This window comes from Uloborus diversus, chromosome 10, assembly GCF_026930045.1.
Source record: "Uloborus diversus isolate 005 chromosome 10, Udiv.v.3.1, whole genome shotgun sequence".
In the NCBI taxonomy this organism is placed as follows: Eukaryota; Metazoa; Arthropoda; class Arachnida; order Araneae; family Uloboridae; genus Uloborus; species Uloborus diversus.
Window position 1 is genome coordinate 83,278,675 of NC_072740.1, and position 144,179 is coordinate 83,422,853.

Below are 144,179 nucleotides of genomic sequence, written 5' to 3' on the forward strand. Positions count from 1 at the left end.
CAGTCAGACTTCTCTGACCACTAGACAAGGCGGGCAACATTAATAAATCATGAATGACTATATTAGAATCGTAGGATGAGGATAAATATTGATATGATCCTATTCATCTATTATTTTTTCAGTTAGTTGTACACATATTAGTAGAGTAATTTATTAATATCTCTGTGTCCAAAAGGACTTCGTGCTAAAATCTTATTTCTACATCCAACCTAAAAAATAAAGATCGTTTTTTCTTTCACGAAAATACTATTTTCTTTGGTAAAAGATAAACATTCTAACTATTAAAACATTTTATGAGGGGCTTTCAAAGCATTCTTGTACTGTAGTAAGAGCGTTTAACTATCTACCTTACGATAAGCAGAATAAAAGGACGCATACATGTAGACCACACTTGTTTTATGATGTTAAATGACACATTTTATGGATAAAAAACTGCGATGCTTTGGGTGGGGATTAGTGACAATGAAATTCTGTTGGACAAAAATCATAAATTTTATTCAGTTAGACGACAGAGGTCCAATTCCTGTTACATGAATCGAAGAGTCATTTGGATTAGATTTTAGCTATAGTAAACAAGTGATTTTGAAGTGGCAGCAAAATTAGTAACTAAGTATGACTAAGTAAAGGGTCTTTTTAAAAGTAATTTACTTCTTTCAGTTTTCATTTTCTTTTGACTGAGAAAATATTATAATTCATGCATAATTTTAAATCATAGAATTACGATCAATGATTTATAATTAGCTGCAATATGATTAGTTGCATAATGACAAACAAATGCTATCATTTATAAATATTTACTCGATTTCAAAGTTTTGAGAGTGCAGATTTTTATTTAAAGAAGTATAGGGATTATATACATTTAACTCTTTCTTGTTCTCAGGTTCACTGCACTTGCTTTTTTAAATCTTGTTTGATTTATAAAATACTGATATTAATTTGCCTTTTCCATGTACACTAACTAAAGAGACATAGAATTGGGTACATACCCTGTTAACAGACAAGAAATCAAGTGATATATAGCAAACCACTGTGCAGCATGCCATTCAACTCTGCTTTTGGGGAAAATATAACTTATTACTCTCACTAAAAATGTATAGTCCAACTCACGACTGTTGGCCTTCCTTTCTTCAAAATCAATTGAAAACAAGGGAAACCAGGGTTACTATTATCAAGCATTGTCGAAACAAGTTTTCTTCATGAAGCATCGTTGTTTGCTTACAATTTTGCAAATGGCTAGTGTTTGACAAAATTGTTTCTTGTAGTTCATAGACTGCCAACAATAGTGAAGTAAACTGTACTTAATTTTTCAACCAATCGTGTTTTGTTCAAAGGTTTGAATTTTATGTTCACACATACTCTTTTTTTTCTTTTTTTCCCCTGAAAGGTATTAATTTTTCAATGGTAAAACCTTTGATACATGAAAGTTCAAGTTATCTAAATGTTGCAAATTGCAGTATGTAAAAAATGCTATTATCACATAAAATACCAATATCATGAAAAGCTAATACTTAATTTTCCTATTCAAGCATGTATTTCTGTTTCAATATAATAGATTCAAGCATTACGAAGTAAATAAGTATTGTTTTATTTTCTTTGCGAAGCTACTTATCATAGTATTTGCTACTTTCATGCAGCAACAAGTAGCTATTGCTCCTTTATATGTTGAGAGTATTTTTGCACCATTGTCATTAACAAGGTTCCCGTGAAGGAGGTTGGGGGTTGTAGCACAGACTGCGTAATTGAAATTTTCAGGGTAATTCAGGGGTTTTCCTCTTTTTTTGGGAGGGGAGGGTCTCTTTCTAGGGGTGCTCAGTGGTTTTTAAGGGGATGCACCATCACTCTTGGAGGGGAGACTCTCTTGCTATTGTTAAACTTGCAAAAGATATGACCACCTTCCCGCACCCTTTCGACCACCCAGTACGGCACTGGGTTGCTAATATTTAAGTTCGATACAGCTTACATGGCTGATTTACTAGCTAAATTCGATTGAATTAACCAGCATTTTTAAAATGACGAATTCAATTTAATCACAACTGAATTACTTGTTTCTACCTTCTTAAACTCTTTTTGAAGCAGAATTTTAGTCAAAGAATTCAGCCAGTCTGCATTCATATCTAGTTTACATAAGAAAGGTAAGTTTGGTTAGGTTCTATTGAGTTTAAAGGTGTACTAGCATTCATAGGCTAAAACCCTTGAGACAATACACAAGTTTACTGTTAACACATTTTCATAAGGAATTCTCTAAGCGTTTTGAGGATATTTTATCAAAGAAAGTTTTTCAGTGGTTCGTAAGTATTCAGAGTATAGGTTCAGAATCAGATGGAATTGGTTCAACTTCCAACCAATGAAATTTTGACAACAGTTTCCAGAATAGTGATCACTTCTCGGTTTAGTTACAATGAAACACTAGTCACCTCTACCCTAAGCTGTGGACTATCTCTAAAAATGGTTTCAACTGCCTTTTCTTCTTTCTACTTCGTATAAAAAATGATTCAGTTGTTTGACAAATATATAGTTACAAAAAAGAGAGACCAAATTAATCAAAGAGTAGGTTTGCATTCTCATTTTACTATAAATGTCACACTTAACTTTAAGAAATTGACTCCGAAACATCAAGCACAGCTTTTGCATACTTGATTGTTTCTCTCACACAACTTTAAAAGTGAGAAATAATTTGCTTCCCTTTTTTTAAAGTTACCTTATTCAGAATAAAAAACCTTTTAAGCATAAAAATTTTTTTAGTAGTCATTTTGCAACTACCTTTCAGTGGAAAAAAATGTTAAAAAGTCAGAGTTAATTGCTCCCCCCCCCCCCTCCATCCTCTTGCTTGTTCACATTGTTGAAGAGATTTTCACTCCTAAAGGGGGCAGCAGCTGTAAAAAGTATGAGAATCATTGCTATAGTGGCTTGAGATGCAAGAATATATTAAATATGCTTTCAGGTTGATTTTTTAATTATTTAAATATAAAGTTTTATACAGTATTGTACATACAACAACTTATAACAGTAAATAAAAAAGAAACAAGAACATCACAGGCTATCCACATCATAGTCCAGAATTTTCTTGTGATAAAATAGCATGTACCTAAAAAAAAAAAATCAAAATTCATTATCCATTTTTTATTCATTATCCAATTAGTAAATAGCTAGTTTTCATGTACACATTAGTGCATTTAATTTTGCCCACCAGAGTACTAGTTGGCGCAAGTTCAAGTTTCTGCTTCCACTGAAAGAACTTTTTATGTATTCTTTAAAATTTTCAGTACAATTAATTGTCCTTTTCTGTAAAAAAAATTGTAAGTTCAGAGTATACTGTAAGTTCACAAGGTAAATTAGTATAATTAAATTCAAAAGGTTGCTTAAATACAGAAAGCTTTCCAAAAATTGAGCTCTGTGGGTACTTAAACCATACATTTAACTAATGCAGGTAAAATTAAGCAGAAATGTTCATCTTAGGGTTTCTATTTTTGAAAGCCTTAATATATTTGAACAATCTGCCAAAGTCTGGCAAGCATTTTCACAATTTATATGTTTTACTTCATCTTTTAGTATTTAATGTTAAACTTTTTGAACCATTTTCATAGATTTTTTGATATTTGACATAGTTTTCAATCATACATAATTTTCAATTTGACTAATTAGAGAGGGGACCGGATAAACCGAAAACTAAATAAGTAAACTAAAAAACAAAAGCAATGAAGAATTGCTTTCTATAAAAAGTGGTGAATTCAGCTCTATTTTTTCCTCACATCCCATCTATTTTACTGCACTAAAGGTACTAATGGTACTAATTAATGCTGGCCCGATTCCAGCATAGAGTCAGTGCTCAGGAAAATTCTCACTATTTAAGTATTTGATTCAACAAATGGTGTACAGACATTTCATTCTTTATTAATCATAAGTATAATAAATTATTTTCAAATAAACGAGTCATTACATGACTCGTCATCTCAACAAGTCATTACATGACTTCATTTTACACCAATTTAATGTTATTTCCCCATTATTGGCAATTTTAATGTGATTCAATAGTTAACTGTCTGAATATCACCAACAGTGGCCAAATTGAAACCTGATTTTAAAAAAAAATCATCAAGCTGGTCGCCAAGTTGGCTACAAAACTAGGCAACCAAAAGTCTGGTGATATATCGCCAAGTGTCCGAAAATTATTACACCACTTGAGTTTGCATCAAAATTAACAATGACTTCCCCCAAAAAGGTGCAAAAGACCCCTTTAGAAACACCTGAATGCAACCAAAAGGGGAGGTGCACAACTAGACCCTACTAGGAGTCGACGTACCAAATTTCAACTTTCTAGGACATACCCTTCTTGAGTTATACAACATATATACGCACATATGTACATACGCACATACATAGGTACATACAGACGTCACGAGAAAACTCATTGTAATTAACTCGGGAATCGTCAAAATGGATATTTCGGGCATCTATCTATATGTTCTTAGGAATGTATACACGAGTGATTGGGTTGAAAAAAAAAAAACTCAATATTCATACGAGAGTGAGCAAATTGGAAATGAAGGTCGATTTTTGAGTGAAACTTTTTTCACAAATACAATACTTCCTTTTTGTAAAAGGAAGTAAAAAGAACCAACTTCAAAAAACAAAGAGGACCTAAAAAGTAAAAAATAATTGGTCATACTTACATATGATTTCTTACCCAAACATGTAAATCAAATTTATTCTACAAATCCAGTAAAAAAATCGACTAAACTAAACACCCAATTATAAAATAAACATTGATTTTAATTACTATATGATGAATTATTTTAATACCTAACTAATTATATACGATCTCTTAATTTTTAATAACCATTTGAATTCGGGGCATCCTATAAACTACTACCTAACCTAACTGAGTAGGTTTAGTTTTAAAGACTCACATTTTGTTAAATTAGAGTAGGATTTCGTGGGTTGTCAGTTACGTTAGGAAGTAGTTTATAGGAGGCCCTGACTTCAAATGGTTATTAAAAATTAAGAGATCAAATATAATTAGTTAGGTATTAAAATAATTCATTGTATAGTAATTAAAATCAGTATTTATTTTATAATTGGGTGTTTAGCTGATTTTTGTACTGGATTTGTAAATTGAATTTGATTTACACTTTTGGGTAGGAAATCTTACGTAAGTATAACCAATTACTTTTTACTTCCTCTTTGTTTTTTGAAGTCCGTTCTTTTTTTATTTGAAAATAATTTATTTTTTGCCTTTTAGTGGTGTAAATATAAAATAAGTAAGTAGGGTAGAGTACATGGTACACTCCTTACGTACATCTTGAGTAAGAAAGCGTCGAGCACAGGAGTATGAAAACAGCCAAGATAAGCAAAATAGAGAAAGAAATAGAGCACAGCATCTGGAAGACTTTCTAACTGTGAAGGAAGGCTTTTTCAAATCCGTAATTATTAACAAATAAAACTATCTTCATCATCAGTTTGACTTTATCAAAGAATGCTTTCCGAAAAAAATTCTAGAGTCACTAAAAAACAACAGAAATCGCTTTAACTTTGCCCTCAGAATTTGAAGAGTTTTCGTGATTTTTCAAGGATTCCATCTTCAGATACTGACCTGATGACCATGGGATCACCTAGGAAGTATAAACATTTTCAAACGAGAAAAAAAGAAAAGAATTTTCCAAATTGGTGTATGCATGTTTGAGTTTACGGGGGACATACATTAAACATTTTCGACAAATTGAGAACGTCTTTTTAGATGTCTGTTAAAAAAAGAAAAAATCTTAATGCGCATAACTTTTTATATGATTGGCACTAAAAACTGATATTTGTTCCTCTCCAGGATTTATTTGTGCGTTAATTTAATTAGAACCATTTAAATGTCAATGGTTTTCCTAACTATTTTATATTTCACAATAATACGTATCACGTAACTCGTGAAAAAATTCACATTTTTCTTTACTTGGCCCCTGTTATAGATCAACACCACACTAGAAACAGTATCTACTGTGATGTTGTGTATATGAAGATCAAAATACTACTAGAGCAATGATACTAAATGAATTTCCTGTCTGCTTCAGAGCAGTCTTTGTTCAAAATTTGCGATATGACTACTAATGATTAATACAAGGGAAATATTTAGGGGGAGGGGTACTCCCCCAAAGCAAGGAAAACCTAAAAAGGAAAAATACCCCTCAGCCCCCCCCCCCTACCCTTAAGGGTGCACCCCTGATTAATATTAATGTTTCATGGTACTTTCTTTACACTGAATAAAGAAAGTACCTTTGTTTTATGGCACTTTTCTTAACAATCGATTTTATATTTAATCGTCAAATATTGAAATTAAATGAAGTTTAATGTTTTTGTGCCCATAACATTTTTCTATAGAACAAATATGGTGAAGCAAAGGTTTGGGACGTAAGTTAGACCACTCCTATCCATTAAACAAAAAAACCCATAGAAATTGTTTTACTAAGTGAGACACTATGAATTTACAAACAACAAAGCACAAGTATGAAATTTCAAGTGTTCCCTCGATTTCTCCAGGATCTCTCATACCCAGACTTTAAGACCATTAGACTACCGCGAGAAGTATACCGTTTCAAATAGAAAAATAATTTTCCTAATCGGTCCAGGCCTCTTCTAGTAAACGGGAAGCATAGTACATAAAAAGAATTTCAACCAAGTCTTTAATTAGTATTGCCATAACTGTAAATTAAACTGACACCGTCATGAAACTTTAAATCCAGAATACTTGTCAAACTTCCAAAATCGGACACCAGTTACAATAAAAGAATATAAATTTAATTGTCGGAGGCGAGAGTTTTGTCTTTAATTCCCCTTGATTTGAACAATAAATATGTTTCAAAACTGAAATATTCAAAAAAAAAAAAAAAACTTTAATGACTAAATGAAGTTATTTATTAGCAAAAATTTTTTTATATCAAAATAATTAATTCAACTATTTTAGTAGCAAAATACATTTAACTTACTGATTTGCTATATGAGTAATAAATACATTAATAAGACTATAGTTAAAATTAAGCGGCCATGAAAATCAAACATCCCGATGCTTGAGAATTAAATATTGTTCAAGGCAAGATTCCTCCATAGAAAAAAATACACCATTCACGCCAAAAACTCGTGACGATCTGTGACGTATCGCGCAACTGACGAAAGCTGATCCACGTAGCCACAATGTATGAAATTTAAAGTTTCTTACATTTCCCTGGGACCCCTTATCAGATCCAGACAAAATTAACAAGGGACCATCTGGAAAGTATACCCTTCCAAACAAAAAAAGAATTCTTCAAATCGGTCCAGTATTCTTGGAGTAATACGAAAACATACATAAAAAGTCGCAAGACTGAATCATAACCTCCTTTTTTGAAGTCGGTTAAAAACAATTGAAACATCACTTACCCTTCAGCACTGAAAACTTCACTGGGTTGAACTTTTCTTATTTTACTATCATCACATATATACCATTCGTTATCAGTCAACTTCACATAGCATATATAATGACCAGAATCAACATTGCCTTTATGACATACAACTGCATACAGAGAGTACCTGCAATTTTAAATCATTTTAAGTCAATAAGGATACAATGAAGAAAACCTAAAAAAGTTTGTGCACAAAAATGCAAAAACATACAAAAATTGTAGTTTAACTTTTTGAATGAAGCCATGGGTGGAGTTAAGGGGGCTACAAGCCCCCCTTCGACAGCTTATTAAAAAAACCTAAAGGGAGCCTCTTCCCTTTTTCCTGCATTGTTACTACACACAGACTAAAATTACAATAAAAGATGTGAGGAAAATTTCGGTAAGGAGACCCCGACCCCACATAGGTTAAATTAAAATTGACTACAATGTCGAAAAAAAAAAAATTGGAAGTTAAATCCATATCCTTTTTTATTAACAATACCGAAAACTGTTTAAAGTTGCTGTTTTTTATGTCAATTTGGCAATTTCTCCAATGGAAAAACATGACCCTTCCCCCTCCCTCATTTTCGATTCTTCACATCACCGAAGATGGACTAAAAACTGCAGTTTTAAGACTTCAATTTCTAAACATGTCTGAGGGACATCCCCCCTCCCTTCACCCCCCCTCCACTAAAGAAAGTCTTAAGATCATTTTTCTGGACTTGCAGGTATCTATTTTCCCCTTCATCTTCTGTTTTATAAATTCACCCTGTTTATGTCTTTTTTTTTCCTTTTTTGTAAAAAAATTTGATTTAAAAACTTGATGGATGACATGCAGTTTCAGTCTTTGACAAATTTTAGAATTGAAGATATAACACTGGCTGTTACCTACATCAAACAGTTTGAATTTTACATATCTCTCTACCAAACTTGTCACACACACAATTAAGATCATTTTTAGAACTTGAAGGTATCTATTTTCCCTTTCATCTTCTGTTTTATAAAGTCACCCTGTTTAGGTCTTTTTTCTTGTAAAAAAATTTTATTTAAAAATTTTAAGGACAATGTGCAGTTTCAGTCTTTGACAAATTTCAGAATTGAAGATATAACAAAATCAACATCAAACAGTTTTAATTTTACATATCTCTCTACCAAACTTGCCACACACACACACAATATGTCTGTGTATTCTTTTCATATTTCAAATTTGGCGCTCTTTCTCACCTGGAGAATACCCCCTCCCCCAGAAATGAAAGTCTCTGTCCCACAAATGAAATTTTTTTTAGAAATTTAGAAAATTTGCCCCCCCCCCCCCCCCCCGCTTCAATAATCTTTCTTTCTAATGGGACTAAGTTAGAAGCTTTTGCAGACTTAGTGTGTTATCCTTATATAGCACATTATTTCATGTGGCACCACTATGGACAGATTCTATAACCGTGAGAATTTTGGCACCAAGTTTTAACACGGACATCAGACTTGGGTCGTCTTCAACGCAAAACTGAATGAGGAATTTAATTTCGCCAAGAGTACTCAAACAATAACCGAAAAGAGTCCAGGAGACGCAAAATAATGATTTTATTTTCAATTAAGGAGCATTTAATTTTGCAACCTCAAATTAAAATTACAATGACTCACCTGAAGACAGCTTTAAATTATAAATTACTAATTCAACAGAATGGAAATATCTGAATCACAAAAAGGGAAAACTAAAGTATGCAATTTTTAAACATAGTAATAAGTGAAATAAAATATGACTGTTTGCTTGCGCATTATTTTCCCCGACATTCGTAAACCACAGTTTCAAACCATTTTCAGCTTGACCATCTTTTCCAGTATAGTTTCGCTAGTTGCTTGAATTTTCATTTAGCTCACTTTGTTTTCTTGTCACAATTTTTAGCTTTGCTGCAGCATTTCTTTGAATCAGCATGAGTAAATTGTCGAAGGGTTTCAAAATGTTATTTTTTTTCCCTTGAGAGATCATTGCGCTTTTCTACTGTGGATTAAGTGTTTGAAGGTTTAGAGTTTTTAAGGTAACTGGACAGGGAGAAAAATTCTTCTGCTTTACTAATAAGAAAGGAACTTGTTTTTAGGAAGCTACATTAATTCTCTCAAAGTGGGAGAAGACCACCACCTGTAACCCCGAGGTCCTACCTTCATGCCTGCAACATGTCGAGCGACTGAATTTTTTTACGCCAAAACGAAAGGCATCTTAGAAGGAATGTGGTCACTAAAAACAAACTTCCTGTTGTTCCATTCCTACAAAAAGTTTGCATTACGATTGAAAGCCACAAAATGCTACACAGAAAGTTCTTCTCAGGATTTGTAACTGTATTTTTTTTTTTTTTTGATTGACGAACAAAAGCAGGGAAAGTTAATGAAAAGTGATAACAATAAACGAAGACACTGATTACAATACACGGCTTTTTTTAACACATGTTAATATACAGCTGTTCCGGGACTTCGTTTGTGATTCTGATACATAACATTAAGCGAATGATAACGTTAACCGTGATCCATGGGTGCAAGTTTGGGGATGTGTTCAAGGCAGAAAATATTTTGATTCCCCACCCGCCACATGTGTGCTTAAGGAAAAATTTATGAGTATAAATGTTGTAGATTTTAACATTGGCAGTTTTGGAATCTGTGTTTAATCTGAATTTTAAGCTTTTGTCTTTTCTAACAACATGGACCCAGTTAAATTGTAATATTTAAGCATTTCAATATCGTAGTTCCAAAATATGTAAAAACCGCCAACAACAGGGGGGGGGGGTCTGGGGGCTCTTCCCCAGAAATTTTTTTAAAATTGAATTCCAAAAAAGGCAATGGTAGGCCATTTTAGTAAAGTTCAGGGAACTGAGGGGTTCAGGGACTCTTACATGAAATTTTTCAAACTGAGAGTCTCAAAATCACACTGGGCGATATTCAAAAATATTGAAGAAAGAGGGGGGGGGGGGGGCGATTGCTCTCCCGAAATTGAAGCTTTGAAGATTTTGAAATTGAAGCTTTAAAAACGAAATTGTACTCCATCTTTCATAACATTCACACGTTTTTTGAATGCATTTGAAGGGATGGAGTTCAAGCACTCTTCATCGGCAATGTTTCGAAATTGAAGCTCCAAAAACGCAATTTTAGACGATGTTGGACGATGTTAGAAGTAAAAGTGCTTGGGGCTCCCCGCCATTACTTTTTTGCCGATCATAAATATTTTTATTACAGAAAGCTTAGGACATAAGATTTTCACTTTTGCAACAAAAATCAGTTATGATGCCCAAGATAGCACAAACAAACCAGAAAAAAAGGAAAAGTGGGGGAAGGATGGGCGATTATGGTAACTGAGTCATTCCATGTCAAGTGACCTAGGAGTCCCCATTCGACCATCTCTGATTTGGATGAAATTTTATAGAGGCGTAGAGATGCCTTTGAAACTAAGCTATGCAATATTTCAGCTTCCTAGATCCAAATCCTGAGGATCTAGGGTGTCTGAAAAATGTGATCCAAGACGGCAGATTAGCTTTTTGTGTCAAATTGCCAAGCTTACAGGAAATTTTATTATACTGGAAGCCTGAAATTTTAGGCGCTTAAAGTATGTTTGACCGTTAGTATATTCAAGTATTTTTGTGAATTTGAGCTCGTTAGATTTTGTGTAGGATGCACGTGAACTTGTGAAAAAATGCGATGGGAAACTTTTTTCTTGGATTTTAGGTTTTCATAAAATCTGAACAAAGATGATTCAAAAGCTCGTACTGGGTTATTCCATTGTGAAAATTTTTGTTTTTAATGGGTTACAGTTGCAGAGCTTAAATATCTATTTTCTAAAACATATTGTGATTCAAAGTAGCCCAGTGGTTGGGGAGTAGAATACGGAAGTAATTGGTGGAAAGCTGGAAATTGCTTTAATCTATGCCGTATGGGTCCGGAAGGACCATACTAAGTTTTCCCCCTTCTACTAAGTGAGCTTTAGCCATTATGGGCAAATTAGTGACAAAAAACACCTGTTTTTTCATTAATATAACAATAACTCAAAAATAACGCTTCCAATGGCCATACATATCAGCAGAATAATGTAGAGATTAAAATTCTGAACAAAATGAGTATCTACAATGTATATCTTCGTGAAATACTAAGTGCAAAACTTAATTTCAAAGTTTGGCTAAAATCACTAATCAAGTACTTCAAGTCAGAACGTACCTTTCCTACTCCCACCAGCCCTCCCCGAGACCAAGGAAGTTATATTGCTGCCGAGACCCCCTTTGAATAGAACGCCGTAACACCAAAACAGACGGTGGTGTTTTTCTACCTTCATAAGCAGCTACACAGGTACGTATTCATCAAGTTGACTAACTCGATGTTACCGAAAACAATTTATTTCATTACAATGTAACAAAGAAATGAAAAAGGATCCTATCTTCACACGGAACTCATTTCAGTTCTTGAAAGGGAACACAAAAATACTGATAGGTTGATTTCAAGTAGAGCTGTCAAGAGAAAATGACTGGTTTGAGTGATATAATTTGAATAAGAAAATCAATACTATGTCCAGGTCGCATATAAGCTACCTTTACTCCTGTTTGGTCATAGGAAAATTTCAGGCCCTCCCATTGGCTTATTTGAGTGCCAATCAAAGCTTCAAAGCTGTGACACCATTGTAATGTTGCTAGTCATCTTTCGCACTGTGTCTCTTGTTTGTAATCTGCTAAATACGAATAAGCATTTGCAAAGGATAGCTTTAATTGAATGTTGCTGGCAAAAACAGCATTATTATTTCCACTCAATTTCATCCTTTGCAAAACAAATGAAAGCTGCATTTGAGCAACTATGCTTTGAAATAAAAATAGGTGGCGCCATCTTTGGGCAAAAAATGCATGTTTTGCGACATTGTTTTGATTTAAATTGAAGTTATTTAAAAATAATTTTCATGGTAAATTATTTTGTAGATGGAAAAGAGCAAATTCTGCAATTTTTCATATTCTTAATGATATTTAATGCAATTTAAACAGCTCTTCTCAAAGAAATGATTACCATTTAACTTAATAATAAATACTTCTAGTGAATAATTTAATACATAATAATTTCTAATATAATTTTCTCTTGTGCCAATTTATTTCTAGCTAATTTCTATTGAATATGAGTTAGCATTCAAGAATAAGACTTCCAATTGAATTTTGAGTGAGTCTGGCAAACATATCCTTCTTGTCTCCTTCTAAATTCATAACTCATAAAATAAAATAATGCTCTGCTTTAAAAAAAAAAAAAAAAAAAAAAACCCTGTAAAATATATAATTAAACGAATAAATAGCATTATCTTTAAGCAAAAAATGGCACTTTTGAAGAAGGAACTATTGGAATTTATTTTAACTCATTTGTCAACTCATTCTCAATGTAAGCTTTTTTAATTAAACAGCAAATTCTTTATCTTTTAATATTCTTCATAATAGTTAAAGTTATGTAAAAAGGAATATGTAATTTAAACTCCTGAATGAAATAATTGAAAATAACATTAAAAAGCAATGTTTCATAATGTAAAATTATATATATATGTCATTTCAAGTCAAACTTTCAGAAATCGCACCGTTTGTTACCTTAAATTCATTTATTATTAATTTTAAAAAAATTATCACACACAGTTGATGAGGCAATTCAAGAGAATTTCATGCAGTTTCATTTACTATTTAACTTAACACTAGAAAGACGGCGTTTTGAGTATACCTAGAAAGACTAGCAGCGGTCACTTTGACCGCCATACTGAAAAGATTAGAAATTTCCTCCTTTCGGGATTTTTAACCATAGAAAAGATTTGTTTTAATATGTCAGAATTTGATTTAACAATTTAATCATAATATAGTGTGCAAATAAGTCTCAGATAGCTTTTTTTTTAAATTTTATGTTCGATCAAGACAAATACATGCTTTACACAATTGGCATTGAGAAAGAGCAAATTTGTACAAAAAAGAGGAAATTTTCTTAGCATGTAATAGCTAACAAGTACTATAATCAACCATGCATGTGTTTGGTGTAAAAAATATCTAAATAACGCAAGATACCGTACATTACTATCTTTTACAGTATTTCGAAATACTTATGTTATCAGAGCAGCTGTATATTAGCCATTAACAGTTTTTTTTTTTTTTGCAATCAGAACAAATGCTCGTAGATTTATTTCCGCATAGTTTAATTTCACACAATTTTAATATTTTTCTTGAGGTAGATACTTATTTACATGTAGCAAAATTGATCAGTGGAGGTGACTTGGAGGAAATTAGAGAAATATTTGATTTTTATGTTTTTGAAATTTTCCCCTTTTTTTCGGCGTCGGGCCCTTTTCCCCTTTTCTTTCACTGCTTTTTATATATTGATCATCAGTTTTTATTAGTGAGGTTTCTTTGGATTCTAACTCAGAAGAACAATTCTTTTCTGCAAATCTAGGCCCCGGAAAATATTTGTAATAATCTCATGAAAGCAAACTATTATCATCGCTAGGAATATATTTCTCTTCAGATAAGTCAGACTGTTCATTCGAACCATAATCTGTTTTAGATAAATCTGCAACAGTTTCAGAAATTAATGCTCCTAAAAGTTTTGCTTGTCAATGGTTCTTCTCGACATCATGAAGATAATTATGTGACTGAGCACTTCATTATCATCGAAGAAAATAAACGTCAATGCTTCAAGCAAAGCACATGCTTTGGTGCGCAAAAGAATTCCAGCAAACATTTTTGGAATTTACCTGTTTATATTTACTTCTTTTTATACTCAAAGTAATTTCACGTGTCCAGTCACATGCTTTTCAAATTTACCTTTCTCAACTTTGCCCCCTGTACAGATAGCAGAAAACTGAAACCATGCAACCAGCAGGTGTTTCGCATTTTCCTAACATTTCAAAGAATTAAACCTGACCAGCAGGTACTACTCAAGCTCAAAAGAACATTACTCACCTTGACAACTAACAATAGTCCATAGTACACACAACTGATAAGAGAAAAAAGAAGAAAACAGATGCATAAAGAAAGGTTCACTTAGCGGTCAAAATGACCGTAGTCAGTCTTTCTAGGTATAAACATTTATAGCAACTATAATAATAATCCTAAAGAAAAAAAATTTACTGTTGTAAGATCTTAATAAATAGTTAGGAAAAGACAATGAAAGAAAAAGAGTTTGAAAATTAAACGAAGCAAATATGAGCATTTGAAAATCGTTTGCGGTCAAAATGACCGCTTCCGTCTTTCTAGTGTTAAATACATTTGGGGGAAAAAAAATTCACAAAATTCTAAAACTTGAAAACTCAACCATTTTTGAGACAATTTTGAAATCAATATATGACTTTTAATGTAGTGTAATAAAAAATACAACAAAATTTTTTAGACTGGCCCATGAAAAGAACAGCAGCCGTTTAATATTTTCAGCCAAATTAGCAAAAAAGTTTTCCTTATTTTTTTGCTGTACTGCTGATAAGACTTTCGTGGTTTCATAAATAGTTCTGAAACATTTTGAATGTAATCATTCAAATACATTAAATATAATACATTCATTGAAAAAATTTTAAAGTATTTAAAAAAATTGAATTTAAAATCTTCTGAAAATATTTTTTTTTTAAGTGTGAAACTTAAGTTATCTTTAAAACAAGCTTATTATGTATTAAATTATTCACTAGAAGTATTTATTATTAAGTTAAATGGTAGTCATTTCTTTAAGAAGAGGTGTTTAAATTGCATTAAATATCATTAAGAATATGAAAAATTGCAGAATTCGTTCTTTTCCATCTACAAAATAATTTACTATGAGAATTATTTTTAAAATAACTTCAATTTTAATCAAATCAATGTCGTAAAACATGCATTTTTTGGCCAAAGATGGCGCCATCTATTTTTATTTCAAAGCATAGTTGCTCAAATGCAGCTTTCATTTGTTTTGCAAAGGATGAATTTGATTGGAAATAATAATGCTGTTTTTGCCAGCAACATTCAAATAAAGATATCATTTGCAAATGCTTATTCGTATTTAGCAGATTACAAACAAGAAACTCAGTGTGAAAGACGACTAGCAACATTACAATGGCGTCACAGCTTTGAAGCTTTGATTGACACTCGAATAAGCCAATGAGAGGGCCTGAAATTTTCCTATGACCGAACAGGAGTAAAGGTAGCTTATATGCGTCCAGGTCAAAAAAAGTTTTCCAGTTCACTTTTCTTGAAGTAAATCATTTTTTTAATTTACCACAACTTGAAGAAAACTTAATTAATAATATTAAATGTTTTGCTGTGAAAAATGGCACTATATAGCTCAATCAGTGATTACGTGAGCGAACTGTTTGGGAAAAATATGAATGATGTGTGTATGATTTGGGATAAATTATATAAGGAAGGTGACGTGATTGAAGTCAAAGAATGTGGAATTCAAAAAATTGCTGAATGCAGCCATAAAATACTAACATGTCAAATTAAGCGAGAAATTTTATGTAAGAGTGAAGGCTTTCACGGCCGGTGTCAATATTATGAAAGGATTCCGGGCTGTTGTGCCATGGTCTGAGTGTATATTCTCCAAACGTTTCGGCTGCATCTGCGGCAGCCATCCTCAGTGGTTCCGAGTTCGTAACTTCCAGGGAAGAGGCTTCTTGGCAACTGATGCAAGTGTCGAAGTGCTGTCAACATTTATAGGGCATGGGTCCTCTTGGTTCTGGACTGGGATTGGCTGGTGAACGTCTGTCTTCATCGCTTCCTGATTGGAGCTTAGGCTCTCCTTTTCCTGCTCGGGGATTGGCTGCCGGGGATTCAGCTGAAGGTCCGTCCTTGTTTCTGATTGGCTGGAGGTCAGGATCAAAACAACAAGAAACAAGCTCTGGCATCCCATACTGAAAAGGATCAAAACAACAAGAACCTCCAGCCAATCAGAAACAAGGACGGACCTTCAGCTGAATCCCCGGCAGCCAATCCCCGAGCAGGAAAAGGAGAGCCTAAGCTCCAATCAGGAAGCGATGAAGACAGACGTTCACCAGCCAATCCCAGTCCAGAACCAAGAGGACCCATGCCCTATAAATGTTGACAGCACTTCGACACTTGCATCAGTTGCCAAGAAGTCTCTTCCCTGGAAGTTACGAACTCGGAACCACTGAGGATGGCTGCCGCAGATGCAGCCGAAACGTTTGGAGAATATACACTCAGACCACGGCACAACAGCCCGAGAAATTTTATGTTGTTACCTATCACCATCCCACGAACTGTTAAACTTACACATGTTTTCAAATGTTTTAGCCATGCTTAGCCTATTACACTGCTTGACATTGAAAATGCAACACCAAGAAAGAGTTGTCAGGAAGTGATGAAATTTGGAAAAAAGACAGAGACAGCAAGGAATAATAAGTGATCTTAATTTCAAAATGATAGGCAGAATACAGAGCGAGAAGGGCGTCGGCTCAGTAGGATGTAGGGGGGGGGCACCGCGAACAGCGATACACGAAGAAACACGTCTAGGCATAGAGTCAATAAGGGTGCAAATGGTGTCCAGAGGGATGGCTCTCCATTCCCTTTCAACCATTTGCCACAGTTCGTCTTCTGAACGAGGCAGGGACAGAGTCTGCAAACGGCGTCCAATCACATCCCACACATGTTCGATTAGTGACAGGTCAGGAAAGTATGGTGGCCAGGGAAGCATCTGTGTGCCTTGGAGAGCATGTTGGCAGATGCGAGCACTGTGTGGTCGGGCGTTATCCTGCTGAAAAATTGCATTAGGTAGCCATTGAATGTAAGGGATTGCCACTGGCAGCAGCACATTATCCAAGTATCATTGAGACTTCATAGCACCCTGAATATGAACTAGAGGTGATTTGGAATTGTATGCAATTGCACCCAAAACCATTATGCCACGTTGTCATGCGGTGGGACGTTCCAGTTACTGCCAGATTAGATCTGTCTCCACGACGACGCCACACACGTATGCGGTGACTATCACTGGATAAACAGAAGCTTGATTCATCTGAGAACACGACATTTTGCAATTCTGTCATCCACGTCGCTCTAGTCCGACACAATACTCAGCGTTGCTGTCTATGTTGTGGGGTTAATGGCAGTCTTCTTAGCAGACGCTGTGATTGCAGACCACGTGCGACCAAACGACGGGAAATGGTTCTGGTTGACCCAGGAACATTCAGGGTATCTTGCACCTGCTGCAGAATCAAGGAACAAGTGACATATGGGCAGTGTTGCCTGATTGGGGGAAATTCCCCCATTTTGGGGAAATCTGGTGCTCTCTGGGGAAATGGGTTTTGAGGGGAATTCTTTGGGGAAAAATGTTTTTCTTGGGGAAAACTTGGGGGGGGGGGAACCTCGGGATTTTTTTTTTTTCGCATTTAAATTTGCGTCTTGACATCTAGTAGTTACATTGTTTGTATCAAACAGCGTTGGTTTAGCTTTGCTCAAATTTATGGAATTTGCATTTCGCATTATGTGGAATATTATGCTACGGAATTCTCATTGATAGTTCCGCGTGATAAACTAATTGATACGTGAAACAGGCAAAAATAAGTGTGATAAAGAATGTTCTTGGATAAATACATACAAAAATCATAGTTAAAATGTACATACAGAAAGAGTAGTAAATGCAAGTAGAAAAAAAATATTTGGTTATTTCTTCTTCTTCTCTTCTTTTGGTTCTCTGCAACTATAACCCATTAAAAACATGCATATCGACAATAGAATTACAAAGTTTGAGCATTTGAATCATTTTTGTTCAGAATTTATGATATTCTAAAATCCAGAAAAAAGTTTCTTTGCTGCGTTTTGTTAAGACTTTGCATACGTGCTACACAAAAAATAATGAGCTCAAATTCACAAAAATACTAGAACATATTGAAAACCAAAAGTACTTTAAGCTCCTAAAAGTTTAGGCTTCCATTGTTATAAAATGTCCCCTAATCTGAGATTGAACATGGCAATTAGTTACGACAGATATAATTTCAAGCTCATTTTTTTATCCTTATTCAAAAGAACACCATCAAAGAAAAAAATTTATTTAAAAAGGAAAAAACATGTTCTTTTTAATGGTGTAAACGAAAAGAGGATGTGAGGTGACAAACTTGAGCTATAGCGCTTTGAAAATAGGCTATTTTTCACTTGAACGGTTTTTATAGCCACTTTGAATCCCAATATTTTTTAGAAAATAGATATTTAAGCTCTGCAACTGTAACCCATTAGAAACAAGTATTTTTACAATGGAACCACGCAGCATGAGCTTTTGAATTATTTTTGTTCATATTTTATGAAAACCTAAAATCCAGGAAAAAATTTCCCCATCCCGCTTTTTCACAAGTTCACGCGCATGCTACACAAAATCTAACGAGCTCAAATTCACAAAAATACTTGAATATACTAACGGTCAAACGTACTTTAAGCACCTAAAATTTCAGGCTACCAGTGTAATAAAATTTCCTGTAAACTTAGTGTAAACTTGGCAATTTAGCACAAAAAGCTAATTTGCCATCTTGGATCACATTTTTCGAAGGTCCTAGATCCTCAGGATTTGGATCTAGAAAGCTGAAAATTTGCATAAGTTAGTTTCAAAGGCATTTCTACACCTCTGTAAAATTTCATCCAAATCAGAGATGGTCGAGTGGGGACGATTTGAAAAATTAGGTCAGTTGACGTGGAATGACTCAACTAGCACCATTATTTCAGTCTTCATTTGTAAAAGAATTCTTTTATAAGATGGCAGGCGGTAAAATTAGCAATAAAAAACAGCTTCAGTGAAGTAGATATATTTTTGAAAAGAGGAACATATCCAATATTCATTAATTAAAAAAAAAGAGTAGGGGAACTGATTCCTCACCCCAGGGAGAGTCCCCGAATCATATGCCTCAAAAGGCACTCAAATACAGCCTTAAGAAAAGTTTTAAATATTTCAGCATCAAAAAATTTTCGGAAGAGAACTCCCAAACCCCTTCCTCTAAGATCACCACAAACACCCTTAATTTGAGTTTTTAATGCTTCAGATCTAAATTTTTTTTTCAAGGAACACAGTCATTGGAATTTAGTAATTCCTTAAGTTTTAGAATATTTTACCAGAAACATGTCAAAATTGCAGGAATAGTTGCCCATCGGTGTTTCAAACCAGCTTGGAATTTGCCTCTGATAATTTCCAGAATTCCCATTCTCATTGAAATCTTCAAAATCCCCGACAGTTCCTGTTTCACCTGGTATGTGGACGCTCTTTGATGTGGAGTAAACATTTTATCCCGTCAGCAATCACTCTCAATCGGTGATTCAGATTCAACTCTAAGATAATTTAAGAACGTACATAATTTTCATTTATGAGTGTAAAGTTTGCAAAAAAAAGGGCAAATGAGAAAAAAAAACGAAAGGATGATCGAAACTAGCAAGTGAAAAATAGAGACAAAAGGCGATCAATTCGAAAAATTAGCGAGCAACTCCGCAGTATACAATGCAGTGAGTTGGAAATAACAGAGTACCTAAAAAAAGTCACGCGGCGCGTGTCTAAAAGCCACTCCTCCAAAAGCTCATTGCAAACAAAACAAGCCCATGGCGGAAAATCCAGAGAATGTTGATGTAAATTCGTGGTTATGGAAAGTTCCAGTCATTAATGCATATTTTTCAAACACCCTTTTTTTTATAGTAAAAACTGAGGGACAATTATCGAATTTCTTTCCGTCCCGACCTAATTTTGTCCAAGACGGAAATCCGTCCTGAGACGGAAGGTCTTGCACCTATGCCGTGATCACATTAAGTGGCGCCTATTGCATGTGATGATAAATATAGCATATAACTTTTTCGGTTATTAAAAGATATATTTTTGCGACAAAATATTCTTTTTAGTTTGTATTTGTTGCTTTTTTGGTGACAAAAAAATTCTCTAAAAATCTATAATATAAAGGAAAAAATACTAAGATTACTGACCTTTTACTATAGTCATTCAAAACACTGTATCCTGGCGGTGGATTTTTTTTGTTGGTCTCACAAAAACATGAAACGAAGGATGACAAATCTAAGCAATCATTAAATTCAACAAACTCAGTATTTTTAATAAAAGTTACTTTTTTGGTTCCATAGCCTTCTGTAAAGTGTGACTTGCGCTAGAAAAAGAAAGAACATAATATTGGAAACATTATCAAGAATATTTAGCAATTATCATATCAAAAAGGTGTTTTTTTTTTGTGGGAACACCATAACTTCATTGATACTTTATCAAATTTCATACGAAAGACATTGTTTTAAAGGTATTTTTTTACCGCTTTTGGCAAAAAAATAAAGAGACAAAATACAGTTTGGTTGTTTTGTTGAAAAAACTTTCGTTTTTTACTATACATATTGCTTCAGTGCATAGCATCCCGAAATGTAAACCAAGTGGCTCAGTTGGTAAGAGCATCATACTAATAAGGAGAAAGTTATAAGTTCAAATCCCCATGGGCCAAATTATATCATATAAGGAATTATTTTTTTCAGCAGAATTCTGATCCCAATTTACATGATTATATAGTCCAAACCAGGGCTCCAACCCCAAACTTTTTTTGCTGAAGGGTCACATTGTAAATTTGCGGAGGCAAGGCGAGCCAACTATCCAACAATCTTTAGTTCAGATAGTTTAGTTAACGCTATCCCTCCCCTCCATCACCTATGAGTTTTTTTTTAAATAAAAGCTCAGAAGTATGAGATTGGCCAGGATTCATGTTAGGGACGGACAAGCCAAGGTACAACAAGATGGCAGTTTTTAGCTTCCCCTCCGGCCAGTATTTGTTTTTTCGAGGCCAGGCAAAAAGACTTGACGCTGCCGCGCTTGCCCATCTTGCTTCAAATTCCTATACTAAAATTAAACTTATTAAAAAGAAACTAGTGAACACAGAGAAATTCTTTATGCGCAATCTATTGCGTTGAGGGAAAAAAACCCAAAAGTTACAACTCCTTAAACGTTTTACGATGTCTTTAAATCAGAAAAAGGATGGAAGTGAGGGGATCAAGTCGTATCCACCGAAATTTTTTCCAAATTGAAGTCTTAAAAATGAAGTTTTAGTCAATTTGTCAGTGTCAGAGATGGTTGGGGGACAAGTTTCAACATCCACCTCCACATTTTCAGGCAATTTTAGTAAAATTAAGGGAAAGAGTTGTTGCAATTCTTTCTCCCAAAATAATTTTTCAAAATGAAGTCAATTTTAGGTTATCTTTGGTGAAATCAAAGGTTTTTCCTCCTTACAAATTACTTTTGAAAATGCTTTTTAAGATTATCTTTGGTGATTTATGATGTAAGTGAAAAAGGTTCAGATGCTCTCTTCAGAAACTATTTGGGAATGAAGTCCTAGAAACACATTTCAGGATATCTTTGATGGTGTTGGAAAATGGTCAGAAATTTGTTTTGATATTGAAGTTTCAAAAATGTAATTTGAATCTATATATGTTGAGACGTTTAGAAAGGATCCCTCAGAATTTCTCTTCGGAAATGGCTTGAAATTAAAACAACCAAAACACAAACTAAGCATAATTTGGTCAATTGAGGGGGAAAGAACAGGTAAGCAACTATCCTCTAGAAATTTTTTGAAATTTAAGTCCCGAAAATGCAATTTTAAACCATTTTTGGTGACTGTAGAGGAAAGTGAAAGTTAAGACTCATTTCCAGGAAGAGGCATCTGCCCCAATGCTTATATATTGACAAATTTTTTTTAAAAAAATGTTTTCAGTTTGTAAGCTTCCCGCGGGCCAGGTTTGACCCACGAGCCATAGGTTGGAGAGCCCTGGTCTAAACAAATGATAGGTATCTGAGCTACCATTCTGTTGATGTTAAAATCAAGAAACAAAACATAAATTTTAACATGGTTAATCGCAGTATAACTTAAAAAAAATATTTTAACAAAATAGAGGCATTGATTTTCATTTATTTTGTTGTTTATTGCTCATTGCTTCAGCGTCCAGCATCCCGAGATAGAGGTCCATTAGCTCAGGAGGTAAGATAGATGAGCTGCCATGTTGTCATTTAATGTCCACTTAAACTGAAAAAATTGTAGCCAAATACTGTATAGTTGATTATCTGAGGTAGCTTCATTATAGATTATGAAGTTCTAGCCATACTTCTCTAGCATGATCAAATCTCATAATTTTCAGCATAGTTTTTTCTGTCATAGAATTTGTAAGTACCATCATAGCACATGCATTTGCCTCGTTAAAAGATGATAGATCTTCTTTGTATTTCTTAAGAACTGTTGCATCAGCTCCATCAGATGGCTCTTCTGGCATCTTGATTTTGCCTTCTACAATTTCTAAGGTATCAGCATGATAGTCTACAACAAACTTGATTAAATACTTCCACATCGGCCAAGCATTTTCCCTACTTAAAGGCTTGATCTGAAACATTCCTGCCTCCATACTTAGTGCTTCTATGAAAAATGAAAGTATTCTCTGACGAATTCTTCAACAATATGTAAGCATTTATCTTTTTAATAGTATATTTACCTTATTTTAATATTATCTCGTTGCTTACTACTTAAAGATTAGCATAAATGCTTAAGTATTAGATGATAGTAGATATTGAGTATTTACTTACGGCTTTCAGCTGCATATTATATCAATAGCTATCAGGTAAACATCCTCCATAAAAGTTAAAGCTTGAATACATCCTTCCATGTTTTCGCCACTTGATGGCACCCTTGTCACGATCTCTCATTGGCCGGAAAGTTGAAGAATGTTCTAGAAATCGTCGCATTGTTCATGCTAGTATATGTGGACCAATGAGCACTGAGCAGGTGTTATAAGCTTGTATTCTTAAGGTGAATCGCTGTTACGTTCGTAGCTATCGATCTTTCTATCCATCTGTCTAAGTATGTGAGTGTGGAGCCATTGGAACAGTGTAAAAGCTGGTTTACTATTAGTACGGTAGTTGTATCAGCGCGAGTGCAGTATGGAAGAGTAATAGAATGATGTTACATTAAAGTGCAGTATTTTCAGCATACTTCTGAGTTGTAGGGTATTAAGTGGAATTTCTCCATGATGGATTTCTAGATGGTATATGATGTGGAACTTAGTCTAGTCATTTTGCTTACTACTTGGAAAGTTGTACTCGCCATTGTAAACAGGATTCGTATTAGGTAGCTAATGGAGGGTATAGTATAGTGCAATATTTAAACATCTTTCTTACTGTTTTTATTAGTGCAATACTTAGAATACCCAATAGCCAGCTCATTCTTTATATTAACCTATTGTTTTTAATGTATTTTATATAACACTTTTTGCCTCAATAAAGGCTTTTGTTATTTTATACAATCGAATCTTTCTTACAACTTTTGTCACATTTACACTCACAATTTTATGTGAGTTTTCTTTCCATAATGCAACCAGCACTTTGTAGCTCAGTCAACTTCAATCACTTTACATTTAGTCTATCGCTTAATAAAAAATGACTCCAGGACTTTGGTAAGGAGTGAAAACCTTCACTTTTTGAGTTAGGCCTAATTCTATCACTCCAACATACGAAATCTTACTTCAGCATTTTTACCTAAATGTTGCTCGTGCAAAAAGCTTGCAGAACCCCATGACCTTTAGTATTTTTCAACCGTTATGTAGGAGTTTAGTAAGATCTCATTTGGAGTATGCTGTTCAGTTTTGGTTGCCTTATCTGAGGAAAGATATTCAAGATATTTCTGTATTAAAAAGGGTTCAAAGAAGGATTACTACACTAGTAAGGGAACTTTCAGATTTGGATTATGATACCAGACTTAATAGGCTTAATATGTATAGCCTGGAGCAAAGGAGGGTCAGAAGGAACATGATTTAGTTGTTCAAATTTTTAAAAATGAAAGATGTTAATAGATTAAATTTTTGTATGGAAAGCAGGATAAAGGGTCATTGTTTTTAGCTATTCAAATAAATCTCAGGCGAAACATCATTTAATTAATGCACAATAACATAGCACAAATACATGACAAAACATAAACAAACATCGAACTCACTTTGCTTGAAGAAGTTGTAGTACTTACAGAGAGGAGAAAGTAGAAGAAGTACATACCTTCTTGATTTAACATACTAATATAATAAACTACAACAAAAAGACATCCTAATAGTTTTTTAGAATTTATGTTCGAAGAATTTTTGGGGAGTCCCTGAATTCCTTCCAAATTAAGTACCCCAAAAATAGCTTAAAACAGCATTTCGAGCACTTGAGCTTTAAAAAAATTTTAGGAGAGAAAACTCCAACCCCCTTCCCTTAAGTTCATCAAAATTGACCGAAAATAAACTTTTTGAAACCTCAGATTTCGAATTCTTTCTGGTAAGAGATCAACCCTTTTATGTAGACATCACCAAAGATACCCTAAAAGGTTTAAAACTTTTATTTCGAAATGTTTGTAAAAAAACACGATTTTTATTGTACTTTTTAATGATTACAGGGAATTTCGGAGTGCGACCTTGAAAGGATCACCAGCTACAGCAAATAATGTAGGATACATTACTGCAATTTTCGCTAAAACATTTTAGTAACTGCTGAACCCTTCATGTTCCCACTAAATTTTTTTTGAAAAGTATTTTTTTTTAATTAATAAAAACAATTTTTGAATTTTTCTGTTTTAAAATTTTGTGGGAAATATTTTTTCTTGAAAGTAATTCACGCTGCAAACTAAAAAATGACTTTAATTCTCTTTAAAATGAGCAATTATAAAACTCTGTTGCTTTCATAAAACATGAAGGATAACATTTGAAAGTGAAATTTTGCAAAAACTTTCCCTCATTATTTGCCTTAACTGCTGAGTTACTCCTAGTCCCATTCTGAAACATGTTGGATGTTTTCATTAAAATACATTAAAGATCATATTTTTTTCAAATATTTTAAAGGACATTAATTTTAATTTGATGAAAAAGTTTTTCTTGAAAATATTAAACTATACACTTAACTCCGGATTATCCGCGAGGCAGATTACCCACCGGCTTTCACACATTCAAAAACATGTTTTTTTGGCAATAATTAACTGAATGTAGATAAATTCACACATTTTAACTTAGTACAAAATCTGTTTCTAGATATCAATATTTTTTCTTTTCCCTCTCTCCCTTCCAATGGCATCAAACGTTTCACGTTCCCTGAAACTGGACTACTTGAAACCTAATTTTAAGATCTACAGTACTTACGGTTTTAAATCTACAATATATTTATTTATTTTTAGATCCATACGACTTACGCGTGTAGTCAAGTGTCCGCACCAATCTTGTTCAAAAAACTTCCCTCCTTTCCCCTATACATTTTTAGTATGACCTCGTTTGATACATTTGAATTAATCTGTTTGCCCCATTTGCTCACATATGTGTGAAATTCAATTGCTATAATGAGTGATCCTTTTAAAACTTTTACATGCATTTTTTATACAATGTTATTTTAATTAGGATCAGTTTTTTTCCCATCAATTTTTCTGAGGGTAGCTCCCGGTAATCCATTACGTACAATATGTGCATGTGATCATATACATAATATCTCATAACATGAAAATTTTTGAAGCTTGAGAGTAAACGCTATGGGGGGACAGTGGCCCAAAGTGGGTAGATTGCCCAATGTGGGTAGGCCTTCATATGCCCCCCCCCCCCCCCATGGTGTGTTAGCAGCAATGAATATATATGTCGTTTTTACCCGAACACCTCCGAGTTATTATCAGTCCTAGCGAAGCAGCAGTAAAGCAGCCTGGCACAACCAGGCTTAAAATAAAAAAAATGATACATTTCTTTATAAAAATTAAATTTTGTAACTTGTGATTAGTCGAAGATCAGCCAATTTTTTTTTTATTGTCAATAATATTAACTTATTCTGACACTATCCGCCTATAAACTACGATGGTCATTGTGTTTTTTAAAATTATTAATTTAAAGTTATAAATATTGAAATAAAAAACCTGCCTTTGGGCAAAGTATGTATAGGATTTAATCATATATTTATTTAAAATTTCTTGGCTCGTGTGCTGACTTAGATTTTCTCTTTCAATAGGATAAGTGTAACTTTAAAAAGTTATTTTTCAGGATGGTAATTAATTATTCTATTAATTAACTCTGATATTTCTTTATGTTTATAAATAAATGTACTGACTTTAAATTGGATAAGTACAGCTGTTTTATATTTGTTTATATAATGGCAGGTAGCTAGTCAACTATTTTATTCATTTATAACTTCATATTTGATTGGAAAATGTACCAAACCACAACTAGTTAAGCTTACCCGCTTTGGGCTACCTGCAGTGGCGTAGCTAGGGGAGGAGGGGGTGGTCCACCCCGGGCTCACTTTTCTAGGGGCGGCAAATTGGCCCTTTTCATGTGGAAAAAATAAATGTATTTTCCAAATAAGGAAATTATGTTTTTAATCCATTACTGCAGGCCAGAAAATATCTTCTTAAAGCACTCAAAAGGACAAAATAAATTTTCTGGGGAATAATAAATAATATAAGTATTCCTGTAGTTTTCAATTATTTCAAGAAAGTGACACCACAAATGAAGAAAAGTACAGCTCAAGTCATTTCAAACCAAACTTTCCCAGAAAAATATGTGTGTTTCAACACTCAAATTTATGATTGAAAGCTCGATAATAATAAGAAGTTCTCTACCTGACTTGAGCCGACTTTTCTTTGTTTGTGTTATCATTTTATTGCAATAATTGAAAACTAAATTAATACTTAAATATTCCATTCTGACCCAGAAAAGTTATTTTGTCTTTTTGAGTGCGTTATGAAAAGTGCATGGTATTCTTTAAAAAATCTGTTATTTAGACTGTAGAGGTTACCTTCAGGAAAAAGAAAACAATGAACTTTCCCAATTTTTGTTATAAGAAAAAGCTAATACAGGATTTTAAGAGAGTTTCTTGAAAGCCTGCTCGTGAAACAAAAAATTCCCCTTTTTTTATTTCAGGAAAATGGTGACGAGTAAGAAAAAGAGGGGGAAGTGTAAAATGTTACACGAAACGATTTATTGCTCATCACATATGTTGCAGAGTTTGCTTTGATTTCCCACTCTTTACAAGAGTTCTCTTCTTCAAACGAAGTCTAAGGGAATTCTATTTTCTTGCTTTTAAGAGTAGATAATCTATCCAACAATTTTGGATCACGCATGTTAGTCTATTCCTTATGGAAGGTAAGCGAATTTCATTTTTCAACTTTTGGTTTAGACCCTCAACTTATCCAAACATAGTCTAAAATACGTTTTAAAGTATTTTCAGTTTCAAATACTTCCAGTTGGGAACCTCTCCCACCACCAGTCTGTAGTCTAATAGCGCAAAAATGTTTTTAGGCCAGGAGAGCGCTTTAATATCTTATCCCTTTTCCTGCTATCACCCAAGATAGTTTAGAAATACGTTTTTAGACCTCAATGTTAGAAAATTTCTGGGCAGAGCACCTAATTCTATCATTTCCTCTAACATAGCAAACAGAGCCAAAAAGTACATATTTAGGCCTTTAATTCTGAAAACTTTCCGGGAGAGAACTCCCACCCTGCCTCTGTTCTAAAATCCCAACATCTAGCTTAAAATTATGTTTTTAAAGCTTTGATACTTCAATATCAATTTGTAAACACAGCATTTGAACCCTGACTGTCCTTGATTTCCTAACGAGATCAAATATAACCTAAAATACGTTTAAAGGACTTCAATTTTGAAATTTTTCCGAGAGAGATAACTTGATCACCCTCCCTCTCTCACCCAACGTCTCCAAAAATTTAAACTGCGTTTTGAAAACTTCAATTTTGAAAAATTTCTGAGGCAAGAACTCTTCACCCCTATTCCTAACCTCCCCAAAGATAGCCCAAAATTTGCATGAGAAGGATAGCTCGCTAACCCTTCCTTCTGACGAATAGTCTAAAATGAACTTCTGACTTAAGAATGATTTCTAGAGAGAAGCCTCCCTATGTACCCTTCCCCCCCTTCCTCCTAACATCATAAAACAAAGGCCTTAGTCGGACGTCAATTACGGAAATTTTTCAGGAGAGAACCTCCTGGCTTAACAACATTTTTTAAGCCATTAGAGAACCCGTCAACGTCACCAAAGACAGCCTAGAACTGCGTTTTTGAGTCTTCGGTGCCGAAAAGTTTCCATGGAAAGAACCCGAACCTTCCCCTTTCACCCAAACCACCAAAAATACCCTTAAAATGAATTTCAATTTTAAAAACATTTCAGTAAGAAACCTCAGTGCCCCTCTCTCCCTAATGCCTACAACGGTGTTAGAATATGCATGGAATTGAGTTGCCAAAGATAGCCTAAAGTTGCATGTTTCAGAGCTTAAAATTTTCGCATTAAATATCCAATCATTCTCGATTTCCTTCACTTTTTCTAAGTAGCCTAGCTGAATTTTAAAATTTCGTAAAATTTCCTTTCATTGCTTACCGATCCTCTACTGTCAACAAAGAAACGCTAAAAGAAACTAATTTTTAAAAAATCAGGAGCAAACCAACACGCCCTTTCTAATAACTTTACTAAAATTGCATTTTTTACTTAAATTTAGCAATTTTCTATAAGAGTGGACCCGTATCCCCCCCCCCTTTTTCTTTTGAAAGTATATTGTTGAGATTAAAATCCAAAAACTACAATTTTTGAGCATTCTTTGAAAACCTACCCACTTTGGGCCACCCTCCCCTATGTCAAAAAAATGTTTCAGAGTATATGCCATATATGGAGTATACCCTATGGGAACACCACCTGGTTAAGATGCAACAATTATTGATCAATCTAAAGCTATTGCATAGACTAATATCGTCTTCTACTTGCTTTGTGGATTATCAACAAATTCAATTCTGTATATAAAATTAAAGTGCATGTAAGTACCTTTAAAATAAGTTATTATGCAACTGTATTGCTCCTATAGAATTTGAATCAAATATTTTAAAACACTGCTGGCAAGTAAAAAAAATGCTGTTTAACGAATTCCAAAAATTAATGAGACATCACTTATGAATGATATATCTTTTGAACAATAGATAAATTTAAGATATCAAAGAGTAAGGTTTCTGAAAGTTTCATGAAAATCTGATAAGTCAAGTTGAGAATTTTCTTTTCATTGATTTGATACAGAATGACACAAATCCTAAAAAAATAGGGCCTTTGATTAATTTTTAGGGTTTTTGACAACAAAATATGGCCTTCAGAGGGGCCCCTACAAACAATAGTAGAAAATAGGGCCTTTTGAGGGCCCGTGGGAACCTGCTTTTATGTGAAAAAAGTTACAGAACAATTGGTCTCTTATTTCTAGAGAAATCTGGAAAAAGTGTTCCAATACTTTTAGTTCGTGTATGCTTCCCCCGATTCTTTTTTAAAATAAATAGTTACCTGGTAAGTAATGTAGCTATGTAACAAGTGACTACAGGAAAATTTTCCATTTACAGGGGCATTGCTATGGGGAGAAGGGGGGGGGGCAGTCACCCTTTTGGGGGTGACACCCAAAGTAGAATTGCAAGTTTTTAAAAAATAAATATTTCAATTTAGTAAAATTTCCATAATATTTAAAATTATATTTACGTTATCAAACGCAATTGCATCACCATGCTTGCGCTGGGAGACAACCTCTGGAAGGGGGGGGGGGGGGTCTGATAACAAATTGGATTTATGAGAACCGTATTTTCCTACGTATTATCCGCGGGCAGCCTATAATCCGCAGGTCCTAAAATCTGCCTGAAGAAAAAAAAGCTTCCTATAATCTGCGGTGGCGTATAATCCGTGGATAATACGATGTAAAAAGATAAAATTTGAATTTAACATACCATTTGAGCAACTAAACTAAAACGTGAAAAAGTAATTACTTTGAAGGCATAATCAAAATTAATCAAAATATAATGATTTCTTCTTGAAATCTTGATTATAGTACGCTAATTACTTGAAGAACAAAGAGTCAAGACAAAGGAGCAAACGGTCTAATCTTGTGCAAATAGCTACCTATTTCGCTGTAATCTTTCTAAATTTCACATGACCTGAATCGGCAAGAGGAACATTCCAGCAACGTAAAATAACCAACAACCAACATACAGGCAGGCAGCGAAGAAGAACATGCATGCTTCGTAAAATAAACAACATTCAGTCGTCGTACAGTCTCGATCGGTGAATCCTACTGTAAAAATATCGAGGTTCAATGCGTTGGTCTTAAGGGGGGAAAAATCACAGATAATAGGCACCTCAAAAACTTTGCCTTTTTCAGCAGATAATCCACGGATAATACGCAGGAAAATACGGTAGATGAAAAATTGAGAAAATGTTCCCTAAAATTTTAAATCATATTTAATCAATTAAACAGAGTAGCATCACTACCGGGGAGGGGAGGGGGGCATGCGCACTGGCTGACATTCTTCTGGGGGTGACAAACAAAATGCATTTTAGAGTTTCTGAAAATATAAACTCTGAAATTTCGATATATTTCAAATTAAATTTAATCTAGCAATAGTTAAAAAGAAGCTCATCACACCTCAGTGAAAATAAATAAATAAATAAAATTAAATTAAATTAAAATTTTTGACATCTAGAATTCAAATTATGCTTTTTGCAATCACGAGTGAGTATGTGTATGTAGGAGTGCATGTCTGTGTGCAGGCGTGAGTGTTTTTGTGTATGTCTGAAACTGAATATCTTTTTTTTTTTGTTACATTAACAGTTATCTCTAAACACTTCGCAATTATGTGAACAAAATATTTTTTCAATGGATATGTTACCTGTAAATGTAAACTGACAACAACAGGAAGCTTTTTGATAGTTCGTTGAGTACATGTGTCAGTCTCTTCATTGCATTCGACACAGAATTTCTTGACTCCCCTCATCTGCTTTGAAGTATACCTAGTAATTAAATTAAGTCTTAAACAAACACACAGACATTTTTGATAAATTAGAAGACAATTTCAGGGTATGTACTAAGATTTTAGAAAAAGAGGAACAAAAGTAGGAGTTACTTAAAGAAAAAGCAGGAATTTAAAATCAATGTAAAACATATAATTGCAATAAAACATGACTGCATCAGTTTTAGGGCAGTATTTAACAGTACTTTTCCATTATATTTACATGAAAATCCATTTTTAGTAATGATAATTATTTTTCATTGAATTTGTCACTATATTTGAGCAAAGTTATAGAACCTACATATTTAGTAATACCATACATTGTTTTGTCTTTTTAATGGACTTAGTCTTGAAACAATGATCCAATTTCCATTAAAATGAAAAATAATTGGATAAATATTTACACTAAGAAATGAAAAACAAAATAAAGCGTCAAATGATTTTTAAAAAAAAACAAGCTATTAAAAACATGAAAAATCCTATCAAAATAATTCACCAAATCAGCTTAAAATGGTTTACATTAACATGTTAAATAATCAGCCAAATAAATATATCAAGTCATAACTAAATATGAAAAGTTCCATTAAAACATAAAGTTATAGAAATATCAAACATGGGGACAATGTTAAAGCAGGTTTTTTAAAGACTAGATCTTGATTTCCTTTCTAAGCTCTGAGATCTGCTGATTTCACTTTCTAATTATTGCGGAAGACAACAAAAACTGATAGTAATAATAAAATTAATTCAGTTATCTGCTGCAAGTATTTGTGATTGTTTGAATGCATTTGTAACAAAATTATTTTATAGCATTTAATGAATTTTTTAACCACACATATTCAACATTATCTTGGTTTTTTACACTTTATCCTACCAGTGTTTCTGATAAACTTGCATGCTACTGTGCTTTGTTGAAATATTTTGAACACAATAGTAGTATCATTTTTGCATCTCAATAAAAGCCATGTGTTTTTCAAAACTGATTTCAAATAAATATTATGTTTTTGAAAGGAAAGATAGAAAACAATTTAGGATTTCACAAATCAGTTCCTAAATGGAAAAATAATGTATGAAGTATGTTTTATAAAGAAAAAAAAAATTCTTAATTTAAATATAATCTTATCATAATAACGGATAAATACCTTTGCTATTGAAAATTAAATGAATGAATTACACAAAATTTATTGAAATTTTTGTGCATTAAAACGTTAGTAATTCATTCATTTCACTTATCATAATGTTCTTAATATACACAGGCAAATGGGTTAAGGGGTTAATTACAAGCTACAGTAAAATCTCTCACGTACATCTTCTATTAAATGACCACCTCTTCAAGGAACCAAAATTTTATAAAACAATTTTTTCCCATTAACTTAAAGCAAACTTTCCCTGTATTCAGCAACCACATCAGGTGCCCTCCCTCATGCATTTTGAATGAAAAGACTGCATTTTCTTCCTGAAGAAAAATTGAAAAACACTTTTGCGACTCAACAATCGAAATCACAATCATAAAAGCAGTGTGTGGTGCTTTATTACTTTGCATTATAATGAAGACTAAGTCCCCTTGGGAACCCATAAAGTATCATATTGGCACTTTGCTTAAAATTTCCGCAAGAAGGTTTATGAGAATATGTCATCAAATAATTTATACACTAGTTAATATTCATAATGAAAACATACTTCTCTAAACAATTTTTTATAGTTTTCTTCTTTCCATCACTGGTACCTGCAATTGAGAGAAAACAAACAGTTTTATAAAAGATTTTTTCAGTACTTCAAGCAGAAAAGAAACGTGTAATGTTTCTCAAAGCGTTTTTGAAAATAATAATAATAATAATCATATATCTAAACGTTTAAAAAAAAAAGTTCTTTAAAAGGAAAAAAAAGTGATAACTTGGTGCAATTTCAAAAAAGAAATTAATAATTTCAATTTATAATTCAGCACAACCTTGTTTATCTGGACTAACTGGGATAAAAGGCCATCCAGATTTTCGATACCCGAGGAGTATAAAAATAGGCAAATTATTCATTACTTCAAAAAACCATGTTTTGTAACAAAATTACATAGAATCGTTTACAAATCGTATTTTTAAAAATCACATTATTTTTTAATGAAAAGTTGGTTCATTGTCTTCTGGTTCAAACACTTACCTTGTTTGAATAATGCAGAATCATCTAAGAGCTTTATCATTAGTTAAGCTGTAGTTGTGCTTGTTAGATTACCATACTTTCTTGTACAATCTATGAGGAAGCTGTACATTTAATCAAACTAAAAAGCAAATGTTCAGCATACTTATAGTAATGTTTCTACTCAGCTTGAACAAAGCTCTATATGAACAGAACTATTTTTTAAAGCTACGAATTTGATCCGAATAACCTGGGGTAATACTCAGATAAACAAGGGCCAGATATAAACAGGGTTATACTTTATTAAATAAAATTATACAGCCTCCAACATCAAATAGTGCAGATGTGGATGATTTGATTTTAAATGTACTCATTGAATAAACTAAAATATGAATAAGTTGCTGGATAAGAAAATACATATCTTTACTTAAAATATTTTTAGTGAAATATTTAGCCCGTAACATTGAGGAAGAATGAAATAGCTTTCTAGTTAGGAAACAACATTTCATTTTCGAAAAGAAACTGAATTATGAATTAAATAATTGAATACATTAAATGTTAAAATTTTTTTCAAAAAAAAGTTTTACACGGGGACACTCTTTAGGATTTAGTGCCTCTAATTACTACAAAAATCTTTAACAAAAGTATTTAATTTATAAAATGGGGAAATTTGTTATTTTCCTCAAGCATTAATCCTGTCTTAATCTGCTTATGAATGGTATACAATAGATTTTCCTAAAAAAAAACCTTTTCACTTTTATGGAACCCTTTCCACAATGTCCAAGTTTTAAGGAATCTTCACCCCTTGACTTCCAAGGACGGATACAAGGGAGGGGCGATCGCACCTCCCTTGAGGGGCGCTGCCACGGCCATTTTTTCTGAATTGAGGTCCTAAAAACTAATTGTAGACATGACGTTTAGTCCTAAAAACGCCATTGTCAACACCTCAGGCTGTGTTGGAAGAAAAAATCAGTTCAATGACTTTCCTCTGGTAATTTTTGGAAATTCTTTTCCAAAATGCGCAATTTTCGAAAACTTTTGATGAGGTTAGGGGCAGAGGGGTTCTAAACATTCCCCCGCAAATATTATGAAATTGAATTTCTGTAACGCAGTTTTAGAATACTGCTATCAACGGAAAAAGCAAGAAATAAGTTTGGGGACCTCTTAGGATAAATATCTATATTTTAGTTCTTTTAAATACAGATGATGTGCCCCCCCCCCCCCCTCTGCAGCAGTTGTAAATCAAATACGTAGTGAGAGATCAGGAAAAGAACAATCGCCCCCTCCTTGAAGAATTTCTGAACCCATCCTTATTGACTACGGCTATGTATGATGCGTATGTGGTTCCTACTACCTGCCTAACAATGGCTATGTATGTTATGTAAATAGTGTCCTTTTCTTTTTACTTTAAACATATCATAGTGTTGGAAGGACAATAAAATTTTCCTATGTCTCGTAGGAGAGATACAATGCTTTTTTGTACATGGGATCACTTGAGCATTTTGAACCAATAGCATATAGGAAATGTTCACTTAAAGAAGGATGGGTGATAGAGCTGATTTCCCTGGGCACTTTGAACCAATAACATACCAGAAACGTTCACTCTGAGCGCCATAAAAGAAGGGCAGTAGAACTGGTTATCAACGAGGATTTTTTTTTCTTTTCTTAGTATTTAGAGTAAGTGCAATTTTTCGATTTTAATATATTACGTTTTCGCAAGATGAAAAACTACTAAATAATCCAATAAAGGTAAGATAACTGTACAAATTAATATAAATTGCATAAATCAAGATTAAAGTCAAGAGTGTATATGGGTGAATATCAGAAAAAATACTAATTTAAGTCCCAGATAAATTTTTCAAACACTTTCAATTAAAAGACAAAAACACTTTTCTTTCATACAGTAAACTTCTTTTCACATTCAATGCATGACAAAATCTCTATGTTTTACACTAGATCTATAACACTAGAACTATTTTTATTGCTTCAAAATGAGATCGGCAATGTACCCCATGTTTGAATCATGATCTTCAAAAAAAAATTTTGCGCATCATAAAAAGTTGCAGCAAAAACAATTACCAAAGGAAATAATGTGTTTTTGTTCATCTATGAGAATTTCCTCTTGTGTTTTAGAAAAAATTGAACGTATATCGATTTTTAAGAAAAAAGAGCCAATTTAAGCGTGTCCCAAGTTTCTATATCACGGCGGTAACACAGACTTCTGGAACGGTTATTTCTAGTCAAAACATTTATTTGGCGTCAAAGAATTGTGCCGGATGAAACACTTTTATGCGATGTTTAAGTTCCAATTGAAAGTTTCCACTTAGTTGCATACAGGTTGCTACAGGTAAGATTATTTCAATCTTTACTCTTCTGTCACTATCAAATGAAAGATCATGTCAGTAATGCAAGTTGAAATGCAAAACAAATTAATTTTTCAATCTACTTTTTCAAAATAGAAAAGAAATTTATAGTCATTATCATAATGATATTTAATTTTCTCGTGGAAAATTTATCATTCATGTCTGTAACAATCGAATCTGTAACATCAAAATAGAAAGTTTATTACTGATCTAATATGTGAAATCGATGTGTTTTTAAAATTTTTGCCTCGTGTAATGAGTTTGTTGAGTTGATTTTTATTGTTCCAAGATCAGTTTGAATTTCTTAAAATATGTTTCAAAACTTATTTTCTCACTAACGGTCCAAAAACAGCCTCCCAAAATGGGGATAAATGTTCACATTGATCTTGCACCTAATTCTTAAAAAATCTATAACTAATATGTGGTTAAAATATCCTATAAATTTTATTTTCTAAATACTATCTTTAAAAATTGAAAATTTCCATGGTCAAATTGGTACTTTCTTGATATTCACCTGTTTAAAGGCAGGGCGTACGAGGCCCTGGCTCCTCCCAAAATCAATAAAATAAAATAATAAATTAAAAAATTAAAACGTACGTCTTAGCATTTGTAACCCCCCCCCCCCCCCCCCCGAGAAATTTCTGGTTACAGCTTCGCTCCAAACAATTCCTTCCCAAACAGTAAGGTGAATAGGTGTTGTTTATCAGGGACTCGGGTGAAAGACGTTAATAAGATTGCTGAAAAGAAGGGGGTATTAAATAAGGAGGATATGGTTACCTTGTGTGTGGGAACAAATGATGTAGGCCACAGTAAAAATGAGGAATTTTCAAAGGAATGGGAGTCCCTGTTGACCAAAGCAAACAACTGTTTGACCAATGTCCAAGTGGTTGGTTTGCTACCCAGGTTTGGAGTGCATAGGAGCTGGCTAAATCAACGTGCTAGGTGCATGAACCTGCTACTTAAATCAATTTGCAAAAAGCGTAGTATCAGGTTCATTGATGTATGGAGTCATTGTAAACCGGATTGGATTGCTAGGAATGGCCTGCATCTGAGCTCTACAGGGGTGAAAATGGATAGTGGCTTGATTTTAGAGACTTCCAAGTCAAAAAACTAAGTTTGAATGGGGGGCATGGTTCAAGCATCAGGTATAGAGAGGAAGAAAGTTTTTTGGGTGTTGCTAGAAATGGAAATAAAGTGTTGAACAAGAGTAGTAATTTTAACAATTGTGATTTAGGAAATTCCAGGGTGTTAAATAAAAGCAATTTGGGCATGCTTAAAGTTTACTGTACCAATGCTCGCAGTATTAGGAACAAGATGGAAGAATTGAAAAGCATAATTACAGATGAGAAGTCGGATGTTATTGGAATTACAGCGACATGGGCTACTTAATTTGATGTAGATTTATTACATATTGCTGGGTATAATTTGTTTATACAAGATAGAGTAGGCAAAAGAGGTGGTGGGGTTTTATTTTACGTTAGAGACAACTTCATTTGCAATGAATTGGTCATAAATGATAAACCTACTGATATTGATATGGTTTGGCTGGAGTTGATGAGCAATAAGGGCAAAAAACTATGCTTTGGAAACATTTATAGTATACCTAATTCAAACCAGGGACAAGATGAACAGATGTATCGTATTATTAGTGACATGTCCAGTAAGGGGTCCGTTATCATAACGGGGGATTTCAATTTTCCGGGTATTGAATGGAATAATTTTTATCCTGTTAATTGCAAGAAGAGGAATTTTTAAAAATAATTGGTGACTGTTTCTTAGATCAAGTTGTAACTCAGGGAACTCGAGACGAGGTGATTTTGGATCTATTTTTTTGTGATATAAGTTTTGTTCAGGGATTGTATGTAGGGGATCATATTGGAGATAGTGATCATAACAGCATTAGGTTCTGGACTGAATTTGAAGTGTACAAAGTTGAAAGCCCAATTTCAGAAACACTGATTTTGTTGCACTTAGGCAGAGCTTAAAAGAGGTTTTTTTGTCAGGATTCAAAAATAGCGACGTAGATCAGCAGTGGACGGAATTTAAGGAAAAACTGGCAAAAATGGTTGGAGATTATGTTCCATTTAGGAGAAAAGGTGTAAGTACTAAAATTTGGCCCATGTGGTTCTCCAGGGAGATTAAAGAAGCTCTAAATTATAAGCAAGTGGCTTTTCATCAGTTTAAGGAAACTGCTCAAAGTGCAGATAGGCACCAGTATTGTAAGACAAGACGAAATTTTAAGTATTTGGTACAGATTCGGAAAAGGGAATTGGAGCAAAGGCTAGCAGATAACATTGATGGGAATCCTAAAAGATTTTTTGCTCATGCTAATTCTGGGAAAGCTCTAAATAGCCAAATTGGGTCTTTGGTTGATAGCTTGTAAATTTAATCCAAAATGATAGGGATATTGCAAATGTTCTTAATAACTTTTTTTCCAGTGTGCTTAATGATAACTGTATCTCAGCAGTTGACACTAGCAAGACACAAGCTATTATGCAGCTTGAGGATTTTGTGTTTTCCAGAGAGGAGGTTCTGTTTCATTTGAAAAAGATTAAAGCAACTGAAACTTCTGGAATAGATAATATTTACCCAAAAATTTTAGCTGAATGTGCAGAGGAATTAGTGGATGTTATTTTACATATTTTCAATGCTTCTTATAACTCAGGGACAGTGACAGAGGATTGAAAACTGCCTAACATACCGCCGCTGTTCAAGAAAGAGTCTAAAGGTAATGTTGGGAATTATAGACCTGTAAGTCTGACTTCAGTGGTTTGTAAGATTTTCGAAACTTTGATCAAAATTAATATTATGAATTTCTTAGAGACTAGTTTGCAGTATGAGTTCAGAAAAGGTAAATCATGTGTTACTAATTTATTGCATTTCTAGGACAAGGTTACCTTGGCTTTAGATAACAGAAAGTGTGTGGAAGTAGTTTACATTGATTTTCAAAAAGCTTTTGATAAGGTACCGCATTTTGCTCTTCTCAGCAAATAAGCTGATATAGGAATAGGAGGAAAAACTTTACTTTGGGTTAGAAATTGGCTGACTGGTAGGAAACAAAGAGTAGTTGTGAGGGGAAATCATTATAAATGGAGTGATGTTTTAAGTGGGGTTAATCAGGGTTCAGTTTTAGGGCCTCTTTTGCTCATTATTTTTATGAATGACATCAATGAGAATATTTCTGGAAGCATGAATTGTTTTGCTGAAGATGTAAAAGTTATGGGGATCGTAGAAAATGAAGAACAGGTAAAACAGCTTCAAGAGGATTTAGATTATATTACTAAGTGGGCAGATAAGTGGGGTATGGCAGTTAATGTAGGGAAATGTCAAGTGCTACACTTAGGTCATGGAAATAAGTGTACAAGTTATCGTTTACGGGGTTCGATCATTAGTCAGGAAGAAAATGTTATTGATCTGGGTATCTTAATAAATCAGGACTTCAAGTTTAGTCAACAGTGCAGCATTGCAAGTAACAAAGCCAACAGAATGCTTAGGTTTATCAATCGATCTATTTGAAACAAATCTAAGAAGGTTCTTCTGCCCTTATATACGAGTTTAGTAAGACCCTATTTGGAGTATGCTGTTTAGTTTTGGTCATCCTATCTGAAGAAAGATAGTTCTGTATTAGAAAGGGTTCAAAGAAGGGTAACTAGACTAGTAAGGAGACTTTAAGATTTAGATTACGATACCAGACTTAATAGGCTTAATATGTATAGCCTGGAACACAGGAGGGTCAGAGGGGACATGATTCAGTTGTTTAAATTTATCAAAATGAATGATGTTAATGGTTTAAATTTTTGCATGGAAAGTAGGACGAGGGGTCATTGTTTTAAGCTATTCAAATCTCAGGCTAACCTGGAAATAAGGAAAAACTACTACTTTAGTAGGGTTGGTTGAAATATTATTTTTAAATACTCTCACTATCACTAGATGGCAGCACTGCTGCACTGTATTTATGTCTTACATTGAATAAAACTTTAGTTCTCCTCTGGCTCTCATGATGGTTGCATGTGTATGGTGTTGCAAAGTGGTAAGCCTTTCATACAAATCTCAGGTATGAGTTTTTGATTATTTTAACAGGTTATGGGCCCAGAGTAGTCTGTGAAATGCATAAGGGGAACCAATCAATTTTAATTTTGAGAAAATTTCATAATTAAAAAAAAAAAAAAATAATAAATAAACACCACATGGCAATTGCTAGGCCTAATGACAAAATGCTCATAACTTGTGTTAAGTACTAATCTTATTTAATCTGTTTATTGAGTAAATTTTTATAGCATGTAACTGGATAAATATATAATTTCAGATAAAAATTTTTTGAAATAAATATTTAGTTTATGTAATTTTGTAGATAAAATTAACAAAATCATAAAACAGAAATGCCTGCAGGTGATAATTTTACTCACAAACAATTAATAGGAAGAGCAAATTATTTAGACTGGAAATTTGCCATGAAAATGCATTTAATTAAAAAGGATTTATGGGCATATGTTGAGGGAACTGATCGTGATGCAGCAAAAGATGCCAAAGCCTTGTCATATATAGTAGAAGGAGTCAATGAAACTATTTTTAATGACATAAGGGAATGTACTAGTGGTAAGGAGGCATGGGATATATTGGCCGACACTTATGACGATAAAGGGATTACCAGAAAAGTTTCGGTAATTAAGGAATTAGTCAACACACGATTTACCGACTGTAGAGATATGTCTGAATACTTGCATAAAATGATTTCAGCATATCAACAGCTAAAATCAACCGGTAGCAAACCTGATGAAGAGTTGGTTGCTGGAATAATTTTGGCCAATTTGCCTGACCGGTTTGATCCCCTGATAATGGCATTAAAGAATTGTGGGGAAGCAATCACTGTAGATAATGTTCGAACCCGCCTAATGGCTGAAGATACTAAAACTTTTGATGAGAGCAGGGAGAAAGCATTTGTACACGAAAAGTTTAAGGGAAAAGGTCAGTTTAAGGGTAAATGCTTCAAGTGTAATTTATTTGGGCATAAAAGTGCTGATTGTAATAGGCCACCACGTAATAAGGGTGGGTCAGGAGACAAATTTGGGAAAAGATCGGGGACAAATTCAAAATTTACACGTAAAGAGGAAGCTTATGTAGCCGAAATGTATGTTGCAGGTACAAACCCTGATGTAAATGTTTGGTACATGGACTCTTGTGCATCTTATCACATGACTCCACATAAAGACCTAATTAACGATTATTGCAAACCTAGTATTCGTCACATAAAAACAGGTAGCTCCATTATTGAAGTCGCAGGGGAAGGGAGAGTAACTTTACTTTTATCCAGAAATGGAGAAAATGTAAGTGTGGCCTTCAGTAATGTTTTGCATGTGCCAAAGTTAACTGCAAACTTGCTTTCAATTAAGTATCTAAATAGCACTTTTGGAATGGTTACTACTTTTACTGGAGAAAGGTGTTATGTTTATAAAGATGATCATTTAGTTGCTAGTGGAACAGGTATAAAAAATAATCTGTATTCGCTTGACCTAAGCAGTGAAATGGCTTTAATTAGTAGTGAAGGTGTATCAAATGAATTGTTACATAAAAGGTTAAGTCATTTAAGTATAGGAGGGATGGTAAGACTAAATGATATGGTTGAAGGTTTTACATTTAATGGTAAATTATTAGATTGTGTCTCATGCATAAAAGGGAAAATGCATAGGCAACCATTTCCAAAAGGAAAGGCTAAACGGGCAAAGGAATTGTTAGGTATAGTGCACAGCGACCTTTGTGGGCCGATGAGTGTTTCATCAATAGGAGGAGCTCGGTACTTTATAAGTTTCATCGATGATTTTTCTCGAATGACGTTTATTTATTTCTTAAAGAATAAGTGTGAAGTCTTTGCAAAGTTCAAAGAATTTCAAGCTTTTGCTGAAAGGCAAACTGGGAAGTCAATTAAAGTGTTACGTTCTGATAACGGAACAGAGTATGTTAATAGTGAAATGGATAGTTACCTACTATCTGAAGGGGTTCACCATCAGAAATCCATTCCGTATACTCCGGAGCAAATGGGGGTCGCAGAGAGAAACAATAGGACTCTAGTGGAACGGGCAAGGTCTTTGTTAGCAGATGCTAACCTCAAGAAAAAGTATTGGGCAGAAGCTGTTCAAACAGCAAATCACTGCAAAAATGTATCTCCCACAATAGCTGTTTCTGGGATGACGCCTTATGAAAAATGGTATGGGGAAAAGCCAAATTTAGAGTATTTAAGGGTATTTGGCTGTCGCGCATTTGTGCACATTCCGAAGCAAAAGCGATCAAAGTGGGATGATAAAGCAAAAGAGTTGATGTTTGTGGGTTATTGCCAGGATAGAAAAGGATATCGTCTCATCGATCCAATCAGTTATGACATTGTAAATGCTCGCGGTGTTCATTTTTTAGAAAACGATATGTTTTTTAGGCAAAATTGTTCTTCAGATTTTATGATGATTCCTCATTTAGTGGGAGTGCAGTTAAAGGTAACTCGTCTGATGATGAGGATGAAACTATTAAACATGAGAATGACCATAATGAGCTCGACAGTGATAATTTAAGAAATGATAGTTTAGGAGATAGTGCAATTTCAGGAGATAGTAATGATGACAATAATAACGATGTCGATAATAGTAATGATGCAGCTAATGATATGCCTATTCTAGCTCGACCTCAAAGAGAAGGTCGACTTCCAGATCGTTATGGGGAGTTTGTCACAAATACTACCCCACACTTGCAAATGCCTACTTTAACTCCCGCGTGTTATGTTCAAGCACTAGCCGCAATGCCAGTCGATTTATTTTCTGAACCTAAAACAATTGATGAGGCAGTGAATGGTCCTAACGCAACTCATTGGAAAGATTCTATTTTAGATACGATTGTAGGTCATGTAAAAAATAAAACTTGGGATATAGTTGACAAACCTAAAAATAAAAACATCATAGACTGCAAATGGGTTTTTAAAATTAAGCATAATTCTAACGGTGAGGTAGACAGATTCAAAACACGCCTAGTAGCGAAAGGTTTTTCACAAATTGAAGGGATAGATTACAGTGAAACATTTTCCCCAGTTGTTCGATATGTTACATTAAGAGTTCTATTAGCATATGCAGCAATTTATGATTGGGAAATTGATCAAATGGATGCTGTTATGGCCTTTGTGCAGGGAAACCTCGATGAGGAAATTTACATGAAAATACCGGATGGTTTTGAAGAACATTACCAGAAAAATCTGGAAGGGAAGGTTTTGAAATTAAATAAAGCTTTGGATGGGTTAAAACAAAGTGGCAGGCTTTGGTATCAAGTGTTAGAAAAGGCATTGATAGAAATGGGATTAAAACAAAGCTCTTTTGACAGCTGTACATACATTAAAATTGATAAAAATAAAGATTTAGTGATAGTAACTATTTATGTTGATGATTTACTTATATTTAGCAACTCTATAAAACTTAAAAATTCAGTTAAAAAGCAGCTTATGCAAAGATTTGAGATGAAAGATTTGGGAAGAGCTGATTATTGCTTAGGCATTAAAATTAATCGTGATAGGGCAAATGGGTCCATAAGCCTTGATCAAACTCAGTACCTTGAAAATGTGCTTCAAAAATACTGTATGCACGAGTCCCATTCTGTTGCCACACCACTTGATTTAAATCAAAAACTTGCTAAGAGCCAATCACCGGAATCAGTGAAGGAACCTAAAATAAATGTTCCGTATCAAGCAGCCGTAGGGAGCTTGCTTTATGCCGCTCAAGCAACAAGGCCAGATATTGCCCATGCTGTGAGCACTGTATGCCAGTTTTGTAGTGACCCTAGTAAAATCCATTGGACAGCCGTGAAGCGCATCATGCGTTACATCCGAGGGTCAACTCCAATGACTCTACAATATTCCCGAGAACAGCACTCTGAGATAATTGGTTTTTGTGACGCCAACTATGGAGGCGATATTGGGGATCGACGCTCCACAACAGGATACGTATTCTGCATTGGTGGTGGTGCTGCGTCCTGGAGCAGCAAACGACAACCTACAGTTGCCACCAGTACTACAGAAGCAGAGTACATGGCTCTGTCCGCAGCAGCTAAGGAAGGAATTTGGCTGAGAAAAATAGCGAGCGAATTAGGGATGTCTGATGCACCCATTGCAATATTTTCTGACAACAAGGGTGCAATTCAGCTAACCAAGGACAATATGTATCATGCACGATCGAAACATATTGATATACAACATCACTTTGTTCGCGAGGCTGTCACACTTCGAAAAATATCAGTCGAGAAAATTCACACAGATAAGATGTGCGCGGACTTTCTCACCAAAACTGTTAACAAACAAAAGCACGAATTCTGTGCTAATTCAATTGGACTTAAGCTATGATTTTTGACTTTATTGTGTTAAATATGTTTCCAATTTAAAAATCAAGTGGGAGTGTTGAAATATTATTTTTAAATACTCTCACTATCACTAGATGGCAGCACTGCTGCACTGTATTTATGTCTTACATTGAATAAAACTTTAGTTCTCCTCTGGCTCTCATGATGGTTGCATGTGTATGGTGTTGCAAAGTGGTAAGCCTTTCATACAAATCTCAGGTATGAGTTTTTGATTATTTTAACAGTTGTCGGCACTTGGAACAGCTTACCAGAAGAGGTGGTAATGAGCAAGAGGATGGATAGCTTTAAGAGGACCATCGATCTTTGTTGAGGACTAATAAATTGACCAGGACCAGCCTAGCTGGGTCAAGAGCCTGTTGCTGGTCGTCACATTTGTATTTGTAAAGTAGCCTGAAATTGACCTCAATTTTAAACAAATTTCCGAAGGGAAACCCTCTTTTCACCCTTTGTCTATCATTGTCAAACAAACTTAAAATTGCGCTTTAGTGTCAAAAAATTTCCAGGGAGATTCTTTGAATCTTCCCCACTCCCTAAACTTTGCCAAATATAGCTTAAAATTGCATATTTAAAACTTCAGTTTCAGAAAGTTTCCCAGAGTATTTTTGATCCTTTAATGATATCAAAGATAGTCTAAAATTAACTTTAATTTTGTAAAAAGTTCTGGGGGAGCTCACACTTTCTGCATCAAAAATTGTAATTTTTTACTTCAACTTTAAAATCATCTTCAAATCAGGGCCATGGCCAGCTCACTCCCTTCCCCTCGCATCTCCTAATATCACAGAAGATCAACTAAAAGAGTTAATAAAATTTCAACTTCAAACATTTTAACAATTACTTCTACTGATATCCTCACCTCCATACTTCCTCTGACACTGAAAGAAATCTTTATATTACTTTTCTTAAATCTTGTAACAATTACTGTATCTCTCTTTTAAAGTAATAAGTAGCACACAAAGAATGACTCAGTTCTAAACTCATATTATGCATCTCCCCCTCCCTTTTAAATAAAACTTGATACAGATAGTTGTTAGGAAGATCTATAGTGAAGCAGTTTCAATTCTTCGTTGGGAAAAATAGAACTTTGGAACTAGAGCTTCCCCCTCCAAAATCTTCAGATTGAAAAAAAAAAAAAAATAATAAGGGGGGAGGGGGTACCTAAGCGTGGTCATATTGGCTCTTGCCATAAATCAAACACATATACATTACTGAATAAAGATGAGTAACACAGAGTGTGAATGTCAATTTATCAATTTGAGCATTGTTTCTGCACATCTCCCTGAATTGTCCTCTTTTTTGATGCATGTACATTACTGTGTCTGAAAAAAAAAGTCGGAATTTTCAAGTCCCTCACCCTTTTATATTTTTCCTTTAAGGCCGAAACTATTGTAAGAAAGTTTCATACAATTGGAACAATGGTAACCCATGATAACTTGAGCCTGAAAGTGTAAAGCATTGTGTACTAGGCCTAAATTAAAACAAAAAAACTTTTTTCGAAAGTTCAAAATTTCATGTTGATAAAACGTTGCCCTTACAGCCCCACATGTACCACAAAAATATTTTTCCAAATCAAAAATAATTAGGTGTCTAGCAGTAGGCCTAAAATTTTTAATTTTCTTTAAAAAAATGATTTTTTATCTTTATTAAAAAATTACATATACATTTAAATAAAATATCAAGCTGAAAATTATTAGCGAATACATTTTCAAATCAACATTTGCAACTAAATAATAAAAAGATACTGTATTTAAAATGAAAAATTTAGCTTAAAATGGGAAAAAAAAATATATTTTGAGTACCACATGTGAAACTTAAATATTGCAAGAGAGAAAAAAATTTCTATTTAATGCTAATTATTGACTTTACTGTTTGTATTTTTCAGTTTTATAGTTTCTTAAAATTTATCTTACATTTAAAAAAAATATATAAAAAATTATCAAATTTTTGAAGAAAGGTATAAATTTTAGGCTTCCTGCTAGACACCTAAATATTTTTGATTTGGATAAATATATTTTGTAGTACATCTGAGGCTATAGTGACAACGTTTTATCAACATGAAATTTCGAATTTCCAAAAAAAAATATTTTTCGATTTGGCCTAGGACAAGTGTTGGTTCACACATACAAGCGCAAATCGGCACAGGTTGTTGTTGTTCTAATAATCTGATTTTTTTTTCAACTCTTTTGACCTGAGAGGAAAAATTTAAGAGGATGTGCGAGTTGAAAATCCGACTTTTATTTTTCTCTGGGACACCCTAATGTGCTACATACTGTTGTTTAAAACAAAAAAAGAAAGAAATAAGAGCCCACTTAAAAATAGAGTTGGTGTGGGGGGGGGGGGCTCAAACTGCCACCTTGCAGCTAATGTTGCTAAAAGTAGAACAAGGGTGCCCATCCCCCCAAGTTCAATGGTGAAAATTCCCCCCCCCCAAAAAAAAAATTCTCACTTTCAAATAAGGTTTAAAGGTAACACTCTTTCGTGTTTCTAATTCCCAGGCAAACTAATGGGGGGAGGGGGCGGGGGAACACTAACTATGCCATCTGAACTGAAATATTGTTGGATTGTTGATACGTCTCACCTCCCAAAACTTACAATATGAACCTTGAGTAGAAAAGTTTAGAGTTTTTTTTTTCAAACGTATGAGTGTGAAAAAATCCAGAGAGTGGATTCACCTTTTCTGGTTTTGGGATAAAGTCAGTTCTGGATGTAAGCAAGCTGAACCTTGTCAGAAGTATAATATTCAGTCAGATAGGGGGGTCCAGGGGATCTATCCCCCCAGAAAAATTTTGAAATTGTAGTTCTAAAAACAAAGTTTTAGACATTTATTGGGAAGGTTTGGTGGCTTTGATTGGAATGATTCAGTGATCCCTCCCTGGTATTTTTTTGTGAAATTAAAATATCAAAAAAGTAACTGTAGATACTCTTCTGTTCTGTAAGGGAGAGTTAGTGAGTTCGGGGACTCTCCCCCGAAAAGTTTTCAAAATAGTAGTTTTAAAAAAGCAGTTTTAAACTATCTGTGGTAATGTTAGGTATAGATGAGATTCGGGTGGTGTCCGTGGGAAAATATTTGAGATTAAAGTCTTAAAATTGCGATTTTAGGCTATACTGCGGTTAGGGGACAGGCAGTTTTCAGAAGTTGAAGCTCTAAAATCGCACTTATAGCTGACCTTCGTGACATTAGGGAAAGGAGTTTTCGGAAGCACTCCCCAGAAATTTTTTTTGAGATTGCAGCCCTGAAAACCAAATTTAAGATCTTTAATAATTTTGATGAGAGTGGGGGAAGGGAGAGGGATGCTCCACTTAAATGTTTGAACCTGTTGATTAAGAAACGCAATTTTGATAGATCTTTAGTAAAGTTAGTGGAAGGAGAAGTTTGGTGGCATTCCCCCAGCAATTTTTCGAAATTGAAACTCCAAAAAGGAAATTGCATATTGTCTTTGATTGTGTTAAGAAGAGGGAAGGTTCAAGGGATCTGCCCATAAATTTTGCAAAATTTCAGTTCTGGAAACTCAGTTTTAGATGACTCTTAATGGCAAAGAGGGCGTTTCAGTGGAGGAGCTCTCCTGGGAGTTTACCGAAATTGAAGTTGCATACCCAAAAAAGATGGGTCACAAGCAAATTCACTATGACAGATATTTTTCGGAAATCCTCTATTTTTCGGAAGGACAGAAATTTTTCGGAAGCTATTCAGCACACATGGAAGTTCAGAACTCGAAAATTTTCACGAATCTAATACTTCCTTCTATAAACTTAACCAGGTCCAACTTAAACAGGTGGTCAACTTATAACGGTTGAATTATATGATATAGATCTGATTCTGTGCCTGAAAATAGCGGTCAACTTAGACTGGTGGTCAATTTAACAGGTTTTACTGTATTCCAAAACTTCAGAATTAGCTTTAAACGAATGTTTTGGTGCAAATGAATCTATGATAGGCTAGAGTATAGTGGTAAAATTCTTACAAAAAATAAATAAATAACAAGGGGGAAAAACAATTAAAAAACTCTTTATTTTAGCCAATTTTGACCTCCCTCTCATCACTGTTACACGTATTTCTCATACAGAACTATGTTACGTCCAGAAAATCTATATAAATAAAACAAAGAATATTTGTGTATATATCTATGCATGTTCCCCACACAAATCAAGTTTATGTTGGATCTCGACCAAATATGACAGGGAGATACTTGGGCACCCAAGAAGGAACCTTGAGGGGTTTTCAAGCAGCAAAGAAGTACCAAACTGTTCGAATTTTATTTTAGGTCATTAAATGGCATTAAAAGACTCTTTCTACCAGAATTTAGTCTCATTCGAAGCCCGCAAAAATATCCCTGAAGTAGACTTACTTCCCTTGGATTTCAAAACCATTAACAAGGCTGTAAAATCAACAGGAGAAAAGTTGTATACATCTTTAAGTAAAGGAATACCAAAATCAAATCGGAAATTTATCGTCTCTTGCAAGCTCAGTTTTAATTATCGTCAGTAAAATCATTGAGAAGAAAGATCTGTTGCTGTTTTTTTTCTCGACTGTGAACAAATAAAATTCTTGTTTTTGTTTGGAGGCTTTTGCTGTAATGGGGGGGGGGGGGGTAAAATATTTCCTTTCTGGTTATTTTTCCGCGATCTGTCAAGAAATTTTACAGATTTTTTTTTTTTCAAGCCTGATTGTTAAACACACATCATTTGACACAACTTTTATTTTCGAGGTAAATCTTACAAAGCTTGGCGATGCAGGTAGTTTATAATAAATGAAAAAGAAATCAAATCGTCTGATCCTGATTTTAGACACGGACTCCATCCAGTCTTTGATTATCCCTTCATTGAAAAAGAGACACGGCTAATAAATTTTGGAATGAGTTTGTCAAAAATGTATTATTTATGTTGTTGAATAAGTTTAAATATTTTTTTCCTTCCAAAAATCAAAAATTTTATTTTCTAAAAAAAAACTTCTGGAAAAAAAATCCCCCCCCCTCCCAAAAAAATTTTGATGGCACAACTTGGGCCATAATACCCCCCTTTTGGGCACCCCTGAAGTAGAAAATAAGACTGCAATTGTTTTCAAAAAATATTGAAACTCATTCAGAATTAACTAGAGTCGAGTCTCGATAATCTGAGTTGATTAGCACCAACACAAACTTAGATTACGGAAGACTCCATAGCAAAATTGAAGAGAAACACCAATTTTTAAATGCCAGAGGTGTCCAATTTTTTTTTAAAAAAATTTCTACTACCTATAACATTCCATACTCAGATAAAATCTCACGTGTCAGAACAGATTTATAAAATTTAAATCTATTTAAATATTTTTAGATGGAAAGGAAAAAATTACAAACCATGAACTGTTGTACTCATAATTACATGGTTGATTTTCTTCTAATACGCCAAATAAGAGATTAGAAAAAAAATTCTATTAACTTTGTCAAAAACATGATTTATTTTTTTCTGAGTTAATCTGGGTAAGGGTATATAAAAAAGTGGGGACAACATTCAAGAATTATACTAAAGTTCACGTTTTTAGTAATAAATTAAAAGAATGCCACATAAAAGTCCAGATTCAAACATAAAATCAAATTATTAGAAAATAAATAATACATTCATACTTTAATATTGCAAAAATTAATTTTAAAAGTTGAAATCTTGAATGGGGACAATATGAGGGAATGACAAATGAATTATTTCAATTAAAGTATTAATTAATTTATAAATATTTGAATTATAAAAACTATCAAAACAACTTCTAAACATCATATTATACATGCCTGTTAAATTTATTTTGAAAACAATGATAAACTAATGAGATAAAGGCTTGGGACATTAATTTCGCCTATTTTGGAGAGGATCACCAACATGCTTATATAATTGATACACAGTTTTCATCTGTTGAATATTACGCTACAAATTGGCAACAATAATTTGTAATACTGAATTAAGATGATTGGCTACTTTAGAAGGATCCAGAATATATTTTTTGACTCGTAACATTGAATGTAACAAACGGGCCATTAGAATCAGCTTCGTAAGCCCCATATGGTCCCCAGCCCTTGTTTGGGCACCAGTTATATACAACTAAAAGCTAGAGAGATAAGATATTGAAAAAAAAATAGGCACACAGGTTTGCAATTACAAAAATTTAGTACTTTAAAATTTTTAGAAAATCACACAAAGAGAGCTTTACTAGTTTTTTTTTTTTTTTAATGATAATCAAGCTCCATGCACTGAAATTCGATTTTTTAACCCAAGAGAGCTTGCACACCTAAGAGAGACAAAAGAGATTGCATGGGGTGAATGAGTCCCTCCAATCAGTTTCATCTAAAATTATCATAATTTTCTATCTTTTCATAATCCCTAAGTTTACATTTGCACGCCATTATTCAAAGCACAAAGCAATATAAATGCAAAGAGAGAGCTAGAGATCGCAAAACTACGCTACTTAGAATGCGAAATTTTGAAGCAGTAATAGTCTTGTGGGGAGAGTGAATTACCCCATTCCCACTTGAACTCTAAGAAATGATTGCTTCACAAACAGAAAGAAAAGAAAAGTAAAAATAACTCTTCACCTACCAAGAGGACTGTCAGATAGGAGGATACTTTAACCCTTCAAGCGGCCGTGACGTAAAATTCCTTCACCCAGCGATGTATCGAAGAGCGGCTGTGTCGAAAAATTTGGCCTTGAATATTCTGCTTCGAGAACGGCTGCGGTGTAAAATTCTATGGAAGAATATTCATGGCGAAATTTTTCGACACGGCCGCTCTTCGATACATCGCTGGGTGAAGGAATTTTACGTCACGGCCGCTTGAAGGGTTTTAAGGGAGATTGATTACAGATAAATATTTACCATGCCACTAGTGTTTTGGATAAGAATGGGGTGACAATCATTGGGTGCAAGATTCCCAGCACTTCAATTTTTAATTTTTTCATGCTTTTTTTTTCACCAGTCATCTACTGTCAGTCCAGGGCTGCAAAGTTGGACGGACTCTGGCTTTGGGAACTTAAGAGCCTTCAACTCCATCTCTGACTTCTTAACTCTAAAATCAGTTCTTCTCAGACCCCTCAGCTATGGCACATTGCAAATTTGAAAAGAAAATGACCAACTTAGATTCCAACTCTTGGAATTTTAAAGTGATTGACTTCAAACACTGACTCTTTTATTCGAACACCAGTCCGACTCCAACTCCTTAGCCCAACTTAATTCCTTTGCAAATTTTTATACTTTCACTCATAGGGGGAAAAGGTACAATAACTGTGCTACTCTGGATAAAGAGGAGCTCAGATTAATAGAACTTGGATTAGGTGGGATCTACTGTATCTTTGTCATTCTATGTTTTATGTAATAACTGTTTGTACATGAATATTATGTTAACAGAACTTTTCTTGAATCAGTAAAAACAACTGTAATGTAACACCAAAGCACAAATAGTACATACATCCTTCAGTTCCTAAATCCAATGACAGGCATAGCAGATATTCTTCTGAACGTGTATTCAAAACAGTAGAGCTGCGGGAGGAAAGAAAAAGATAAGGTAAGGGGGGGAAATGGGCTGAATTAAGGCTGAAAAACAAAGTAACAAAACAGCAAAACATTATGGGCTGTAAGCACTTAACACCAGAAGATGAATTAGATGAAAATAAATAATTTTAGTTACACCACATTCTTTTGATTTACAGTACAACCTCGATATCTTGAAACTCTGGGGAAGAGAAAAAAAATTCAGTTTTTGAGTTATCAAGGTTTTGAAAAAATTACATTAGTAATTTTCACAATTACACACACATGCATTAGCATAATGATTAACAAGTTACTTTTCAACATTTTCTAGATTTGAAACATATTTATATGCCTATTTTGATTTAACTGGATTTTTTGGCTGGTTACTAAAAATTGTTAAACTGGATTGATAGCTGCTTTTAAATAAGCAGACATTATTTTTCACTTTTCAACAATTTCTTTAACCATAGTTTTTCCCCATAACTTGATAGTTTTTCATTATGCTGAAAACTGCACTGGAAAGGTATCTATACATATAATAAAATAGTATGTTTGTGTGTGTGTGTGTCGCGCATCCCGGGAAAACGGTAAGGCATAGAAAGAAGAAATTTGGTATACAGGTGTAGTTTTTGCTGAAGTTGTGCACCTCGGGCTTCGATTTTTGATATTTTAATTAGAAAAAAAGTTATTTAATGCACTTTTAATGTTATTTAATAGCACTTTTTAGTACTTTTAACCTCACAGACCCCGAACCAATCGCGCCAGACAAATATTTTTTGTACTATAGGGTCGGAAATTTAATTTTAAATATGAACAAAAAAATTTTGAAAATAAAGCAATTTTTGTATTTTTTATACATTTTTGAAAAAACCTTTATTTTGCATTTTTTTCTGGGTTTTATATTTTTCTAATATCATTCTGCGAGAAGTATTAAAGCCTCATTTCTAAAATTTAAGTTGGTAATAGTAAAAACATTTTGCCCTCTTCAGAAGAAAAAAGTTCTTAAAAATACGCAATAGTTTTTTTTTTACATTTTTTTTAATGCTGAACACATCATGTCTTTCCACGCATCAGTCGAAAAAAGCGTTCTTCAATCTTCTATGGCTCTGACGTCACTACTTGGATTTCGATTCGATATTTACGACGGAATCTTAATCGCAAACAATGTTAATCTTTTTTTTACTATATAGCTTACTTCTAATTTTACGACGTGGTGACCACGTGTTTTTCCGGCAGCGCTTGCTTTTTTTCTTACCTTTTTTTGTTTCATTTAGGGATTGCATTTATTTATTTTTTCATTCCCCCCCCCCCAAGCTGGACATTTTGTTGCATCTATATTATGTTACACTTCATAGTTGTGCGCATTTAAGTCACTAAAAACAGCGAAAATTTTTTTTTTCTTTGTCACTTACTTTACTTTGTTACTTTTGGCACACTACGGGGAATTTTGGAGATAACTTTTTTTTTTTGCTCTACTTAAATAAAAAAGCGGTTTTTTGAGTGATCTTTGTTTTTATTAGGAAATGAGCTGGGAGGTTAAAATGAATAGAGATGGATAAGAAATTTTAGAGATAGATCGTAAAGGTAGATAGCCCTCGAAGGCGTCAATCTTGGCGTAAAAATGTGAATGGCACAAAAAAAGATAGAGATGGATTGATTAATACTGCTGTCAAATTTATTTAAACAGCCGCCAAAGGCGGCAAACTTGAATTAAAATGGTAAATGACAAGTTAGCCAAACAGCCGCCGTAGGTGGCTGCTTGCATAGAAAGGTGAATGGCGTAAGAAGGCGAACCAGCTGGTCGCCGCAGGCGGCTAGTTTGAAATAAACAGCAGTGTCCACTTTCTTTTTTTCATCTCCAAACTTAAAAATTTCAACTTATCTTCAATTCAAAAGCGTTTTGCTTGAAAATTGACGAAAATTCGACCCCCTGTTCTCAAATTGAACAACCTGTTCCCAAGAAAAGCAAAAAGTATCTAAACTCTGGGGAAAACACCGAGAGAAAAAAGACTACAGCACCCCCTCATACCAATGCTCCACTTTTATCTTGACTGAATCCCCTATTCTTAAAATTTCCAAGAAAAGGGTGAAAAACTACAAGCAAATGTCTCCGTAACTGGTTATACTATAAAAATTGCCAAGGAAAAACCTCAAAGTACAAATGAATAGAGATTGTATTTTCCTTTGAAACTGGGAGGAATGTTCCACATTAACAGATCATGTGACCAACAAGAAAATATCTAACTCCTTGGCACGGTAAATTAATTGGCAAGTGTTTTCAATGGGCAGGTTAGCAATTTGATTATTTTCGCTGCTCGAAATGTTTGGCTGTGAATCTTTTCAGAATCACTTGCAATGTACAAAAACAGCTTGCTATGAGCATAATCCATGAAGAGCAAATCCACTTGTTCCAAATTAGATTCTAAAAGTTTCAGAAGAAAAAGATAGCAATGCATGCATGTGAATTCACCAGAAAGCATGCACAATGACTTATGCAAATAATACAATAGAATATTGAGATATATTTCCAAGAGCGCATCCAGTTCAAGATGGCAGATGCACAGAGGAGCACTGATGGGAGGGCACTGTGATTAAAATCTTTCCTTAAAAATTTTCAATTTTTCCTTATTCGGCAAATTTTGTCTGATGATTCAGCAAAAGTTGAAGTTCTATTTGGCAAAATAATTATCATTCGGCGAAATTTGGAGTTCTATTTGGCAAATTGTGAGTTTCTACCCTCCCAAAAATTTAAGTGTCGCGCCCATGGGCAGGCTTATCATTTGGGCAGTTAAGAGACTGGTCTATTGCCCCCCCCCCAAAATTTCAGAAGCAATGTAATTCTAAATTCATAGCAGTATTAACCCAACTAAATACTAATAGCTTTCCCTTTTCAATGAGCTCCCAAAGGTGTAGGAGAAAAGGGGGCGCATGTGAGCAATTTTTTAAATTTCTTTATTTTTCAAAAAATATTATCAATATATCCGTACGAAAGTATCCTCATGATTGAATAGTCTTTTCTTTGTGTCATGCAATTTTTTGGGATCTTTAAAAAAAATATTTCGTACTTTATGGTATTTTTGAAATACGCCTTCAGTTGTTCACATGTGCCCCTATGGGGGGGGGGGGGGCACATGTGAACAAGCTTGGGCACATATGAACAAGGGTAATAAATGCAGGAGAAGCATCATATTTTGAATTAAAATTCTTCAATATGAAACATACAGGGTGTGGAGAAAGTTCCTACAATTTTGTTTAAAACGTTTTTTTGGCGTTAAACTCGTATGTTGGCGATTTATTTGGCACATATTGTTTATTGGCATTAAAAGTATTTGAGGTTTAATCATTTGTTCTTTGTCAGTTCATTGAGTTAGTGAGCTATGAATCGTGAAAATGTGCGTGTTACTGTCATTGAATTACACATGAAGGGAATGAAAAAAGGGAATGAAAACAGCCAATATTATTCGAACGACTGGATTCAAGAGTAAAATAGTCTATGACGCTGTGAAACGCTACAAGGAGACTGGGGGGGGGGGACTGCTGACCATCCACAGAGTGGTCGTACGCACTGCAAAATGCCTGGAATGAGATAACGGTGGATGCATGCTCGAGCATCGTCGGCAATTTCAGACTGCGGCTCCGTAAATGTATTGAAGCCCAAGGAGCCAATTTTGAACAATTGTTATAATTTTTTTGTTTAATGTTATTATTATTGTTTCAATATTACAGCCTATTGAAATATCTAATAAAATTGTGGGAACTTTCTCCGTACCCTATATACCTGAATAACAAATACGTTGAACGGTTTGTAACCTATACGGTGTCAGTTTCAATTGTACAGTAGTTGTTTCACTAAGAAAATAAATTTTCCCAAATATATAACTGCACACTGTCAAATTCTAAAGTCTCTTAGCCTGTTCTGATCACTGAATAGACTAGAAAAACAACTTAAAAGACTTAATAAAGAAGAATATTTTTTTTATGCAAGGGTTATTCTAATTATATATTGGTTTCAAGCTGAATACATTGTTTGATAATGCACTAAAAAATGGTTTTGAACTTCAGTTTTTAATTAAATGAAAATATTTTGTGTCTTTTTATTGCCTGTAAGTATTATATAACACTAAAGTATTGATCAACTATTTAGTAACAAAAAAAAAAAAAAAAAAATTAAAAAAATAAAAATAATAAACATAAATAAATATTTAATAATATTAATAACAATTAATCATAAATTTACAAACTGGTTATAGGAAAATAAAAATTATAAAAATTTACACATTTTTTTAATACTTACAATACCCAACACTAATAATATTATTATGGGGAGCGGCTATAGGAACTGTTCACTTGTGCCCCTAGATATTGTGTTCACAAGTGCCCCATCATCTACTTTAGAGCTAACTTGCAAAAATAAAGAGTTTTAATTTTAATAAAAAAATTAAACATAGTCAAAAATTTACTTGAATGTTTATATAATGGTTTGTAATACTTAAGTTTAGCTTAACAGTTATTTTTAAAAATGTTATCACTTGAAGAAGACACTGATAACATTTTTTCAACACCAGCTAAATCAAAGAAGTTGCCACTACAGAAACATAAAATGACTCATTTCTCTAAATGTTTGTCCAAGAGGTAGGACAGGTAAGACCCTTATTTGAGAATTTTTTCAGATTTTTTGTTTCAAGTTATCTTAGTAAAACATATCATGTTCACATGTGCCCCGTGTTCATATGAGCCCCTTTTCTCCTATATACAGTCAAACCTCGATATAAGGTCACCCCTCGGGACTTCGAGAATGTGACCTTATAAGCAGAGTGACCTTATAACCGGTTTATAAACTTATATCAAAAAAACAAATTCTAAAATATAATGTTTTAAAAACTATATCACTTGAAGAATTTATGATGTTCGGGACTTCGAAAATGTGACCTTATAAGCAGAGTGACCTTATAACCGGTTTATAAACTTATATCGAAAAAACAAATTCTAAAATAGAATGTTTTAAAAACTATATCACTTGATGAATTTATGATGTTTTCATCAAGTTGAGCCAATCAAAATTAATGTAATTAGTTAGAAATTAGAAAATTATTTGTTAAAATTTTAATTCAGAAATTAATACAAGTGAAAAAACAACTGGAATAAGATAATTTCCTGTGATTTGCTGGCTAAAAATGGACATGTGCTTTCGACAAACATGTGACACTATGGGAGACCTGCCTTCCAAATTTGTATGAATAGCTAAAAGCCATCTTTATTGACCTTGACCCTTATCTAAAAGCTGTCGCCCTCAATCCACAAAGTATTCCAGTGTCTCTACACACCTTTTTCCTAAAATTTGAGGGGATAAAGGGTTTTGTGGAAAAGTTTTCCCTACATTCGTAAGGCAGATGGCATTTTGTTGATAAAAGAGCATATACTAGGGAAAATTCGTGGAACGGAATCAGTGAAGCACTGAAGTCACTCAAAGAAAGGCAGACAAAAATGACCTTATAAGCCATGGCGGTATTTGAGACCTGATTATATATCCGATAATCCAAAACACAGAATTCCTATTCAATGAGTTGGGACTTTAGGAAAGTGACCTTATATGCGGGGTGACCTTATATCGAGGTCTGACTGTACTATCAAAATCAGGAGAAAAGCTGCTACAGCTGAACTTGTTGATAAACTTAAAAATTGAAGCAACTGACAATTTAAAGTTTTTTTTTTGCTTTGTTTTAAATATTTTTATTTTGGAGGGGGGCCTCCTTTGCCAACTCTGGATACGCCCATACACAGTAGGGTAGTCAAAAAATTGTTTTTTCAGCTCGAGTTCAGTACACCCCCTATTTTTTAGACTAACTAGTAGTATTATGCTGTAAAAGTTTTAGCTTCTTATTCAACTTTTAAGAGGGTGCTCAATGACCTCATAATTTAACATTAGCCGTAGCATAGAAAATGCACAAATTTGGAAACATTTAATTTCCTCAGCTGTTTTTTTGTAAATAAGTATTTTATTGCAATGTATATGCATATTACTAGTGCATATTATAATATGTAGCATTGTTTTTTCAGCTCAATATATTTTTTTGAGCCCCCTCCCCATACATATGAAGTTTGGGGGAGGGGGTTGAGCACCCTCTTTCAGTTGAAATAAGAAACTAAAATTATCCCAGTATATTACTATTCACAAGTCTAAAAATATTAAGGGGTGTCCTGTTATCTACGAGAAACTTTTTTTTTACACGTATTTTTGAACCACCCTAATGCACAGTCAACTCTTGATAACTCGAATATTCCTTTATCTCAAAGTTTTCATTGAGTCCCGAAATTATCAGTGTTTCCCTATGCTAAGTTGTCTCTGTATCTCGAAGGATACAACTTTTAAGTTGAAGCACTTATGAAAGTTTTGTTTTCATTTCATGCACGAAAATCCAGAAAAAAACATACTTTTTTTAAAATTTTTCCTTTTAGTGTTTTGTTTTATTAGTTTGCATAAGAGGAGAATTTATTCACGAAATACAATAGTGCAACTTAACAGTATTCCCCCCCCCTCATATTCTGCCAGACGCGTATCGGCACCATGTCCTTTTCCTCCAGACGTTGATGAGGAATCGGTACAGTATTACCAGATTAAGTAAAAAGTAGTCGATTAGGCTACAGTTTGCAACATGTAGTTATCTAAAACTTTATTGAGCAGCAGCCGGCTATTTTTATGGGAGATTTTAAATTTTGTCAAAATTTGAAAAATAAGCCTTTTTTCTGTATGACATAAATAATTGTGCTTTTATATGACAAAATAATATTTGAAAGTAATGTGATCAAGAAAAAGTGGGCGACCTCGCACTGTCTTGGGCTACTTTCCTAACATTTTGGGTATTTTGCTATCCGAAAAATATGGCGGCACTGCTTGGCCATTTCCAATCCAGACTGATTTGGAAATTGAGATTGAGTTGTGTGGTGTTTACTCAGAAGGATGTCGATACAAAAACTAAACATATTAGCTTGAAACAGAAAGTAGATTTCTTAACAAACTGAATGACTTAAGTCTGATAATGAAAAAAATGTAGAACTTCCTCTTTTTAAGTAAGTATGTTAAGAAAATTTATTCTTGGTGAAAATATTTTTGTACTGTACTAAAAACTATTTTTATTCTAAACTGTGATCATGATAGTCAATTTAACATATACAATTTCTGAAGGAAAAAAAAAAGGAAAAAAAGATATTATTCTTCAAAAGGCTAGGAGGAGAACTTCTGATAATTTAAAGCTTTTAGCAAGTCCCTTGCGACTTCGAGTTATCGAGAGTTGACATTATAAAAAACGAACACACACACACACAAAACATTTCATTAATGAGTTGCAATATTTAGTATCCAAATTTTATTTAGAAAAAAAAAGAAACAAGGACTTCATGATTTCAAAAATAAATAATACAAATAATTATTTTTTGATTATTTCAGTACAAAAACCAGAATCATAAATCCATATTCTTGGCGATGCCCGTCCCTCCAAGAACAATTCCTCAAATGCCACGTAGCCTCCCCCCACCGCCCATGAATTAGAACCCACCAAAAAAAGAAGACATTTAAAAAATACCCTCCCCTTAAAAATTTCTATGGCGTAGTATGCATAATGCCTCCCCCCTGTGGTCACCTCGAATCACTAATGATTATTCATACAAAAAAAGTTACTGATGGATAAATTTTTAGCTTGAAGTTTTACTGACCCTTAAATAGTATTTATTTTGCATTTTTATTTCAATTCTTCTATCCTGCAGTTTTTCAGTTATTTGCTTCTCATAATTATGTAACCTAATTTCGAAATAATCAAATAAGATAGATTTTAGATCGATAGATAGAATAAATAAACCAAATAATTCAATTAAACCAATACACTAATTGAAGTGCCCACTCCCCAATATCGTCGTGGATTGACTACGATGACAGCATTTGCTAGTTGGATGGCCTTCTCCCATCTCGAAGGTCATGGATAGGTTTGAACCTGCACCTTTGGGTGTAAGAAGCCGACACCTGACCACTATACTGCCGTGGGAAGGTAAAGGGCAGTATCTGTAGAAATGAGTTTTTGAGGAAATGCATTTTGGATTTAATACTAACAATAGTGAAATGTTGGAGTTTGACATTTTTTTCATGTCTATTTTCAGCGGAAACCAAACAAGCAAGGTAGTAAAATAAAGCTACAGTACAACATATGACGAAAATGCAAAAAAAAAACTTGCAGATACTGCCCTTTTCATTCCCACCGCAGTATACTACTCTGTCAGCAACCCTACTGGTGAATTAAGAGAGTTCTTAGCATGGTGTAAGAGAATCAATTCATGGTATGAGGCATATCTGATCTAAATATGCAGATTCAATTGTTTTTGCCAATGAAATGTGGTTCACATCTCTTGAAACATTTTCATATAATATGCAATTAAAATCATTCATAAGTTACAACCAATTACTTTCTCTTTGAAAAGTTTACATTCATTACTAATAATGGCACAGTTAAAAATCCCTCAAGAGGAGTCCACGAGGCTAAAAAAAAAAACAAAATCTAATGCTCGGAATTGTAAATGGAAGCAATCTGAATATAATTTTAATTTTACTAAGATGCTAGACAGTCACAGCTGCATAAAATTGATTAAATTAATGTATTTAAACAGATAAAAGTAGTTTCAATTTTCATTATATAAGTTTAGTTTAGAGTCGGGGACTACCCCCTTTCTTATGCCACTGATTATCAGTTTAAAAAAAACTTAATAAACAGCTATACAGCCAAGAAAAAAAAAATTTTGCAATTGAAAATTGAAAGTATATAAAAACAGATCTACTTTTGAATTAATATGGGTCTATCCAGAAAGTGTAACTAATTTTTGAATTACTTTTATGGAAAAAGTTGCAGATGAAAAAACACAAAATAGATAAATTTACCGAAATGTTATTCAGGGTGGCGACAGGAACTGTGAAAAAAAGTTCCCTGACTTTTCCCTGATTTCCCTGATTAAGTTCACCAAATTTAACTGATTTACGTTACCAATGATAATGGTTTTCTTTCTTTGCTTTACTTGAAATCCATTGTATGTTTGTATAAAATGCAGTATTTTAAACGTTTTAAGTTATGTAAAGTTGTTGAACTAAAGATATATTTTAAAAAGATGCTACTTTTTTTAATAAAATGGTTCAAAAAAAAAGAAAAAAAAAGAACCATGACAATTTGGGGGGGGGGGGAATGACCTACAAAACAGTATATTAATTTTTTATACAATGGAAAGATTATAGAAAATTAAAATAAAAAAAAACTTTACTTCCAGAAACCACTTAGCAAAAGAATTTAATAAACTATTAAAATTACTTTTAAAAACATGTGTATTTATGCATTAATACATGTGTAAACATATTAAAAACATGTGTAAAATTATGTGTGTTCAAAATAATATCAATTACTTTTTAGTTCTAAGTTTTCAAACAGTATAATAATTGTTGCAAGAATAACAAGTAATAGTAAAAGAATAGAAGTAATGTAGTTATTCTTATATAACTAATTGACATATTTATGCAAAACAGATGAAACCCTTTGACAACCATTCATAGGGAGCTTTTCTCCAATCAAGAACATAGGTTTTAATGAATGAATACAGCATTTTAACAATAAAAAAATAAAGATATTTTCTTAAGTACACAAGTTAACTCTATTTCAAATGATTTCAGTATGTAACGAGAAAAAATCTTAGATTGCTTTTGTAACAAACAACTTTAAAATGCAAGGAAAAAAAAAAGCAATCAGTTAATTTCAAAATATATAAAAGAATACAGCTTGGTTATAAAATCAAAGAATCACTAAAGTCTGTAGAAAAGAAAACCTTTATAATCTGCGGTGACAACAAATAGCATAACGGCAAAAAACAAAGTTTTTTTTAATTGAAAGTTCAATTTTAGCAATTCAATTAAAAACGCGAAGAAGTAATAACTTTTGAGCTTTTATTGAATTAATTCAAAAACCAAAGATTTCTTCTTGAAATCGTGATTATAGTACGCTAATTACTTTGAGACAATGGAATAAAGGCAAAGGAGCTAAGGCATAATTGAAGGCTTCCTCTTTGCCTGTATGGTTGTTTATTTTACGTAGGATTGAAAGCGTAAAAGGAAATTTCAAGCTAGGTAAAATAAACAACCTAACAGACACAAAAGCAATCTTTCAAAGTTCATCCTGTGGTTAATAAGTAAGATTCAATACTTTGACGTTGAGGAAAAAAATATGCACAAATATGCGGCAGTGTATAATCGCACCTCATTAATTTTACTTTTCTTTTTTTTTTTGAACAGATAATTGGCGGAAAATGCGTAGGGAATTAAGAGTACTTAATTTTGTAAAGCAAAAAAAAATTTCTTTCTTCAAAAAATCAATTTTCCCTGATTTTCTGTTATTTTTTGACAATTCCCTGATATTTCCCTGATTAATAAAGTTCCCTGACTTTTCCCTGATCTCCCTGATCTGTCGCCACCCTGTTATTGCAGTTAGGCAGCACTGTAGTAGGAAGATGGGGAGGGGGGATTCTGTTCCATAAATTATTTTGGTTTTTATTGTAAAAATAATGCAAATATAATATGGGTTGGATTGAAACTATTTTTACTACTGGTGAAACCCCCTAACCCCCAACTTCAAAGGTTAATTGAGCCTTAAATAGCATTTACATTTGGATTTACTGTTCCAGTGATGCGCTGAATGTCTAAAGTTCAAAACTTGAAGTTACTATCAACTGTAAGAATGAAGGCTTTCACGACCGGTGTCAATAATATTGTAAAATTCCGGGCTGTTGTGCCGTGGTCTGAGTGCTGTTACTCTAACCGTTTTGGCGGTATCTGCAGCGGCCATCTTCAAGATCTTCTGAAGATGGCCACGGCAGATGCGGTCAAAACGTTTGGAGTAACAACACTTAGACCACAGCACAACAGCCCGGAATCTTACAACATTATTACTTTCTACTATTTAATTACATTTGAAAACGTAGAAATTAAAGTAGTGGCTTTCCTATACATAAAGCATACATCCATTTTTGCCACTTTGGCAATAAGTGAGAAAAATTCATTTTTGGCAGCATGGATTTTTAGTTTTTTTCCCATGGCAAAACGTGCTAACCTTACTGCATATGAAATTCATAACATAGTAAAGAAATTAGGGCATTCAAGAACAATACTTTGCATTTTGAAAATTATCAATAATTCTTAGTCAACACTAGAAAGACGGAGGGGCCTGTGTGCTCCCTCGTGTATTTTGTTGTTCAATAGCTTGAATAATATCTAACGAAGCTTAATGGAACTTTCTGACTTTTCATTATATGACACTATTTGAATGTTTGTTCAATCATTTAATCATTTTCCTCCGAGTACTGTAAATAGAAATCCTCATATCTAGAAAGACGGGAGGGTCACAGTGGCCCCTAAGTTAATTTACAATTAAAAAAAAATATTTTTATCCTTTCTTCTAATTATTGTAGCATAAAAAATGCTATTTACTCCAATTTAACCTGTAACTTCACCCTTATGTAGAAGGTTGGTTACCCAAATGCTACATACAGTACCAATTGCTTACCAGCCAAACGGTAGGCATTGCTCTTGGAAAGAGAAACTAATTCTACCTTTTGGCAAGTGAAGATGTTAAAATTAAAAACAATTGCTTACTTAGTTTTTATTTAGTCATGAAAGAAGATGCATTGGTCATGTGAACTCACTTGGGAAGAATTTTTAAAGGAATTCACCCCAAAAATGGGTAGGGGTCACACTGGCGTCTTCAGTCTTTCTAGACATACAGAAAATGTCAGTCTTTCTAGTATTAAGTTCATTTTTTGCAACAACTATTTCTTTAAAAGGTCTGTTTTTATAATTACATTTCTTGTGAACCATCTTTTCGAAATCATTCGTATAAGGGTCAGTTGTGAAGATCAGGAATCTAGTAAACTTTTTTTAAGATCTCATTAATGAGAAGCATCTTTTTTTAAAGTGGCAAATTTTGTAGTAGGAGTTTTCAAAAAGTTTTAGCATCCAAAACAAACTTCTGATTTCATCAAAGAGAAAACTACACACAACATGCAGTTAAAATGGTTTATATATAAATAAGAACATTTTTAAACGGTTATTTACTTACCAGTTTGAACATAAAGTCTCTTCCCAGACAAGAGACGAAAATGTTTTATGAAAGATACACTCGCAATGTGATATTCCTGGTTCAGACACTCCTGAAAAATTTAGAAACATAAGTATAATACACATAAATATATTTTAAAAAAAATAATTCACTCAAAAAATATTCTATTTAGTTTTCTCTACTCACCTCCATTATGCATACACAGAACATCAATGAATTTCAAAAAAAATTCTTCTGCATCTTGCTGATCTGTACTTGAAAACTGGTTTGCGGTTTTAAAGACTAGATATAAGAGTTTTTCAAGCACTAATTCACACTTCTGAGGTGAATAAAACTGAAAAAGAAACCTTTTTCAACAGGTGGCAAAGCACAATACTAAAGCACAAAATATGGTTTGGAGCCTAACCAGGAAACCATACAATAGTGTAATAATGAAAAAATCTGAATACATAGCAATCAAAAGGTCATATTATTTTTCAATGCATAAATTACACTAGTCAACAAAAAATAACTTTTGTCTACATCCTGGTTTTAAATGGTCGATTTCTACTAATTTTGGGTCATGAAAAACGAATATGGTAGTGGATTTTTTTTCATTAGCTTTTGTGTTTTCAAGATACAAAAAAACCCACTGGAGAAAGATGCACAGCAACCACACATTGATTTAAAGGTAATGTTAAAAAGGAAAAAAAAAAAAAAATCCTGCGCAATAAATGTTATTAAATAGGGCCTGTTTTATTAAACTACAGTAGACTCCCACTACAACGCGATCCGACTTACGCGAAATGGCTATAATTCGAGTTTTTCAGGAGCTACGAATCTTAGAGCTTAAGTGAATTTCTCGCTCTCAACACGAAAATATTAGGAAAGGAATCGTGATGTTAAATTGCAGCTTTGTTATTGACTACTAAACAATAATTCGTGAATGTACTTTCATCATTTCAGCATCACTGACTGTGTAAACTCCCACGTACTGCACTATAAACATAGCATTGTTAGTGTGTATGTATCACTACTCCTCATTTTTCATTTATTTATTCTAAATATGAAAGGTGATGACATATTGTGGCACCTAGACACCCTGTTTCATCCAAAATTTTTAGATGAAAACAAAAAGCTTAAGTTTGCGACAATTTAAGAAAAGGTGAAGATTCTTGATACACTTGAACAACTAGAAAGTGGGTCAAAGGTAGCACGAAAATTAGATATGGGTGGATCTTTCATACGTATAATTAAAAGTCAAGAGAAGGCAATCCGTATAAGTCCAGGGGTCCCAGAGGGGGTGTTACCATAGATGTAAATGTTATAAAAGTAAATACGAAGCTACTGTATTTAAAAATAATATTAGAATAATAATCAGATTGCGTATAGGATAAATAATAATCTTCAATTTTTAAGTTATAAATGTAACTCATTTTATCTATTGTATAGTACTATTACAGTACAATGCTTTATTATTACTACATACTGTACGTACCATACTGTTTCATTTTTATGTCTCTCTCCCCATTGATTTTGTGCATCGTAACAGTATTTTATGTTGAAAATGCAACTTTTTTTAAAATACGGTAAAAGTTCAGGTCTCTATGTAAGAAATGGTAATATGTACTGATTAAAAAATGGTCAAAAACAGTTTAAAAGGTGTTTAAATGTATATAATGACCGGGTACTATGTTAATAAAAAACTCATATACACAACACTTTTGCACAACGCGAAATTTTGACTTACGCGAGGAGTCTTGGAACGCATCCCTCGCGTAAGTCAGGATCCGACTGTATGCTCATTTTTTGGAAAGCAGTGGTTTCTTTTGGCTTATTGCTGTAAACGCTTCATTTTCGATTGCTTTTTGTACGTCAAAGAAGGATCATCTCTTGTAATAGATCAGCAGCATTTGGGGAGCATTAACTCAGTCCAAAGACCCTGGTATCTGTTTTCCATTGTAATGATATCTTGGAGAAACCGTTCCTCATGCTCACTACTCATAGCTTTACTTTTTAAACAAAATATTTTGGAAGAAGTGAACAAAATAGAGTTTCAGAGACATATCATTCATCAATGGTCACAGAACTTCCACAGGGATTGTTTGACCAACTGTTTTTAGTTCTCGTCTTCTCTGCTGCTTAGAAATACTTGAAATATACCTTTAAAGACTTCCTGGGTGTTTTTTCTCCCCTCAAAATATTTTTCTTCAAAAACACTGATTTTAATAATTGCGCGTATTTGAAGGGCCGCTGAAAATTCTCTCCTTAACCTTAGCTTCAATATATCTCAGAAAGTTCCCTCGAAGGTACTGGAAAATTTTCTTTGTTCACAGTTTACATGAAGTTCTTTATTATTCCCAGCAGAATGAGCATGAGTGGAAGAAGAAATGAATAGATCTATCTAGAATTCCAAATTTTGGCTGATTTTGGGCATTTCTCTTCCCAGAATTTAAATTTCTAGTAGTCCATTTTGGTTTTCATGTAGTGAAATTTTCTATCTCAACCTAGGGTTGAAGCTTAGAGGACAATCTGTTCCATGGGGGATGTTTCTATCTGCCATGAAAACAGAGCATTAGTGAGCCTTCACTATCCTAGTTGGCCTTGTATCTTGAAAACTAGAGCTAATCTCAACTTTTATGGTGATTTTAGTATTTAGCGAGTCAAAATACTTCTGAGAGCCGGATGCATTTGTGGTGTTGACTAGTGTTATTTGCCCTTGACTGTCTGCTATTAAGATATATGGCCTGAAAGTTTGCTGAAATTTTTTAAAAAGTCGCCAAATTTAGTGAGTTTTGGAGAGAAATAGAAGATATTTTTCACACTTTGCAACTTTGCAGATGGTTTTGTTCTCATATGCAGACCCTGTGGTACCTTCCATTTCTAGCCGTGGCCTTAAAATTGGAGACTTTACTTACATTTTGGTAGACTTGGACTTTCAGAATTTATATCTCTCAATAATGGGGGGAGGGGGGGGGGGGCAAGTACAAAAAAGTCATGCATAAAACAAGTCACAATATGCCCTTTCAACAGTTACCTATTAATTTTTTTTACATTGTTATACTATTTGTGTGGTTCTCTGGTAAGATGTGTTTTAATTTTTTAATTGAATAAAAATCATTCAAGCTTCTTTGTAAAACTGCTATGTTTAAATGCATATTTAAGATCAGACAATGAAGTGATCCGTAAATCAATACTGTTGTGCTGAAATTAAAAATTAACAAAAATATATAACAGAAATGAAACAAAATTTACAAATGAATGCATAAGTGTGCTGGATGTTATTTCTGCCTTAGGCTTTATTCCTTGGCATTAAAAAGATGTCCCATGCTACCCCAAACATGAGTAAGAATTCACTTGCAAATTGTATGCTTATTAATTTTTCACTTTCTTTTTCTTTTTTTTTTTTTTTTTTGTTAATAAACAAGCTCTATTCTTTTATTGAAACTATCCAAATCCTAAGTAAATTTCTCAAAACATAAGTTCAGTTACTAAATAATCAAAATACAAATAAACCCGCACATTGCTACCAGTAAAAAAGACAAGGAAACTGACTTTCAAATACTGCCTTTCATCAAAGAGGTGCCCAAAAATGACATAGTACTCTTTGAAGCAAATCTTCCACCTCTTGGTCTTGTAAGAAATTCAAACTTAGTTAAATATTTTAACAAGTTAAGGAGCTATGAAAATCAGAATCAAACCATCAGAATATTTGTATGAATGAAGAAACAATCAGAGATTAGAGAGGGATAGCGGAATCAGTTTGGTAGATAAATTGAAGATCATCTCCCATTTGGTGGGACATTTCTCTATAAGACCTTTTGTCAACACAATTGAAGGCGTACCTAGAGTTCACTTCCACACTGAACTTATGTCCATCACAAATAAGAACTTAAGATACTCCCGATTACCTAAAACAGTTGGCTCTTAAGGTCATACGTCAAATTAAGAGTAACAGAGTAACACCATTGTGATTTACACAGATGGGAGTAAAAATGAGCTGAATCACACTGGAAGTAGTGTCTTTGACAAGAATTCTAATGTTCGGCTTTCCAGACGCAACCCCCCCCCCCCCCAAAAAAAGCTCAGTTTTTTCCAAAGCAAATTAATTGCTATAAATGAAGGATTAAAGACCATGATCCAGGGCTCTGATTTTAGCCATGATACTTACTGATAGCCGAAGCTTGATAACAGGACTACAGTAATGTATGCAACCTTGTTTGCATTCAAATAATCAATAAGCTTAATGAACTGGCTAAAAGTGTAAGGATATCCACTTTCAATATATCTTCTATCATCTTGACATCCTAGGCAACAAAGTTGCAGATAAAATAGGCTGTTCTAAGTTAGAGAACAATGATTACACTCTAACATATTAAGGTATTTTCTCCTTGAAGAAGAAAAAGAGACCAAGCAAGTCTGGCTCATCCCTCCTGTCCATCTCTGGTTCAGCAGAAAGAGCCCATGAGGCACAACAGAATTCAAGGCTGACAGACAAGACCCAACAGCCGTTTTGAGACTAATAAGAGGGCACTTAAACTATATGACGTTTGAATCTGGTAGCAAAGTTTTTCCTAGGTGCACTAAGTGCAATCAGAAGCCGGCTTCCCACAACAGTTTACTAGATTGATTGGGGGTCATTCCATACAGAATTAACGGATGAGTGCGCTCGACCATTTTTAATTTTTTTTTAAACTCATATCCCAAAAAGATGCATATGAAGGATGTTTAAAACCACTTTTATTTTTTCTCTAACCTTAACCCTTGATTTTTTAGAGGTCCACAAAAGTCATTTTCGCAGTCAAAAATGGGACTTTTAGACCTTTGCATTTTAGCTAAAATCTAATTGAATTACATTTATGGCAGCTAATTTTACGCTTTGATGTTAAAGTGCATAAGATGATAGTCTTACATGCTGAGTTATGTGACTGTAACATAATTAAAATAATGGCAGCAGGCCAAAGTTCAAGGTCAAATGTAAAATTTTTACTCATTTCAAAGGGGGATAACTCGCATAGGGGACGGAAACACAAAATGAAATACGGCAAAAACTAATCACTGGAGTCACACTAATGAGAAAATATAGCTGTAATTGTGTGTTTGTTTACCCTTTATAAATTACAGCCCCTCAAAGATCAGAAAATTGAGAAAAATGACATTTTTAGACCCCTGTAAACTAAAAGGGGATGGAATTAAAAATATAATTTCTTGGCCAATTGAATATTCCATTCAAGTACTATACATGTTATATATATTGTTTTGTGTATTTGGTTTGTAAAAAAGATACAGGTCTTTGAAATTGAGCAATTTTGATAGTTAATTCACGCACTAAAACAGAAATAAAAAGTGTGAAAACTTCATTGCACTTTCTTAAATGGCCTACATAATATATTATACTAGAAAAACATATTTTAAGTATAAAAAAACTATTTTAATTTGATAACTTAGAAATATTTGGACATGAATGAGTTGTTCATACTTGATTGACAGCTTAAGTAGTTGATTTATAGACTATCTACACACACAAATATTCAATACACATTAACATATCTAAATTGCCTTAAACATATGCAAAAACATTATATATACAAAATTTAAAAAGTGCGTTTTTCATTTCTTGTTTGAGTGTAGTTTTGAAAAAATGAACTCACCTAGTAGTCCTATAGTTGTAATGGTGACTCAAGTATATGGCGTTTTGAAATGCTTTACCAAGGCACATTCATAATTTGATACTACGAAAATGTACTAGGAGCAAGACAATGACAGGGGTTCTAAATTTAGTGATCAACACAAGTTGTGTAATAACTTTTTTGACAATAATGGGCATTTTCTTTTAATAATCTTTTTAGTAACACACTATTCTTCATACCTATTGCTAGGGGACAATTATTTTACAGAGATAATATGCAAATACGGTGGCATAAAGCAGTGGTTAAATGTTTTATTGGGAATTTTATTTGAAGAGTCAAACCTTTCTTGCAGCATTTTTTCATCTAGTTTAATATACTGAATGCTCACAAGGATACATACAATGTTTAGTAGCAAAAATGCAGAAGGTATGCATTTCTGTAGGAATTGAAATGTGACTTCTAGAAGTTCTTTGCAAGCTAGTCTTAGTAGTATCAATTCTTTTTACGGTTCTTCTGATTCTGTTACAATGTCCATTACCGTGTGATATTGCATAGAAATGACATTCAGTTCTCAAGTTGACATCCGTTTCGTGATTACATAAATTAAGAAAGTTCTTTCTATTTTTGTTGTGTATTTGAGTAAAGTATTTCAGTATGCCACATACTGCGTCACCACCAGAACTATAGTACTACTGTGTGAGTTCATTTTCTTAAAACTACACTGAAGCTAGAAATGAAAAACGCAGCTTTTGTTTCCTTTCAACTATGTAGATAATGCGTTTGCACGTGTTTAGGTAAGTTACATAAGTTAATGTACAGAGCGTATGTTTGTATGTATTGAAAATTTGTGTGTGTAGATAGTCTATAAATTAACTACTTAAGAGATGAACAACTCATTCATGTAAAAATATTTCTAAGTTATCAAATTAAAATAACTATTTTTATACTTAAAATATCTTTTTTTCGTATAATATATTACATAGAGCACACTATACATAATTTAAGAAAGTGCAATGACGTTTTCACTTTTTATTTCTGTTTTAGTGCGTGAATTAACTATCAAAATTGCTCAATTTCAAAGACCTGTATCTTTTTTACAAACCAAATACACAAAACAATATATATAACATGTATAGTACTTGAATGGAATATTCAATTGGCCAAGAAATTTTATCTTAAATTCCATCCCTTTTTGGTTTACAGGGGTCTAAAAATGTCATTTTTCTCAATTTTCTGATCTTTGAGGGGCTGTAATTTATAAAGGGTAAACAAACACACAATTACAGCAATATTTTCTCATAAGTGTGACTCTAGTGATTAGTTTTTGCCTATTTCATTTTGTGTTTCCGTCCCCTACACGAGTTATCCCCCTTTGAAATGAGTAAAAATTTTACATTTGACCTTGAACTTTGGCCTGCTGCCATTATTTTAATTATAATGCTACAGCCACGTAACTCAGCATGTAAGACTATCATCTTATGCACTTTAACATCAAAGCGTAAAATTAACTGCCATAAATGTAATTCAATTAGATTTTGGCCAAAATGCAAAGGTCTAAAAGTCCCATTTTTGACTGCGAAAATGACTTTTGTGGACCTCTAAAAAATCAAGGGTTAAGGTTAGAGAAAAAATAAAAGTGGTTTTAAACATCATTCATATGCATCTTTTTGGGATATGAGTTTAAAAAAAATTAAAAATGGTCGATCGCACTCATCCGTTGAATCTGTATGACCGTTGACCCTTGGGTTTTCTCAGGCGGATGTTTGCACTGGTCCATGTGCTAGGGTCCTAGTGCAGTGCTAGACTTTGCTAGGGTTCATGGAGTCATGGATCTGATAAAGCTGCTTCTATATCTTGAAGAGTTGGATACAACAACAATCAAAGAGCAAAATAAAATCAATTTTTAAGGACAGGTCAAAACTAACTAGTTTTGAACTGAGTACTATTTGAATCTATTATTTCAGAAAGGGCATAAGTCCCACTAATGCAACTTTTCAGGAATCAATAAAAAGTGATTATTTCATCCATAAATGAACTAAATTCTACAAAATTGTTTATGACTAATCTAGCCACAAGTAGGATCATTACTTCACCTTAAATTACGTTTCATTTCATCACTGAAATTAAGTAATTTTTTTTTTAAATTTGGACTTATGCCCTTTCTGCAATAAATATCCTGAAAGGCTAGTTTAGAGTGATTGACAGATTTGTTTCAAACTGATTTATGATAATAGAAAATAATATAACGAAGTTACAAAAATGATTAGAAAAGTCTATCTTATTATATTTCTTCTGTGCGTGTGTTTGTAGTAATAAGGCTTTTGAACGGCTGGACCGATTTTGATATTTTTTGTGTGTGTGTGTGGAATTTAGTTGATCTGAGAACGGTTTAGAGTAATGATGGATCGAATCTAAAAGGTTTTTGTTAATTAAATAATTAAAACATAGAATGGTTATATCTCCTAAATGATTAATATTTATTTTAATCTAATGTTGAGCGAGAACTGAAATAAACATTTAACCCGTTGCCAAAGGACAATAAGAAAGCCAGCTCTGCTTTTTGCAATGAAATTTCCTACTGTGATATGTCAATTAAGAATAGATAAAACATAGAGAGAGAGAGTGAAGCCTTCATTTCTTGAAAGCAACGATTTTAGGTCCCATGATATATTTTAAAGTAAAGTACTGGAAGAAATTCAGTTTCGTTCACTACGTTCACCCAAAACGTGTCTTCTGTCGTCATAGTTGAACCATGTGACCAGATCGATGCTTTAGGTTTTCCTAACCAAACAATCAGAAAGTACCATACCTCGCAACATTTGTTTCTTGGCTCAAATCTCTGAGTTTTGGCACCAATGGCAAGAATACTTTAAGGATTATCAAACTAATCAGTACAGGGGCGGACTGGCTACCTTTGGCCCGGTCAGACAAAATCACATTTTGGCCCACCATTGTGAATTTAAAAAAAAAAAAGTATAGTGCTTCTACATAAGCAAAACTACATTGACCCTATTTTTACCATACTTCAAAGCTTAAATATTTTTGACAGGTTCGAGAACCATGTAATGATAAGAACTCAAATTGAAAATAAATAAATAAATAATAAACAATACTTGGCACTCTAAACACTTTAAGTTTTTAATCTGTATTTAAATTACATACATATATGGTACAATAATACCATTCCATGGAAAAACGAAAATTTTGTCAAGAGCATACAGCTCATATATTTCATTAAAACAGACATGCTACAGCTTGATGAAGAAAAAAGCTGAACTTTACACATAACAAATAAAACATTAAAAATAAACATTTGAGAGTAATTAATATACTTTCAAACAGGGAGCTCAAATAATATTGTTTTTATATATTTTTTACATCGATTTTTTTCAAATTCAATTACATTTTTTTCCCCATTTTTATTTTTTCAAAGATTTTAGAAACTTCAGATGGTAATGGACTTACAGTCATAAATACAATCAAACTTTTGTTTAAATAGTTTTTTTTTTCTAAAATTTATTATGCCTGAATACTGAATATTTTTTTTTTATGAAAAAGCAGTGTTAAATTATTTTTAAGTTTCCTTTAACATGTGCACCCACATTTGCAGAAATTGTCCACAAACCCAATGAACACCAACCGATATTTTTGATACATATAAAAAAAATCAAAAATTCATATTGCAAATTACTCAAATTACTCAGGAAAAAATGCCCCCCCCCCCAAGAAAATATTAATGCAAATCTGCATCAATCTCAGGAATGATGAAATTAAAGGTAAAAAAAAGCGGAAATCCGCGTTTCCGCGGAAAAGTAGCGTGTCTGATTAAAAGTTATAATTTAAATGGATAATGAACAAAATTTTGGTGCTTAAGGAATCACAAACGTATGTATGATTTCTTAAGAAAAAACTTGTTCATTACATTTTAAAATTATTCCTTTTTGATAAAATAGATAAGCTTTCACGTGCGGGACGAAATGGCGTTTTTTTTCGTGGAATGACTCAAAAAGGTTGAACTGTAAAATTTGGGTATTGAAATAAAGAAATGGATTTCACTCAAGCTCACTGAGCTATACTGTCAATCACTTTATCATAGTCGTAATTAAATGATCGTTCGACATGAATCAGCATGTAGTCCTCAAGAAGATCTTGTCCAAGGTTTGAATGTAAGCGATTTCTTATCACTTATAAGACCGAAAAATATCTTTCACACGAAACTTGAGTGCATGAGAGAGTAAAGACGTACGTGTATTTATATATACGTGTAAAGAATGGTACATTGGTGAACAAAGATTAAATTCGTGCATAAGTTTAAAAGCGCAAACTATGCATCTTTTATATGCTTATTTATGACACTGCATATTTTCTACATTACCTTCATCATTCAAATCATCAGAGGAATTCACGTCTAGGTTTTCGGACGCACCAGATTCTTTTAATGGCTTGTTGCATAATGTGTAGAAAATTGAATAAGATCTTCACGAATTTTTCCTCTGCCTACTTTTGTACAATCCGACAAAGTACACAATACATTTTGCATTAAGTTTCCTACTAGAGATTTACTTCAGGAAAGCAAGCAGGAACTAGTCAAGCAATGTCTTTTATGCATGGTTCATTTGCAACAAATTGTGCATTGAGTATTGTAATTATGGTATCCAAAATAAAGTAGTAGACTTTCACTTCAAACTGTTTCGATGATGAATTTAACAGCCTTACATCACCACGAGATAATTCATTAGGATTTCGCTTAACTATTGGATTTCTCTTTTCCGGAAGAAAACCTTCAATGTCGATGAAGCAACATTCTTCAGTTAATTTATTCTGCAGATAAGAAGCAAATTCCCTCGCCTTTTTAAGAATGGAATCGAAATCCCCTCGTTTTCTCTTAAATTACAGTATGAATTTTCTTTGTGGCTGTCAAGTAGAGTAATTTGTTTTAAAACTAGTTGACAATTTGGTGATTGTGGGTGAGAGCAGAACAATAACTAACATGAGTTTTGAAACATCAAAACAAAGTAATGTTGCAAATTTTTTAAATTTTGATGGAATCTTTGAATAAATACATAAGTTTATGAAGTGAATGTTTTGGTGGAAAATCAGTCAAATTAAACTAGGCTGCTTTATTTTCAGTTCAGGGAAAATTGGGCAAAAACGTACCTTTAAGCTTTGAAGTGAAATTAGAAACATTTAGAGATATTACTTATGATAAAAAACTAGTCAACATACTTCCTAATGCATTTGAGAGGAAATATTCTGAGTTTGGAAGTCTTAATGTATGTGGTGTTATTTCGCTATTGATTTTTGGTGAATCTTTGCAAAATAACGATTTTGTAATATGGGTAGGGCAAAACCATCATTTACCAACTATAACCTATAGGGCTATATTGCCGTGGGTAGCTAAAGAGCAGTAACAGCAAATATTTATTTTTTTCATCTATTGTACGTTAGCTTTATTGTACAAGCTTGGGCATTTCGTTTCCGCTGAAAAAAAAGTGCGAAAAAAAACATTTAATTCCAGCATTTCCCGATTATTAGTATTGAATCCAAAATGCATTTCTTCAACTGCCTCGAAAACTAGTTTCTGTAGATACTGCCGTTTACCTGCCGGCGGCAGTATACACCCCTTGCTCTCCGGAAAAATATGTGAAGTATGCAATTTAATAATTTTTTTTTAATTCTTAGCTCTCCTTTGCGGTGCTGACCTCATGATTATTTGTTTTCATTCAGAAAACTATCTCTTTACTCCCGGCTTTGAGGGTGTAGCATTTCAACATTTCTTCAAGTGGGGGTCACTAATTGGGGGTTTCATTCATTTCCCTTTTTTGTATGTATCAAGTTGGCTGTTTGATGAAAATCGCTTGGGAAAGGGAAAAAAAAATTTGCTCATTTCAGGCAGTTTTTTGATAGTAAAAGGATTCTAATGTACAGGAGCATACACAGAAATTTTGGGGACCATCGCAAATGACTTTTACTGGTCCCCTTCCGTATTGTTTACCCCTACGTTCCTACATATATTTCACCCCTTGTTTAAAAAATCTCGGGCCCTCTTCATGCTCGGAACTGGGCTAACAGGTGTTCTTCTCTGCACACCCCTGCTCATGAACAGGGCCTGATTACAGCACAGGCCAACTAGGTCTGGGTCCCCATCTTCCTAAAGGGCTCCAAATTACTTAAAGAATTAGGCATAGCATTACAACTATACAAAAAGTGCATGTAGTTTTAAAATAACAATAAAAAAATAATGACTTGTTAACAGGAAAAAAAGTTTCCTTAAGTGGAGAACTTTTATTCATTCTGCCAGCAGTGAATTTACGATATCAAAATTATGAGGGGTCCCTGGGTTCATAAATGATTTACATAGTTCTGTGAGAAACAAAGAAGTCCTCAAAAAAGCATTCTGACGAGCCTCTAACTTGTAAATCAACCACTGCATTACGCTGAAAAGTCCTCAGGGGGATCTCCAAATTATTGTAGGCCTAGGGCCTGAATTTTAGTTAGTCGGGCCCTGCTCTTGTATAAACACCCCAAAGCATGGCCCATGCATTTATAGCAGAGTTGGGGCCGCTTTGTCTAATGGCGCAGGCTCCTTCTATTTTTGTTAGTAGACATACAAATATAACTTTTTAACTCTTCTTTTTCATCCCGGGCCCTTTTACAGGCCGAGTCCGTCCCCAATTTCTCTGCTCCCTCCCCCCCCCCCGTTTCCACAATGTGGGAGCCATGGGGCTCTAAAAACTAGAGAGAAAGTTGATAAGAGAGGAAAGCATTTGCACGTGTGGACTTCTATTTACTTTGGAACCTGTTTAGGGGGAAAAAAATAAACCTGTTTCCAAACGCTTTTTCTACTTAGAAAAAAGAAATTACACGTTTTTTTTTTTTTAATTTTTATTATAACACTTAAAAAAAATGTTAGGTGGGAATTTAAATGTTCAATAAAAAATTGCTTGAAGTGGCCCACTCAGCGGTTGGTCCAGTCAGGGTTACCGACTAGCCGACCTGGCCAGTCCGCTTCTGAATCAGTACATTATTTAAATGAAAAGATGGTGGAATTTAAAGATGAAACAAATTTTATTTTCGTCCAGATAAATTACAACAGAGTAGTTCTGTACACAAAAGATCAATGCAGTGGAAGATCTTTATCTTTGGTGGAAAGAACAAATTAGGCAATATATGAAATTTTTATAAGTTTTCGTTCAAAAGATTGGACCGCTAATTGGTCGGAGTTCCCTTCGCTCATTGATTGACTGAATTACAGTAACATGGTGGCTTTTCAACTTTGGCCATAACCAACAGAGTTGTGTGATCATTTGAGTACATTTTAAAGCTACTGTTAATGTAATTTATTGTATGTTTTGTTATTTTGTCCAATTTTTTTCTAATTGCAAAGAATTGGTTTTCCTTTTTAAATAGTGTTTAGTCATTTTAGTTGAAGAATGTGTTTATTTTACATCGGGAGAGGGAGGGGGAATGAGTGATGATTATTCAGGGAACTGATTTTACATTTATAATTTTTAAATGATATCCTTTCAATTGTTTTCTTCTTTTTCATATGGGGGATGGTGCAGAGGGATTTCCCATTTGTTCTAGATGGGTAGTTAGCTTTTTACACTTAATATCTGAGGACGCTTTTTATCCTTTGAGTATGGCTGAAGGAACAAACCATCAAGTATGCGAGAAAAAGTTAATAAAACAACTGCTCAGTGGGCATTAGATAAATCAAGTTGTAATAAATATACGCATTCTGACACCAAGCAGCTTAAAACATTTTCTTTTTACTTATTTTTTTCAACAAAACGGTTCAAACACTTGATAATTAATTGAAATTTTTCAACTTTTCAATTTTCAAAGTTTGAACAGAATAATGTCTGTCGAGACTTCTAGCATATAAATAAATATATAAAAAAAGTAAAAACTAAACAGAAAAAAAAGCAAAAGCATATTCATTAAATATGTCTCCTCCATGAAAATCTTTTTCTACTCTTCTCGTCTAGCTTTGTGTACCAAGTTCCATGTACATAGACTAGTATGATTATATTCAAAATTGCACTGAATAATCATCTTGATATCTGTTATTTCTTCCCAGATAATGAAAAATTTCCCTTTGTACTAAATATTTGCGAAAATAGTTCAGTCTACAAGCGTTACTTTGCAATATGCTCTTGAAAACCATCTACAAAAGAGCTAACCTGAAACCGTTCCTTGGATGTTCTATCGAATATTTAAACATCAAGAATGTTGATAATTGAAAACATTTGTCGCCCCAGTAGAATTTTTTTCCAAAATCTCAATTTGGCAGATAAGTCTTCTTAAAAAATGAAGGGTACATGTTTTAGCAGTTACAGATTTCATTATTGTCAACAGATTTGATGGTGAATCTTGATGTAATTTCAGAATTTCACTTATAAGGGATTGGATTTCACATGGTAATAATCTGTCATATCTGTTTATCACTCAGTTTACTGTCCCAAAATTCTGTTTGAAATTTATAACTAATTTTCATTTTGATGTTAAAAAATTCTGGTCGCAATGGACAAATGAATGTCCTCTCATGAAAGTCATCAACAATCTTGTTAAATTTCTTCACTGTTATAGCTAGAAAAAGTCTCCTGCAGTGCTGTTCTTATTTTGACCAGCATAAATCTCACTGAAAGCATAGTATTTTCGCAGTTCCCAGAGTGATGTTAATAAAATCCAAAAGAAATTAACGAATTTCATTCCGATACTTTTCTGCCTTATCTCTACCCCAGTTGCGATTTTGACTATCTCCTAATCCCCCTAACTGACGAACCTACTATTACCGTAATAATGCTAGACCAAAGGAGTTATTTGTTTTTATTTCGTTAGGTCAAAATCTAGTTCCTCTATGATCTTGCCATACATTCACATTGCGTCTAACTATTTCTTCATTCGTATTTAGTGCAGAAACAGCAAAAGTCCGGGACTTATGCCCTTTCTGCACTAAACAAAAAGTGTGACCATTAAGTAAAGTGCTTTGTTGTACAAAGATTGACATTCCTGCTACACTAGTCGATTTCTCTACATACAAATATGATAAAACTGCAGCTAACTCAATTTTGAAAAAAATGTGACCTATGTCCTTTCTGAAATAATCTATTCATTTATAAGCAGAAGCACACCAAACTTAAATTTTTGAGTGGGTTGAGATTCTCCATTTATAGAAAAAAATAGTATTCAGAAATTTTTTTATGTTAGTGTAATCTCGTTAATAAATGGTTTCAAACCAGAGCTTAGTGTCACAATATTCTTAAAATGTTGTTTCATCTGTTGAGAAAAAGTTGCTCATCACAGTAAGATCACTTATTGTTGTGATATAAGATTATTAGCTCATTGGTTTTCCTTGCCCAGCAGGCAATGCTAGAGTTTGATTTCAGATAGGGGAAGAACCCCCACACTTCTCTCCCACATTTTATAGCAATACATGACAATACTAAGGCATTATGATGAAAGGTAGGAAGTTATCAGTTTCCATCTTTTTTTTTTTTTTTTTTTTGTAACCTCTGGAGATATTTTTTTTCTTTGGTTAAAAGCAACTTCAATTTTTCTTCAGGGGGGAAAAATAGTAAACGAAGAAACGTAAGCATTATTTTTTTCAAACTATTGAAACTGCAAACTAAATTTAATCACAGAATGCATTAAAAACAGTTTGAACATAGTTAGAATTTCAGTTTAAGTTTCTAAAATAAAGTTTTTGAGGAAGAAGGAGTTACTTTGAGCAAAATATTTAACATGATTCATAATAAACAAAGAAAGGTCATTGTAACAGACAACACAAAATGCCAATGGTTTTGACACACATTTATATTTATGCCTATTATGTATAACATGATAGGTATGACAATTCTATACAACTTTTCATCAATGCCATAAGTAAGGAGTAAATATAAATTTTTAAAAAATGTGCATGACAGACTAACAACAAAATAACTGTGTCAGTTGTAAATATATTCAATTTGAAGTCAACATAGTAAATTAAAACAGCACATTGCTTAGGTACCGTATTTTCTGGGAGATAAGCTGGGGCTTATATGCATTAAAAAATTGAAATCTGTCTCCTGCGGCTTATACACCAATGCAGCTTATATGATGCTAGAGTAATTTTTCAAGCAATTTTTTAATACATGCCAAAATTGCCTAAAAGTTGAAAAAAAAATCAATCCCAGCTATTCTCGTGCCGAACAAACGATTCAACTACGCGTCCGTCGCATACAATACCTGTGGCGAAAACTCATTTTACTTCACTTCACTCGCATTTTGGCACCTTTTTTTAAACAAGTGTTCATATTTATTAGGATGCGACAATTAACAATTATATTTCAGCAAAGGTTATTCCATATTTGTATCTTATTAAAGTATTTTTTAAAAAATGATGGAAATTTTCCTCTTTGATTACACTTAAGAACGCTATTGAAGCGGAGTCACTCTAATTCAATACTTTCCTTATTTTTATTCTGCCAGTATATAGCACTCGAGAGTGGCAACAGAATTAAAAGAATTCGCTTCATTCGATATCACATGGGCATAGACTAGCCAATCAGATTTGTATATTTTCGAGTTCCTAGGGATTTCAATTGACTTGTATTCGCACATGTTTTTACTTGTTCTTGTTGCGCAGTATTCTTGACTCAATTCGTAATTTCTCTTTACATTTAGAAATGCCTCGCAGGAAGAGTTATACTTCTGCGTTTAAGCTTGCTGCTATTAAAAGCGCTGAAGTCAATGGAAATAGGGCTGCAGCTCGAGAGTTTGAGGTGGACGAGTGGTGCATCAGAAGATGGAGGAATAATAAAGAATCCTTAGAAGTCATTCCCAAAAGGCCATTCCCAAAACCAAAAGGGCTAAGAGAGGCGGAACTATTGGTTGGCCGAATTTAGAGGAGAACTTGGAAAAGTGGGTCCATGAACAGAGAGAAAAGGGAATGTCAGTGTCGACTGCAAAAATTCGTATGCAAGCTCAGTTGATTGCACGGCAGTTAAATATAGCTAATTTAAAGGGAGGACCAAATTGGTGTTACAGATTTATGTGGCGGAAAAAATTTTCTGTCCATGCAAGAACGACTGTTAGACAGAAACTGCCTGAAGATTGGCTTGAAAAAAAGAATTTGTTTTTAGAATATGTCAAAACATATATTGCTGATAAGAATTTAAACAATGGACCAGTCTTTAACATGGATGGGGGGGGGGGTGCCGCTCACCTTCGACATTCCTCCAACAAGAACTGTGAGCAAAGCGGGGGAAAAGTCAAAACCCATTGTCACAATAGGCCATGAAATGAGCTCATTCATATGCGTTTTGGCTTGCTCTGCAAACGGCGATAAATTAAAGCCGTTGCTTATTTTTAAACGGAAGACTCTTCGAAAGGGGAATTTCCCTAAGGATGTCTGTATTAAAGCGAATGCCAAGGGCTGGATGTGTGAAAACATCATGCTAGAGTGACTGGAGGACGTCTTTCGGTGACGATATGGTTCGTTTTTCCAGCCATAGAGACTTAATTTTTGACTCCATGAAAGCCCACCTACTAGATTCTGTGAAATCTAAGTGCCGCCAGATGTCAACTGGTTTGGCAGTCATCCCTGGAGGCTGGACTAAAATCCTTCAGCCATTGGACCGCATGATAAATAAATCGTCCAAGAGCCAGGTGCAAGCCAAATGGGAGGAGTGGATGCAGAGTGGTTTGCACGGAGTCGGGTCAAATGAGGAGAGCAACATACGAAGAAGTAGCTAATTGGGTTTCTTCTTCATGGAATGCCATAAAGAGTTCGACAATAACCGCTGGTTTTAAAGAAGCAGAAATAATAGACTTGAGCATTAGTGACTCTGACATTTCAAATTCATCGGACGCAGAAACCGATACAGACAACAATGCAAATAACGACTTGCATTTGGATTTTTTTCACTCCGATGATGGAGACTCTGAATTTGAAGGATTCAATGAGTAGTGTTTTTATATTTTAGTATTTGTTCAATGTATTTGTAAATAAGTTATTTTTCTTTATTTTAAACAAAATGTGATTAGACCTATCATGATATAAATCGTAAGTATTGTGCAAAAAATAAATGAAGCAAACAAAGGTAAGTCAATATATATTATTTATTTATGTATAGATATGTGTATGTAAATTTTGAAAATTCTTTCCTGGGTTCTCCAAGTTGATGATATTGCTAAAACTATTCACATAGTACTGACTAATGTCCGTATTTTAGACAGATGTCACTTTTGTGAGTTACTATGCTACATAGATGCTCGCTCATTGATTTTTTTGCAAAACTTAAGTGCGGCTTATATGCCGATGCTACTTATCTGATGATTTTATTTTTTTCCCACCAAAATTTCGGCGGGTGCGGTGAGGCTTAGCTCCGAGAAAATACGGTATAATATAAAAGCAAAACTCAATTTGTAACCTGCATGCAGCATGTAGTGTACCAAATTTTTGTTACAGCAAATGAAAAAAGTAACATTGGCTTAGAATTGCAAAAGGGGAAGAACTTTTGGTATAAAGCAATACTTGGAATAAACATTAAATAATAACTTTCAAAAATTAATACATAAAAAAATTAATAATTAAATAAAAAATTCTATAACATTAAGAAAAAAAAAAGGCAAACAATTATCAAGCTGCCTTTGTTTGAACAAACTATTGTAAAATTTATTACCTTCTGATATATGGAGATCATTTCACATACCATACAATTTGAATTTAATTTGCAGACATGTTTGTCTCCCAAAAAGTAGTCCATTAATAGAGGAGTATGTATGAAAACTTGCAGAATGCAGCTTATGTAGCAAGTATTACCAAAGTTGTGAATACCTCTTAATCCAGAAAACGTATGGACTAGAAAGAAAGGAAAACTGATTAAAGCAAAAGTAACTATCAACACATGCACAAAAATTCTAAATTATACACCTCTTGTTGAAATTTGTTTTAAAACAATTTTGAATTTCTATTGGGCTGCTCCTTTGTTAAGTTTTTTTTTCTTTTGAAATTGATTTCTGAAAGATATTTTTGCAGTAATTTCCAGCGAATAATCCATGGTTTTCCTGTTAAAGAAGTTATTGAAATGCAGATGCTAATAATAAACAATCTACAATATTTATTAATGCAAAGCAATTTGGCATTATCTTTGGCAATGATAAATGAATAGAACATGTATAATTTTGTACTGCTTATATCGAATCATAGACCTTTTCATTAAAATTTTCAATTTATTTTACAGGTAAAACCTGGTGAGTTTCTTAATTGACCATTAAAAAAAAATATGAGGGTTCAGGCAACTCGTCCACACTACAGTAAGTTTGAACAAGAACATATATAATTCATTCCAAGAATGATTCTGCAATTATTTATTCATTTATTTTAGGGCAAGGTGTCTTAAGCTACTTTCAGTATAGGGAAGATTTGTGTACCTAGGGCCAGTGTTGGGCATTAATCAATTATTTTTTCAATTGCCTTGTTAATTGATTAGAAAAGTAATTGCAATTAATTTAATTAGATTAATGTACGTTAATCGCTTTTCACAATTAAAATAATTGCAATTAATTTTTTAAATTGTTTTATGAAACAATTAAAACTAACAATTAACTTAATGTATCAATTGGTACAGCGTAGCATACAGAGTTCAAAGCATTATTGGAATTCGTATTTTCGTTCAGTGTTGATTGCTCGCTCGTCGCGTGAACTATTCTCGCCTTGGCAAGTTTTTTCCATACGTAAATGTTTGTGTTTTAAAACTGTGCAAATCATTGTTTTATAGTTTAACCTGGGGGGGGGGGGGGGTAATCCAGGGGGGATCAGAAAGAAGGACATAACAGGGGACGTAAGATCTCAGAGATCGATCTGTTTATTTATTTATTTTTTAATCGTGTAATTAAGTTGCATTTCCGTAATTTCGATGTTCTTCGGACTTTTACTCGTACGAAAAAAAATTTAATTTTTAATTGAAATATACCTTTTTTTAGGATATTTTGCTGGAGCCATAAGATTTTCTGAGCAAAGTCATATGCTGCAGTAAATAATTTATTGCGCGTAATTTAGTTACTGATACATGAACTGCACCGCCAGCTCAGTCAATTCCAGCCGAGGACTGCAGTTTCGTGCTTATTAGCACCCATCATCCCGGCACGAGAAAGTGTCTGTGCTGGAGATGGAAAATCTCTTAAGGAAGCCAAGAGTGCCAAACAAACTGGTAGTTAATATAGAATTAGCGCGGACCAGACGAGTGACCGAAGCAATGGTTCGGTTCAACTCGAGTATTTCATATATTTCTGCTTTAGCCCAGGCTATTGGGCAGTAATTTACTGAAAGTTACTGATAATTTAAAGATATTTTTTTTGTTGCTAACATGTGTATTCAAATAGATAGTAATATGGTAGCCGTTTAGCGTCCATGTCCCAGGTAGACCTGTTGTCTGTAGAATATATTGTACAAAACCAGTAATTTTTTTATGAGTTAATTTTAATTAAAATTCACAGAACAATCAACAATTGCTAATTGTAGTAAACTACAATTAACAATTGTTAATTGTAGTAATCTACAATAGGGAAGTTTTGGATTTTTCAATTTTATTTTTATATGATAGAGTAACATGTATGAACATCATAGGTGAAAAATTTTTTGCGATACGATAAGTAGTTTTTTTCAAATTAATTTTTAAAGTTCAAGCACCTGTGACGTCAGATGGCATAGGAAGTGATGACATGCGCCTTCCGGAAGGGGAGAAGCCGAAGGTCACGCATTCGAAGACGAAACCTAAAAGGCTTATCTCCTCGCATTTAACTCCTCGCGTTTCTGGAACATTAAACCTCTCATCCTCTCAGAAATATTCGAATATCCTCATTGATGTTACATGAGGAAGATTATTTAGATTGTGCTTTAACGAATCCGGTCTCCATAGTGTGTTCAAAAGGATTATTTAATTTCTAAAAATAGAAGCCTTCTTCGGCGGAAGGCTGCCCATTTGCGCCCCGTGACGTAGGCTAGTGACGTTTCAGAAGCGTGCACTTTTGTGCGTGGATTTTTAAAAATTCATTAAAAAACAACCACAGTGTTTTAAAATTAGGCGATGGTGAATTTTTTAGTTTTGAGGGTCAATTAACAATAACCAATAGCCAAAATATGAACATTTAATAGGTTGCAACTTCCCTATTAACAATTAATTAATTGTTAACTGTGGTAAACTACAACTAACAATTAATTGTTAATTGTAGTAAACTACAAATAACAATTAATTGTTAATTGTAATTTTCCACAATTACAATTGATCAATTGTTAGTTGTGGTTACGTTTACCAATTAATCAATTGTTAATCTTTAATTGTCAATGCAATTAAAATTTGCCCAACTCTGCCTAGGGCCAACCCACTTTTATGTCAAATATATTTATTAAGCTGTTAGACTTATTATTTAGTAAGGTGAGTCAACAGATCAACTGCCTGCCTTGTGTAGTGGTACGGGAAGTCTGACTGTGATGAGGAGGTCCCATGTTCGAATCCCGGCTCAGATATTGATGTACTTTCTCTCTCTGCTTTGTGCGAAAGTGCTGTGAATGGTTGCCTTCCCTATAAACGAGTCCTTACAGCATTTTTGCACAGTGGAAGTAAGACTTCACACCAAATAATTCTCTTTTTACAAACAAAAATCTTGATAAATCACTATTAAATGGTGATAAAATAAAAAAATCTGAAGAAAAACGGGAGAAAAATTATGCTTAAACGTTAAATCGAGAGAAATGGGCAAAAAACGGGAGTCTCCCGTGAAAAACAGGAAAGTTGTCAGGTCTACTATACTCTATTAGATCTAGGAGAATAATTATCACTTATTCGTTTCAAGGTAGCATTGGCTTGATTTAATCATTTCTGGTAGTGGTGATTGACCTTTCATTTGCTGGGCCAATGTTACCTGAAAAAAGTCAAAGTTATCCCAGTTGCAAGTATAATAATGAATAATTCATGAAAATATTTTTAACGAATGCTATTTGTTGATATTGTTATTTTTATAATACCCATTGGTCTTTGTTTTCCATTCTCAATGGCTTGAAATCTTACCTTTGGGTAATGGTCCTAGATAGAGTGATATCTTGTACTTAGGCCAATTTGTGCATTTTTTAAATTTTTTTTTCACTTTCTTATTTGTCAGAATTTATTATTTTCAGTATCGATACTGATACCAATGGAATAATGATGATTAAATAATGGGTGCATACTGTTTTTATTTTTATAAATGAGTCAATGGTTCTGTTTATGAGCAATGAAAAAAAGCAGCGCCAGATACAAGGGTTTAATCTATACTTGGAATGTAAATGTGATAACATATGACTGAAAACAAGGATAACAATGCTTATTACTCTCACATATTTATAAAGCAAACTGTATGTTTGCTTGTCTGCCTGTAATACCCAGAAGAGCCAGTACAGAATTCCTACAGTGCTGAATCAAGAAATTCAGCAAAACTATTACACAGTAGCAATGTGCATCTTGAAACATTTTTTTTTTTTTAAATTCAATGTTGTCCTTCAAGTATATTTCTTACTTTTATTTTATTAAAATTTTTAGTCTATGCTTAGTAAAATATGCCCCCCCTTCCCCTGTTATAAAAAAATACAATAGACAAAAATAGTTTCAATTCATATATCCTTACTTTTTTTAAAAGATAAAAAACTAGACCAGAATTTTTAGGTAATAGCAAGTGACCGCTACACTTTATATTTTATAACTTACTTTTTATGAATCGTAACCACTTTGTCCGTGACATTTTTATTTCATTTTAATGAAAGTAGTTAAAAGATAGGGAGAGTAGAAAAGTAATGGGACATGAGACCCATTACTATAATGGGTGCACATTTTTATAAAATAGAAAAATAGGAAATGAAAATAAAAATATGAATTTAGCTCAATCATGAATTTTTATCGAAAAAAATAAAAACCTTATTTCATAAACAAAAAATATTTAAAAGAATGCTGAAGATTGCTATGAGTACTAGGTTGCATGGAGAAAGATATTTTCATTTCCCTTCAATAGGGCAAAATAATGTTAAGGGGGGAAGGGAATCATGGCTTTCTTATCAGTTGGTGAAATAGAATACTAGGAGGCTGAGAAAAACATACAGATAAAGTAAAAATGATCTGTGAGATCCTAAGGGATTTTATTGAAAAAGTATATAGTTTAGCCACCAGGTGGCAATTAGTAAGGCGAGTGATTATTTTCCATTTATAGAAAACAATTAATTTTTCATTCAATGATTTTCTTCTTTTTTTTTAAATTTAGTGTGGCCTAAAATTAGTGGCATATGTAATTCAGAGAAGCAAATCATGCAAAAAATAATGTCACTGATTGTATGAGACAATTTCTACCCATTATCATAACATGATATTCAAATTTATTTACCTTTTAGTTTATTATCCTCGAAAAACATTTTCCCCATTAAATGCAATTGTTCTGCAGTTGGCTGCCAAGGAGAAAATAAATGTGTTCCTACATGAGAGAAAACAAATATAATTTCATAACTAGTATGTAATTTAAATTCATGTACAGATAACATGGCAGAAAAAGCATTAGTTCTTTTTTTAAATCAAAGGACAGGAAATTAGTAAACTACATATTATTGAAGCTTTTTAAAATTTTATTTTTTAAATATTTTTTGACACTAATGAATAAAGAAATTCAAATCACTTTTTTAAGGATTCACTAAATTTTTAAGCTAACCTTTATGGCCATTGAGCAAATAAAGCCAACCTGAGATTCAGGGCCTAATATCTGGCTTATTTATGATTCATAAAAAAACATTCCAAGTAAAAAATAAAGCTTGAATTATGTGTGTCATCAGTTTAACAAAAAAATGGCAAATTGGCCTTAATGGAAAAATGGGTAACCAAGAAGGTCAACTCTGTAAACACACCAAAAAGTAGGGGGAAGAGGGGCAAATGTAAACATAGTAAGTTTCACTAAGAAAACTTTAAGTAAAAACTTGAAAAATTCTCAAATGATAGCAGTACCAGAGAGAGAGTCCTAACTCTTTATATAATTTTTAAAGCAATTATTGCAATCCATTGTATGAAGATTCAGGAAAATTCATGAAAATGTTTAAAAAAAAAAATTCTTATTGAACTAAAAATTCTTTATTTTTGCAAGTTAGTCTTAAGGATGAGGCACTTGTGAATACAACTGGAGCAGATGTGAACAGCTAACATATCCACTCTTTATGCTATTAATTTATGCTTAGAATATTTTAAGTTTTTGAAAAAAAGTGAATTAATAGAAAATGAAATCATTATTATTTTTTTTTTCATTTTATTTATTTAATTACAACAATGGAAAAGAGATAAAATTAAAATTTTTGAGTTTTGCTAGCTAAAAAACGCTTATAACTTTTTTCCTAGTGGATTTAGGTTATTGGACCTTGGGTGCCCTGACAATTTTTTTGTTAGGAGTGTTTTTTTAAGACCTTTCCAACCATATCAAATTCGAAAAAATTGGACCATCCGTTCTTGTAGAAAGAGCCATTTAAGACGAAAATGCGCTTTTTTTAATATCTCCGTCTAATTAGCGTTCAATTTAAAAAAATTTTATTGATGACCCTAAAACTCGGCAATAGCTACCGAACAAAAAAAAGAATGAAGAAAATCGGTTCACAAACAGAGGAGAAATCGGTACTGAAAGAAAACGGTTTGCCTATTAATATATAAAGATAACAAAATCATAGCTTCAAAACATATTGAAGTTTTATTGAAGAATTCAGAAACTACTTCTTCGCAAATTTCAAAGCAGTTGTTGATTTGTTTTAAAACATTTTGAAGTACAAGCCATTTATTAATTCTATGATTTTGCCAATTTCTACTAAATATTTATTTCATTTTGCATTTTTTATAAGCAGAAAAATAAATCTATAATCTTTTATTTCGGAAATAGCTTCTTGGATCGAAATGACTTTTGTAAGCACCTTTCCAGGCATTTCTTTAAAAAGGTTAATTAATGATTGTTTCAAAAAAGAATAGACAAATCGGGATAATACGTTCCTATGAATTCAAAACCAGTGAGTCAAATGTCTTCTACCACTCTGGTCTCTGACTCCAGTATTACTTCTTTAGAAAACAAAAATGCTCTTATTCAAATAAGATTTGTGTCTTTTGTGTTCTTTTAAGTAGATTTAAAAAATGAAATAGTTTTATTAATTTTTCCTTTTGGGAGGGGCCCAGGCCCCCCCCCCCTCAAATCTGCTGCTGGCAAGAATATACACTTATTCCTCTTCTGAAGATTAAAATAAAAACTTTTGTTTTCAATAAACAACGCCAAACCACGCTTCACTCCTATCCCCTTCGGGTCAGGTTCTATTGTAACCCAGGGACTGAATCTTGACGTCGATGCATGCTCCTCCTCTTTCTGTGTCACATGAGCTTTGTTTTGTTTTAAGCTAATTTTAGGTCGTAATTTTGAAGAATCCAAGTCAGTTTTTTAAAAACTGAGTTGATTTTTGTGAGTTTTATGCAGCAGACTATTCAAATCAATCAGCGTTCCGCGATTACCCGACCCATGCAGGTTCCTCATTTCTGACTCTGACAAGAGACTTGATCCATCTGCAGGTTGGCGACAGGAAGTGTGGAAAAAAGTTCCCTGACTTTTACCTGATTTCCCTGATTAAGTTCACCAAATTTCCCTGATTTACGTTACCAATGATAATGGTTTTCTTTCTTTGCTCTACTTGAAATCCACTGTATGTTTGTATAAAATGCAGTATTTTAAGCGTTTTAAGTTGTGTAAAGTTGTTGAACTAAAGATGTATTTTAAAAAGATGCTGCTTTTTTAATAAAATGGTTTTTAAAACATATCGTCAATTTTTTTGGGGGCAAAAACCCCTTACAAAACAGTATATTAAATTTTTCTACATGGAAAGATTATAGAAAAATTTTAAAAAAAACTTTACTTCCAGAAACCACTTAGCATAAGAATTTTAAGAAACTATTAAAATCACTCTTAAAAACATATGTGTATTTATGATAGAACTAAAAAGTAATTGAAATTATTTTGAACTAAATTTTCAAACTGTATAATAATTGCTGCAAGAATAACAAGCAATAGTGAAAGAATAGAAGTAATGTCGTTATTCTTAGATAACTAATTGACATATTTATGCAAAACAGATGAAACCATTTGACATCCATTCATAGGGAGCTTTTCTCTCATCAATAACATAGGTTTTAATGAATGAATACAGCATTTTAACAATAAAAAAATAAAGATATTTACTTAAGTACACAAGTTAACTATTTCAAATGATTTCAGTATGTAACGAAAAAAATCTTAGATTGCTTTTATAACAAATAACTTTGAAATGCAAGAAAAAAAAGAAAAAAAAAAGCAATTAGTTAATTTCAAAATATATTAAAGAAGAATACAACTTGGTTATAAAATATAAGAATCACACACACACTCTTTAGTCTGAAGAAAAGAAAACCTTTATAATATGCGGTTACAACAAGTAGTATAAAGGCAAAAAAACAAAGTTTTTTTTTACTGAAAGTTCAATTTTAGCAATTAAATTAAAAACGCGAAGAAGTAATAACTTTTAAGCTTTTATAGTATTAATTCAAAAACCAAAGATTTCTTCTTGAAATCGTGATTACAGTCCGTTAAGTCAAGACAATGGTATAAAGACAAAGGAGCTAAGGCATTAATGAGGGCTTTCTCTTTGCCTGTATGGTTGTTTATTTTACGTAGCATTGAAAGCATAAAAAGAAATTTCAAGCTAGGTAAAATAAACAACCTAACAGACACAGAAGCAATCTTAGGAAGTTCATCCTGTGGTTAATAAGTAAGATTCAATACTTTGATGTTGAGGAAAAAAGATGCACAAATATGCGGCAGTGTATAATCACACCTCATTAATTTTACTTTTTTTTTTAACAGATAATTGGCGGAAAATGCGTAGGGAATTAGAGTACTTGATTTTGTAAAGCAAAAAAAAAAATTTTTTTTTCTTCATAAAATCAATTTTCCCTGATTTTTTGTTATTTTTTCAAAATTTCCTGATATTTCCCTGACTTTTCCCTGATTAATAAAGTTCCCTGACTTTTCCCTGATCTCCCTGATCTGTCGCCACCCTGATCTGGGAGGTGACAGTCAAAGTAGAATTGAAAATTTTTGAAAAATATAAATTCTTCAATTAAGAAAATTTCCCCCAATAGCTTCAGCTGCGAGACATCTTCTGGAGGAAGGAAGATACCAAATTAGATTTAAGAGTTTTTTTTACCTCGCGCAACACCACTCGTCTTTTGTACATTAGCCAACTAAAAATTTTGCTAACACAAAAATGCAGTTTCTAAAAACTGAATGAATTTCAGGTTTTTATGTTTACATAGGACTTTAACACCTTTTTTTTTTGTAGAGGGCCGGGGGGGGGGACACCACAAATTATCGCCCAGGGTGTCACTCATGCTAGGTATGCCACTGATAGATATATATTCTTCTTAAAGAGCTACAGAAATTGCTCACATGTGACCCTCTACCTTCCTTAAATCTTCTATAATATTTTTACATTTCACAGTTTTTTTTCATCACATTCTGATGATTTGACCTAGGCAAAGTTATCCTGTTAAATAGAAATAGTATCACATTACATTTTTCTCATTAGCTTACAATTGAAAAAGAAAAAATCTTTAACATTATTACAGTACCCGCCACTAATAAAATCACTGGATTATAAAATCAGCCCCTTCTTAAAATCAAATATGGAAAAACAGAATCATTGCCATACCAAAACATGTTAAAACCATCCTTGAATTAAATTACTCTCCCAGTTTTATAAAATCAAAATTTTGGACATCATACACAAAAAATTGATAAAGAAGCATCAAAAAGTGAAAGAATTGGTTTCAGAAGATGAGGAAATCTCAGCACCAAATTTGCCTCTTCAGGGGATGCTAGAAAAGCGCTTGATATACGATGCACTTCAGAGCAAAGAAAATATAATGTTGAACGTTAGAAAACATTTAGTAAACTCTCAAACGATATTGAATCTTAACTCTCCAATTCTGTTAACCAAACCGCAATACGCTAATATTTAAAGACCCTTGAGTAAAAATATAAAAAATCCTTATGTTTAGTTAAAATGACAACTATATATTGAAATACTTAAAACAAAAATAAATGATATAATTCATTTCGTTTTTTTGAACTTCAAAACCTTTCTTTTTAATGTAGGTATGTCAGTTTTTAAAATCAGCCGCTTTATAAAATCAAACGTCCTGAGAACAAATGTGATTTTAATAAGCGGCGGTCACTGTACTTCATTGTTCACAAAATGTACAAAAAGATATAAAAATACAAAATCCTACAGATTTTAACAAAATAGCCTGGAAGTAATTTGCTGAATTATACAAGCAGAAGTATACACACCATGAACTTTAGCTTCAAGTACTTTATTCTTTCTTCCAATTGATACGAGCTTTGTATGATACATATAGTCTGAGCAAATGAAACAGTACACTCCACCATACAAAAGTTCGACAGCTGTAAGAAAAAATGTAAAGCATTTTTTACTAAGTATAAAATTAAAATATCACTCAAAATCAAGACTAACCTTTATGGAGCAGTAAAGGAGTAATTATGGTAGCCCTATTTATTAAAAGTTTATACCTTAACTTTTATACAATATTAAATGCAAACAAATACTCATCAAATTACTAACTTTAACTCTTTTGAACTAATTTTTGATTTAAAAATGGCGCACAGACCGAAATACTAGGAGAATGGGATGCAGAACTTTATCACAATAAATGAGGTGTAGAAGACATTTTTTGGCACTTATAATCTTTCAAAAATTCAGTTTAAACACTTTAAAACACAAGTCTTTTTCGGAAAAACTGGAAAAAAATTATTGAGTTTTCTTTTGATAAACAAGAATATGTAGGTATAGTGTGAGTTTTTGCAATTCTAGTTTTGAGGAGTGACTATGAAGTGGGGTGGAAGTAATAAAACAAATGATTATGCAAAGCATAAACAATTTGATCACAGGTTTATTTTGAAATTCATAATAATAAAATGAAATTTGATCATAGTGTCATACTTACAAGTGTTAGAATGGCTAAAACTTCAATGAAATGAATATATTACCTTTTTTCATACAACTGCTTTATTGCAAAGATTTCCCAACAAACTTATTGTTAATAATCAAAACTTGACCTAATAACTTGGGCATCAAAATGCACCATATGGTTTACCAAAAAAAAAAAAAAGATTACATAGTGGTGAAATAAGTTTTCAGGTAAACTAGCCTATCTATTTTTACTAGAAGGCATCTCAAACGGATTTTAGATTAATTTTTTTTACTTGATAATTTCTTTTCAAAATAAAAATTGGTGTTAAATCACATGTTTAAGGTCTATGAAAAAGTAATTGGTTGTGCACTTACAAGGAGACGGCACGACCGTGGGGTTGGAGATTTGAGTCAATTTTTTTTTGTGGTGAAAGAGGACCCCTAGTACCTTATGTGGTTAAAGTAATACGATGCAATACTCAGAAAATTACAAGAAAAATCGATTTAAAGTCGCCATGGAGTCTCTTCGGCGCCTTATGAATTTAAAATGTCCTTTGCTAGCCGAGCCGCCACTAGCCTAGTTGGTTAGGGCGCGAGCATGTGCTCCAGAGATAGCACGATCGAATCCCACGCTGGACCTTTTTCTTTTCTCATCTTTTTTTTTTTTTGCTATCACGACAATTAGTGATAACAATTTTCACCCCTATATTACTTTCTGAAGTTTATTTTTGACAAGAACGCAAACTTTTTCATTCACTGAAAAACATTCTTGCTCATTATTCTGTACGGTTTTTTTTGCCTAGTAAAGGTTTTTGACCTGTGGTCCCCTTACGGTTATAAGGGACATCTGCTCATAGGACATTCGGTTTTTTTTTTTTTTTGTTATCACAGCAATTATTGAAATATAATTTCTCTTCCCATCATAATTTTTAAGAATTTATTTACAGTATTTTTTTTAATTATTTTCTTTTTCTTCCGGCAAAACAATTTATATTTTTCATTCTAAAGTATGTGAGGAGGAACATTGAGTTTTTAATGAGAATAACCAAGTCTATAAGGAAAAATTCAATTTTTTAAAAAATGATTATGTACAAAAACCGCAGTGATAGTTATCATAGAAAGAAACAAAGCAATAATTTTTGCGACATCTTGAGCAACAAATGAAAGCGTATTTTTTACAATTGCAGGGAATTTGCAATATATCAGTAGAAAAACATACCTCATTAACATTCACGAAAATACTACGAATAGTTTATAATTTAGACACAAACCAGGCATATTGAATCACGTCTTTGAATATTGGTGACGATAATTGATGGTGAATAACTGAATTAATTTTTACACAATCTTCCTGGGAATTAATTTCTCTATTTTGCTCTAACAACTCGCTGCAATTTTGCAAGCGCTTTATGAAATTTGTGACTTGTCTGTAGAAGTAAACATTAAAAGGTTGCACTAAGGGAGTACATATTGTACACAAATTCTTGGGAATTTCCTCTCCTATTCCAGAAGAGCCAGCAACTTCTTCAGCCAACATTTTTAATTTTGATTGTACGATAACTTTGCATTTAATGGAATAGACACGTAGGTTCACGTTCACCACGAAATAGAAAAAATAACTGCAGTGCAATTCTAACAGGGTCGCAGTCTTATGAGCAGATGTCCCTTTAAGGGGATCACAGGTCAAAAACCTTTACTAGGCAAAACAAACCGTACAGAATAACGAGCAAGAATGTTTTCCAGTGAATGAAAAAGTTTGCGATCTTTGGGAAAATAAATTTTGGTGAAAAGCGTTGTCACTAATTGTTGTGATAGCAAAAAAAAAAAGAAGAGAAAAGAAAAAGGTCCAGCAGAGTGGGATTCGATCGTTCTTTCTCTGGAGCACAATATCGCGCCTTAACCAACTAGGCTAGCTGCGGCTCGTCCAGCGACTGACATTTTAAACTCATAAGGCGCCTAGGAGACTCAATAGCGACTTTAAATTGAATTTTCTCATAATTTTCTGAGTATTGCGTTGTATTAATATAACCACGTAATGTACTAGGGGTCCTCTTTCACCACAAAAAAAATTGACGCAAATCTCCGACCCCACGGTTGTGCCGTCTCCTTGTTATATGAAGAATTCAATACAGAAGTACTGCACTACTACAATTCTTCTTAACTGAAGAAAACAAAATGACTGTAAGTAGTAGCTTAACTAGTTTGATGAGGTAACTGATTCCGCTTAAAACCTCACTCCAATTAGAATAATTTCCCCTTACAACTACACTTTGTTTCCTTCCAGTCAGCCAGTTTTTTACCCAAATGAAAGTTTTCCCTCCTATTCCTATATCAGCTAATTTGCTAAGTAGAGCAACATGTGGTACCTTATCGAAAGCTTTTTTAAAATCAGTGTAAACAACATCTACAGGCTTCTTATTAAAGGCAGGCTTACAGGCTTCTTATTAAGACACAAAAAATAGATAGCAGCAAATGCAAAAAAGCCAAATTTAATTTAATAGCAATAATTAATACATATGCTTTTAAAAAATTAATTATAGCAATAATTGATTATTGCTTTCAATAATTAAAAATTTAAAAGCCAAATACATAAATTTCAGAGCAAATTATTAACATAAAAACATAGTTTTGGAGAAAAGCAAATACAAAAGTACCTTATAAAGCCAAATACAAAAAACATCAGAGCAAATTATTAACATAAAAATATTGTTTAAGACAGTAATTTATCAACAGAGTGGTTCTTCATATTTAAACAAGAAAAACATTTTTTTTGAACCTAGAACTCAAATTTCTCATTTCAGTAGTATCAGTGGTGAACTGAGTCAAAAATGTGAAGAAAAAAAAACACTTGACCGGCCCCGTGTCCTGTTTTTGTAATCCCCCCCCCCTCCCATTTATCAAGCTCAACTAATAAATTAAACTTCACTAACTTCCTATCAGAGTAGTAGATAATCTTCAACACCCTGGGACAACTTTTGTGCCCAGTAAAGTACAGGGGTTTTTTGAGGGGCAACGAACCAGTAAAAAGTCTTCCCCCCTCCGTTCATACAATTTTAAGCTTTGTGTGTGTGTGTCCCTGTTTGTTCCCTCTGTGCCTCTTCTGAAATCCGCTACTGGGGGTGTATGAAATTGGTGGTCCCTTAATTGTTTCAAACATATCTTAAAATACAGAGAAAGAGAATGTCTTCAGTTTCTCGTTTAAGATCTAAGTATTGACAATATGAACCTAATCGTAAGGATAATATTCACACAAAAATAGGTGTTGGGACGCGAGGGCTTCTCCCCTGGAACTTTTTTGAATTTGCTCTTCAAAATGCATTTTAAATGATTTTTGATAATATTTGGAGTAGAAGAGGCTAGGGGCATTTTTCAAAATCAAAACGTTAAAATTCAATTGTTATCTGCAATTATGTGAATAAAACGGGGCTTCGGGGCTCTCCACCGGAATTTTTTTGAAATTTTAGTTCCAGGGCTCCGAAACCCAGGGCTGCGGAGTTGTGTGAAAAATGGCAGACTCTGACTCCTGGATTTTGAAACGTCCAATTCTGGCTTTTTTATTTATTTATATTTTTTTTGAAATCCTCCCCTCCCCTTATGGGAAGGGGGAAAAACCCCTAAACAGAGATTGCAATATTAATTCCTTTTTATGAAATTTTCGCATTGTATTTTACTGTAAACCAAAAATGCATACAACGCTAGAAATTCAATTTGAAAATCAAATTATCCAATAGTTTCGATTTCTAAAGTGCGTTAAAGTTAATTTGCTTCCCTTTAATGTTTAACAAATAGATGTTGATCAAATCCTGTGCTTTCAATTTTTGAATGCTGTAACTTTAGAGGAAAAAAAAAACTTGGTTGTTAAAAAAAAAATTTCTTGTGAGGGGTCGGTCCCCCCCCCTCCTCCCGGGTGACAACCATTTGGTGGGTAACACCTCAACTTAATTTCAGAGTTTATTAAAATTGAAATACTTTAATTCTGAAAAACTTTCCCAATAATAAATCAAATTTCATCTTAAGCATTTCAACAAAAATATTGCACTATATTGCGAGGACAGGTCGGATACATGTACGTCTGGAGCAAAGTTTACACAAAATGCGTTGGTATGCAGCTTTGTATGAATAGCTTTTATTACACCTTCATTTCTTGGCTCAATTTTTAATTTTAATTTGATTGGCAGCTTTAGAATTAATAACTGTAGTTAACCCTAAAATCTTCATATTATTCATTATTCTAGGTTGAGTTTTGTAACCAAATAAATTGTGTGCTAATTTTAATTTGTACTTTTTAGTGATAACCAAGCTTTCTTAGATAAAGTCTTTAGATTTTAAAAATATATATATATTTTATCGAATTTTTTGGATTTGCGCTTTCGTACCAACACTTACTTGAATTTACCAAGCACCCTCAGAAGTTTCTCGACTTGCTCAAGAGATACATACATCCCTTTTACTATTTTATAACTGAGATCGAGGTAAAAAATATATTATTTTTATTTGAAAGTGATTACTTCGAAAATATTAGGCAACAAAACTGTTTGCTGAGAGTTGCTATCAGTTCAATAATGTTAAAAAATGAGCAAACTAGGAGACGGCATAAGTAGCTGTACAGAAAGTTCGATAAACAATCAAGTCAGCTGGTTGCCACAATAACAGTTATTTTCTTATTAGTAGGCCTTTATACAAGTAATCAAATTTATTGATAGTCAGTTTTTTCTAATGCAAGAGGAGTAAGTGAAAATTAAAGAAACCCGGAGTCGGCATGTTTTCGAACGACTTCAACTCTGACTCCTTTACCCCAAAAACAGTCCAACTCAAACTCCACAGCCCTGCCTAAAATGCAATTTTAGATGATCTTTGGTGATAGTATAGGAAGGAGATATTCAAGGGAAAACGCTCCGAAATTTTTCATAGTTGTAGTCTTGAAAATGCATTCCTTTTGTAATGTTAGTGGCTGAAGATGTTCGTTGATGCTCCGAGACCTATTTCGAAATTGAAACTTTAAAGATGCAATTATGGATTATATCTGATTATTTTAGAAAGGGTAAGGGGTTCGCCTCCGAAACTGTAAAGGTAAGAACGCAGTTAGATTATCTGCGGTGATGTTAGGGGAGGAGAGTTTCAGAGACCCAATCTCGGGAATTTTTTGAACGTAATTCGTTTTTTGTCATAAAAACCTGACTGTAGACTAACTTTGGTAACATTAAAAGGACCGGCAATTTTTCAAAATTGAAATCTTAAAAGCAGGATTGTCGACCCTATTTGTAACGTTAAGAAGACGGGCATTTTTTCCGAATCTGAATCTCTAAAAACGTAATTTTAGTTGACTTTCAAGGATGTTAGTAAAAGGAGTTCTCTGGATCTCTCCTCCGAAACCTTTCGAAAAATTCAAACCCTTTAAACAAAATTTAAGATGATCTTTAATGATTTTAGAGTGAGTAATAGGATTGTTCTCCAAGAAAATGTTAGAGGTTAGCTCCTAACACACAGTTTTTAGACGATTATTGGTAATGTTAGTGGGCAGAGAGGTTCGGAGGCTTTCCTTTGGAAATGTTCCAAAATTGAAATTCCAGGAGATAATTGTAGATTATCTTCGATAATATTAGGCAGTTCGGGAGCTAATCTCAAAAATCTTTTCAAAATTGAAATCCTAAAAACGACCATCTTCGGTGATATGAGGGGGAAGGGAGGTTCGGGAATCTCTGGAATTTTTAGACATTTAAGTCCTAAAACTGAAATTTTTAAGTGATCTATAATAATGGGGTGGCGCGGTTTCTCGAATATTTGAGTGGGAGCTCCCTGGAAGCTTTTTGAAATTGAAGTCCTGAGTAAGTAATTTTAGGTCATCTTTGATCACAGTCCGCGATGGGATGGGGTTAAGTAACTCTTCTCTGGAATTCTTTCAAAATCAAAATTTAAAAAACACGCTTCTCGGCTACCTTTGGTGGCCGAAAGCGAAAGGATAAGGTTCAGAGACTTCTCTCCCTTCCGCTTTCATCTCTTTTTTACGTTTTGGTAAAAATGTAGTGGAAAACGATTCTTCAGTTTTCTTTTCTACACCCATTTCAGTGCTTTGATTTTTCGATAATGAAGTTTTAAATTTCCAGCCTCAGATTTTATTTGTGTGAAATTCAAGAAATTGGGGGCCCAAAGAAAAAACTTTTAACATTTTGGAGTGATGTGTATTTTTTTTTTCACTTAATTTTAATTTAAATATTATGCCTCCTGAACCTCAGGATAAAGTTTTGGTTTACTTTCACTTTGAAAAATTCAAATCTTGCTTACAGTATTTTAACTTGTTTTCAACTTAAAACATATTACGGCGGCCAATATAATGCTATCATGTTTATTTATCTATTCACTTTTTTATTAAAGTGAATCTTGTAATACGATGATTTGTACGATGCCCTAAATTTTCTTTTTTGTTCAGAAATGTTTGCAACGTACACTTTGGCGGATCTCAGTTAGGTAAATTATAATACAGGATCTTGGACGTTTCTCAATAATATGCAAAGATTTCATTTTCTTTTTAAATTTGGCAGAAAAAATGCTTTTTGTCACTTTTATTCTTTAGTTCATTGATTGTTACTATTCCAATTTTTAAAATCTGCAAAGGTTTTCTTTTTTTCTCCTTTTGCTTTTTTTTATCACTTTCAGAAATTGGTGCTTTCATTTATGAAAAACGGGTGGATGTTGGTGATGGCCCTTAGCGCTCCTTCAAAAAAGTTTTGAAATCAAGGTCCTTACAAAACATTAGATCATCTTTAATAAAGTGAAGACAGGGTGTGCGGTGGTTCGCCCCCAGAAAGCTTTCGAAATCTTAAGTTCTAACATTGCATTTGAAGGCCATTTTTGCTGACTCTAGACAAAGGGCTACGTTTTGAAACTTTCCTATGGAAATTTTTCGCAGTTGAAGTCTTAAATGGCATGCTATCTTTGATAACTTTAGAGGAACAGATGGTGTTCCAGGACTCTCTACTGGAAAGTTTTCGAAATTGCTAAAACAAAATTGTAGACAAATTTTTTTTTTTAATTTCGGGGGCGGGCTGAAGTTAGGGTGGTTCCTGTAGTAAGTTTCCGAAATGAAAGTCCAATATGCTAAATTTTAAACAATCGTTTATGATGTGGGGCGTCCAGGTGCTATCCACTGAATTGTTTTGGAATTGAAGAACTTTAAATGAATTTTTTTTTAATCTTTAATAATGCTGGGGTAAGTGGGGAATTTATATCTCTTGTATCCAAAAGGTGGTTGCTGCTGATTTTAGTTGAAAAATTGATTTTTTGATTGTTTGTTTTTCTCAGGGTTCATACCCTTTAGGCAGAAAAAAATTCAAGCACTTTTCAAGTACTTTTCAAGGTAAAAAATTTTGTTTTCAAGGCAATATCATAAATTTGTACTAAAAATATTGTATGCAGATTTCATTTACTACAAACGCATAGAAATAAGGCAATAATACAAAAAAGTATAGGAAAACAAAATTGCTTTTTCTACAACGAGAGACGCTTTGATGAAAGATCTACTGCGTTGAAAGTTTTTCTGAAAATGTTTGAAAAGTTTGGTCATAAAGAGAAGCAGATACCAAGAGGTTTGATTTTGAGGTTTTTCAAAGGCTGCAGCAGTCAGAGGTTTGTATATTTTCTAGAATCAGCAAATTAATACTTTAAAAAAAAACCTTTCATAAGTGCTTTTAACTTTTATGGGAAGAAACTAAAATACCCATGTTCAATGGCATTGCCAGAGAGGAGTTTTTGAAGTCACTCCTCCCCCCCCCCCCCTGGTTTCAACATTTATTTCCAATATCTATACAGTGGTTTATTACAATATAAGGGCGGTTAGGACAAAAACACTACCCAGAAAGTTATTTCAGTTTGCACTATTAAGTTCTAAAAATATTAGGTTTGCAAATCATTTATAAGTATGCAAATCAATTATTCGTATGTATTTATTAGCTGTTCAGCCAATAAGGCATTTCAACTGTCCTCGAGTAAATTTAAAAATTAGGAAGTAAGAAAAGTTTATGAAAGTCCACAGTCCAGTCTCTACACCTCAAAATATACAAAACCAGCTTAAGCAGTGATAAATACTCTGAATGCAAACTTGAGCCTATTCCGCTTTCATTGATTAACTTGCAATAGACAATAAATGTGCAAGTTCAGATTTATAGAGCCATATTTCGAAATTGAAAAGGTTCACAATAAGTTGACATATATTATGACAAAAGTAGTTTTATTTTGGGAAAAAATGGGTTATTGTTGAAATTAGAATTTAAATTTAGAAAGGCAATAATGTTCAGGTGTAATTGTGATTTGTGAGTTCATAAAAAAATTACCTGAAAGTTTCAAAGAGCAAAATGGGGCGAGGGGGGGGGGGGAATAATTTTTAAAACTAAGACCCCTATTACTTGAATATACATATGTACAACAATAACTTTTGCTATGCATACAATTCATAAAATAGTTTATTAAGTCAAAATATTCTGCATAGAAATACAATGCCCAGTGCCTGTTGATAACCAGCAACAGGTACTGGGCCTAGCTAGGCTGGTACTGGTCAATTTATTAGATCCAAATGAAGATGAATGACCCTCCTTAAGCTATCTACCCCTTTGCTGATTAAAGCCTCTTTCAGTAAGCTCCAAGTACCCACAACCTTAATAAAGTAGTAATTTTGAACATTTGAGGAAAAGGGGAAAATTCTAGATATAGGGAGGTAAAAGCATAAAAACGAACACTACTGGATTTCAAGTGAATAATCATTACACAACCACCCCTGTTATACACCTTATTTATTTTAGCAGACATAAAAAATGATGTACTTATAAATAAAATTGTATAAATCAACTTTATATTTAAAATACAAACTTTAAGTTAATTTGTTAGGTGCTCAACTGCTGAAATTAAAATTTTTTTTTAAAAAATCTGTTATGACCAAAAATTAGGTAAAGATAATCATTCAAAATTGCAAAAATAAATAAGCAAATAATTAAACAAGACCAAGGTAATAAATTCTTTAACTCTTTAGTTATTAAAATAAAATAAGCTAATCTGATGTAGCAGTGTCAAAATAACTACTAATTGCCAAAAATATAAAATATTTACAAAATGCAAAAGGATTGAAATCTCAAACAAGGGAAGCAAATTTTCGCGAATTAAGTTTAATGTTGTCATGTTTCCCATAAAATAAACTTATATTTTACTGAAATTAAACATAAAATATGCTAATCTACGGTAGCAAATACGAAAATAACATCCGATTAGTGAATATATTTAAATATTTGCAAGATTCAAAAAGATTGAAATTTCAAACACGAGAAGCAATTTTTCGCAAAGTCTGAGTTTGTTCGACGTGGCATGTTTCCCATGAAATAAATTTATTTGTTTTTTATTAAAATTAAACAAAAAATATACTAATCTAAGGTAGCATATGCGAAACTAACATTTGATTAGCCAAAATATTTAAATATTTGCAGGATGCAAAAAGATTGAAATTTCAAACACAAGAGCAATTTTCCGCGAAACCCGAGTAAGTTCAATGTTGTCATGGTTTCCAAATTAATTTCTTTGTTAATTAATGAAATTAAACAAAAAATAAACTAATCTAAGGTACCATATGCCAAAATATCTTTCGGTTGTAAAAAACATCAAAATATTTACAAGATGCAAAAGGATCGAAATCCCAAACACGGAAGCAATTTTTCGCGATGTTGCATACTGAGCACATGTTCAGAAAATTGCAGTGGTGAAATACTTTTTTAAAACTTCTAAGCACAATTCGTTGATTTTTGAGAGAATATAAGCACTAAGAAACTTTTTCAAGGTTTTAAAACTTTTTCAAGGTTTTCAAGCACTTGAAAATGAACTTTTTTTTTTCAAGCACTTTTCAAGGTTTTTCAAGGTCGTACGAACCCTGTCTTTTTTTATAAGTTTGGGAAAACTATTTTTAATCATATCTTCAATTTTGCTTCCAAAGTGTGCAGCTCCGTGGGGGGGGGGGGGCTCCTCCTAGTGATGCCCCTGGTCATGTTTTGAATTTAAAATAAAATTTGTTGAGTAGTAGTGATATTTGGCACCTTTAAAAAAATAGCGCCTGAAAGGAAAAAGGTATGTGGAAGTGTGAAAAGTGTCATATGAAATGACTAAAAATAAAGACAATCTGACCCTATGAAAAGCTCACACTTAACGTTATTGAGCGCGATATGTTGAAAATGAAAAGTATAATATGTATAACCATTTTGTGCAAGGATGCACTATACTTAATAACAATTCAAAAGAAACTAATTTTAACGAAAAAATCTTCCATTAAAAATTAATGGCTCCTACCTGTAATTTTGTTTCCCAAACTGTTGGGGGGATGTGAGTGGGGGGGGGGTAAATCAGAGCGCCGGGAAGTCTTCATGGGGCTGCTGGCGCCATGAAATTTTCAATTATTTCACCATAATTAGAGAATTATGAAACTGTTGAAATCTTCTGCAGTGTTCCTGAATCATGAAAAACAATAAAGGGCTATTTAATGCAGGTATTCCAGTTTTATTCATTTTTGTCTTTTAGTTATGATTAGTTATATCAGTGGCGAAGCTGGGGAAGGAGCTATGCGTGTGTGTGTGTATGAGGCTGCAGCTTCACTCCCCGCCCACACTTAGTGAGACCAAAGTATTTGCCTTTATTTTGCGTCGTTGGAAGCAACATCAAGAAAATATAAAAAAATTTCAACCTTAGCCTCCCCTCCCCCCCCCCTCTGGGGAATAAAATCCTGTCCTTGTTAGTGTTTCTATTTGCACGAATGTTTTTGCTTTACTTTTCAATACAGTTGGCTCTCTGTTTAACAACATTTAAGGGACCACAAAAAATCGTCCTTAAGTAAAAATAAAATAGAATGCTTTTAAAACTAAAGTGGACCATCTGGGGCCGTGAAAAGCCGTCGTTAAATAGAGTGTCATTAAAAAGAGAGCCAACTGTATTTGCTCTTTTACTGTGTAAAAAGGAAAATAATAACTTTTTAAAAACCTAGATGATTGCCATTTATACTTTGAATTCTTGTTCAGGGTGGCGGCAGGAACTGTGAAAAAAAGTTCCCTGACTTTTCCCTGATTAAGTTAAATAAATTTCCCTGATTTACGTTACAAATGATAATGGTTTCCTTTCTTTGCTCTACTTAAAATCCATTGTATGTTTGTATAAAATGCAGTATTTTAAACGTTTTAAGTTATGTAAAGTTGTTGAACAAAAGATATATTTTAAAAAGATGCTCCTTTTTTAATAAAATGGTTAAAAAAAAGAAAACATATCAAGTCGATGTTTTTGGAAAAAAAACCTTTACAAAACAGTATATTAATTTTTTCTACATGGAAAGATTATAGAAAATTTTAAAAAAATACTTTACTTCCAGAAACCACTTAGCATAAGAATTTCAAGAAACTATTAAAATCACTCTTAAAAACATATGTGTATTTATCATATAACTAAAAAGTAATTGAAGTTATTTTTAACTAAATTTTCAAACAGTATAATAATTGTTGCAAGAATAACAAGTATTAGTTAAAGAATAGAAGTAATGTAGTTATTCTTACGTAACTAATTGACATATTTATGCAAAACAGATGAAACCATTTGACATCCATTCACAGGGAGCTTTTCTCTAATCAAGAACATAGGTTTTAATGAATGAGTACAGCATTTTAACAATAAAAAAATAAAGATATTACTTAAATACACAAGTTAACTCTATTTCAAATGATTTCAGTATGTCACGAAAAAAAAGCTTAGATTTCTTTTGTAACAAACAACTTTGAAATGCAAGGGAAAAAAAAAAATTTGTTAATTTCAAAATATATAAAAGAATACAACTTCGTTATAAAATAAAAGAATCATTTAAGTCTGAAGAAAAGAAAACCTTCATAATCTGCGGCGACAACAAATAGTATAACGACAAAAAACAAACTTTTTTTTATTGAAAGTTCAATTTTAGCAATTAAATTAAAAACATGAAGAAGTAATAACTTTTAAGCTTTTATCAGTATTAATTCAAAAACCAACGATTTCTTCTTGAAATTGTGATTACAGTACGTTAATTTAAGACAATGGAATAAAGGCAAAGGATCTAGGCATTAATGAGGGCTTCTCCTTTGCCTGTATGATCGTTTATTTTACTTAGCATTGAAAGCATGAAAGGAAATTTCAAGCTAGGTAAAATAAACAACCTAACAGACACAGAAGCAATCTTAGGAAGTTCATCCTGTGGTGAAAAAGGAAGATTCAATACTTTGATGTTGAGGAAAAAAGATGCACAAATGTGATGAAGTGTATAATTGCAACTCATTAATTTTACTTTTATACTTCTCAAAATCAGTCCTATTCTTTGGATAATTCAACTTGAAATCAACCTATCAGTATTTTTGCGCTTCCTTTTAAGAAATGAAATGAGTTCTGTATGAAGATTGGATCTTTTTTTCATTTCTTTGTTACATTGTATGAAATAAACAGTTTTCAGCAACATCTAGTATGTCAACTTGATGCATAGCTGCTTCCGTTGGTCGGAAAGCGCCACAATGTTTTTTAGTGTTACAGCCTTCTATACTACAGGGCTCGGGGAGGGCCAGTGGGAGGGGAAGAGATACATTCTGGCTAGAAGCGCTTGATTACTGATTTAAGCCAAACTTTGAAATTAAGCTGTGCGCTTCTTATTTAACAAAGATAAGCATTGTAGGTACTCATTTTATTCAGCATTTTAAGCTTAACAAGATATCTGCCTATATGTATGGCCATTTTCAAAGTTATTTTTGAGATATTGTTTAATTAATGAAAAAACCGGTGTTTTTTGCCACTAATTTGCACGTAACGGCTAAAGCTCACTTAGTAGAAATGGGAAAACTTAGTATGATCATTCCAGACCCATACCGCATAGATTAAAACAATCTCCAGCTTTCCACCAATTACTTCCGTACTCAACCTTTTTTCACTCCCCAACCACTGGCCTAAAAAACACATGTGCACATTTTATTTATAAAATCTTTCTTGCAGTTGTTCATTTATGTGCCTTTTTTGACTGTTTGTCGCAACACATAAGCAAAAGTTTCATTGCACAATGCATGCTTTGCAATTTATTAAAAATCTTTCAAGATTAAAAAATGAAGGCTTTAAAAAGAAATAATGAATAAAAGTAAAAAATCCCAATATTTTTTATTAATCTAAATTTTACTATTTAAAATTGAAAGAATAGAAAAATAAGTTATACCAAAGCAATGTTTTGCTGTTACATGATGTATTCGAATATGCTCAGGATAACAACCGAAATAGGGACATTCCAGGCATGCATGTATGTGTTTCCTCTTATGGCATATTCTACAGTAGCAATCCCTAGCCTGAAAATACAGCAGAGCATCAAAAATAAAATTTGTACACAATACTTCCAATCAACATAAACTGCATAAATAATAATTTAAATCTTAAAGCTTTAAAACTTCTTACTTACAAAAGATACTGATTAATAACATTTCCTTAATATTATTTGGAAAGAAAAAAGAATTGCACGCTATTTGCATGCATTGAACACATATCTTGTATTTTCACATCATCTAATTCGGATGCATTAAAAAATTCATTTGATTTAGGAACACATAAAAAAACATCTTCTAGTCAAAAGTATCGAATAGTACGTAACAAAGTCAAAAACATTCAACTAGGATTTATTGAAAGCAAGATCACTGAAAGTTCTTAGGAAAATATTCGGTACAGATGTGATATACCCCCCCCCCCCCTTGGCGAGGATAGAATTTTTAGCTCATTTCGAAAATCGCCAACGTTGGAGATAAAACTTTTTCCGGTAGCTCTAGTAACCCTGTAGAATATACATGGGAAGTACAGATGTGAACTAATTCTTTTCGCACGTGTGTCCGTGGAGGTAGGTGCACATATGTTCCGCTCTTAGGGGGATTTTAATTTGAAGTATTTTTAAGTTGAATACTCTAAAATAGTTTCAATTTAAACTTTATTTTAGAGTATTCTTCTTATTGTTACTTTTTTCTGTTAATTTAGTTGTGCTTTATAATTTAAAATGAATTCTGTTTGCAGTGTTATTGAAAAATATCAATTGAAATTTATGAATGAGTCATCTTTTAATTTTTCGTCAGGTCGTCCAACCTTTGGACATACCGGAGTGCTAAACAGATTTTTTATTTACAAATTAATTGAAAATAAGGATGTTTTTTTAGAATTTTTGAGGGAAATTGGGTTAATTCAAAATGAAATGTTATGTTCTAGATGTAATTCCGTAATGAAAATTAAAGCAACAAAAAGATGTTCAGATGGGTTTGTGTTTGTTTGCAAAAAGGTTATCGGGGGGAAAGTTAGTGGTAAAGAAACAACAATTAGGTGGGGTTCATGGTTCAGTTTAAGCAAATTAAAATTAGAAGAGATATTTTTGTTGACATATGAAATAATAATAGGAACAAAGAGTGCAGATATTGAAAAGCAATATTTTTTTTTCATCTCATACTTTAGCAGATTGGAGAAATTATATAAACGAAGAAATTTTAAATTATGTAGAATTAAAATCCGAAAAAATAGGGGGGGGGGATGGGAAAATTATTGAAGTAGATGAATCAAAATTTGGAAAGCGGAAATATAATCGGGGTCACGCAGTTGAGGGACAATGGGTTTTTTAGGGGGGTTGAACGGGGTTCGGGCAGAATTTTTTTGGTTGCTGTTGCGGAAAGGGGGAGGGAAACTTTATTTCAAGCCATAAAACAGTGGATATTACCAGGTACTACAGTTTACTCAGATTGTTGGAGGGCTTATGATACATTAGGGGAAGAGGGATACAATCATTTAACAGTGAATCACAAATTGCATTTTGTTGATCCTGTTACTGGCTGCCACACAAACACGATTGAATCCACATGGAGGCACGTAAAAAGTAGTCTACCAGCATATAACAGAGGGGGGGATTTTCAGTGTTATTTAGCGTATTATTTGTTTAAAAAGAATTGTGAGTATAAAAATGAGGACATGTTTATAAAATTTTTAGAAATAGTACGTGACGTTAATTGGGCAGAATATGAAATTAAGCAAAAATAAGGATTTTTTTTTTGTCAAAACTAACACAGTTTAATAATTTTAACGTAATAATAACAATAAAAAAGAGGATAATTTCCGTAAGAGCGGGACATATGTGCACGGCCTGATGCGGGGGTGGATGGAATACAATTTAAAAAAGAAGTAAGTGCACTTACTTTTAAGTATTGTACATAACTGTGACCATACTCCGACTGTAATGTATATTAACAGTCGGAGGGATAACGGACCGAGCGGAGCGAGGTCCTGGCGAGCCCGAGGTCTCATAGTACTTTCGTAATGAGACCGAGGCAGGGCCGGCGAGCCGAGGTCTCATTACGAAAGTACTATGAGACCAAGGGCTCGTATCCCGGAGAAATGATGAAAAAAAAATTAATGCATTAATTTCGACTTGTAATTAATACAATAATTTATTTCATTGTATTTTAATATGTTTACAAAAAACCCCAGCCCTGTACATTTTTGAAGCATATATTTGTGATGTTTTTTGTTGTGCTTTTATGTTGTTTTTATATATATTGTGTTCTGAAGTGCTTTGATCATGTTTTTTTATCTGATTTTTTCCTGTTGGCGCTAAAAAAGCATCGCTAAGAACGATGTATGACATATGTCGTCATACATCGTTTTCTTGGCGACGCTTTCTTGGCGCCAACAGGAAAAACTCGCCAAGGGTGGGGTATATCACATCAGTTCCAAATATTCTGACATTAAGAGTAATAGTTAGACTCCCATACTATAGTATGGGAATCTAACTGTTACTCCCAGAATCACAACCTTCTCAGACTTTGTAATTTTCTGGAAGTTAGATCCTGACTCAAACAGTAGCAAAACTTATTGTATCATGTGATATTTCACTTTTTTATAGGTTTTGCTTAGGCTCAGGCAAAAAAAAAAAAAAAAATTAATAAATAAAAAAATTCCCTTGATCAATTATGCTTTCAGTATTGCTAAAGAGATAAAAGTTGATTCACGAAACCAATATTTAGTGTCAACGAAGCCCATTCTAACGCTCCGCCACTCCTTTCCAAAAAATTTCATGTTGCAGGCAGGTAATTTGCATCAGCAATAAAAAATTTATTATTCATGAAACCTTGCGCCATAGCCATCTTGGGTAAGTCGGATTGCGTTGCAGTGGGATCCGACTGTACTTCCAAAAGGGAAGTTATTTTTTACTGCTTACATTTTTTGCTACATCTTAAAACTTCATCCAGTTTGTAGGTCATAATCTCAAGTTCTTTTCTCTTGATTTCAGTTTGTATTGTTTTAAAATGTCTTTTCCTCTTTAAAGCAGATTATTCAAGTTATCCAGAAAATAATCTCTCAAAGATAAGTGAGCAATAAAATTTTAGGTTGTTATCCACAGCAAAAAGTAGCCCATTCGACTACTTCTCGCGTAACTTTGCAACACTATGCTCATCAAGGAGCACTATTGTAAACAAACTATCCTCCCTCAGCTAATAAGCAAAGCAATATGTGTAAAAGAAAAAAAACTTTTTTTTTCTTATTTTGGCTGCACTGTTATGCATAAAATGACAACGAAACTCTCGTAAAAACTTCGACTCAAAAGGAGTACATTCGAGATATAGAGACAACTTTGTTTTGAAAACAGTAAATTATTTTGGAACCGAATGAAAACTTCGCGATAAAGAAATGTTTGAGTTATAAGACTTCGAGTTATCGAGAGTCGAAAAAAAAATCTCAATTTTAAATTTGCTTACCTTCCTTTTTGGTGCACCTTTAGCAATGCAAGTAATAAAGTATGAATGTATGAGTTGATATGAATCAGTCCCATTTTTGTTTAAAAATTCATTTAGGTGTGCACAATAAACATTCATTACTTGTTTTCGATTCCTCCAAGAAGTTCGCAAGAGAAATATTAAGTGCTATTTGAAGAAAATCTTTCTCCGTCAATTTTGGAATAAATATCCGCTTGTCAAAAATTATTCAAAACATTCTTGAAACATCAAGTATGAACCGCACTCCCGATAAATAAGTCATGCCTTCATGCGCGAGCCTTTGTTTTTCTGCTTGATTTTCGTCCAGTCCAGAACTCAACATGCATTACTCATGCTGCCATCTGGCGGACTCCGGGAGGAGTCCGCCAGAATTCCGGGGAAAATTTTCCGGGAGGTTGACAAAGAGTTTTTATTCAGAACATTTTATAGTGAAAAAACAACAAAATGCGAACAAAAATGCCTAATTTCATTATGTCTCTAAAATCCGGGGTGAGGGGGGGGGGCATGGACGGCATGGGCGGATCTAGAGGCATGGCCCCTTCCAAAGTCTTGTGATTGTAGGAATTTTTTTAAGAAAAAAAATATTATGAGAAGATATCAAAATTTAACACATGTGTTTTGCTGAAAAAGAAGTATAGGCCTTAATTGGGATAGCCCTATCCTGAAAACAAAACATTTATTTCCAAAATTTTTCTCCATCTTTTACATCATTTCTTGATTTCAACTACAGAGACTTGGACGATCTCTAAATGCTGCTGTTCTCAGAGTATATTGTTCACAAGAGAGCCTAAATTTTCGTTTTTATGGCTTTAATTTCGAAACTAGGGGGGAGAACCTCCCTTTTCCCATGCTCTTTCACAAATACCTTGATATGTAGCAAAAAATTGCATTTTAAGTCTTTTATTTGGACAAAATGTCAAAGGAAACTAACTTATCCAGCCCTTCTCACTTAACTTGCTTAAAAGCAACTTAAATGAAATTTTTTGGGACTTCAATTACAAACGATTTTTGATAGGATCCCCTCCCTCCCTAGTTTATACCGTGATGATAGCTTTAAAAGGAGATTTTTTGGAGGCGCTCACGAATCTTCCATCCCTTTCTAAAATATGTATAAATATAGTTAAAAATCGAATTTTTAGAGCCTCAAAGGCAAAATATTTCGAGGAAGGAAGGATTCTAAGCACCTTCACACTTCCTTTAATGTAAGCAAACATTATAGCTAAAGGTGCATTTTTAGGCTGGACAGCTGAAGAGCACCCCTCCTCTTCTAACTTCTCAATGTATAATGACAAAATATTTTGGTTTCTAAGCTTTATTTTCAAAAAGTATTTTGGGGTCAACGCCCAAAACCTGACCTTTCTCCGTCTCCGTACATCATCAAAATATATATGAAATACCTTTTTAGTTTCCTAATTTTCAAAAATTACTCGGAAATTTAAATTTTGAAACATTTTCGAAGGAGATTCCTAAATCCACCCCCTCACCTAATGTCTCGATATCCCGAAAATTGAGTTTTTAAAACTTCATTTTAATAAAATTTCTGGGGAGTTCGGAGTTTGTTCAAAAATGTCGGATGGCCCCTCCCAAAACAATCAGCTGGATCCGCCACTGATGGTCGGATTGTGACCCCTAAAAGGGCGGTGGGCAAGCAACCCAAGGGTGCAAATTCTCTATTTAAAAATAAAAAAACAGGTTCATATGAAAATAAAGTTTTATTTTAAAAATTAAAAAAAAACTTGTTCAAATGCATTTTTGGGATGGTTTCCGCCTGGAGCATAAACATGGGCGGATTTATGGGGGGCAGAGGGGGCAATGCCCCCCCCCCCAGTTTTGGGAGGACTTTATGTAGTAACAACACATCTCCCAAAAATTTTTAAAAAAAAAATTCTCTTTTGAATAGTTCAGAAGGACATGGGTGGATTTATAGGGGGCCATAGGGGGCAATGCCCCCCAGTTTTGGGAGGACTTTATGCAGTAACAACACATCTTCCAAAATCTTAAAACAAAAAAATCATGACTTTTTCTTTTTTGAATAGTTCAATGAAAATGAAGAGAAAAGCAAATGTCCTTTTCTGATGGGAGAAAAGAAAAGGAAAAAAAAAACCCCGAACATTAAATACAAATAGTACAGCTGTCACTGGGGTGCTGAAAATGGGTTTAAATTCACTATTTTGGACTGAAAACCATTTGGGCAAGTATATGAATGAAAATATAGGCTAAACGAGCTATACATTAAGCTGCAACGCTTATAACAATAGGGAAGTTGCAACCTATTAAATGTTCATATTTTGACTATTGGATACTGTTAATTGACCCTCAAAACTAAAAAATTCACCATCGCCGAATTTTAAAACACCGTGATTGATTTTTAATGAATTTTTAAAAATCCACGTGCAAAAGTGCGCTCTTCTGAAACGTCACGAGCTAACGTCACAGGGCACTAATGGACAGCCTTCCGCCGAAGATCCCTTGTTTTCGCTAGGGACATTTTGAGCGCGCTGATATTTTTATTTTTTAGAAATACAATAATCCTTTTGAACACATTATGGAGCCCGGATTCGTTAAAGCACAATCTAAATATTCTTCCTCAAGTAACATCAATGATGATATTCGAATATTTCCGAGAGGATGAGAGGTTTAATGTTCCAGAAACGCGAGGAGTTAAATGCGAGGAGATAAGCTTTTACGTTTCGTCTTCGAAGTCGAATGCACCTCCTTCGGTTTCTCCCTTATCGGAAGAGCGCATGACGTCACTTCCTATGCCATTTGACGTCACAAGCGCTTGAACTTTAAAAATTAATTTAAAAAAAAAACTACTTATCGTATCGCAAAAATTCTTTTACCTATGATGTTCATACATGTTACTCTATCATATAAAAATAAAATTGAAAAATCGAAAACTTCCCTATTGACGATTATTTTAACAAATTAGAACCTAAAGCAAAGGGGAAAAACTCCCCCTTCCCCATTCGCGCTAACAGAACGTTCTACCCGTTATGATTTGTGTCCACATTTCAAATATTTATTTGTGCACAATATTTGTGTTCTTAGTATATTAATTGGCCTTTTGAGAAATTCTAAAAAACATAAGTTTTTTTCCTTCTCTCTCTCTCTTTTTTAAGAGAGTACTATCGCAATACTATCGAAATACTATCGCAAACTGAATAAATTTCAGTTATCTGAATATTCTGATTAAATGAATCTTTTAACTTAGAGGGAGAGTACAATTTTACTCACTTGATAAATACTGTTTAAAAAGTAAGGTAAGTCATAATCATCTAAGTCTAAGTGAGTCAGTCCTTGTCATTATTGAAATCTAAATAATTGAGTCATGAAAAGTTTTGGAAAAATTTGCTGAAATTTTATAAAAGTCTATAAAAACCTAACAAAGATTGGTAAAATCGTAAAAATCCTTTAACCGTAAAAACTGACAAAGTTTCGTAAAAATTACAAAAAATCAAGCAAAAATTTACAGGTAAGAGTGAATTACAAACAGGGTCGAATTTGCCTATAAGATAAACAAGCTGTTGCTTATGGCCCCTGCTTTGAAGTGGGTCCCTAACTCCCAAATAAAAATTCATGATTCGTTCCTTAAAAAATGGAAATTGCTTGAAAAAACTAATTTCTTTTTTAAGTGCTTGAAAACGTGTGGCTACAAACCTTAAATTTTAAAATTGGGTAGAGGGGGAGGAATGCCAACATATGTCAAATTCAGCTCCTTGCCACATCCTGTATTAAAAATGTAAAAATCATGGTTCTCACGTTTGTAATATATTATTTGAAGTAAAGTTTTGTGACTCACATGTTTCATATCTTGCTATTTATTCAATCCTGAATGCAGTATTTTGGAAATTCTTTTGCATTGATTGCTTTTATCTTACTTCTTCTGCATATTGTCTCTCTGTTTAGCACGGAAAAAAAATACACACTACTTCTATTTCTTTTCGTTTTCTGCCCCACTTGCAACTGAAGAAAAGTTGTTGTCATGAGAAATCTATGGTTTCTTTTTTCTTTTAAAATTAAAATAGTTATTTCTCCCAAAGTAAGAACAGGACTGCAAAAATTTACAATCAAGTACTAAAATACCAGAAACTGGAAAGTACAAATGAAGGGCGTTACATAATTTTATTTATTCCAGAGTCCTTGAAAACAATTAGATAAGTCTTTGAAAATTCTAAGCAAAGTAGGCTCCAATTACTTCTACTGCATATTTTTAATCTGTTTAGCCAGGGGAAAAAATGATACACTATCTCTATTCCTTTTCGTTTTTTGCACCACTTATAATTAAAAAAAGGTTGTTGTAATGAGAAATCAAGTTTATTTTTTCTTTCAAACTTAAAATGGCTGTTTCTTACAAAGTTTGAACAATACTGTACAACTGTATAATCTAGTTATCAATTTCTATGTCTATCCCAGTGGTTGGAAAAACTACATTTTTTTTTGTAGCGAACTACAACTACGACTACTTTAGCTCAAATGTAGTTAACTACAACTACAACTACTTTTTTCATAATGTAGCAACTACAAACTACTTTTGAAATGTAGTCACTACTTCGCTACTTTTTAAAAAAATAAATAAATAAATAACATACACATACACGCCATTTGAGGATTGAATGAAAAAAATTTCAAAATTGTTCAGATTGATATAATGGCTCACTTGAACATGGAATATTGCTATAAATTATTTATTCTTTCTTTCCTTTACTAAAACGATTCTTCAATATAAACATTTTTTTACCATTTGCACGAATATTCCCTGCAAGAAAGGATTTAAAAGCAGGGTTGGCAAAAACCCGGTTTTTTTTTTAAGGCTATGGACCCTGGTATTTTTTAAATAAAACCCCCCAAAAAACCCAACTAAAGCTGGGTTTTTTTTTTTTTTTTTTAAGAAATGTTTTTTTTTTTTTTTTTTTAAAGGGAAAATGTGGGTACTTGTAGCATGTTGGAACGTAAGTATATGGTGGACAAAGCACAAAAAATGTCTTGGGGTAAAAAAGCTGGAAAATCCATCGTTTTCTGAAGAAAAGTATAAAAGACGACAAAACCCAAGAATGGTGAAGTTTCAGATTTTTTAGTTTCCATGATTATCAACAGTTAAGGCAAAGTTACTTTTCGAGCGATAAAATCTATATTGTTCGTTTGTTCGTTTTTAATTACTACATTTTTTTTTAATTTTACTTAATTGTATTTCATTTTGTTATGCAAGCTACTGTAGAACCTCAAAGTAGTTTAAAACCCTTTTTACTGAATTCCAGCTTAATCAAGACATTTCCTTGAATTTTATGTTGTCTCTTTTTCTACTTCTGTGTACAGAGTAAGATATATTAAACTTTTTCGTAAGATAATGAAAAAAATACTGTGCATCCTATTCTGTTTTCTGTCCGACCTTTTGTAACACGTGTTAATTTCTAAAAAATATACCTTGTTTATTCGAGATTTCTGACGTGTTGGTTTGCAGAAAACAATTCAAATGAAAGCCTTTTAGCTAGAGTAGTTTCCTCTGTACAATCTACAAATATTGAGAAATGTCTATATAGCGAGTTTTACTCGAGAAACGCATTCTGCAGCTGACGCGAATTCCTCAACCGCAACACGAAAATTTTCGGAGAAGAAGCGCAGATCTTATATCACCTTCTTTCTTGGGTACTAAATATTAGTTTCGTGGATGGAATTTCCCTTTAGCATCACTGGAAGTCGAAATTCCCTACGCCGTACTAGTCGAAACATCGGATTGTTAATGTACAAATCGCCGATCCGCATTTTTTACTTTCTAAATATGAAGTTGATGAAATATAATTTCACATAATGTTTATCTAAAGTTTGAAACGCATCCCTCGCGTAAGTTGAGGTTCGACTGCATGTGCAAATATTATTGATACCGAAAACTTTTTGCTTAACGGGCAAAGTTTGCATGAAACGGAAAAAAATCGTTTCTTTCTTTCTAAGCCATGCTCTATTCAAGGGGAATATTGGGAAAATGTGAAAGTTTCTATGCCAAAACAAACTAATGGCGTCAAACAGATACAGCGTATGGTGTCGAAATAATATGTCAGAGGTCAGCTCGTATTTTTCAGTCTTGCGAATCTGATAGGTGCAAGTTTTACTCGCGTAAGACTTGCACAAGTCAAATTCGTCTAAAAACGTTTTTTTTTTTTTTTTTTTTTTTAACTTTATTCAAAAGTAGTTTTTAGAAATCACTACAAACTACTTTTTTTGTAGCGAACTACTCACTACTCTACTTTTTTTAAAAAAGTAGTGCGCTACACTACAAACTACTAAAAAATGTAGCTACTACATTAGCATCGCTACTTGTAGCGCGCTACTTCCAACCACTGGTCTATCCAATTAACCTTTATAAGGCTTCAATATGCAGAATTTTATATCCATTTCACAAAATTTCCTCGGGGGGAGAAACCCCCCGGTCCCCTAAAATTAGAGATATTCTATTTCCCACTTAAAAGGGAGCCCTGCGTCACTCTCTTGATACCAACTCCCTCTCTTAAGGTCAATTCAAAAAGGACAGCATGAAAACACACATTATTGAAAACGACACACAAAAAAGTAAAGCATGGACTTATGCATCGCAGGAAACAGACAAAAACTTAGGAGTGGGGGGGGGCAATAAAAATGTTGCTAAAAAAAATTTAAAAAAATCCTGCCCCCCCCCCCCCCAGGAACTCAGTCCTAAATCCGCCTATGAGCATAAAGTGTGTTAATGCCCCACACGGAGAATTTTGGGGCCCCTTTATGCCACAGAAGAACAAGCACCGCCGTAAATTGGTACTTGTATTGTTTGAAATGCTTACACTGAAATCACATTTTAAAACTTTTTTGGAGTGGAGAAAAAAAGAGTCATCTTATCCTGTTAACTTCGATTTGAATCTTGAACATGAATTTAAAATGAATTGAGAGCATACAGCCCAGCAAGGCCCAATGTCCCAATAGGCAGAGTAGGCAGCTGCCTAGGGCGTCAATTTTTTTTTTTAATAATTATTTTAATTATTACTGTGAACTGCTAGCATTCTTTCATTTTCCATAGTGATATATTTTTTTTGTAATTTAATAATGTTTATTTTCACTCATCTTTATGAAATTGAAACATTTTACAAGCATGGTAATAGATGTGGGTATGACAATAAGTGTGAAGACGAAAACCGGTGTCGATTGAAGTGTCATGCGTTTGAATAGATGAAGCTCCAACAAGATTGAAGTTTGACTACGATTTTTAGTGCCATAGTAAAGTTCATTCAATTAAGGTTTCTTTCAGTGATTGACGTGTATTTTCTCTTCTACATTATTGATATTTAAAAACTTTTCTGTTACTAGTATTTAGTCTGGGCGGCAAATGAAAATGAATGAGGAGCGAAAAAGGCTGAATGATTTTAACTGAAGAAAACATGCTTGTCAAAAACTAAAGAACAAAAAGGAACATCATGAACATGTTTAGGGCTTATACAGACTTATGACTGCATGAAAAATGCCGAGAAAAGGGAAAAGTAAAACGGAAATTCGAGTTTTCACCATGTTTCTGATGAGGAACCGAAGAGGGACCCATGAAAATATTGAAAATACGATAATAAAGAAAGTATTTCGTATTAAATGAATCGTTCATCATTCTTTTACATCGTTTCTTAGTAAAAAACTTAAAAAACCTCTCATTTTTAAATAGAAAGAAGAGTTTAAGCCGCATAAATGCAAGTGTTATTATACCATGTGGTACCGGATTTTCGTGGCTACAGTTCCCACAATGCACTGCAGTGCCGGTTTTGACCCGCTAAAACGTCAGATGAATACTGTCCATTCTCAATTTGCAGAATGATAAAATATACGAGCATGCACGAATATCATACATTTATAACACACCTAATCGGAAGGAACGTTCAGCACCATAGAAAAACAATTTTAAAAATTAAAAAAAGGAAAAAAAATTATCTCAGTGTTACAATTTTGTTCCCAAATTTTCCAAATAAGGATTTTTTTTTTGGGAAGTCACAGTGACCTGCTCCCATCGGGGCACCCCTCTGAATATAAAATGCCATCATTTTTTCATAAGCTTGACAGTTTTATTTCAGGAACGCTGTTTTTTGCATTTTTTTTTCTTCAATCATGGGAATAAAGCTAATGAAAAATATATTAGAAGCATTGACTAATTATACAGTTATTCACTAGATGGCAGCATGAACGATAAGTTTCGAAGCCTGGACGAAAATCAGGAAGACAGCTTTAATTTTATTTCATTAGGCACAAAGGCGCAACATTCAGATAAGAGGAATGAAAACTAAGTCTCTACTCTCCAGTACGTATATTCGGGACGGGACTTTCATATACAGTGGAATCCGCTTAATTGGACCACCGGTTAATCGGACCAGCGGCTTATTCGGACCAAATCTTTAGAACCTAAACAAATCTCATTACGCAAGCCTAATATTCTTCGCTTATTGGGACCAAACATTTGCTTAATCGGATCAAGGAACATGAGAACAAATTAGAACAAATCTAGAAATTGTCTGCTTGAAGCGAGTTTCAAGTGGGACAACGAATTCAATAGTTAGTGCAATAAAAAGTAATATTTGTTCCTTGTAACTTTCAATTAAACCGAGCAATATCAACAGGGAAAAATTGTTAACGAAACTCCCATTGCATGGCGGCACTGAAGCCAAAAGAAGCGAGTGCTCGTTAGTCTCAACTCGAGATCTTTATTCAGAACCACGAATGAACGTTACATCTCCTTATATACAACTTGAGAAAGTGCTGGAACTTTCCAGACTTGGAAAGATACAGAAATTAATAGAACATTCGAGAAAATACGGGAAACAGTAGAAACGAAATTTTAGTAAAATTCACTTTGGGGACGGGATTTGAACCCGGGTCGCTCGTGTGGGAGGCGAGAATTCTACCACTGAACCACCGTTATCCACGGATAAAAAGTGCGAACTTCGCTACAATATCATTTTAATCATTTAATGGGGAAATTGCATAAAATGTACTGTTTTTTGCCAACTTTTTTTCTAAAGAACAAATATGGTCAAACAAAGTAATGGGACCTAAGTTGAGCCATCCCCTATCCATTAAAAAAAGAATCATCAAAATCGGTTCACTAGGTGAGACGCTATGAGTGGACAAAAAAAAAAAAAAAAAAAAAAAAAAAAAAAAACATACATACGGTATGAATTGATAACCGCCTCCTTTTTGAAGTCGGTTAAAAAAAATATCAGTGAAATGTCAAATTTCTTCAGTTCAGTTAGCACATTCAATAATATGTAATTAAAAAAAAAATTGTTGCAATTTTCATTTCATTGAAATTTTAATGGCTGGTTAGTACTTTTACGCACTTATTTTCTCACTCTCACATTTTTAGTTACTTCTGGTTGTTAAATTGAATCGTACTGACTGGAAGGAATGTAACTAAAATCGTTGAACACGTTGTTGAACGAGTGTAAAAAGATTAGTAGAATTATTTAAATTTATTTTTAACTGAAAAAATTTCGTTACCAACATGTTTATTTTCTCATTTTATGCTCAACATTCAAAGTACAAACGTAACTAATACGGCATCGGTTTGAACACACTGTTAAACGCGTGGAAAAATATTCTTCGCTGTATTTCAATTTAGGGTTGGTTGGGGTAAGTGGGACCCCTTTTGAAAACAGTTCGTTTTTGTGACTTTACATAAAAGTTTTGCAACAAAAAAATTCAACTATTGTAGTATTTTATCTTGAACATTATTAATAAACAAAAGTTCATCATTATTTTCTAAAATAATGCTTGAAATATTCTTAACGATTATATTGAAAAGAAAAAAAATCAGATGGGTGTCTCACTTACCCCATAATAAGGGGTAAGTGCCCCCCTCCCTCCACCATAAAATTAAAATTTAAACTAAAAAATCTAAAAAAGGGGTGAGGGGGGGGGGTTTACTTGATCAAGTACGTAAATTTTTAGTATGAATTATTTCTTTGCAAATGCATCCATTCACGAGATATTTACTGTCTTTTGAATCTGTATGATGGAAAATTTTAAAACAATAAATAAAACAATTAAATCTTTGAAGTTTTGTGAAAACCTATTGATGCATATTTTACTTTTACATATAAAGGTGTGTTGAATAAACGTATTACAGTTGATAAAGGTTAACTTTGGTAAATTAGGCAATACTACATGTTTAAAATAAAATTGGTAATACTCAATGGCTGCGTCTACTTAAAGATGGCTAAGGAAGAACTATTATCACTTCATCCTCTGTAATAATTCCAAGATCATCTGCACCTGGTGACCTGGTCAGTGAAAAGTATCACTATTTCTATTCGTTCTTGCAAATTCAGTGGTATTTTTAAAAATTTGTATCATCAACTTCTTCCATTAGACTTACATAATACTTTAGGATTTTCTGTGATGAAAGTTTCACAAATTTATAATCACCAGTTTTAGCAGTTTTTGCAGCTGAACTATCAATTCCTACTAGGCCATCATAGTTGTCTTGTATTTCACTTATACAAATATTTCATCAGAGTTGCTTTTAAATTTTAAAATCCTCAATTAATAGGGGACTCACTTACCCCATAGGGAGAGGACCCACTTACTCCATAGTGAGGGGACCCACTTCCCCCTTATAGCAAAAATTTACGGGTTAAGTGAGACCATTCCTCCTCCTAAACACTTATTAACAATATTTTATACAAAAATTCTTGTTGCAGTATTCAGTTTAAGTTAAACTAATCGACCCATGCGGAACTCTGCACTCTCTTTCGAATCGTTTCATGTGGCATTTCTCTCTTTAAAAATTTCAAAGAAGAACATTATGAAGAAGAATCGAAAAAAGTAAACGGATTTAAGGCAACGGAAAAAAGTAAACGCACAAAGACATCAGCAACAAAACCTCGTTAAATACAACGTTGTGATAATGTGATCATCGCTTACCTTTTGACTGTATGTATTTTCAATGCAAACATAAATATCATTAAAAGTGTGCCTGAGTGACTTGTGAAAAAGCAGTAATTGTGCATGTGAAAAAACGGGTTGTGGCAAATACAATCCTGCCTATGTGAGCCTCTGACAAAAAAAAAAAAAAAAAAAAGAAACATAAAAGAGATATGCATTGGCACGGATTCGAACTGGCGCCATTCTGATTATCAGCACCACACTTCAACCAACCGAGCAACTTCGCCTTCGTTTTCGAATGCTATTCATTGAAGCAATGTGTAATAAGAAACAGCAAAAAAAGCTTTTTGCCAAAAAAAAAAAAATCATGCGTCTATATGTTTTGTCATTAGCCAGCTGATACGCTTTAAAATTATTCGTAAAACATGAAATTTGATTAAGGAATGAGGAAGATCTCGCGTAGCGATTGAAACAAACATTTTAGAGAAAGAATAAATTAGATTGAAAATAAGTGTTTTTATTTTTGAAAGTTGTTACAATTTCCCATAGCAGGCTGCTTTGACCGTACGGCTTGAATGACAGCACATGTTTTTCTTTTAATCGAACACTTAAAATTTAAAACCAAACCCAGTTGAACTGAATCCGTTTTTTAAGTGTAATTTTTCGAACGTAGACAAAATGCATTCCCCCCCCCCCCCCGAAAGCAGAGGAGCAGAAAAGGGTTTCTTACTTTTGAAGTTGATAGTAAATTGAATGTTTTACATAGTATTCGAAAAAATAGTTAAAGGTTTCCTGGGTGAGATTCGTAATTTCAATTTGGCATAGTAGTTTTTTTATTTATACAAAAGGTCGAGCACTGCTAACAGCAAAATCTACATTTCAGCATACAATGAAGAGTTTTTCTGGGCAAAAAGGATTCCCTTGAGTTCTGAATTTTTAAATCTAATTTTTTTATGATTACATTATGCTTAAAAATCTGAACGGAGTCAAAGCTTTAAAAAAAGAAAGAACACCCTTCGATTAATAGTCAATTTATCTGAATAATAACTGTTGCCTGCATAAAGGAGTCAAAACGCAAAGGAGCATTCCCGTCGCATTTATGTTATTGCCTTACGTGTGTTATCTGGTTGTATGTTATGAGTATTGCGAGGCTATGAGAAGTTGAGCTCCGACTCACACAATGTTTACCTCTGTTTCGGTAAATAGGGAGGGATAATTGGCGCTAAATTGAGTTGAGAAACCTTCTTAGTAATTTTTCAAAAATATTCCAACTAAAATCCGAGCCAATAACGCGTCTATTTTTCACTAAACTCCCCTAAAACAGGTAAACATAGTCAAGGTCACAGCTCAACTAACCAGAGCTGCACTAAACATGTAATGCGTAACATTAATTTTTAATGCGGGGGGTAATATTAATCTAAATTAGCTATAATGGTGGACCCGAAGTTTAGCTAATTTATAGCCGAACGCTCTGCCAAAAAAAAAAAAAAATATTAATGAAACCGAACAACTAAGCACAGTACTTTTGAGCTTTATTTTAAAAAAATTTAAAAAATAATAATAAATAAAAAAACAGGTTTAATTGAGATTTTTTTTAAGCGGTGCAAAAAATTGGAAAATTGTATTAGAATTTTGAATTTAAAAAAATCTGCATAAGAACTACAGGCTGCATCAAGGTTATGCAAGAGCAAGGGGCGTTTTCGAAAAATTGATTTTTCGACCGTAGGTCAATTTTTTGTAAATGTTTCGAAATTGAAGTCCTAAAAACAAAATTTTAGACGAATTTAATAACGTTGGAGGAGGGCTGAAGTCGAGGCGTTCTCTGGGAGAAATTTCAAGATAAAGGCCCTAAAAACGAAATCTACTTTTCTAATGAAGTGGGGAAGGGCTGAATTCAGTGCCACCCCCGGGAAAGTTTGCGAACTTGAGGTTCTAAAAACAAAATTATAGAGATGATCTGTTTTGAACAACGGTCCCGTAACACTTAATGCTTATCGCTTTCTCTCTTGAGTAGCAAAAATGAACTCAAAACTGTTCGGAGATCACTGCTATCTGTCGGAGATTTTGGAAATTAGCCATCCATTGATTATCATTTCATGATTGTTTAAAAAAATGAACTGAATTAAACTATTAAATATAACTTCGAGAGTTTTAGTTTAACTTCACAATTTATTTCTTCTTCTTCTTCTTATTTTTTTCATAGTTATAGAGAGTCATAGTTGTGCAACAGAGTAAATATTTTTTTAAAAGTGGTCCAGTTTGTATAACTTATACAAAGTGAAAGCAGTGCTCTACATAAGAGTAAACAGTCAAAACGACCACTTTCAATTAGCAAAGCCATCCATTAATGATCATTTCATGATTTTTTTTTTTTTTGTAGGAAACTATGAAAAAATAACTGAGTTTGTTGTTAGCTTCATAATCTGCTTTTTCTTCTTATTTTTTTATAAAATTGTTATAGATATTGTTATAGATTATAGTAGTGCAACAGTATTAATAATTTTGAAAAAGTGGCCCAGTTTGTATAACTTATACAAAATGAAAGCAGAGCTGCTGGACTATTTAATACAAATGGAACCATTCCATGAATTAAATCTTGTTCGGAATTTCGAAACTGCAGTTCGGATTACTTTAAGTATTTGAAAGTACTTCCAAACGCAACAAAACTCAACCTGTAGCATTCAACGGGAGACAGTTCACATTTCAGCTTCTCCTGCTCCCCCATACACTTGCGACTTTAATCACTCTTCTGCAAGAACTTCTAATTAACGGCATTCTAGAAGTGCGAGCAGTATATGCTTTAAGCAATGAACATTAAAAGCATAACGAGATTGAATTTTGTAATTAAAGGTAAACACACAGAAAACAGAAGTCGCCAGTTAGAAAAAGCAAAAGAACAGTTTCAACTCTTAATATATAGTTAAAATAACCGCTTAACAGTTGTTTTTTAATTGGAAACGATCTTCACGATTTCAATGAAATATACAATGTTAAACGTAAGATTTTATGATAGGGTAATTCCCAAAATAGGAGAGAATTTTTATCCTTAAACGTTGGCGGGCTTCCTAAAATATTTTAAACTTCAGATATGTTTGATTTGTTACTATTCTTTACTTGAACAAAAAAATGCCTAGGGGAGACTGGGGCTACTTGATCCTCATTTTAGTTTTTAATTCTCCCCCCGCCTCCAGTTGCAAATTATCAGTTTCTTAAAAAAATTGCGTGAACAGTGCTATCTTTTTCCTCGGAGTGTTTTTTTTTAAATTTAAATTAAACAGATAATTTTGTTAACATAATTTTTATATAGGGATCATGTATCCCCACATCAAGAAGTACATGATTCCTTTATGGGGGATACCTGATCCTACTGTGAAAATGCAAAAACTTTTCATTGGATTACATCAGCAATTCACCTATGGACTTTAGCTTTTAATATAATGTGCCCAAAAAATAACAATATTTCCCATTTTCTTTCTTCTATGTTATTAATATGAACACAAAAATAATATTATTCAAATTCAGCTGGGATATTTGTAGAAAAATGTATTGAACGTATGATGCTTTTGATCAATTACTTATTCTCCAATACAGTTGTGAACTACATATTTTTAAAATAAAACTTTTTTTTGTTTTAAAGTAGTGCAATGAAGCTAAAATTACAACAAATAATTAAAAAAATTACAATGATAACTACAAAAATCAACTTATTCGCTTCTTGTCTTGTAATAATAAAATTAAGAGTTTTATCAATTGAAATAATTTAAAGAAAGAGAAGAAAAATGTTAGAATCATTATACTTATGAAACAGAAAACAAAGCCTAACAAGTGTTTTCAAAACTTAAAAAGTCAAATGCAAACATTACAGTTGTTGTAGTTTTTGAAGTTCCACTCAATCTAACTGGATGTGGCAACTTAGCATAATCATTTGCATCTACTACACTTACGTCATTTTTCTTCAGAAAAAATAAATTGATTAAGCATACTACCTTTTCGTTTTAAAAAACTAATTTCAAACTGGAAATCCAACTTTAAATTCTATATGACCTACATAATGGGTAACTCTCTTTTTTGTTGCAAATCTAACTATAGCAAAATCATTTTTTAAATTCAAACAAGGATCATCTATACATCGCAAGTTCAGTCAATTCCAGCCGAGGACTGCAGTTTCGTGCTTATTAGCACTCATCAGCCCGGCATAGGAGTGACTGAGCTGGTGGTGGAAAACCTCCTAATTGGTTTTCCACCTCCAGCTCAGTCACTCCTATGCCGGGCTGATGAGTGCTAATAAGCACGAAACTGCAGTCCTCGGCTGGAAATGACTGAGCTGGCGATGTATTTCTGCCTTAGGCCTGGCTATAGGGCGGTAACTTACTTTATATAAGGATCATCTCTTTCAACTTATTCAAGCTCATTTGTCAGATCAGAACATAATTCATCAATTGAGTTAGTTTATGTTTATATGTTTGAGGTGTTATGTGTAAATAAAAACCTTGAGTTTAGTTATAAGTGCGATCTGATATTTTAATTATTTAGCAGATTTACTGCAGTGATTGTTTATATCTATCACTTATACCATGACACACTTTATTATGTTAAGGTTTTGAATATTTGAAATTAAAGTCAACTAAGAAAACTACAGTTATGATTGTTTTCATTGCGGTTATATTGTTATAGGTATACTTGATCCCTGAAATCATGTATCCCTGAAACTAAGGGATCAAGTGTTCTACAATATGAGATTTTTACAAACATACTTGTTCTATTATTAACAATCAGTAACTGTTAACTAAAAATATGTCTTAACTATTAAAGACTGTTTGTACTTTAAAATTACACTTTGCTAATTTATTCTTCCTCGCGGAAGCCTTTAAAAAATAATTTAATTATTGATTTTTTTTTTCAAAATTGAAAATTTCAAAAACTTTTGAATTTTTTTTCTCTTGATCAGTGCTATTGAATATTTCAATTTCGGAAAAGAAGAGCTTCCACTTTTGAGTTTAACAGATTTTAGAGGCAAGTGCAAAAAAACGAGAGTTTTGCCGAAACTGCATAGGTAAATGTAGACTTGAAAATTCAAAGTTTTACTTAGTAGCTAGTGGCCAGAAGACACTTTTAATTTTGTCATATAACCACATTTCATTTTTAGTTACCGCTTCATCCAGAAATGTTATTTTTTATGAAAACAAGAGCGCAGTCTTTTGCTGATTTACTGGTCGATAATATAGTGCCAATACTTTTCTCCGTACGCAAACTTATAGTGCAGAGTCAATAGGTTGCCGTTTTGTTTTCACAAAAATAAAAATCCCTGATAAAGGGGCAACTAAAAATGAAAATATGGATAGATAACTAAATTAAAAGACTCTTCTGGTCACTTAATACTAAATAAAATGTTGAATTTTCAATTCTACGTTTACAATGCCAATCAAACATCTCCAGAACCTGTCAAACGCAAAATCGGAAGTTTTCTTTCTCAGGGAATGTAATACTCAACGGCACTGATCAACAGTAGAAAAATCAAAATTATTGTAATTGGCAATTTTGAAAAAAATTCAAAAATTGATTTAAAAAGCTTTTTGTTCTTTTCAAAAGGCTGTTGCAAAAAAAAAAAAAAAAGAGCTTCTATTGCCAAATGGTGCGCAGAGTTTTAAAGAGAAAATCATTATCTTTCAAATAAAAAAAATGGAACACAGTATCGTACACCATTCTGGAGTTAAAGCAGTTTAAAAATTATGTCAGAAATCGCAATTGTGAAATGGCGTCCATCTTTGGCGGGTTGCATCTCGGGGGAGAAATTTTTCATGCTGATCAAAAATTGTCTGTAAGTTACTTTTTTTTTCTTCTGAATTTTAATTATTTAGTATGTGATCGAAACATTGCCATAGTTAAGTTTTGATGATTTTTCACATTATTTATAATTAGGTGTATTTGGCTGACTTTTTATAAGTTGAATTTTGCACTAATCTGTAACACATATCAAGCACAATTATTCTTGTAAAATAACATTTTAACTATTTTCATAATATGACTACAGAATTATAGTTTGTGAGTCGCTTTTGGAGCAGAGTGTTTCAAAAGGGAACCATGTGTTGAAAAAACTTTGCTAGAGATCGCACATTCTCAGAGTAAAGCAAATAAGAAACAGCTATCATTACAATGTATCAATAACCAGTCAGCTTCTAATTCGAAATATTTTTTCACCATAAGTCACCAGAAGCGCAGAAAATATGACTATTTTTCAAATTCGGTAACCATAGCTCTTACTTAGTTATCTAACATTTGGCCAATCACAGCAGAGAACAGGTTTCTATTGTGAAAAAACACGTGGATATTGACCATCACTGGACAATGAACTGGATATCATTAAGTAAAAATTGACCGTTTACTATCTGTCACAACATTAATTTAGAAGTTGTGGTCTAATGCAAAAAAAAAAAAAAAAAAAAACCTTTTCACTCAAAAAACCGTTTGGCTTCTAATTCAATTGTGCACAACATCGCATTCTGACTGTTACAAAACAATGCTGATGTTTACATTCAGTTAATTTGTTTAAAAAACTAAACGTAGCGAAACAATGTGCCGTGTATGATTGCTCAACCAAGTAAGTGTAGTATAACATGTTTATATTTCTTTAGTTGGACGTTTGCAATTAAGGAAACAATTCGATTAAGGATTCACATTAGACTTGTTTTAAGATTACAATGGACCCTATCCACGGTGTGGCAACGGTCCATTTAACGTTTGCCTGAGAGCATTTTGATTGAGTCGTTAGTGTCAATTAAGTCTGGAAACTGGCTAACATAACGCCGCTCTTCAAGAAAGGGTCTAAATAGGTAATGCTGGGAATTATGGACCTGTAAGTCTAACTTGAGTGGTTTGTAAGATTTTCGAAACTTTGATCAAAATTAATATTATGAATTTCTTAGAGACTAATTGTCTGTTGACTAGTTTGCAGAATGGGTTCAGGAAAGGTAAATCTTGTGGTACTAATTTATTGCATTTCTACGACAAGGTTACCTTGACTTTAGATAACAAAAAGTGTGTGGATGTTGTTAATATTGATTTTCAAAAAGCTTTTGATAAGGTACCGCATGTTGCTCTTCTCGGCAAATTAGCTGATATAGGAATAGGAGGAAAACTTTACTTTGGGTTAGAAATCGGCTGACTGGAAGGAAAGAAAGAGTAGATGTGAAGGGGAAATCATTCTAAATGGAGTGATGTTTAAAGCAGGGTTCCTCAGGGTTCAGTTTTAGGGTCTCTCTTGTTTATTATTTTTATGAATAACATCAATGAGAATATTTCTGGAAGCATGAACTGTTTTGCTGATGATGTAAAAGGTATGGGGATTGTAGAAAATGAAGAACAGGAAAAACAGCTTCAAAAGGATTTAGATTATATTACTAAGTGGGCGGATAAGTGGGGTATGGCAGTTAATGTAGGGAAATGCCAAGTGCTACACTTAGGTCATGAAAATAAGCGTACGAATTATCTTTTACAGGATTCAATCATTAGTCAGGCAGAAAATGTTATTGATCTGGGTATCTTAATAAATCAGGACTTCAAGTTTAGTCAACAGTGCAGCGTTGCAAGTAACAAAGCCAACAGAATGCTTGGGTTTATCAATAAATCTATTTCAAACAAATCTAAGAAGGTTCTTCTGCCTTTATATAGGAGTTTAGTAAGACCCCATTTGGAGTATGCTGTGCAGTTTTGTTCGCCTTATCTGAGGAAAGATATTTGTGTACTGGAAAGGGTTCAAAGAAGGCAAACTAGACTGGTAACGGGACTTTCAGATTTAGATTATGATACCAGACTTAATTGGCTTAATATGTATAGCCTGGGTCAAAGGAGGATCAAAGGGGACATGATTCAGTTGTTTAAATTTATCAAATTGAATGATGTTAATGGATTAAATTTTTGCACCGAAAGCAGGACGAGGGGTCATTGTTTTAAGCTATTCAAATCTCAGGCTAACCTGGGAATAAGGAAAAATTACTACTTTAGTAGGGTTATGGGCACTTGGAGTAGCTTACCGGAAGAGGTGGTATTGAGCAAGAGGGTGGATAGCTTTAAGAGGGCCATTGATCTTCATTGAGGACTAATAAATTGACTAGGACCAACCTAGCTGGGCCAAGAGCACGTTCCTGGTCGTCACATTTGTATTTGTATAAGTATAATATGTTAAAGGAGCCTACTCATCCGCTATTTTGGTTCCATAAGAGATCGCTTGATACAACTAGTATGTGCCCCAAAACAGTATTGAAGAAAACTGATAACAAAGTATTCGATGTGTTGCTTGGTAGATGCTTGAATATTTTAGTCCATAAAAGGAGGAGAGTCGATTGATTCAAATTTAAAGCAAGTTAGGTACTAAACTGTAATTGTTTACAGGGCACAACCAGTGGCGTAGCTACAGTGTTTGCCGCCCGGGGCGGTCCCTCAATTTGCCGCCCTTTCGTTGTGAAATAGCTCATACACAAAACTCTCAAACGTGTTTAAATTAAAACTAGCAATTTAATTTAAAAAAAAATAAAACCTTATTATTCTCTATATACTTTCAAAAGAAAAAGGCGGGGGGGGGGGGGGGATAAGGGCCCACACTTGGAGAAAATTGCTAAATTTAAGTCAAAAACCGAAATTTTAGCAAAGTTATTAGAAAGGGCGCGTTGTGTGTGTGTGGTTTGCTCCAGATTTTTTTTTTTTAAAATTAGTCTCTTTTAATGTTTCTTTGTTGACGTTAGGGGATCGGTAGGCAGCGAAAGGAAATTTCACGAAATTTTAAAATACAGCTTAACTTACTTAGAAGAAGTCAAGGGAATCGGGAATGGTTGGATACTAAATGCGAAAATTTTAAGCTCTTAAATATGCAATTTTAGGCTACCTTTGGCAACGCAATTGCATGCGTATTCTAAGGCTGTTGTAGGAGTTAGGGGAAAGAAGGGCGTCGAGGTTTCTAACTGAAATGTTTTTTAAATTGAAATCAATTTTAAGAGCATCTTTGGTGGTTGAAAGGGGAAGGTTCGGGTTCTTTCTTTGGAATTTTTTCGGCACCGAAATCTCAAAAACGCAATTTCAGGCTGTCTTTGGTGACGTTGAGAGGTTCCATAATGGCTTCAAAAATGTTGTGAAGCCCCAAGCGGTTCTCTCCCGAAAAATTTCCGTAATTAACGTCTGACTTTGAGATTTGTTTAATAATGTTAGGAGGAAGAGGGGACAGAGGGAGGTTTCCCTCCAAAAATCATTCTTAAAACTGAATTTCATTTTAGATTATCAGTTAGAGTTAAGGATTAGCGAACTCTCCTACTCACGCAAATTTGTAAGAAAGAAAATTTTGGGCTATCTTTGGGACGTAAGGAAAAGGGGTGAAGAGAAATTTTTCAAAATTGAAGCTTTAAAAACGCAGTTTTAATCTTAGGAGATATAAGTTGAGAGGGGGAGGGCGACTAAGGTATCTGTTTCGGAAAAATTCCAAAATTGAGGTCCTAAAAACGTATTTTAGGCTACATTTGATCACTTTAGGAGATCAAGCACAATCAGGATTCAAATGCTGTTTTCACAAATTGATATTGAAGTATCGAAGCTTTAAAAACATAATTTTAAGCTAGATGTTGAGACTTTAGAAGAGAGGGTGGGAGTTTTCTCCAGGAAAGTTTTCAGAATTGAAGGCCTAAATATATGCTTTTTGGGTGTATTTGCTACGTTAGAGGAAACGGTAGGGCTAGGGAAATTTTCCAACATTAAGGTCTAAAAACGTATTTTTAAACGTATTTGGTGATATCAGGAAAAGGGATAAGATATTAAATTGCTCTCCCGCCTAAAAACATTTTCACATTTTTCGACTACAGATTGGGGGTGGGAGAGGTTCCCAACCGGAATTATTTGAAACTGAATACTTTAAAACACATTTTAGACTACGTTTGGATATGTTGAGGGTCCAACCCAAATGTTGAAAAACGAAATTCGCTTACCTTCCATAAGGAATAGATTAACATGTGATCTAAAATTATCGGATAGATTATCTACTCGCAAAAGCGAGAAAACGGAAATCTCTTACACTTCGTTTGAAGAAAAGAACTCTTGTAAAGAGTTGGAAATCAAAGCAAACTCTGAAACATATAAAGTGCGACGAGCAATAAATTGTTTCGTGTAATATTTAACACCCCCCCCCCTTTTTTTTTCTTACTCTTGTCACCATTTTCCTGAAGTAAAAAAAAGGGAAATTTTTGTTTCACGTGCAGGTTTTCAAGAAACTCTAAACTTAAAATCCTATATTAGCTTTTTCTTATTACAAAAACTGGAAAAGTTCATTATTTTCGTCGTCCTTAAGTTAACATCTACAGTTTAAATAACAGATTTTTAAAAAAATGCTATGCACTTTTCATAATGCACTCAAAAAGACAAAATAACCTTTCTGGATCAGAATGGAATGTTTAAGTATTTTTCTTTTAGTTTTCAATTATTCCAATAAAATGACACCGCAAACGAAGAAAAGAGCGGCTCAAGTCAGGTAGAGAATTTCTTATTATCGAGTTTTCAATCGTAAATCTGAGTGTTGAAACAGGCATATTTTTCTGGGAAAGTTTGGTTTAAAATGACTTGAGCTGCACTTTTCTTCGCTTGTGGTGTCACTTTCTTGGAATAATTGAAAACTACAGGAATACTTAAATTGTCCATTATGTCCCAGAAAAGTTATTTTGTCCTTTTGAGTGCTTTAAGAAGAGATTTTCTTGCTTGCAGTAATAGATTAAACCCATAATTTCCTTATTTAGAAAATACATATAATTCTTCCACATCAAAAGGGCCAATTTGCCGCCCCTAGAACAGTGCCGCCCGGGGCGGACCGCTCCCTCCGCCTCCCCCCCCCTTAGCTACGCCACTGGGCACAACTAGTGTGTATACCAAAACCGCATTGAAGAAAACTGATAACCAAGTTTCCGATGTGTTGCTTGATAGATGCTTGGCTGTTTTAGTTTATAAAAGGAGGAGATTTGATTGATCCAAATTTGAAGCAAGTTAGGCACTAACATGCAATTGTTTACAGGAAACATTTCTCCATAATCTATAATTAAATTTATGAAATCAGTACTTTCTCTAGTTTTACTCAAAGTGGTGTCTTAATCAGCTTTTCATCAGTTATTTTTACGAAATAGCAGCCAACGAGAGTCATAACGTATTCTCAAGTACTTGAAACAAGGCTTGAACCAAAGATATTTTGAAATCCTAATTTCGGATAGGTCGGTCAGTCTTCTGAAGGGGCTCCGCGTTAGTGTTAGAAAAAGCGTTTTATTTTATATATAATTGCTGAGATATGTATGTACTCAGATCATGCGTAGGTTTTATACATACAGTAAAACCTGTAAAGTTGACCACCCTTGTCAGTGGACCACCTGTTTAAGTTGACCGCTATATTCTGGCCCAGAATTAGATCTTATCATATAATTCAACCTCTATAAGTCGACAACCTGTTTAAGTTGACCACTAAAGTAGTGCACCGCAAGTGGTCAACTTACACAGGTTTCACTGTACTTCTGTATAAAGCCTACTGTAATCTTCTGTAAAGGTAGTTGAGAAAAGTGAGAAGAGGGGGAAAAATGAGTTTACGCCGTATTTCTGCCGAGGAACCAAAAGATTTAAAATCTGGAAACTACGATTAAATAGAAAGAATTTCGTGCCAAATGAATGATTCATTTTTTGTTTAAAAAAATTTCCTAGATAAAAAATCTTCAAAAATTATCTTTTGGAAGCAGAAGGTACAGTGGCAGTTTATACAGTAGAATTCGTTTATAACGAGCCCTGGTCTGATAAGAACCCGTATTTAATGAGGAAATCAGAAATATTTAGTTGGTAAAATGTATATGACAAAGTATCTGACATTAAAGACTACACAACATCTAAAAATTAGTTAATCTAATCTAAGGAATAGCACGGAATTTAAAAAGAATAAGGTTTAAATCAACACACACATTTCCAAGAACTGCACAGAAAGCTCGTAAAGCCATCGTAACATGAAAAAAAAAAAAAAAAAAATTAATGAAAAGGATTTAATTGAAAATACAAAAATGAATGCGTAGAAAAAAATTGAGAAGTTAAAGAATTAGTAACAATCAAGGGAAGATTACAAAAATGCACCTACAAATTGCAAAAGTGTATGCCAAATTTGTGAAAACCTAGCTGTTTTCCTAGAAATTGATCTGCAGCTATTGAACTCCAGAAAACATTAGATATTTGGAGTCAAACTGTACCACAAAGCTGTATTGTTGTTTTCTTACCGCCAAATAAGAATTAAAATTGCTCTTTAATCTTCATTAACATAGTAATAATGACGATAAAAACTATCGAGAGAAAAAATCAGCTCTAGTACTGACTGACACAACAAGTATAGGAATAAATTAGTCCTGCTCTTGTCCAGGAAGTCCCAAAAGCGTGATTCAACTTTAAAAAACAAGATCCCTTCATTTATCGTAATAATTCTAATGTCGTGATCCTTCAAAACGTCAACTTAAAGTTTTTAACTAAAAAAAAAAAAAAGCTTTTGAATTATAAATTTTAACTGAATTTAAGACACAAAACCTTTTATCGATTTTTTATTCACAAATTAAAACTTAAATAATACTGTTGTAATTAAGTTTTACTTTCAAATTTTTCAAGAACATCCATAAAATCATAATCCATTTAATCCAAAAACATACATAATTCAACATTTCTGAACATTTACCTTACACAATAATAAGAAAATGATATGATGGTACCAGGTATGCCTTTGATATACATAGACTCTTCATTGAACAATTACTTCATAACTCGTTTTAGTTTTTCAGCGCACAAAATACATATTTATTAAGGAACAAAAAATCTATCTTTTTGCAGTTAAAGAGGAAACGATTGAATTTGGTTAAGATAATGAAGGAATGTAAAATGAATTATTCAAAAGATATGTAATACAGGCAAGTTAAAAGAAGAGTCTTGTGAAGGGATACTATACGTCCTTCCTATTCAAAGGCAAAAAGAAAGCAAAAGACAGACAATTACTTTTAAGTGATAATTTTTTTTCAAAAAAAAAAAAAAAAAATGTAGCTAATATAATATACATTTTTTATTTGAATTATTTTTTTTTCTGTAAGCGCATGCATTCCCGCCCTAATTTGAAACTTTTTGATCATAAATTCAACTCCATGGTACGTGGGAGTGTAATTTTGAAAAGGGTGCCGTTGTAAAACTGCATTGTAATGGCAAAAAAACAACAGTAATTCTGATAAATAATAATGATCTCGGAGAGGTCTTTAAGCTGCTGAATCATGTTCTAAAAAAACTTCGTTCATACACAGTTTTAGATAATTCAAAAACTTCATAGGTATTTATAACATTAATTTATCGAATGCATATCGAAGAAATAATTTAGGCGAGTTGGTCAAAACATTATTTGTTTTTCAATGCAAACATGTGATTATTTCAGTGAATTTTCGTATGATGTACGTTATTAAAACTTAGGCTGCATAAAAGAATAGTCCTCATAATGTATAGGTGCCCACAAGGTGGGGGGAGGGATCCATAGTGCAGGCATTACGTTTTTAAGGGGGTGCTTAAAAGGGTCCTTTTTTGGGGAGGGAGCTCTCCTTCCGGAGGGTATTACGTAACATTTAAAGGAAATGCAACATCGCTCTTGGGCGGGGGGGGGGGGGCACTCCTGCATAATCGAGTATAAAATAGTTTTCCAGAATATAATTTATTCATTGCTAGTAGAAAATATCGTCGCCTCAAAGCAATAGTTATTTTCTACTAGCAATGAATAAATAGCTCAGATCTACTAGCTCATCTAAGCCTGTAAACAATAGTTCGATAACCTACTGTTCTGAGGCGACGATTTGTGAAATCGAAAATAATTGTTATTTTTAACTTGCATTATCAAATGCTTGAAGTTGATTATTAAAAACGCGATTTACAGCAAAATATATACAGTAGAATCTCCCAAAATAAGATACTAAGGATACTAGAAATATTGTCCTTTAATAGGCGTCTCTTCTTCGGAGGCATTTGAGTTGGTACATGCAGTGGATTAAATACATCAAAAAAAAAAAAAAAATCTTAAATATTAAATATTGAAAATGTTTTATACATACTAATAAAAAATTCCGAATTTTTGAAGTGAAACTTTTTATGTGAGGGCTTTAAAATTCTGATCGGTAAACGTCTTTTGTGACTGAAGTGACATACGTTTTTTTTAATTGTTGCCAAAACCAATGAAAAATAATAGTAATTATAAAGTTGAAATACTTCCGCTTTTTAATTTTTGTCAAAAACAATGACAAATTTTAGTAATTATAAAGTCAGTTTTGTAAATAAACTTTACAAGTTGTTTTTAAGGCTGAACTTAAGCACGGGGATAATGATTCGGGGATGTAAACTTTTCAGATAAGGCAGATTTCTTTGATTCAAGTTAAGTCATCAGTTTAAAAGCGTATCAATATTCAAGGTCTAAAAATAACAGTTGAAAATTTGACAATAACATGAACAGTAAAATATGCATTATGCATGTATTGTAAAAGTCTTGCTGAAATTTACATACATACATTTTGTATCCGCAAATCATTCACAAAAGCTCAGCTTCAAAATATAAGATACGCATCTCACATTGCTCAAGTTTAACCTTGGAGTAAGTTTGTTAACTTTGATTAGCAAAATTAACTTTATAATTACTATTATTTTTCATTGTTTTTGGCAACAATTTCAAATCGGATTTCGAGTATTGTTTAGTTGTCCCGTTGCTTATAATCTATTTTCTTCATTTAAATATACAATTTTGTTGCGAATATGCTTAAGTAGGCGCAGAAAGAGCAAGAGCTGGGCGTGAGAGAAAACGTGCGGGTGAAGTAACATTTGTAATGTAAAAAAAAGGAAAAGATAAAAGTTTCACTTCCACCGTGTGTCTTTACGACACACAATTTTTGTTCTTTTTCTTATAATAATCAAAATTTCATCAAAAATTTAGCAATGCGAAGCTTTTAACATGTAGAAATTATTTTGAGGCAATTTGTTACAAGGTTTAACTTGATGACATGTAATTTACAATGGAATACAATGTAAAGTTAGTTATAGTTAGTGTGCACGGAATACAATGCAAAGTAAGTTATAGTTATTGTGCACAAGTTTTTACACAATGTTTGCTATGAACCGTATCTTATATTTTGAAGCTAAGCTTTTGTGAATGATTTGCGGATACAAAATGTATGTATGTAAATTTCAGCAAAACTTTTACAATACATGCATAATGCATATTTTACTGTTCATGTTATTGTCAAATTTTCAACTGTTATTTTTAGACCTTGAATATTGATTTCCATTTACTTCAATATTTCTTACCTATGGGTCATTCCATAGAAATGTCAACCTCAACCTCCGAAATTTTTTTTCCACAAAGCCTTAATTGTGACCTATCATTTCATTCAGCATACTTTCTAGTACATAAATCCAATAACAGTTTGCAAAAATTTTATTCGGTGTTTTTCTTCTGACTCTAAACGTGCGAGGTTGTAGAAAAGGCTTAGCATGTGCAAAAAACATGCGTCAACGTTTTCTAGTGTAATGCAAAAATTTTTGCAAATTTTTAAAAGAACTATGTTTATTCTAAATGAATAGATGTTGGCCCAATAAAATTGACTGTTCTTTTTGCATACATTATAAGATAAGTCTTTTAATTAGTTTGGTTATTTCAATGAAAATATTTACGTTACGTTAGTCCCGAAAATGTACTAATTTCTGCTTAAAAACTAAACCAGATGATTGAACCAAACAGCACTTTTTATTTTCTTACATCTGTGTCATATCTACTTAAAAAGTGCAAAATATTTATTTTAGTATCAGTAGATATAAAATAATTAGTGTGACTAACGTAACATTTGAGCTGTGACTAACGTAACATTTTAAAAATGACTGCTAATATTTAAAACTTATTCAATTTAATGTAAATTTTCATGACAATTTTGAATATGTAGTCATTCTATATTGATTCAAAATATAAAGGGTGAAAAATACCAGTAATATTACATTGTAGACCTTCTGTTTGCTTAGAAAAATACTTTTTTAAAGGTCTTTATAAAGATACTTAAAATTTAAAGAATTATTAAAAAAGAAAAAAAAGTGAGTAAAGCAAAATGAGTACTCTGTTGAATGTGCATTCAACACAAGAATCCAAGCTTAAGAATTAAGATAATAGAAATACAGTCTTAACAAAGGAGAACGTCTCTATTTTTTAGAAAATACATCTCCACTTATTATTAAAATGAAGTAACGGCTGCTCGTCGGAAAACTTTTGAAGATGTTACATGATACAGTGACGATAAGCGCTGCTGCCATATATTGCAGAAAATATAAGAATGATTTGAATTTAGAAATTCAAACATTTGTGGTGATATCTGGAATTAAAATGCATTCTGCAAAAACGTTCAAATATTTTTTTCTCAATATTACATTTTAATTCAAAAGGATGCACAACACTATTCGTTCGATGAAACAGTAAACCTTAAAAAATAATATGCCGTTGAAAAGTGCTACGGAGTTTCTTATAACGATAACTAGTATATCAGCAGAAAACTAGAATTCAGTGAAACTACCAACTTGCAAAAAGTTAATTTTTTAAAAGATAGATATTTAGGATTTAATTAGTCCAAGAATGATGTTATTCAGTTTGTAAAAGCAGGTTTTTTTATTTGTATATATTTTTTCGCACATTCATATTGAGTTAATTGAACTGAATCCTTCCATTCTACTTTTTACACTAATATAGAAAAAAAGTAAAGAAAGAACCATAATACAACACAAAGAAGGTTCCTAAAAAGTGTAAAAGTAATATAAGAGCAAGAAATTAATTATAAAAAGTTTTTTTATATGCATTCATTGCTTGTTATTCGATGGTTACGTTAGTCACACACAGTTTTTCGGAAAAGTACCATTTAGGGCCAAAAAAGATTCGTCTGTAACAAATCTGTAGTACGATTTAAAAAATAGATTGTTTACCTCATACAAATATATCGGCCAATTTTAAATGTCTGCGCAAGTTTCAGAAAAATTTGCCTCGTAACATAAGCATTGTTTCTCAGGGTTGCAAAAATGTTACGTTAGTCACGATGCCTTTTTTGGTGAAAAAACACCTGCCAGCGCTTATTTTGCTTCAAATTCTTGGTAGAAATGAAAAAAAAATCACCTTGTACATTTTAAATCTGTATATTAAACGAAAACACATTCATTTTTACTCCCGGTGTGAGTAAAAAGAGTTTGAAAATCAGCTGCGAATGTTACGTTAGTCACTATGGAATGACCCCTATGTATACATGAATTTTCGAAAATTTTTCTTTGAGACTGTCTCTTAAACAGAGTGTCCCTTAACCGAAGGCAAATGCATAGACAGGTTCATATTCAAAAGGACTGGGACCAGAAAAAATGTCTCTTAAATAGAGGTGTCTCTTATTCGGACGTTTACCCTAACGAGAACATTTCATTCTTATACATTTTGTTCTACACAGATAGTATCGCAACTAATCATCGAAACTAATTTTGCGGTTGGTTTCCTTGGATCATATAATTCAGAACATATCAATCAGAACTATAATAAACTCTTGATTATCCGCGGGATAGGGTGGCGCGGTAACCGCGGATAAGCGAAATCCGCGGATAATCCGAATAATTGATAAGAAATGATACTTGTGTGTATAACAGCTTAAAAATATAATTAACACTTACACATACATTTAAATAATAGCTAAAAACGATAATATTAAATGTAAAAAATATAGGTAAAAGCTAGAAACGAACAATAACACAATCATAAGTTTAAAAAATTTAATGACTACAATATTAGTACATGTCTTACATTTTTACAAAAAAAAAAAAAGTTAGAGTTAAGTCATCACCGTTAAAAAAAAATGTGAAAAACCTTTGGATAATCCGAACTGTGGATAATCCGACCGTCGATAACCGGAAGTATTAATAAAAATTTTAATTTTAAACTTGTAAAAAATATGGTATGAAAATAGCAACAATTAACAGGTTAAAAAGGTAGTGTTTTCGAATTGAACTTCTGGTATTTTTTTCCTGCGACATTTTATCGAATCTTAAGTGCGGGTAATTTTGAACTAACTTTCTATGAAACATCTTAAAGTAATTTCTTCTTCAAAAGTAATTTTTAAGCTTATTTTAAGTAATTTCTTTTCAAAGTAATACATTCTTCAACAGAGGAAATGCCGTTTATCTTTATTCGCTTTTTTTTTCGGAGAAATAATTTTCACGAAATTAAGACAGAAAAAAGTTTTGCTAACTACTGGTGATTATGTTTATATTTGTTTAAATAACAGCTTGAAGAAAAAAGGAAAAAGTTTGAAACAGTTTGAAATGTCTTTTTCGTTTGTATCTAAAGAAATGCTTTCCGTTTAAAATGACTTCTGCGAAGAAAAATGATTTTTTACTTTTTAAGCATGATTTCTTTTTTCAATCGTAGAAAGCGTTGAAAAGTGATTAAATTCAAGTGGGGATTGTGCAGTTTTATTAAAGGAGACAGAAAAATCTATTTTAATGTAGTTTAGAAGGAAATGCGTTAAACTAAATGGTTCAATAAAGAAGAAACATTTCTGGCCAATTGAACAAATTTTTATTTCTGCTAATTAAATTGCAAATTTCAGCTGGATATTTTGTTTCTTAAAACCTGCTTCATTTTCCGCTAAGTTTTAATCACTTTTTATGTTAATTAAAGATCTAAAATTTTCCCAGACGTAGTTAGTTACACATAGTCGACCAAATCTAATTTTCAGATTGAAAAAGTGTGATTTGTGTTTGTTTATATGAAAAATAAAAACATTAGTATATTAAGATAGTATGGCAACCAGTAACTTCAATAGTTTCAACATTGTTTAGAGCTTAGCTTCTGTATGGCGATCATAGCTGCTAAGAGCAAGTATAGTTCCATTTAGAGTGTAAATTCGATATAACGAACATAGCAACGAATTTGCAAGTGTAGCACTGTTATAGCGAGTATGGCTTTGATATTACAACTTTACTGCATAACAAATATGATTTCGTTGAAGCAAGTATCAAGCAATTCCAATACATAGAAGTTATATGTAAGTCACTTATCAAACATAATTGAGTGCTTGGTCTAGGAGTTTTATGCACTATCACCAGGTTCATATACTAAATAGTTATTTTGGATGCATAACGACTGCAGCTGCCGTAGAGTAATATCTTAGAATAATGACCTGGTTATATTGAAATAAATCATCTCCAAGTTTTTCAAAAGCTAATTTAATAAAGTGCTGCAATTAACTTTATGAAATATATTTTCATAGATCCTAACATAGATATTCCATCTAGTACTACACCTCTTCCTCATCAGTTTTCATTTTTAGGTTCAAGTGATAACTGATAAGAGAACTTTCAGCACCAGAAGACAATATCTAATTTTCATGAAAAATCAGAACTAATTTTCTGATGTGAAATGTGAACTGAATGTCTGAATAAAGTTTAAAAAAAAGGGGGGGGGGGGTAAAAAAGTTGAAGAGAAAGTAGTAAAAAAAATGGATAACATTAATCAGGATAATACTTGTGACAAATCTAATGGGATCTAGGGGCTGTCCGCAAATGACATCACGCGTTGAGAGAGGAGGGGGTCTTGTGATGTCACACTTTTCACGCTAGAATATGCTTATGAAAAACAGGATGACATGTGACAAAGGGAGATGAGGGGATAAGGGAAAGTGTGACATTTTGTGACCAAATGGGGAAGGTAGATCAACAATGTTGCAAAAAGTGTGACATTATTTATATGAACAGACCCCGAAAAGAAATTCTGAGTTTCGATCCTCAACTGATTCAAATAACTGATTTTGGATACTTTGTGTATGTGTGTCTCATGTATTATCTTATGCACTAGCACAGCCGGAATGCACCCTTTGGGGCCTTGTTCATAAACGTCCTTATATGTAAAGAAAATATTATATTAGTATATATATAGACAGTATGGCTTAAAATGAAGGGTTCAGTTAGGTTGGCCACCACCTCTCTTTGACGCGGTATTAATCTCAAGTATATATTGGAATAAACTAATACGCAGTGCTTCTACGATCTTTTTTATCATCCTTTGATGCAAGAGAAACAAATATTTTTCACTAGCTTACTACCCGGCGTTGCCCGGGTGCTTCTCAATGCAACATATCATTTAGATAATTAAATGGATGAATTCTATCTAAATGACAGTAAAAAACTGCATTCACACCACTCTAGACTCAAATTTTTAAAAGACTAAATAGCACAGAAAGTTGAACATTTGCAGAAAAAATAGCATCAAATAAAAACGAAAAGCATGAGGCATGTTATCCGGATTTTTCAACTATATTCTTTGGTTCTGTCGTGTCCATGGCACGTTGTCTGCGGTTGAATCAGATGGGAGGTACATCCAATGTCTTAATGCAGAGACAAATGATTGTCTTGCATATCTTGTGAGACAACCTTTTACGTGGTGCTTCGAATACGAAATCCGTCGAACCTTTGAAGGTTTTGTATACCTCAAGACATTAAAGCATGCTATAGTACTCTTCACATACATTTTATTACAAATATATGCAAAATAGGACACCGTTACAATATTTTCAGATATGAAAATCATCTTCAATGGCCGATAAGCTAAACAGATAGTCCACTGTACAGAAAATAAGGAATTCGATCATTGTTATTAATAGCCGTTAACATTTCGTTTTACGGATAATTGGCGGTGTTTTTACTTTCAAGGTTTCACGTGTTAGGTAGACTCATTTTATAATTTTTTGTAAGTATTCAGGTATGCAAGCACATTCCGTAAAAAACGTTCACTTAGTATAAATAACTTCACAAAATGTGTCTGTTTGCACTTTCCGTGACGATTTAGTAGCATGCCATGGAGTAAAATTAGATAAGTGTAAGTTGCATAAAAAGACGTACGTCAACTACATTTTATTTTCTTATATTTATGTCAAATTTCTATTTTCTTAGGTAAAAATGGCAGTTGGACATTAATATTGGTGTCTTGCAACGATTCAAAATTTGTCTAGATTAAAATTTTATTTCAAATTTTTAAAAACACACACTTGCCGTAAATGTTGTACATGATAACTGAAACTGATGCAGGTAGTAAGAGCACTTATTTAAGTTTGCTGCTCTGAAGTATTCCTTTGAGAAATCGAAATTTTAATTTGCAGAGGCACAGTCGTCATTAGGGGCAGGAATGGTTCCACTGAATAGTTGTTTCCATAGATATAGTTACAGTTATTATCTTAAGTTACATAAAGCATTAAAAATGGAGTACGTGGACGCGAACTTATGGAACAAACTATATAAAAATCGTCAATCGAACTGCCTTATAGAAAAAGAAATAGGCGTGCACATTTTGGTCACTATCCGCGTCATTTCTTTTTTTTTTTTTTATTTGTAAATCATGAAATTAAAAGAAAGAAAAAAACTGTCTTGTTTCTACTGACAACTGTATTATAGACAATTCTTTTGTTTATGTTTTACAAAGCTTTTTGCGCATTCTTTTCCTCATATTCGCAGCTTCAAAACGAAGGAAATGTATTTCCACGTTTAGAAACGTAATACAAATACTAAAAAGTTAAATTATTTAAAATATTCTAATTCGTAAATTTAACTCAAATCTTGCTCCTAAATACAATTCTTATTCCCTCTTCCAGCAGCAAAATAAAATACATTTTTGAATGAACCCAACCTTAAGCATGCAACATAAAGCTATCTATATGGGAAATAGGTAAACTAATCGCCTGCCCTTCTGGCTTATTGATCGCGATACATAACATAAATCTCACTGGAGATTTTAATTTCTTGAAATTTAGAGAATTATGTATTGCAATTAGTGGTTATACGTGAGATACAAATTGTTTCATCTTATCCCTCCACTGTGAACAGAGTTGCTTCTATTACACCTGACACGTATCCATTTTTATCTTGCAGCATTTTTTCAATGACGGTTGAATTACTTAGTGGTAGTAACAAACTTCCAATATTTTTCGATTGTTTACAATGAAAGCTATCGAACTAAGAGTCTTGTAACTGGAAATGGAGCTTTGCTCAACTAATTTCACGATGAGGACTAAAAAGAAAAAACTTTATAATGTGGCGTAATATTTCATCATGCCCATTTCAGAAGCAATCTCTTCGTGTCAAAAGTTGTCTCATACCCGCTAACTGGTTTAAAATTATTGCTACTCAGCGAAGATGCTCCATCAGGTGTATACTATTGCTTCAAGCGTTAAAGTAATGTAAAATTTAAAACGATTAAGAAAATTGTTTATATAAAAATGGAAACATTTTATGTATTTTAAAAATTTAAATTTAAATTAATATTTATTTGCATTTTTTCAAACTTTAAACTTTTACCCTTCCAAAACTATGAATTCCGCCGTATTAAATTTCCGTGTGGTTTCGGGATTAAAGGTGCACAGCCTTTTACTTTACCACACATTAGCAATCCTAGTATGGTAGTTTATGCACATGTAATGAATACCATGACTATCCAACCCTTCCCCCTTGAAAGATAAATTCAATCTACTCTACTATGCACAAAAATGATGATTTTGCAATTCATTCGCCATATTAGTATTTTTACCCCTGATCTTTGGTAATTTGGAGCGATTTCTATTTAATTTAGGTGAACCGAATTAGGTAAATCATGGAATAGTATAAATAACATATACATATTGATTTGTTTACAGATAATACAAAATTAAATTAAATTTCCGTTGCAAGGATGTCATTTTAATACAAGTTTAGTATTCTAATGCTAAAACTGTTGAAGATTGTACTTCGATAATGAATTCATTTTTTATACCCATCTCATTTTGGTATTTTCTGTGCTATTTATGCAGAAAATACGTATCAAAATTTTGTTTATTGTTACTGTATTATTGAAAACTTATTAGCGAAATGCGCAAGCAAGTTGAAGAAGAACCAACGGCGATTGCGATTTAAGAACTACTGAAAGACAACATTTCTTTTTCGTTCGGCTTTCTTGCCAAACATGCTCTACGGTTGTCGCTAATCGACATTGGCGGGCATTGTTGAGGATACTTTTTGTGTTGATTGCATTTAAAATATCTCCTGGTGGTTATATGTTGCTAACCATTTTCATTTGGTTTGAACCAAGGTTCACAAATTTAACGATTACAGTTAAACTTTAAAGGAACTTTATTTCGTTCATTTTTTATAGGCTTTTCATTCAGCCCAAATTCATAACTATACGATAAATCGTTCGTGTCGAAAAGAGCAATTTTATGATTAAAAATATGAACTTGAACCTCTTTGGATCTTCCTTAAATTTCAAAACCCTGTCTATATGAATTCCTGAGCAACAATTTAACTCTGTGCCAAATTTGGAAGAAATCCGACTAAAACTGTAGATTTGTATAAGGAACATACACACACACAAACACACACACCCACAAACATACATCCATTTATATATATATATATATATATATATATATATATATAGATACATGTAAGGAAATCCTTGACCACATCCCTCCTCTTTGAAAGATAAATTCCGAATGCGTTATTGTGCATTACTGTGATTATTTTGCAATTTATTTGATGTATTAGTACCTTTACCGCTGCTCTTGGACAGCCTGGAGCGACTTCTATTAAACCGAATTAGGTTATCGGTTACAGTTGAACCGAATTACTTAAAGATTCGACGTAAATCAAGGAATAGTATAAAGAAAATTTATATATTGCAAATTGGTTTCATAAGGATCATAGAACATTAAATTAAATTTCTGTTGTAAGGATGAAATAGATGTAGTTTTAATAAAAGTAGTCTAATACTGAAACAGTCAAAGATTGTACGTCAATATTGAATGCAATAATCATTACCTTACTCATGTTTGTGATCAAAAATTACACGCAACCTTACTGTTGTGGCTTTTATAACTAAACAATGTTTAAAAATTATAATTTAACGGTAGCATTCAAATTAAGTAGAACCATGAGTAACATCAATGGATCCCTTGGCTTCGTACGTCGCAGTTCAAGAAACGATTGGCAGCATCATTTCTTATATCTACGGCATTCTCGCCAAACATGCTTTAACGCTGATCGCTAAACAGCATTGACGGCCGTCGTTCAGGATACGTTTTGTGTTGATTGCATTTAAAATAGATCCTGGTGGTTATATGTTGATAAC

At 33.1% G+C, this 144,179-nt stretch overlaps 1 protein-coding gene across 3 annotated transcripts; it reads right to left on the bottom strand.

Annotated features, from left to right (window-relative positions):
- Window positions 1–2,935: 2,935 nt before the first annotated feature.
- On the bottom strand, window positions 2,936–109,352 carry LOC129231397 (ubiquitin carboxyl-terminal hydrolase 22-like). Of its 3 annotated transcripts, none has more exons than XM_054865700.1 (13): window positions 109,073–109,352; window positions 105,517–105,643; window positions 91,649–91,762; window positions 86,645–86,731; window positions 81,919–82,097; window positions 63,825–63,972; window positions 63,639–63,729; window positions 51,446–51,516; window positions 32,832–32,877; window positions 31,035–31,155; window positions 20,300–20,475; window positions 7,399–7,548; window positions 2,936–3,085 (listed from the first exon to the last, which is right to left on the bottom strand). In XM_054865700.1, exons 1-13 carry the CDS (start codon window positions 109,187–109,189, stop codon window positions 3,031–3,033), a joined length of 1,482 nt encoding a protein of 493 aa, XP_054721675.1. In that variant the 5' UTR covers window positions 109,190–109,352; the 3' UTR covers window positions 2,936–3,030. The 3 variants fall into 3 exon arrangements, with proteins under 3 accessions (XP_054721675.1, XP_054721677.1, XP_054721676.1); XM_054865701.1 differs by lacking the exon at window positions 2,936–3,085 and adding an exon at window positions 5,504–5,609; XM_054865702.1 differs by lacking the exon at window positions 86,645–86,731.
- Window positions 109,353–144,179: the final 34,827 nt, after the last annotated feature.

Excerpts from the sequence above, each read along its gene's own strand:
- LOC129231397 (XM_054865700.1), bottom strand. The coding sequence starts at position 109,189 with ATGAATGTTTATTGTGCACACCTAAATGAATTTTTAAACAAAAATGGG. Across the intron at positions 20,476-31,034 it reads TTGTCAGTTTACATTTACAG|CGCAAGTCACACTTTACAGA; the intron begins GTAACATATCCA and ends TTCTTTTTCTAG. Across the intron at positions 7,549-20,299 it reads TTGAATGACTATAGTAAAAG|GTACTCTCTGTATGCAGTTG; the intron begins GTCAGTAATCTT and ends TTAAAATTGCAG.